This window comes from Pelodiscus sinensis, chromosome 1 (genome assembly GCF_052426305.1).
Source record: "Pelodiscus sinensis isolate ZL-2025 chromosome 1, ASM5242630v1, whole genome shotgun sequence".
NCBI classification, from domain to species: Eukaryota; Metazoa; Chordata; order Testudines; family Trionychidae; genus Pelodiscus; species Pelodiscus sinensis.
In genome coordinates, this window is record NC_143052.1 from 58,643,075 (window position 1) to 58,787,253 (window position 144,179).

The 144,179-nt window shown below is 42.7% G+C and overlaps 2 protein-coding genes across 10 annotated transcripts; one reads left to right on the forward strand and one right to left on the reverse strand.

Moving 5' to 3' along the window:
- Positions 1–11,372: 11,372 nt before the first annotated feature.
- Positions 11,373–77,642, reverse strand: RPAP3 (RNA polymerase II associated protein 3). 6 transcript variants are annotated; one of them, XR_016349994.1, is made up of 17 exons: positions 77,457–77,642; positions 73,544–73,705; positions 69,060–69,197; positions 66,827–66,949; positions 62,912–63,039; positions 60,388–60,509; positions 59,862–59,932; positions 47,260–47,387; positions 46,090–46,211; positions 43,445–43,515; positions 43,203–43,319; positions 33,583–33,794; positions 31,146–31,344; positions 30,119–30,216; positions 28,107–28,207; positions 24,688–24,899; positions 11,373–18,586 (listed from the first exon to the last, which is right to left on the reverse strand). XR_016349994.1 is itself a non-coding variant. In XM_075930630.2 (17 exons), exons 1-17 carry the CDS (start codon positions 77,622–77,624, stop codon positions 24,808–24,810), a joined length of 2,187 nt encoding a protein of 728 aa, XP_075786745.2. In that variant the 5' UTR covers positions 77,625–77,642; the 3' UTR covers positions 23,816–24,807. The 6 variants fall into 6 exon arrangements, 5 of the variants coding, with proteins under 5 accessions (XP_089635676.1, XP_089635677.1, XP_089635678.1 ...); XM_075930630.2 differs by lacking the exon at positions 11,373–18,586 and adding an exon at positions 57,120–57,254 and having other exon boundaries at positions 23,816–24,899; XM_089779550.1 differs by lacking the exon at positions 11,373–18,586 and having other exon boundaries at positions 23,815–24,899; positions 73,544–73,702.
- ATP23 (ATP23 metallopeptidase and ATP synthase assembly factor homolog) lies at positions 77,587–95,805 on the forward strand. 4 transcript variants are annotated; one of them, XM_075930685.2, is made up of 7 exons: positions 77,850–77,950; positions 80,308–80,345; positions 82,764–82,809; positions 82,921–83,002; positions 87,521–87,658; positions 92,305–92,388; positions 95,280–95,805. In XM_075930685.2, exons 3-7 carry the CDS (start codon positions 82,793–82,795, stop codon positions 95,481–95,483), a joined length of 525 nt encoding a protein of 174 aa, XP_075786800.1. In that variant the 5' UTR covers positions 77,850–77,950; positions 80,308–80,345; positions 82,764–82,792; the 3' UTR covers positions 95,484–95,805. The 4 variants fall into 4 exon arrangements, with proteins under 4 accessions (XP_014430695.2, XP_006126531.2, XP_025042111.1 ...); XM_006126469.4 differs by lacking the exon at positions 80,308–80,345 and having other exon boundaries at positions 77,596–77,950; XM_025186326.3 differs by lacking the exon at positions 80,308–80,345 and having other exon boundaries at positions 77,781–77,922.
- Positions 95,806–144,179: the final 48,374 nt, after the last annotated feature.

Below are 144,179 nucleotides of genomic sequence, written 5' to 3' on the forward strand. Positions count from 1 at the left end.
TCTTCCTTCTGTGGGAGCATGTTTGGACCTAAGAAATGTTGCTCTTTGATCAAACCAGTCATTTAAATTTGAAGATGAAGGAGAAGCTAAGTTTCTATATAGACTATAGTTTGGAGGTTCTGCTCTCATGCTTTACTTGAGACACCCCAAACTACCTGGATTTGTAAGACTTGAGCTGCAAATCTCTTGAGATTGGACATTTTCCAAAATCCTTGGAAATTCCTGGGGATTTAGAGGCTGGAAATACCCTGAGAGGAACCTTTTCCTCCCACTTCACTTTTTGACAACAGAAATGTAAAGGGAACAGAAATGTCAAAAGAATCAATGGAAAGGAAACTTTAAAACTTCTGTGCCATTTAAGCTTGAGAGAGATGTGAAGGTACAAGTAATTTGTTATGTTGTCTGAACTATTTTGCCTATCACTAATACAGCTGTTCACTGTTTTTAAACCCTCACAGACACTATCAGAGAGTACCTTGTTTTATCAAGGCTTCAATTTTCACAGAATACTGTAGCAAAATTCCTTTTTTGAAAGATTCCCTTCATATCTTCATTTTGTAAGGATTAGCTTTGCCATAAAAAGGAATGGAAGTGAATCTGTCCCAAAGCTATTCTGTAGACCATTTACTTCCAACATACCAACTGAAGATTACACATTAATAATGTGTGATGTAGCATTCATTAGCTATGGAACTGTATAAAGGAACATCATTACAGAAGGGAAGGAAACAAATATAAGAAGGTTCTGAAAAGGAATATGAAATGCTTATACTGTTTTTATTGTATATGTTGGGTTTTCTGAATGTGTTATTTTTAGGTAACTTATGTCTCTCTATATAGATATATAAAGATTTCTGATGCATATACAAAATAGTGTTATTTTAAATATGTAGCCCTGTACCTCCCGGGATCAACTTCCTAAAAGCACCAGAAGCACCCTCCCCCGAACCTCTTCTCTGACAGCCCACTTCACAAACTTCAGAACAAAGCTGTAAAGGGCTTGGGGTCTATGTTACCAGATGTGATGGATGGGAGGGGTATCACTCTTTTCTAAACATCCTAGCATTCAATAACTAAAGGGTTAAATTAAGAACAGTGGGTATCCAGGAAATGTTGGCAGAGAGCCAAGAGAACCAATTGGAAAAAAGTGTTGAGATTTGATCTGAAAGGGAATCTGCCTGCTGCAGATTTCCCTCAATAAGGAATAAAGAAAAGTACCCTGATGGCAACTAAATACATGTTTTCCCTCTGCTCATGATCCATGCTGATTCATACTTCAAGGCCCAGTTCATTCCTATGTCCAATATTTCTTATAGGCATGATTATTCTGATAAGGACCGGAGGAAGCAGATGCTGTACAATTTTTTCACAAAGGGTATGTCTACACTGCGGTGCTATTTCACGTTTTGACAGCATGCTCCTTATTTTGAAATAGCTTTCGAAATAATGGGCATGGTATTCTGACTTCCTTGTAAACCTTGTTCTATGAGGATTAAGGGATGTTTTGGAATAGCGATTTCTTTTGAAATTTGGCAGTGTAGATAGCGCCAAATTACGAAATAAGCTATTTTGAAATGAACTTGAAATAAGCTATGCATAGCTCAAATTGCATAGCTTATTTCAAGTGAAGGGTGCAGTGTAGATGCACCCAAAGAGAGCAATCAAGGTATCTAAACACAATTCAAATTTCAGCACTGTATCTGCGTTGGTTCTTCTGGCCTCCTGCCAATACGCTGGCTAGCTACCGGAATTTAACTCTTTAGTTACTGGGTGCTGGCCAGCACTCCTCCTACCTATCACGCCTTGTAGCTATATTATACAAGGAACTCATATACAACTGGTTATCTATGACAATCTCCTAAACCTTTTTCAGTGTTACATGTATTGTTCTCACAAGGCCACTTTACCAAGTGATTCAGAACAGTTTATATAACTGAACTGTCCCAATAAGATACTCTGTCTTATTCTCTCAAAATTCTGTTTGTTTTTTTGACTGCCACTGCACATTGAGTGGATGTTTTCAGAGAATTATTCACAATGACTCTGAGATCTATCTCTTGAGTGGTAACAGCTGATATTGTTCCCATAATTTTATATGCATAGTTGGATTTATGTTTTCCAATATGTATTACTTTTCATTTATTGTTTATCTATTGCTAACCTGAAAGGCAAAATTTGGGCTGACAGAGTCCAAAAGAGAGTGTTTGAAGGGATGGTGGTGTCATGGACCTGAGAGCCAAAGATCACAAGAAAGATTCCATCTTGTTAGAGCCAGCAGATAACAAGGTGACTCACAGTCCTGGGTACCTGAAAACCATCAGACCAATAGCCCATTTACATAGAAGACAAAGAGCTGCTTGTGGCACGATTTCATGATTGTTGTATAACTAAGAATGAAGGACATTCCATTTCTTTGTCTAGGTTTACACAGGGCCACCAAAAATAGCTTCCTGCCACACTTCATGGTGCTTTGACTCCATTCATGTATCCCAACCAACACTCTGGTCTGTAAATCTTCTAGGTATTATTTTTGTACCTCATGGTAAACAATAATTCTCTTCTGACAGCTACATATGTCTAGATAAATAAGAAAAAAGTCTTTCATTCACTATGTGATAGGCCTCATTCCAAAGAATACACTGCATTACTTTAACCAAAATATAAGGCAACATTTTAAAAACAGGCAATCCATCTTTTATCCCCTGGAGCAACTGATGCATTATTCTCTGAAATTCTGCAAGCATTTTAACAAAACCACAAAGGAATGTTCCAGACTTCCACAGATATCTGCAGACCCAGCAACAGGAAAGAGGACAGGGCAAAAGTATCAGTTACCCAGGGCCTAGGCAATTTAAAGGGGCCTGCAGTGGCAGCCAGAGCTCTGGGCTTTTTAAATAGCTATCAGTGCACTGCAATGGAGAGGGGACACACTGCAATCCATTTAGCATGGAAGGCCGGCTGCCCATGATCCTGCTCCTTCTGCTTAAGGCCTCACACCTTCTGGGAGCATGGAACCAGCCAGCTCTCTCTCTTTTTCTTTCTCTCTCACACACACACACTTTACCCAGCGGCCTGCAGAGGCTGTTGGCTCCCCTAGCTCTTTGCGAATGCTCATGTATGGCATGTTCTGAATCTGGTTCTAACACAATCTGTAGCCCAGGGGTGGGCAATAATTTTGATGGGGGGGGGGGGCGGGCACTCCAAGAATTTGGAAGGCGATCGAGGGCCACACTCTTCCAGAATATTAATGATGGAGGTGTGGGGTCTGGGATGGAGGTTGGGTACTGATATCTGCTTCTTATTCAAAATGTCACCTGAATGTTAGAACAGGCATTTGCATGGCACTTTTGTAACTGGCATTGCAAGGTATTTACCTACCAGATATGCTAAGCATTTGTATGGCCCTTCATGCTTTGGCTCTCATTCCTGAGAACATGCTTCCATGCTGATGATGCTTGTCAAAAAATAGTGCATTAATTCTATTTGCGACTGAACTCTTTGGGGGGAGAACTGTATGTATCCTATTCTGTGTTTTACACACATTCTGTCATACATTTCGTGTTATAGCAGTTTCAGATGATGACCCAGCACGTTGTTTGTTTCAGGAACACTTTCACTGTAGATTTGGCATAATGGAAAGAAGATACCAGCATGAAAATTCTAAAAATCATTATAGTACTCTACCCAAGGTTTAGGAATCTGAAGTGCTGTTTAAAATCTCTGAGGAAGGAGATGTGGAGCATGATTTCAGAAGTCTTAAAAGAGCAAAGCTCCAATGCAGACATTACAGGACTTGAACCATCAAAAAAGAAAACCAACTTTCTGCTTGTGATATCTGACTTAAATGATAAAAATGATCATGTAGTGGTCCACACTGCTCTGGATCGTTTTCTGCATGGGCACATGTTGTCTGAAATGGTGGTTGAAGCATAAGGAGACACATGAATCTTCAATATATCTGGCACGTAAATGTCTTGTGACAGCATATTCATCAGTGCATGCAAATGCCTGTTCTCACTTTCAGGTGATATTGTAAACAAGTAATGGGCAGCATTATCTCCTGCTAATATAAACAAACTTGTTTGTCTGTGTGATTCACTGAACAAGAAGTAGGACTGAGTGGACTCATAGGCTCTAACAATCTCTTTATCATTAAAGTAGAAATTACAATGTAAAATTATATAGAAACATAACTGCATTAAAAATAAAACAATAAAACCCACCTTATCTCTATAAAGATATCTCTATAAGGTGGGTTTTATTGTTTTATTTTTAATGCAGTTATGTTTCTATATAATTTTACATTGTAATTTCTACTTTAATGATAAAGAGATTGCATTGCAGTACTTGTAATAGGGGTACTGAAAAATACTGTTTCTTTTGTTTTTACAGTGCAAATATTTATAATAAAAATAAATACAAAATGAGCACTGTGCACTTTGTATTCTGTGTTGCAATTGAAAAAATATTTGAAAATGTAGCAAAAGTCAAAAATATTTAAATTCTCTGCAGCCCCTTTTGGGTTAATGAGGTAATATTTATATACTAGAAAATAAAGACAGCTCTAGAAGCACTATTATGAAGTTCATACAAAGCTGAATTTAAGGAATTTTACATTAAATAATATTAAAAATGCTATTCAGGCAACTCTGATGTTTCTGTATGTTTGCTTCTGTGCAAAATTGAATAAGTGAAAAACTGGACTCACTGAATTCAGTGGTAAAATTCCTATTTACTTCAGTGGATGTTTACCCTATATGTTCAACCAAAAACGGAATACATCATGTCAAATAAATGTATCAATACTCTAACATTTGGCTCACTGCTGTCCATGTTCATTAGTGTCTGAAGAAGATGAGTAAAGAGAAGAGAAAAACACTTCCTCTAAAAATCTCTCGTGTCATTTCCTATTGACCAATGACTGTTTATGATTCCTCCAGTGCTGAGAACACACACACTCTCAAATCATCTAAATCAACATCACACTTCAACACTTACTGAGTGTAAATTTTAATTACTGAAGTAATTAAACCAGAGAAGTATTACAATGACTGAGACTACAGCAGGTATATTAGAATTTTAATGCATTTGGATATAAAACGTTGTGAAACAAAGATTTTTTTTAAGAGAACTGTGAGAACGCAATGTCTTCAAATACACAGTACACATGTAAACAGTAGCCAAGCATGCTACCAGCTGAAGGCTAAAAATCCACATCATGATTTGTTCTTTGTTCTGACTAAAACTCTTTCCTCCAGTTTTCGATATTCACATGTTTCTTATCCTTCAGGATTCTTTGGGAATGGAGGTATATTTAGAAAAATTCCTTATAGGTCATCAATGTAATAATGCAGCCAGCGGTCATGTTCCACAGGCTAAATGCTCTTCAGTGTATATGTATTTACGGTCAGGTTTTGAATCTAAACACTCTCTGGAGGCATCTTAAAGCATGACAAACCAAACTGGCTATTGTCAGTGATAAAGAACGATACATTTTGGTACAGGACAACGCTTTTTGAACAAAAAAACCACCCCTTTCTTTGCGTGTGTGTGGAGAGAAACCTTTGTTTGAGGTTAACCAGTCAAGACACGTTTTATTACTGTTACCAAGAGATTACAAGCTGTCTTTTTTTCTCTCTGTAACTCAGGTGTTAGTAGGTGAGCCTTGTGGCTAATGTTGAAATTCAAGTCAGTTGAGATTTTAAGTCTCTTGTTAGGTCCAAAGCCAGCAACAATTTCATAAGACAAGCACCAGAGAAACCTTTCCATTAGGTGTGCTGGTTTGGGCTTTGCCCATAGCAACTCTTTGCATATCTTTATAGAGATAAGGTGGGTGAGGTAATATCATTTAATAACTTCTGTTGGAGGGAGAAACAAGCTTTTGAGCTGAGGTCCAATAAAAGATACTGTCTCACCTGCCCTGTCTCTGTACAGGTTGGACATTCCCTGTCTGGCACTCTCGGGCCTGAGTGCCAAACAACGGAGTTTGCCATATGAGGGGAGGTCAAGGCTTCCTATCTGGCTGTAGGCTCTGCTTCCGGGTGGGGCTGCGCTCCCTGCAACCTGCTGCTGCCTCCAGCCCCCCACAGTGTCAAGCATGGTCAGGGCTGTGTCCCGCACTGTGCCAGCTCTGGCAAGGGCTGTACCCCCTCCACTCTCACCTCAGAGTGCCAGCCTGGGCTGCTCATCCAGCTGACTCCAGCCCTAGCTGGGGATGAGCTCCAGCCGGGACTGCCCTCCTGCACTGCACCAGCCCCGACTGAGGTTGCACTCCTGGCCCTGAACTCCACTATCTCTAGCCCTGGCTGGGGCTGCACTCCTTGCTGCCAGTCCTAGCCAGGGCTGTGCTTTCCCTTGTGCTGGCCCCGTCACCAACCCAGCCCAGGCTGTGCTGCTGAAACTGGCCAGCCAGGCTCTCTAGTCCAACAATATTCATAGACCTACTGGACCACGGATGTTGCCAGACCAGAGATCCTGGATTTTAGAGGTTCAACCTGTAATTTCCTGGGACCCACACTGCTACAATACTAGCATATACCACATTTCCATATAGGATGTTTTGGAAAATCCACACGGTGAGTGAGCTCATGAATGAAAGCTATTACAGCTCACCAGCACAATTAACGAACATTGATGAATAAATTAAAAGTAGAGAGAGAAATTAGAGCGACAATAACAACAAATTAACTAGAGAAGTAAAGGGCAAAGTAGTGAGAAAGAAGTGTTTAATTATGCTGGAGATTTCCTAATAATATTTTCTCCCACCCAGCCCAATGAAAAACAAATGCCATCTGGTATGTGTTGCAGATGCAGCTGCCAAACCACAGCACACATACAAATGTGCATATTAAGCACACAGCTGTTTCCATTTCGGGTTGCCCAGTAGCCAGATCATTTCAGATCACCCACTGAGATAAGGGTGTGAGGGACCTTGATAGGTGCTAGCCATAATATTTTTTTAAACACTAATTTCCTAATTCCCAACTGAGGGTCACTGCTAGATTTGATATCCTTCTGGATGCCTTTACTACAAGAATTTGATACAGTACAATTTGTGCCTAAGATTATAGGTCTCTATGTATACTACTAATTGCAAGTTCTTTAATTCTTCCCTGCAGGACAATATAGCTATTCCACACAGGACTTTGCTGCAAGTATGCTTAACAGTATGGCTGTGTCCAGACTCAAGACTTCACCTGCGTCTAGACTACAGCCGCGTTCTTTCGAAATTAAATCGAAAGAACGCGGCTTTACTTTCGACGGCGGAAAAACTCATTTCACGAGGAAGAACGCCTTTTTTCGAAAGTGCTCTTTCGAAAAAAGGAGTTCTTGAATGCAAACAGGGCTTTTTCGAAAGAGAGCATCCAGACTGCCTGGGTGCTTTTTTTGAAAGTACTGCTTGCCGTCTAGACGCTCTTTTTCGAAAGAGGCTTTCAGTCTAGACGTGGCCTATGCGATCATCTCATTAAACACTTTCATAACACACGTGCACAAGGAGGATGCACAAATTAAAGATGCACAAGCAAAGTCTGGCATTTCCTAACTTTTGAATGCTTGAGCTTGCAACCTTTTCAATTGTATATTAAGATTAAGCTCAGGAAGGCACAAAGCACATTCCTTGTACTTTGCCATTGTAATGCATACATAGTCTGAGCAACCTACTCAGTTTTAGTTGGGAAAGACCTTCCTAACCATTCAATAATTCCAAGACTTCAGCTTGCTGCTAAGCTGTGAAAGTAAGTAGAGAAATCAAGCTTATATTTTTTCAGAATTAAACTCAAGGGAGGAACAAATACAGAAAGAAAACACAGGGCTTGGATTGAAATAAATGAAGGGCAAAAGGGTTCCTATTGGATATAAATCAGTTAAAAAACCTGCTCTCTCTGTCAGCATTTCCCCATCCCTCCAAATTGCCTCCAATTTGAGGTCTGTGAAAATAAGTAGGCTTTTTAAAAAGGCAAATATATTTTATACCCCTCTCCTCACAAAACATATAGTCTATGTTTGTGAATAATTCACATTATCAGCCCAACTCTATAACCGGGAGAAAAATATGAACAACAAGTAACAGTGTGGCCACTGAGTAAATTATGCAATGAGATCACTTCATTGACTCCTAGTGTGTTTCTTTTCTCTCCTCCCACGCTCAGTTCTCCTGTACTCCCTCCCTCCCTCCCTTGACTAATATAATGCTTGCTAGATGAGCTCACTCAAATTCCCTTCATAGCCATTTTCTCTGACGGGTTTTTTGTTCAATGGGAAAGTGTTAACTATTTCCTGTGAGCCACTGAAGAGAGTCTATATAGGTGCCATCACACTCTGGCAAACTCAGTGTCTGAATGCTTTAATACAGAACACTGTGGCATGTTTCCTCAGCAATAAAGACAGTATTAAGCATGTCCTCACACAGCATACTGAATCAAGTTCAAGGTCTCAGCCCTTCAAGATGTTCAATGGCCTTGTGCCAGGGTACCTAAAAGATCACCTACAGATTTGGGATGAAGACTATCGAGGACATCTTCCACCATGAGGGAAGGAATTTCCCAGAGCTATTGTTTCAGGCAGATGGCAGACAGCGCTGTGCCAGTTTGGAGGTTTGGCAAAGCCAGAAGAGCTAGCAATGCAACTTTTACAAATAAAGGCATTGCACGTGTCATGGCAATAAATCAGTTCTCTTGCAAATTCTGTACCTGAAAAACCAGAGTCCATTAAAGCCATATGAATAATGGGCCACATCACACTTTCCTCTGGTGAAGCCTGTATCAGAAGTACAGATGGCCCAGGAGAGTCTGAGAGAGGAAGCTCAGAGTTCCTGATTTAGAGCTTGTCTACATGACAGTTGTACCATTTGTCTGGAGGTACTTTTTCATGCAATGTTAACCAGCAGAACTATTTGATAGAGGATGCTGTGAAGTCCAAGACTACAGCAGAGGTTTTTTTAAAAAAACCTGAAAAGAAGACTGAATACTAGGCTAGATGGACCTTTAGTCTGATCTAATATGGCCGTTCTTATGCTCTAACTCACAACCATAATGGTAAAGCCTTTCTGTGTAGGAGATAGCGCTTGCTTAGGGCCAGTCCTAGAGTGTGGAGCGAACTCCTATTGGGCCATCACAAATCACATACCTTCCTCTGGCAAAGTTCAAAGTCGTAACAGATGTGTGAATAAAGTAGTGATTCCATCCCATTGTATGACAGAGAACCAGGACTCAAACTTCTTGGGCCCACTATAACGGGAAGCCTGAGACACTAATTGGTATAGTGCAGAATGCCCATATGAAGGAAGGTGCAGGGTAATAACTAGCATAGGGAAATGGAGCACTTGGATCAATGGCACAGTCCATCTTGATACCTGGCCCTTTCAGAAAATGTGCTGACCTATGTCCTATGCTTTTCTCAGGATACCTGGGCAGGAGGATCCCAAAGCAAAGTGCTACATTGTCCTGCATTTTGCTCCAAAGCAAAGAGCAGAATGTTAGGAGAATGTGAAGTAAATAGGGTAGAGACTAACTAATAATCTTGTTTCTGGTCTTGCCATTAGTTTATATAGGCTGAATGAGCAAGCGAGTGTAAATGAAAGCACAAGGCTGCAGCCACCTCAGCTGGTAGCCTTGAAGTTAAGGGGCTAATGGAGCAAGGGGTTGCTATGGTAACCAAGCAGCTGGAAGAGAGGTGAAGGTGTAAGGGAGGCACAGTTGGCAAAAAAGTGACTATGGCCAAACTTTGTTCCTTTCCCCTCCCACAAGGTACAAGAGATGTGGTCTCGTTGCCCCCAGACTCAAGAGCCCCTGGAACGGAACATGGCCATATACTAGAAGAGGTGGTACTGAAAAGGGGCACTAGAAGTATAGCTAAGTTTGCCAAGATGAGGAAAGAGGAAGAGGGAGCTCCGTCAACAGGCAGAGCTAGGAGTCAGGAGAAGAAGGGGATTATATAAAAGTACAGCACAGTAGTTGGGGGAGGGGAAGAGGAAAACTATCAGCACATAGATATAAGCCCAACTGATGTGAAGGATTTTGGAATATGATTAAACTCTATTGGCCTAGAGAGATAGCTCGACTGGTTTCAGAACATGCTTGCTTGTTTAGCCCCAGTAAACCCATCAAATTGCCTGCAGATTGGATTCTGGACTATTTTTTTCCAATAAACTGTTGGAACGGAGAGGGAGAACAGAGCTGGACCCCTACCACCATGTAGCACCATATCACAGCCTCATATGCTTTTTTAACTGAGGGGAGGAGGAGTGGGAGATGCATCTCACTTACTTTCCCAGGACAGTCCTCTTAAGACAGTATTCATGAAATCTAGAAGAAAAAAAACCCTTCTCAAATCAATTGCTTTTCAAGCAGTGTTCCTTGATAGTTCCTGATGTTTTGGGGGAAAATACTGTCTTTGCAAAGTCAGAGCTGATACATGGAATTTCCTATACTGAATTCTTGCACTGCATGAGATTGCATACCACAGTTGTTTAAAAATAAAAGCTACCAAGTCTTCCCATTTGTAATGTTGAAAGAAATTTTACGCTTTGTGGATAAATTTAAATACTCTGTTAGAAAGGAAAAGGGCAACTCCCATTAAAGGCTAGACCTTTTGTGTTTTTCTTTAAAATGTCACACGGCTTTTGAATGATCTTTTAAAACAGTAATATTGTAAAACCTGCTTTGCTCTTTTATAATTGAACTAATTACAAGTACTGAAACAAGAATGTAGCCATTGAAAAGAAACACAGCATAGCTGCACCTTGCAGACAATGTAACAAACCAACAAAAACAAAGACTACTCCACAGGGGCCAGGTAGGTGTTTATTTTTTTTCCTGAAAGTCAGTAGGTGCTGCCCTTACTGTCTTTTACAATTTCCCCCTAGACATCTGTTAGCTAGAAGGCACCCAGCATCTTAGGGTCTTTATATGAATCAGTAGGTGGCATGGGCAGCGAGTTAAATGGGCTTGTGGTGCCCATGCTCCAACAATATTCAGAGCCGGGGGCCCTGCTCCACTAATGGAGCTGGGTCTCTCCCCTGGCCCTACCTGGAGCAGGCCCCGGCTCCCACCTGCTGGCTACTGTGCATCCTCCCCCCAGCCTCAGAGCATCCTTGCTGGCATAGGCGTGTGCACAGGGCAAGACTGGCCGGCTGGAGGAGGAGAGGTATGATGGGGCAAGCCTGCAAGAAGATGCTGGCTGCCATGGTGTCAGAAGCTTCACAGCCCAGGGCGGCCCCGCGGACACTTCAAAAGCTCCCCTAGGCACGGGCCAGTGCGGAGTGGCAGGAGCGCTGAAGCAGCGGCAGAGCTAGCGGAGCCAGCTGGCCAACCAGAGATAGGGTGGGAGGGGGGCGTGGGGCGAACCTGTTGGGCATGGCAGGAGCCCGGCCCGGCTGCGGAGGGGGGGGGAGGGACTCTCTGGGGCCAGTGGGGAGGACACATGGGGCCGACAGCCTTCCCCAGGTCGCAGCCTAGCCCATGGCATGGCTGCTGCTCCCAAACAGAACAGCTCCCGCTGGCCAACCCACTGTAGGTGGACTCAGTGGCAGGGGAGGGAATAGCCATACGGGGAAGGGGCTTCATGTGTTCTGGGTTCTGTCCCAGGCTGTGCTGCAAGCTTGTATTTGATGGACCAGTTGCTTTACCTCAGTTTCCCCCATCTGTATAACAAGGATTAAGAAGCCTCTCCTGATTTCACTAATTGCTAGGATCAGGGCTGGGGGAGCCTCATTAGTTCTATGCTGCTGCGTTGGTTTGCCACAATTTCAGAGGAAACTCGTCCGTTAAGTGTAGTTTCTCGCCGACATTTTAAAGCCACCCCTCCAGCACACCTCCCCCCCCACATAGCTTCTTGTAAAGCCTCTTTGTTAGAGTGCTGTAGGCTGGCGGGGGCCCTTTAACAAAGCCTTCCCCTTGGCCAGTGTGAAATTGGGGGCCAAAAGATCTAAGCAAGCCTGGGTTGCAGGAATGGGGGGATTTACAGAAGGAGCAAAACGGCTCTTTTCTCTGTGTCCCTGGCACTGGGGCAACAGCCACTGGAATGCTGGGCCCAGGTGCACCGCCCACAATTCCGAAAGTGGTTGTTGAATTACAGCATTCAGGAAAGAGGCACAAAAATGATCAGAAATAAGTTGCCAGGAGGCCAAAAGGATTTCAGGAAGGCACACTTTGGAGAAATAAGACATCTAGTGAGTTGAGATGAGAGGGGGGGAATCAATGTGCCCTCTAGTCTTTTCCATCCATGTGCAGAATAAATTTTGTTATGTGCACCAAAGTGAGTTTGAATGTGCACCACCAGGACAAACACAAACCTAAATGTGGGCATGCTGCTAATCAGCTGGGTGGCACTGGAATCGCTCTTGAGCGGCCGCATGAGCACACAGGTTACAGGGAACACTGGTAAGAATGTTGAAATGTACTTGTGTAGAAGAAAGAAGATGGAGCAGAATGAAGGCCTAACAGATCATAAACTCCCTAGAAAGTGTGCAGCAGAGTGTGGCAGATGAGAATGTTTGGGGGAAACAAAGTTCCCTTCCCCTGGGTCTGAAGATGAATTTCCCAGATCAGAGAAGTATCCATTTTGTAGTTATGATGCTAGCTTGTTTTGATCTGTATTTATGGAGCTTCTCCCCTGCTAAACAGACATTCTTGCCTATTGCTGTATAATTTGGCTTTTGCTCATTTCCAGTTTACAGGCCCATGAACACTCTTTCTTCTGAGGATGCAATACTGTAAATGGAAAAATTACATTAAAGACGCCTTTCTCACTTCGGTTTATGGGGCTCTACAGTGAGACTGAAAGAGTTCGGTCTATTTGGCTTAAAGTTAAGGGGTGACTTGGTCTATAAATACCTGCTTGGGGCAAAATACATTTGAGAGTGGGCTCTCCAGCCTAGCAGAGAAAGGACTAACCCAGCCCAATGACTGGAAGTTGAAATTAATCCAATTCCGATGGAGAATAAGGCCTGAATTTGTAACACAGAGTGACTACTCTGTGGCACATTCTACCGGGGGGGGTGGGGGGGGGGGTGGATGCTCCATCACTGACAATGTTAAAATCAACAATGGTTATTTTTCAGATCTGCTCTGGGAATTATGTGGGGGAAATTCTCCAGCCTGCCTTCTACAGCTCATTCTGGATCAGTGGTTCTCGTACTTTCTGGAATCAGCCCTCCCCTCCTCTCAGTTCTGAGTCAAGGAAAGGGGCCCTGGATATCCCTAGACCAAGAGGCAGTGAGCCTCATTTCTCTTCCTGCTGACTGGTGTAAGTGAGGAGTAACTGCCCTGGTCTTAACGGATATACATTCTGCTCATGAGAGGAAACTCTTAGAGGGAACAGTTCCCCAGCCTTTCCGCCCTCGAGTTAATGTCACACACATTGGGTTAATGCAATTGCAGGATAGTTGCATGAGGGGGGGTTGGCGGGGGCCAAACTAATCCCTATTGGTAGGAGGATGGTGGGAAAAGTCCTTAGGGGGGGGTCACATGACACCTTTTACTTCTGGTCATGTGTCCATCTTACCTGCGAGTTTTACCTCCAGAGGTGTGGCTAATGGGAGTCAGGGGGTGTGGCTAATGGTCAGGGATGGGCAGGAGAAAGGAGGGTGAGACTAGACCCATTCTGGGCACCACCAAAAATTACACAAACCTGCCGCCCCTGGTAGGTGACACTTTGGCCTGAAGGACTGAAGGTTACTGGATACTGGAAAGTGGGCCATGTGGGACTTTCATGAGAATCTATTGTTTAAATCAATGCCAATCTCTTAGAAAAAAACCTTACTATTTTGTTTTAAACCACCATTTTTGCCATCAGTTTCTAATTGCCTTGTGTCTAGAACTAATAGGATTGCAGGGTTCTGTGGAGAACAGAGACTGGGAAGAGGCAGCACAGGAGGAGAGCAGAGGCAAGCAGGCACTATGAGACTACGTCTACACTGGCACCCTTTTCCAGAAATGCTTAAAACGGAACAGTTTTTCCGTTATAAGTATTTCCGGAAAAGTGCGTCTACATTGGCAGGATGCTTTTCCGGAAAAGCACTTTTTCCGGAAAAGCGTCCGTGACAATGTAGACGTGCTTTTCCGGAAAAAAGCTCCGATAGTCATTTTCGCGATCGGGGCTTTTTTGCGGAAAAGGCTACTGTGCTGTCTACACTGGCCCTTTTCCGGAACAGTTTTTCCGGAAAAGGACTTTTGCCCGAACGGGAGCAGCATAGTTTTTTCTGGAAGAACAGACAATTTTACAGTAGATCGTCATTGTTTTTCTGGAAAAGCAAGTGGCCAGTGTAGACAGCTCGCAGCTTATTCCGGAAAAGCAGTCGCTTTTCCGGAATAAGTGGTCCAGTGTAGCACAGCCTGAGGGTATCAGTCTGGAGGGAGGCAGGGTAGATTTCAGAGGTTAGCAGGAGAGGTAAATTTCATTGGGTTGAAAGAAAGGAGAAGAGGCTTGAAACCATCATCTCCAGTTGCTCAAACAGCACTGAGCACAAGCATACTTGTCTTCACTGCTCCTAAAGCTTAAGAGGTTTGGAGGAAGAGCCTTGGACTGATAGACCGATGGGAAAGAATTAAGCCACTTGTCATTTTCTCACAACTGCAATTTTCCACAGTAGATCTGCACATTGTTTTAGCACAAGTGCTACTGGAATTCTACAGTAAAGGGAAACCAGTGTTGAATGACTTTGGACTCACTTCTGATTGTGTGTCATCTGTTTCTACTAAGCTTTGATTCAAAACATGCAGGAACAGTGGCTGAAGATTTCCTGAGTGTTTTATTAGATTGTGTGGGCATCTCTAGCTAGCTAGATTTCCACATTTCTACTGAACATACCACACAGGAAATAAAACTAGTTACTAGCCTTTCTATAGCTATTGTTCTTCAAGATGTGTTGCACGTTTCCATTCCAATGTAGGTGTGTGTGCACTCTGAGCAAAGTAGCTGGAATTTTTTTGCCTTAGTGGTATCTATCAAGTTGGATTATAGTGCTGGTTTAAAGGATCCTTACAAACCCCCTATTATTGTATGACCTTGACCAAGCCATTGGAGCCTTATCTTGTAAGCTCTTCCGTGATAGCAGACCCTGTTTCTTGTATGGCACCTAGACTCCAAGTGATACTCTATTTGGGAGCAGGGCTATGAGAGCCTGTAGTTTACCTAAGGTTTATACTTACAAAGCAGTGCACTGACTTTAGTCACCTCACATAGATAGCTTGTATTAATTTTAAAGACCTGGTGTGTGTGTGTGTGTGTGTGTGTGTGTGTGTGTGTTATTTTAATGTGTGGCCAGAATCCCTGCACTGCTTTGTAAATGTGCATTTAGACTTCTCTGCTTTTCTGCATGAAACCATCATGACACCAACTAAGTATTTATAAATCTGAGATTTTTTTATTAAAAGGTGCTATTAAATCACAAATTATCAATAGCCCCCAGCTTTCCCAAACTAGCAAACAACTTTTCCATCTAGAAGATGTGGAATTTGAGAAATTTTCCCATAAATGTCACATCAGGTTTTAAAGGAATTCATTATAGACCTTTCATTGAGATTAGAATGACCACAAAGTGTATAAAAATGAGAATTCAGTAACAAAGCATTCCCCTACCAAGTGAGACTGTCTTCCCATTGCTGATAAATTAATCCAGTACTATACTGTGATTTTTTTAATAGTTTCAAAGCTATAAACGAGAGATAACCACTGTAATTTTCACATGCTCTGAAATTCATTCACCAAATGTGAAGAAAAATACAAATGAAGCGAGATTTAAAATGAGAGAAGCCCATGAGTTTTTTAAAAATATGCTGCAATCAAAAAATTACAGTGGAACTTTACTGATACTTTATTAATGAGTAAGCTTAATAATTTTCATAAAAATAGTGGCCTTCCCTCACTTCTCAGAAAAAACAGAATATTGTGGCATTAGATGGTAAGTTCTTGTATAACATAGGTGACAATACATTTATTAGTGAATAATAAATTGAGGTTATTTGTAACTTGAGTTCTTTGACAAATACTGCATATTCACCCTCATGATATTGGCACCAGTCTTTCCTATGTGTTGTTTGGAGATGGGCTGGTTCAATTTGCCAGCAACTGGATGCTTATAACATCACATAAATGGATTCTTGAAATTACAAACAAGGGTTATTCAGACCAATTTGCGACCTTACCATTCCCTAATCAATGGTCCCTCCCAAAAGAGCATTTTGATAGAGGTTCAATCTTTACTCCAGCTTCAACAAACAAAAGATGGTGGGTTTTCATTCTATCTATGATCTAAGAAAGCTGAATGATTTTATCTAAAGGCTCCAGTTTTGAACATTGATCCAGGCTTCCATTATATCCTCTTTCTAACATGGATCCAAACCAGATGGCAATACATTTATTAGTTAATAAATATAATTACATTTCACTTGTCAAAATAGCATGATCCAGTGGACAGGGCTTGGCCCGAGACTCAGATGTCTACTGCCCTCTCTGCCACTGAGCTGCTGTGTGACTGGTGAAAGTCAGTTTGTCTGTTTATTCACCTGCTCTTTGTCAGTTTTACCTTGTGACATTTCTTTCTGTATTCTTCATAGAAATATTATTTGATATGGACCAACTAAGATACATTTTATGGAAGATGGGTCATGTGAGGAATCATTACAAAGGCTATGATTTACTAAATGTATTTCTTATTTGTATGTATATATTATTTCTGTATCTGAAGTTAGGAACATTGACTATGTAACAATTACATCTGTGTACGTATTTGGGAGAATGTCCACCAGATAATAGGCAATCTGCCTGGATAGGCTATTTTAAAGGACAGTAAAATTTTGAAGTTACTAATCTCCCATCATCCAGAGAAGCTTCCTGTAATTATGCCTTGACATTGAAAGGTCATCTGATATTAACTGCTACCTTAGACACGTCAGGCATTTTTCCCACTGGAAACAAAGGGTTCCCACCTTACATAAATCCTATTTAAGGCTGAGAAGAGAGTCAATCAGGGCTCTTCTCCATTACCTGCCTGCCCAAGAAGAACTGCTAAAAATATTTAGAGAAAAAAAGGAACTAAGCTGGGGAGAGACAATGGCTGGGTCTAGGTTATGATAAGGGTTTAGGCTGTAAGACAGTGGTCACCAACCAGTAGATCATGATCTACTGGTAGATCTTGGAACCTCTGACAGGTGATCCTGAGAGGTTTGGCCAGGAGGCTATCAAGTGCTGGCACTTCGTCTTCCCCTCAGCACTGCCGTGTTACTCCTGCCCTCTGCCTTGGAGGTGCCCCTCACCCCTGGGAGCCTCCTGCTTGCTGTACAGGGCACAGGAAGAAGAAGAGGGAGTGCTGATGTCAGGGTGTCCCTCCCTCCACCTTGTACCCCATCTTCACAGAGCAGAGGGGGGCAGGGATAGAGAGAGTTTGCTGGCTGCTTTGGGAGTGGTGCAGGGTTAGGATAGGGGTGAGCTTGTCTTAGCCCCCTGTGGTAAGCAGTGCCCAGCTGGAGCTCAAATTCCAAACCCTGGCCCCAGACCTGAACCCCTCCTGCACCCCAAACCCCTGCCCCCAGCCTGATAAAAGCGAGTGAGGAGGGAGGACAGAGTGAGCAGGGGCAAGGCTTCGGAGAAGGGGTGGGAAGGAGAGGGGGCAAGGGTATTCGGGTTTGAGGTAGATCCTGGGTTGTGCTTAAATTCAAAAAGTGATCTCATGCTTAAAAAGGTTGGGGACCACTGCTGTAAGAGAAATAATAAGCTCTGAGCTGCAGAAACTCTGCAAACTGCCTAAAACAAAATTTAGGGTTTCAAATTAGTGTGTAACTTGTTGCTTTGGTATATTAAGATTAGTTTTCATGTTTTATTTGCTCACTATTCTGCTTTGTCCTGTTTGCTATCCCTTATAATCAATGAAAATTTACCTTCTGTAGTTAATACTTTTTGTTCATCCCAAAACAAGCAATTGATATTGGAGGGAAGGGAGATAAAGCATAACTCCCTTCCACATTCAGGGAGGCATTTTGTATGCAGTTGCATTGGACAAAACTCTGTACAGCACAAGACAATGTTATTTTGGATTTGCACTACAAAGGAGGAGTGTATGAGTGCAGGGTAAATCCACAAGCTGAATCCTCTCACACAGGCTAGGTCTACATTGCAGGGTTTTTGTGCAAGAAGTAGTTTGTGGAAGAGTTCTTACACAAAAACGTCTTGCGCAAAAGTGCGCCCACACCTCAACAGCACATTGCAAAAGTGATGTGGTTTTGCACAAGAGAGCAGCCACACTGCATGGACACTCTTGCGCAAGAAAGATCTGATGGTCAGTCACAGAATGGCCACCAGAGCACCTGTGCTTTTTCAGAAAGGCTCTTTTTGCACAAGAAACCCCTGTGGAACATGCACACATGCCTTTTTGCACAAGAGCTGTAGCACAAAAAAGTTATGCCTCATAGAAGGTTTACCTACACCACAAAAAGTTATCTGTTCTGCCATTTTACTGTTGATTTCCTTGCACAAACATATACTTGAAGAGTGGACGCTCCGTGGGTTTTTGCACAAAAATGGCTGGTTTCGCGCAAAAACCTTGTAGTGTAGACGTAGCCACAGAGCTGATTTCAGTCTATGTCTGCAGCTGGGTGAGAAAGAGAGAGAGGTTAAAGAATGCTTGATAGCCTGGCATAGCAGGCTGACGTTTTTTGTATGTATTTGTTCACTTAGACCCTGATCAGAGCCATATAACCAGACCCCAGCTGGCTCCATTTGTAAGATGGGTTCTTATTTGACCATTTATAAACCACAGACATTAGAATATATTGGTGAGGTTTTGCCATAGTTGTATCTATGTTTATCAATTTACCAGTATTTGGGTGGGATTCTTCACAGTTAACGGCAACATCAGTACAAGCAGTACGGAGTCTTACTTTTTAATATAATCCAGATAAACACCATTAACTAAACTATTGATGTAGTGGGGGAGAGAAGGTCTTAAAAAACTGAAGATGTCTGGAAAAGAATCACTGTCTGATGCTACTGTTTGGAAAGAAATAAGATTCCCGTAAGATTATCCTTCTACCAGGGAATTTGGGAACCACCTTAAAAAGCAGGAAAGGAAAAGAATTCCCTAGCAGATACGGTTGTTTGCTTCTACTTCTAAATCAAGCTGCTTGAGGAAAATAAAGATAGCTGTAAACTAGAACCTTAAAGGCAGAATACTTGAAAGCTGCTTTTAGAAAACATAAAAGCCTTGAGAAAATACTTTTAGAAAAACAAAGAGGAGTCATCAAATTACACTCTTAGAGGTTCAGCTTCACAGTACTGATTAAAAGAGAGGGTATAGAGTGGAGAAGAAAGAAGTGTTTTGAACTTGACATAAGGTAGAAAGGGCACAGGGAGAGAGAGAGAGAAAAAATTCAAAGGAAGAGTCCAACTGAAGGTGACAGAAATAACAGGGAGAGCTAGTGCAAATGATTGAATGAGAAATACGGTGAGGAAGCAAAGGAGTATAATAGAAAAAAAGCAGAAAAGAGTGCTCCAGTACTCAGTCAAGTTGAAACAAATGACTAGGGATGAGAAGAAAATGCAAAGTATAATTAAACGTATCCATGAATTTTAAGACCCTTCATTTTCATAGGTCTAAGCAGCACCTAAGTACAAGACAAAGAGCTAAATCCATCCATGGTGCAACTCCATTGTCTTCAGCAGAATGACAGCTGCTTACATTGAGGCTGAATTTGTCCTGCAGTATCAAACAACTACTCTTGACCCTGGTCTACACAAGGGAGTTATTTCAAAATACGCAGAACATCGACACTAGCAAGCCCATTATTTTGAACAGGCTGATTATTTCAAATTCTGTACTTATGCTTTCCTTGGGGAATAACATTTATTTCAAAACACTTATTTCAAAATAGTGTGGATGCTCAGTTGCTGCTATTTCAAAATAACTACTCCCCAGAGTAATTTGAAGTAATTACTTCCCAGTGGTTTCAGGGGCTCTAAGTCGAAGTAGCATGTCCACAATAATGGAGCCTGCCTCAGACTAATTTCATGGTTTCCCCGATAGTGGGGGCATATTATTTTGATTTTGTTATTTTGGGAGTTATTTCAAATTTAGGTATTTCAAAATAATCTACTAGTGTAGACATGTCCTGAGACAAGAGGAGTCAAAGTGAATTCTCTGTTTCCTGGATCATCAACAGCAAAAAAAAGATTCTTCAGGTTACATTTTGTTCTCCTAAGCGTTTGTGAAAACATTGGACCAGAAAGATATTGAGGTTAGGAAAGCATTACTGAAGACATAATCTAAACACAATGGAATTGCATATGTGTAGATGGGGGTATAATTTGGCCTGCAGAAAGTCTAAACTTGATAAACTGAGTTAGTCCCACTGTCTGATCTCAGGGAAGGAAGAAAGTGGATGGAGGAAGTAGGAAGACAACACATGGTTAGGATGTGAATTAGTGAGATACAATGAATAAGGAGTTCCACAAATCCCTTTTAATAGAGACCCCTCCAAGACAGAAAGGCTCTATAATGACATTTATGGAAGGGGAAAAAATTAATTTAGTAGATCAGCTCCTTTAGAGTGATGGAAGGTGTTCTGTGACACGCTAATGGGGGCATTCTGACTGTCAAACTGGCAGATATGCCAACATAAGGGGGAGAGTCTGATGGTGCAGGAGTGGCACAGAAGCTCTTAAGCAGCACCTTTTCACTGTTTCCAGCATAACCAGTGTAGACATTAAAAAAAGGGGTACAGGTAGGATATCCCTATAATGCACCAACTCATTTGCAAAAGCTTGATCAACCATGGCAACAACTTCTTGTAAAGTTAAAGAATTGTACAGCTACAGAATACCACAAAGATGCCATGACAGATTCCAGTTAATGCTTTTGATCTATTGCTATAACCTGAATATATAGCAGGCAGCAAGAATGCAGCAAAAATGAGAGCACACACAAGGACAAAAAACCAACACACACACACACACTCTTTGGCTATGTCCATCTTGTTCTACTTAAGTTTTATTGGTTTGTTAGATGTTCTAGATTTTTACAAAGTTATTTAAAAACACCACAGACTGAAAAATCAAGCACTCAAAAGATAGAAACTACCAGAATTCAGTTTGTCTGTGCAACCTGAATGCGGCCCTTAGAATAAAGGGTGTGATTTTCAAAAGCACAGGTCCCTTTGAAAGTGTGACAAATATGAGGGCTACTCAGAAAACAAGGATAAAAAGAAATACTGCATAGTTATCCATTCAGGAAGCACACACAAACTTTTCTGCATTGATTGAGACTGGGAGGTACTGCAGAAAAAAAATGCTATGCAATCATTTAACTTACTCATAACATATACATACAATAGGGAGCAGAATTAAGGTGGTAGAGAGGTTACAAGTAGGATTTCCTCTGTAAAGGTTCATTAGCTCTGAAATAAGATCCTGACATTTCCCTAATGACAATATTGGCTGGATTAGCTCCAGGTAAAGTGGTGGGACACTGTTACCTTTGTTCTCCCTTGTCCCTCCCAGCAGCATCAGGCACTGCCTGGGCACAACTGAGGAGCTGGTCCACTGTTATGAATTATTTATTTTTATCATAATGCCTAGGAGCCCTAGTAGGGCCTCATTATATTATAGCTGTACAAACACTGAACAAGAAGGTTGCCTTGCATATATTTTTTCTTTAGATTATATCCAACTTGGAGAATTAAAAACTAAATAATTTAACAATTGTAATCAGTTACCACTAAAGTGCTGAAAAAACCTTAAGAGTTTAGGACCGCTCAGGACTTCCAGATTTAACCAGCCAATTATCCTCTCTAAGTCAGAAAGAAGTTTGAATTCTTTCTGTGAATGTTATAAGTCTTCTGTATGATTATGGGCAAAGCATTAACCCCTCCATGAAATGGCATTGCTGAACAAAGTGATCAATATATTCTTTCAATGAATAACAATTCTTCTGACTCCACTTTGTTATTGCTTAACCAAGGATAGCCAAGGTGAGAGCAAACCGGCTTAGAAAGAATGTTAGTAAGTGTTGGTCACACTTCCAAAACTATGCCAGAACATGAAAATGGGAATTTAGTGCAGCTGTTTTCTACTCTCTCTCTCTCTCCATGCTAAGGCTGTAATACATTTTTTCGTCGTTTGGTTACGCAGATAGGAGGTTCTGCTTGTAGTGCCTTTGCTATCTGACATTTCCTCTCAGATGTGTGTATTACCATTACAGTGAACCCTCGCTACTTCGCGGTTCGACCATCGCGGATTCACGACTTCGCGGACTTTTTTCATTACATTATGTATATACGTGAATCCGCGATGGTCGAACCGCGAAGTAGCGAGGGTTCACTGTACTGTGAACATAAAATTGATCCTTACCAAAACTTGAAAAAGCCTCGGGGGAAGCCGGCGGGGGGGCATCCCAAGCGCGCCTGGGCTGCTCCCCCGCCGGAGCCCCTCCGCGGCTTTCAAAGCCTCGGGGGGAAGCCGGCCGGGGGGCATCCCAGGAGCGCATGGGCTGCGCCCCCCGCCGGAGCCCCTCCGCGGCTTTCAAAGCCTCGGGGGAAGCCGGCGGGGGAGCATCCCAGGCGCGCCTGGGCTGCTCCCCCGCCGGAGCCCCTACGCGGCTTTCAAAGCCTCGGGGGAAGCCGGCCGGGGGGCATCCCAGGCGCGCCTGGGCTGCGCCCCCGCCGGAGCCCCTCCGCGGCTTTCAAAGCCTCGGGGGAAGCCGGCGGGGGGGCATCCCAGGCGCGCCTGGGCTGCTCCCCCGCCGGAGCCCCTCCGCGGCTTTCAAAGCCTCGGGGGAAGCCGGCGGGGGGGCAGCCCATGCGCGCCTGGGATGCCCCCCGGCCGGCTTCCCCCGAGGCTTTGAAAGCCGCGGAGGGGCTCCGGCGGGGGCGCAGCCCAGGCGCGCCTGGGATGCCCCCCGGCCGGCTTCCCCCGAGGCTTTGAAAGCCGCGGAGGGGCTCCGGCGGGGGAGCAGCCCAGGCGCGCCTGGGATGCCCCCCCGCCGGCTTCCCCCGAGGCTTTGAAAGCCGCGGAGGGGCTCCGGCGGGGGCGCAGCCCATGCGCGCCTGGGATGGCCCCCCGCCGGCTTCCCCCGAGGCTTTGAAAGCCGCGGAGGGGCTCCGGCGGGGGAGCAGCCCAGGCGCGCCTGGGATGCCCCCCCGCCGGCTTCCCCCGAGGCTTTGAAAGCCGCGGAGGGGCTCCGGCGGGGGAGCAGCCCAGGCGCGCCTGGGATGCCCCCCCGCCGGCTTCCCCCGAGGCTTTGAAAGCCGCGGAGGGGCTCCGGCGGGGGAGCAGCCCAGGCGCGCCTGGGATGCCCCCCCGCCGGCATCCCCCGAGGCTTTGAAAGCCGCGGAGGGGCTCCGGCGGGGGCGCAGCCCATGCGCGCCTGGGATGCCCCCCCGCCGGCTTCCCCCGAGGCTTTGAAAGCCGCGGAGGGGCTCCGGCGGGGGCGCAGCCCATGCGCGCCTGGGATGCCCCCCGGCCGGCTTCCCCCGAGGCTTTGAAAGCCGCGGAGGGGCTCCGGCGGGGGAGCAGCCCAGGCGCGCCTGGGATGCCCCCCGGCCGGCTTCCCCCGAGGCTTTGAAAGCCGCGGAGGGGCTCCGGCGGGGGAGCAGCCCAGGCGCGCCTGGGATGCCCCCCCGCCGGCTTCCCCCGAGGCTTTGAAAGCCGCGGAGGGGCTCCGGCGGGGGAGCAGCCCAGGCGCGCCTGGGATGCCCCCCCGCCGGCTTCCCCCGAGGCTTTGAAAGCCGCGGAGGGGCTCCGGCGGGGGCGCAGCCCATGCGCGCCTGGGATGCCCCCCGGCCGGCTTCCCCGAGGCTTTGAGGATCCTACTTCGCGGATTTTCATCTATCGCGGTCGGGTTTGGAACCTATCTACCGCGAGAAACGAGGGTTCACTGTACTCTATTCCTTTGTCCTCTCCATGCTGCATTATTATTCTGCTTAAAACAGCCCATAAGAAGCACCCCAAAGCTTCAGCTGCAGAACTACTGGCCCAACTTGTAAAGGGGATGGATTGATAGAACTATGTTAAGAATTGTGCCCTCTGTGCAGTATGATATATATTCACATTTTATATATTTTCATTCAGCCACAGGTGCAATTTAGGGTTTTAGTGAATATTTTAAAACCTTTTATTGTTTGGTACCTCGTCACTTAATAGAGCTTCCTTTTGTACTGCTGCAGAGGTTGAGGATCACTGGGGCAGTTCAGCTGTCAGTGCCCAGAAGTCAGCAAAAGACATTTGGAATTTATTGACAATAAGACCTCAAGTTTGCTGAGCATCAGCTGAAGTTTTCATATTGTCCCGCATAGCATCTATTTAAAGCTAAATTTAGCTTATCTGAGAAATGTAAGTTAAGTAGTACATTTTATGTTAAAATACGTTATACCAGCCAATTTTGGTATTTTGAATTAAACACTGTTCAGTTTATTTCCCAAAATAAAACTCATGCTGATCTTGTAATCATCAAGTTAATCATTCTTACCAAAACTCACAGTTTATAAATAATTAATTTTATTTCTGAATAATCCAGAGTCTATTGCCCTAATCCTATAGTTCATTCTGCTCAAGTGGGCACGTAGGCCTGGGGGGAAAAGGGGTCACACTGGAAACAAAAGGGCGCTGAAATAATGGACACAACTGAAGAATTGGTACATAAGCCATTATTCTTTCTAGGCACTTGCCGTTTGGTTATGTCTGTTATAAGGATTTCATTACCTATATAAATGCAACTTTATGGATGTAATTCTTCCACTGACTTCAGGATAAGTTGCTCAGAGAATAGGTGTAGAATCAGACTACTTCACATATATAAAATATGTAACATCAATAATCTCATTAATACTGAACACCATATTTCTTCTTCAGCTCTTCAAAAGTATTGTTCTCCAATCCTGATTGGTTCACGTAACTGAACAATGCATGTGCAGCTGTAAGAGAGGATAAAAATTAACATGGCTTTCCATTTTTAGTCTTTTAGACACACTAAGATTTTAAGTTTACGAACAATCTGAAACAGAAAATGTCTTTTTTAAAAAGCTAACACATTTAGTATGTCATCTAGATTTATTAGATCAATAGGAACTAGTTAAAACAATATTTGTCTATAAAACTGAAAACAAAAACAAAACAAACAAAAAAATCCACCAAATGGCAACAGTCGTCATTTTTGTTTTGGTGCTCTAAACCAGGGGTCTCCAAACTTTTCAGCCCGAGGGCCGCATTAACTATCAAACAGCAGCTCGGGGGCCGACTACACACTTGAGGTCCAAATAAAAAACAATCAAAACATGGATGTTGTTTTTAATTATTTATTTAATATTATTTTATTCAGTTATTATTTAATAACACATTGATACACTACACATGAACACCTGTATTAGTGTGAATGGTGAAATTGTTTCCTGGGTGCCAAAATAGCAGACATTTCTGGCTTTAGATTTGTTGTCCCTAACATCAACAGTGACCTGAGATTATCATCGGACAAGTTTGTTCTCAAATTGTTCTTCATGTATTTCATTCTTGAAAATGATACACGTAAATTTCCGTAATTTTTTTTCCGTAGACAAAAAGGTCTCCACGGGCCGGATGAGAGGGCCTCGCGGGCCGCATCCGGCCCGCGGGCCGTAGTTTGGAGACCCCTGCTCTAAACTATGACTAAAGGTCCTCTGACAGCAAGTAGTAAGCCAAAAAGCCCCATAATTCCTTAAACTGATGTCTATTCCTGATGGTAAAAAACAGAAAAAATAAGATACAAGCTATCTTGTCTTTATGATATTAAAACAGAAGGTAAAAAGTGTGTGCCAGTTGTCAAACAAAATTGGCATAAAATAAAACTGTCTATTCAAATATAAGCAGTAATAAAAAATATACTGAAGTAAAAAAGTAGAAAAATTTCAAGTCATGAGAAGGCTTCCTTGCAAAAGACAATTTGTCCAAGAGGGTCATTTTTTATTACACTGAAAGAGTGGTAGATGTAGTAAAGCTCAGCTGAATGTAGTAATTTCCTAATTTTTTTTAAATGTACATTTATCAGCAATAGATGGAAGGCACCAAATGGCTTATGTGCATAAAACTGATGGTCTCAGTATAGACCCGAAGTAGACAAATATTCAAACATATACATCATAGCTGTGTCTAGACTGCATCCCTTTTCTGGAAAAGGGATGCAAATTAGACACAGCGCAATTGCAAATGAAGCGGGGATTTAAATCTTCCCCGCTTCATTTGCATAAACATGGCTGCCGCTTTTTTCGGGGTCAGGGCTTTGCCGGCAAAAAGCGCCAGTCTAGATAGGGATCTTTCGGAAAATAAAGCCTTTTCTGAAAGATCCCTTATTCCTCTTAAAATCAGGAATAAGGGATCTTTCGGAAAATAATGGCTTGCTGTACGAAAGAAAGAATGATCAAGGCGTAAAGAGTAAAACTCCTGTGAACTAACTGAGGTGATGCTTGAAGAAAAGTGCTGATGCATACTGGAAGAACAATTTAGAGATGCTTTCACTGTCTGCTTAAATTTGTTCTCTGACAAAACAGAAGATGTCAATCTCTAACACTAATTAGTGTTCATATAGGTGTTAGATTTCTCAAAAATAAAATTAACTGAAAAAAATAGATGTCAGAAAACAATTACACTGTATGACTAATATTCAAAAGATGCTAAGAGGAATCCAGTAGAATCTGGTTTATTCATTACATAGGAAAACAACCAATATTAAAACACACCCACACAATTTTTTAACAAGGGTATTGGGGCGAAATTCTCAAGGTAGGTTACAGCCCTTTGCATAAAAGTGGTACAGAGGGATCATAATGTAGCTGCAAATGTCCAGCAGAGATGTCCCCGAAACACAGAATCTCTGCTGGAGTATGTGTACTTTTGCAGATCCCGAGGCATATATCCTACAACAGAATGCAGAGGGACTAAAATGGTGGAGGAACAACAGTGCAGGAAGGCCAGGGAGGAGATCTATGATGGCAATTATCAATTGACAAGGTATATTAATGATTCTTTTCCAATGGCTTAAGTTATAGCTGCTATGAAGTAGTTCTAAGCTGCATTACAGCTAGGGCCAGCCATGCAAATCAAGGGTCTGTTTTAGCCTAACAACCTTCTCCTGTCCCAAGACAGAATCAATTTTTGGGTTTTTGTTTTCAAATGGCAAGTCATTGTATTTCCTTTTGGCGCTCTCTAACGTAAATAAAGGCCTTTTTACAACAAGTTGTGCCTTGTTATTACACTGATGGGGAAAATTCAAAGGTGGCAGCACACAGTACTGCAATTAATAAAGGAGTTTCACTCAAACATTTTAAAGATTTTCTTCTCAAACATGATTTAGTGGCAATCAGGTATGACATCTTGCATATTTGTACTATATTGTGCTAGATTACAATGGCAGCTATTGGGGTTTGTATACAACATTGCTACTTAATATTGAAAATGGTAGTCATAACCAGCATGTCTTTTCTGGCTGTTAGTTTGAGTTTTAAGGAGATCCCAAAAATGAAAATCTCTAAACAGCACATTTAAAACAGCTGATTTGATCAAGCATGCATATGCAATTCAAAATCATCTAGATTGAATTTCTACATTTCAAAAGTATTCAAAATGTTCTAAAAGCTCTGCTCTAGGAATTCTTTTGGTGAAGTTCCATGGCTTGTGTTATACCAAAGATCATACTAAATGATTACAGTGATTCTTTCTGGGCTTAGACAGTATCCTAAGGATAGGTCTCCATTTCTTCCTTTTTTTAAAACCCATTTACAAAAGCCATAAATAAACTGATCACTCAGTCAAGGAGGATATGATTTGTCTGGAATGTGTCAGCTTCACAACTGTATAGGCAATAATTGTCACTACACAGTGGTGAAACTTTCCCTTCTCAGAATAGTTGAGTTCAGTGCTTTTAGACTGATGCTCTCCCTCTCCAACCTCTCACAAAATAAACTGAAAATCTTTTTAGAAGCATGTAGTTAAAGCTGCCTGTGAAGTATAAATAAATAAGAATTTGTATGTCTATTTGCATCATCATTATAAACTGAACTGATACTGAAATTTATTGTTTCTGGCTGAAACAAGACCTATGCCAAGATCCAATGTCTTAAAAAAAATAAAATTCAACATTACTTTGTGCTTACTTTTTTTCTCCAAATCTGACATAAACATCACTGCCATATCAAATCTTTTTATTTCAGATAGCTTCTGGAGAATTTCAAGGATAAGCGTTGGTTTCTCTTTCCTAAAATAAAAGATTATTAAATACATATGCAAATAGCTACTTCTGATTAGAAAGATCCAATAGCGATAAAAAGGATTATATATTTCAAGCTACAGAACAAATATTTTTTAGTAATAGATAAAGATAAAAACATGCAGAAAGGAGGTAGGTTGACAAGGCATAAACATGAAATCATGCACTAGCTATTACTATTCCTATACAGGCAGTCCCCGGGTTACATGGATCCGACTTACATCGGATCCCTACTTACAAACGGGGTGAGGCAACCCTGCACTAGCTGCTTCCCCCCAGCAGACCAGGGAGACGCGAAGCTAGCGCCCCTCCCCAGCAGACCAGGGAGATGCAGAGCGGCTTTTCTCAGCAGACACCTCAGCTTGAGAATAAAGGACTGAGGGAAGTGAGGTGTGGGAGAATAAAACTGAGCTCTGGAGAAATGTTTGGCTAGAGTTTCCCCTACAATATGTACCAGTTCCGACTTACATACAAATTCAACTTAAGAACAAACCTACAGTCCCTATCTTGTACGTAACCCGGGGACTGCCTGTATATCAAATCATACTTTTCAGTACCCAAAAGACTGGTGCTTAAGGTGTGTGTTTCTTGTTGAACTTTTCCTTTGAGCTGTTATTCCTGGCTCATGATAATGAAGAGGAAAAATAAAATTCATGTTGTTTCCAAACAAAAATGGAAGCAACAGATAATGCAATTTACGGCTTTTCCCTCGGAAACACGTGCTCATACAAACTGTGTTAAGTAAACTGCCTTAGTAGTAAGAAATACACTTGACTTACCACTTTAGACCTCTACAGATCATGATCTATTGATTAAATGTATAGAAATCCATAGGGTTTCAGGGGTAAAATAAGGAGAGATATTTTAATGGGAACCTAGCAATTTGATTGTGGTGATGTGCCTAGTAATCAGAATGCATAATTGCTCTCATTTTTAGCACTAAGGAAAAGGTATCAGGATTTTTTTTTGACAATGTTAGCATGTGAGATCACTTACCTTCCTCTTTCACTATCAATGACTACAAGTTATCTTCTTTCTTCTTCATACCTCACATTCCCCTCCTTTTAAAAACTAGTTTTATCTTTCTGCTCCCAATAAATTCACTCTTTAGCAGCCATGCATGTAATAACACCGAATGAAGGACATGCCTCTTCAGGTGTGGTGATTCACCCGCATGATTTGCTTTTGATTGGCCAAAATTTGTTGCCAGCCTATACCCTGACTCTTAATTTACACTTGCCACTCTGCATAATAATAAACATAACATTTTTAGAGCCCACATTTATTCAGAGGAATGGCAAATTATTCATAATGAGCGAATGAATTTTATGCAGCACTGAAACATGACAGAAATAATTGCTAAATGCTTTTTATTTTCTTAATATTAAGATTTCCATTTCCACACACATGCTTGCTACTTCTGTGTGTTCTGTTACAAAGTACAAAAATAAAAACCAAGACACTGAACACATGACAATGAAGACAGCTAAAGTAATGAAATTTGTTTGAATTTCTTAGTTTTTTTGCTCTTCTTTGAATTATACTGAATTGTTTTAAAAATGAATTCTGTGCTAATGGAATGTGCTGTCCAATAAAAACAAATCATTTTTAAATAGATCACTTAGTAGACAGTCAGTAGTCACTACTGAGACAATATGAAGTTTAACCAATGACTAAATCAAAAGGCTTTTTATTACCAATTTTCCCCTAGCTAGTCCTTCTGAAATACTCTTCTGTATTGAAAGTTAATTTCTTCAGGAATACATTTAGATAAGCCAGTGTTATATGCTTTTAGCTATCAGAGTATCAACAATATGTTCTGTAAGGCAAACAGAAAAAGCCTATGTTGGCAGCAAGCAATATAAAACCCTAAGATAATTAGTAAAGAACTGAACTTACTCAATGTAAAAGTCTTGCAGAATTTTCAAAATCTGGTTAAAGACATCTGGATCTAAGGATTTTTGGAACAGCTTAGGGTAAAGCGAAGGCTCTATTTGCTTTGGAAGAATAAAAACATTGTTATTTATAGACATAAAACATGATTCAATCATGAAAACCGAAACAAATAATTTTAAGCTCTCCTAAGTAGGGTCCATTCCCTTCCACATACTTTATAGTGCCTATCAACATCATGGACCCTTCTGAAAATGAATAATAAAAGCTACAAGAATACATTTTGGCCTATTATTCATACGTCCTTCTATTCTGTTGAATTGACAGCTGTAATTACAAGGAGATATATTTCTCTTCCTAGAGCTACTCATTTTATTTTATTAACTTGTACCTTTTTACAAGATGCATATGATTGTTTAAAAAAATGTAAATTAACAAAGGATAAACAAACATTCCTTCAAAAAATTAATTCAAAGCAGTTCAAAACACTTTAAAGAATACTGGTATTCGTTAATGCTATAATTCCAATCCAGCAAACACACACGTGAGCAATTCAAGTTCAATGTGGATACCAAGATGCAAGTTTACATAATTTGGAAGGGATTAAAAAAAATAAAAAATTAGGGCACTATTTATAGACTTATGTTTTAAAATTTGAAATAAAACAAACTTAAGCACAGAATGAAAATTATTTTCATGTGGAGTCAAGGCTATTTGGTATCATGATAAGGATATTAACACCTAAGAATTGTTAAATCATTTAGGCTACGTCTAGACTGCAAGCCTCTTTCGAAAAAGAGCGTCTAGACTGCAAGCAGTACTTTTGAAAAAGCAAGCCGCTTTTTCGAAAGAAATCACCCAGGCAGTCTGGATGCTCTCTTTCTAAAAAGCCCTGTTTGCATTCAAGAATGCCTTTTTTCGAAAAACCCTTGAGTCTGGACACAGCCTTAGATGCTAATTTCTCAATCTACTAATATAAAAAGAGACTATTTCTTTAAGCATAGTAGCAGTCATATACTATTATTTCTCTTACCTTTAGGTACATGTACATCTTATCTGGGCAGCCTTTCAATTTTCTGAAATCAGATTCAAGCTGGAATGAATTTGCAGGGATTGCAGGGACATCAGATGTAGACACGGGAAGTGATATTTTATTTTCTTTGTCTAGATGATTTTTCAGACTGGAGAACTGAGGTGTAGCTGATGACATATCTTTCATATTGGTAGGAACTCTAAAATATTTAAATATACATTTTAAATTAAAAATTCAGGCCATTTCATAAATGAGTCTTAGTTGGAGCTATTGAGTACCACACCTCTTTTGCAAACCTAAGCCTTAACAAATGTCCTCACTTTCAAGGTTTTGGTAATATTTTCTATAAAAAACAATTATTTTTTCCAGATTAAAATATTCCTAAATTTTGAAATAAAAGCAAACAAACATACTTAATGGAATTAATTAAATGTTTGTTAAAGTATAATTTTCACTTGTCCACTTAAATGATTTTCTAGTCCTGAAAAAGTATATGCTACATATTTACTTTATTTCCAGAAGTAACCCTGTTTTAGTGTACAAAGCTTCTACATTCAATATATATCAGCATTACAGAAATTTTCCCCTCACAGCTGCAAGAATACAAAAATAAGTTTTCTTTGCAATTTCATAATGCAAAACAATAAGCATGTCAAAAGTGAAAACATTTTCAACACTGATTACAGTGCAGCCATTTGTTCTCCTATAATTTATTTGTCTTTTCTATCAGTATATTTTTAGCAGTTAGAACGTGGCTGTAAAAATGTACTTTTGCCCTAAATACTACCAAATAAATCCATTCAACTGTTCAGGGGAGAAAAAGAGATATACACTTGAGTTTTATAGTCAGTAAAAGCACGTTAAAAGAGGCAAGGAATACCATATTAAAGTTCTCTGACCGTTCAAAGAGCCTGGGAAATACTCTTCAAACCAGCCAACCAAGGATTCTTAAAACCTGGGTGTAGGGCACTATCTTTACTGGTTCTGTGTCACCCCGTCCAGCCCATACCCAGGGATGATTTAGGAGTCATTCAAGGGATGATTCCACTACAGAACGAAAATGACCCTGTCACAAGCTGGCTGGTCTTTTAAGGAGAGAGTCAGTATCAGCCTAGTCCAAGACAGGTCAATTACCTTCTCCTTCCAGCTGATCCTTATCTGCTAGGGTATGTTTACACTTGTACCCTAGTTCAAACTAGGGATGCAAATGGAGGTGACCGAAATTGTTAATGAAGTGGGGATTTAAATATCCCGCGCTTCATTAGCATAATCTCGCCAGCACGTTACTCCGCTCAACAGCTGTTCTGAAAGTGAAAGTGCGCACTGGGACGTGTTAGGGGTTTGGTTCGAACTAACACATCACGGTGCGCACTTTCACTTTCGGAACAGCTGTTGAGTAGAGTAATGTGCTGGCGAGATCATGCTAATGAAGCGCGGGATATTTAAATCCCCGCTGCATTAGCAATTTTGGTCACCTACATTTGCATCCCTAATTCGAACTTGGGCGCAAATATAGACGTACCCCTAGAGAGCTGGGAAGAAGTTATGGGAAGACCTCAAAGGGTTGCAAGACTTTGATTGGGGGAGGCAGGCTGATCTTCTAGTAGGTTCTTGAGAAACGTAGCTCCCCGTCAGACAAACTTGTGTACTGAGGGTTTCAGGAAGGAGACTGGCTCCTATGACTGACCCTGGAAGCAGGGAGGCTCCCATGTGGAAAATGCCTAGAGAGTCAGTGCTCTGTGGAGAGTGGGAAACACCTGAGAGCTTAGGCCAAGAAGAATGGAGAATTTTTTTTTTTATGGTTCACTTGGGATTATTGTTTAAATTCATCACCAGTAGCTCGCCACGGGGGCTGATGGAAACCACCTGGGAGAAAGCTAAGGCATGGTAAATAGTGGTGGGCCAGAAAGGCATGCTGCTGCCACAGGCTCCTTGGGAGCTCTTATCAGTCAACAGTACTTGGAGCAGACATGAGACTACTGGTTACCTACACAACTGGAGAAGAGGTAATAAAATAGCTTTAATATCATCTTTATTGCCTCCCCAAATCTCCTCCATGTGCAGAATTAGAATGTTGCCCTAAAATTCCCAACTGAAGTAACTGACGTAAGATATAATGCACAGGAAATGAAGCATTAGTATAGATGAAAATTACACAACTTACCTCAGTTATTTGGAATACCTGAGCAAAACAATCTAACAACTTGTCCGCTGTATCTAAAAGACTGTTTTTGTTTCAAAATTATCACACACAAATGCATAAACATATTCCTAAATAAATCCTTCAAAACAAGGTGCATACAGCTACAAGATGACAAACAATATAGTAGTTACATTTAAGCAAGGTTTTTTGGTGCAACATTCAAAGCAATTAATACATACCCAGCTATGTTTGCTTATCAAATTCGAGAACACCAGAAGACTTTACTATACTCACTGGCAGGCTGGTCTATCACTGATTTCTTCTATTTTCAATTGTTTTGCTTTTGGAGTATCAGATGAGGTTAAGAGGTCATTTTGACTTTGATTCTTTGTTGTTTCGATGTTTGTAGAATTAATCCAATTATTGGCTAGAGTACTAGGGTTAGGCAAATCAATATTCTGCATCTCATCACCAACTTCTTCAATGAATATTCTTCTCAAAGGTTTCTTAATAGAACAAATATCTCAGGTTAGTGAGATACTCTATTCTTTGTAGAAATTACAAATAAAAGACTATTGTTCACAATGGAGCTAGAACCTCAGAGCCACCACATTAGAGTGTGCTGGTGTCCAGAACAGACACCTTACAATAAAAATATACAGTGTGTTTATATAGTTATAACAGGCTTTCAAAACTCATCATAAAATTAAAAATATTCCTTCTTATTTGGCCTTCTTTTCCCTGCTACCACTTTACTTTATTTCTCTGTATCATGGGGGATCCTCACTTCAAAGTCATTCCATTTCTGTATTGTTTTCCCAGATAACTGGAAAAAAACCCATACTTCTTTTGGGATCCTTTAACCTTCCAATTTAGGATCTATCATATGTGATCAGTTCATTAGCCAATCAAATTTTATATCACGACTTCAAAAAGCAAGATGCAGCAGTGAGGTTCAAATAACTTTATTTTGCATGGATAACTATAAATGAGTCTGTGGTCACAAAATATAAAAGCCAGTCATACACTTTGAATAAATTATGTCCTGAGGCAGTAAGTTCCATAGCTTACCTACACATTGTTATGGAATAATTCATTCTATGTGTTTCAGTTACGTTAATAATTATTTTGATCCCTGCTTGATCTCCAATAACTACATACCCCATATTGTAGGCCCTCCATAAGACTTCAGGGTCTTTTATAAAAAAGTCACCCAAATGAAGGGTAAATTCCATCCACTGAATGTAATCTTTTGGGAATAGAGTGTGTTGTGCATATTTACAAGGTTACATTCAATTATTAGTAATGTGACTGAAGTTCAACTAGCCAGTTAATTCATTCAAGGGATGCACACTGTGGGAGGCAGTGGAGGAAGGTAAAGGGGGGCAGATTGCTCCTCGGAGCTGGCAGACATGGAGAGCAGCTTAAAAGCTGTCTTCCCACTCCTATTGGTGCCCGCCTCCTTGTCCCTTGCTGCCTCTAATAACAAGGCGGGGGTGCGTGTAGTTGGTAAAATTAACTGATAAGCCCAACTGATAAGACCAGACTTATGATTTCATCATGTAGTCAACTACACATCGACATCCCTACTTTCCAGCGCTCAGCTCTGGTTCAGCACCCACCTCAGATTAGAACACTGTGAGTTGCTCTAATAACTATGTCAGCAACCAACAATCTCCAAAGAACAGTCTTCCATCTTGGGATAGCCAGAGAGCAGTCCATTATGGACACAACCCATCCTGACCCATATCAAGAGAGGTGTAAGGTCTCCACTGGGGAGATCAGGTGATTTCTGTTCTCTTTGCTCCTTTTTCAGTGCTCTTACAGATAGAATAAGACAATAAATGTGTGTGTAACATTAATGGTACCACGAAGGACAAATTAATTTATACAGTAAACTTCTGATAATCTGGCACCTTTAGGACCCAGGGGGTGCCGGATTATCAGATTTGCCGGACTATCGTAAGGGGGGCTATGAGAGGTCTTGGGTGGGGGGGAGGGGGAAAATGAATCAGGATGCCTAGGGCAGAGCAGCTGGGGGGCTGACTGGTTGGTCCCACAGCGCCGAGGAGCGGCGCTACTGGACCAACCCGGCAGCACCCCAGCTGCTCTACCCCAGGTGTCCCCAAATCAGCCGCTGCTTAAACTGATCAACGGCTGACTCCAGGAAGCCCGAGGCAGAGCAGCTCTGCCTCGGGCTTCCTGGAGTCAGCCTCTGATCAGTTTCAGCAGCGGCTGAATCGGGGACAGCTGGGGTGCCTGCCGGGTTAGTCCCGCAGCAGCCCGGAGGGGCAGCGCTACAGGACCAACCCGGCAGCGACCCAGCTGCTCTGCCCCGGCTTTCCCGATTCAGCCGCTGTTCAGTTTTAGCAGCGGCTGAATCAGAGAAGCTGAGGGCAGAGCAGATCCAATGGTCCGGCTGCCCGGAGCACTTCCGGGTTCCTGATCATCAGGAGTGCCGGACCATCAGATGCCGGACCATCAGAGTTTTACTGTATTTAGTATTTCTAGTTAGTGCCGCTTTAAAGATGAAAATTAGCAGGTCAATAAATGCTACAGCTGATATGCCAAGGGTAATTTAAGATTAGGAATGTTAACAAATATTTCTCTTTCTAAACGTGTAACGGCTGAAAAAAATTTCAGCCGTTACACATTTACACATGATGGGGGCACACTGCTCCTGGGAGCCAGTATGTGGTTTGAAATCCGCCGTACTGCTTCCTCTCTATCCAAGGCAGCAGTACCGGGAGGAGCGTGAGGCGAGGGGAGGGAGGGGGGAAAAGAGTGACTCTGAAGGAGCCGGTACTCGTGGTGAGCTGCCTTTTAAGCTTGTTCCCTCCCCTCCCCCCAGCACCGGCTGTGGGAGGCAGTGGGGGGAGAAGAGGGCCCCACAGGAGGCCGAAAGGGAGGTGCAGAGGGTATGAAGCCATTAGGATTAACCGATGAGCTCAGGCTTATTGGTTAATCGTGTAGATGTCTACATGCTAACATCCCTATTTAAAGCTATGGAAGATATCGTTTATTACATCTGTATTAATACAATATTATAATTGTATGTAAATAATTCAATACTTTCTTTTTAAATTTCAAGAAGAGGACATTATTTTCTAACTTTAGTCTGTTAATCATTTTAATTTATATTACAATTAATGGAGTCAAGAAACAGAACTGTTTGGTAGTAAGTTTTTAAATTAAGAAAAATTTTAAACTTTAGTATGCTTTGCACTGTACAAAATACAGCAAATGCTACTATCTCTGTCGCAGGGAATTTCTCTCATACATTTAGAAAGCAGAAAATAATTAAAATGTCTGAATAGTGTAAGTCTAATGGACACAAATCTTTATCTGCAAACCACATTTATCGTCTTAATATATGTTTTTAAAGGTCTCTCTAAACTCAAGTGATCGAAATGTAGTTGTGTTAGTCTGGTGTAGCTGAAACAAGATACAGGACTATGTAGCACTTTAAAGACTAACAAGATGGTTTATTAGATGATGAGCTTTCGTGGGCCAGACCCACTTCCTCAGATCAAATAGTGGACTATTTTCTTCCACAATTTGATCTGAGGAAGTGGGTCTGGCCCACGAAAGCTCATCATCTAATAAACCATCTTGTTAGTCTTTAAAGTGCTACATAGTCTCTAAACTCAGGAATTATTACACCAGAAAGGGAAGTTACTCACCTTGTGTAGTAACGATTGTTCTTCGAGATGTGTCCCTATGGGTGCTCCACTCTACGTGTCGGGCTCGTCCTGGCTCCGCTGATCGGAGGCTTTTCGTAGCTGTAGTCAGCTGGACCGCGCATGCGCAGTAGCCGCCGCGTGCCGTTCACCCGTTTCTCCTGTCGTGCGGTCCGGCCCCTCCGTCAGTTCCTCTCACCATCCAGAATCAATAACTAGACAGGAAGTAGGGACTGACCCAAAGTAGGGAGGAGGGCGGGACGTGGAGCACCCACGGGGACACATCTCGAAGAACGATCGTTACTACACAAGGTGAGTAATTTCCCTTTCTTCTTAGGGTAGTCCCCGTGGGTGCTCCACTCTAGGTGACTACAAAGCAATAGTCAAGATGCGCACCGGGTCAATGATTCTGTGCAGAGGCTAGAACCGCAGACGCTACTGCCGTGTCTGAGACCTAGCGCCGCACTATAGCGTAATGATGCACAAAAGAAGTGCTAGAGAACCAGATGGCTGCCCAGCAAATGTTGCTAAGGGGGATGCCTTGGGCAAAAGCGGTGGAGGTGGCAACCGCTCTAGTGGAATGAGCAATAGGCTGAGAAGCGAGTGGCTTTCCTTTGAGTGAATGACATGTCGTGATGCAAGTAGTGATAAGTCTAGCTATACGTTGACTCGAAGAGGGTTGCCTTTGGAACATTGTGCTAGTGACACGAGCAGCCTGTCCGCACGTATCCATGACTGGGGTCTCTATGTAAAAGGAGAGAACTCGTCGCATGTCGAGCATGTGTAACAAGGTCTCTGAGGGAGAAGCGTGCGGCTTAGGATAAAAGGAGGTTAAAACTATAGACTCATTGATATGAAAAGACGTATTAACTTTGGGGATAAACACCACATGTAGGCGCAATGTCACTGTGTCCTTTGAAAAAGATGTATAGGGAGGACTTGCCCTTAACGCCCCCAGCTCGCTGACTCTGCGTGCCGAGGTAATCGCTAATAGGAATACGACTTTCATTGTTAACATTTGCAGCGATGTAGATGCCAAGGGCTCAAAAGGAGGGCAAACGATTGTGCGCAGGACCAAATCCAGGCTCCAGACTGGTGGAGGTGGTCTGTGAGGTAGGTGCATGTTCGCCAATCCCTTCAAAAATCTTTTCGTGGTTTGATGGGGAAAAAAAAAAGGAACCTTGCACTGGTTGATGGAAAGCACTGATAGTTGCTAAGTGAACTTTCAGGGTTGACATGGAGAGGCCAGAATCGTGAAGCTGGAGGACATAATCCAGGACCTGACGCAAAGGAGAGACAAGGGGTTGCACGTTTTGAGTTCGACACCGTTGAGCAAACCTGTGCCACTTCGCCAGGTAAGTTTTTCGAGTCGAAGATTTCCTGATGCTCATCAAAATTGTCTTGACTCATTGTGAACAAAGGTGCTCGTCATCTTTGAGCCAGTTATCAGCCATGCTGTGAAGTGGAGTGAATCGAGTCTGGGATGCCGAGCCCCTTCCTCCTGTGATAACGGATCTGGGTGAAGAGGGAGTGTTCATGGTGGGTATATTGACATCCTGTGCAAGAGTGGGTATCACGGCTGTCTCGGCCATGCCAGGGCTATCAGGATGACTGTCGCCTCCTCGAACGTTATTTTCTCGAGTCCTTGCAACTAGGACTGTGGGGGAAATGCATAAAGAAGTGATCTGTGCCAAGTGGTCAGAAGGGCGTCGCCCAGAGAACCCCTTCCCATTCCCGCTCTGGAATAGAACTGGGGACACTTGGCATTGTGTGTTGTGGCAAAGAGGTCTATCGTTGGCGTACCCCTCCTGCGAAAGATGTAATGTAGCACGCCTGATCTCATCTCCCACTCGTGAGCCGCAGGGAATTGTCTGCTCAACGAATCTGCAACGACAGTGCTGATGCCAGGTAAGTAAGACGCTGTGATGATTACGTCGTTCGTTATGCACCAATTCCAGAACCACACTGCTTCGGCGCAGAGGGAGTGGGATCTGGCGCCTCCCTGTCTGTTCACATAGTACATTGCCGCCACGTTGTCTGTGACTGTGGTGTGCTGAATGCGTGGGAAAAAATGCTTGCATGCCAGAAAAATGGCACATAACTCCAAGAGATTGATGTGATAAGTCTTCTCTGTGGAGGACCACCTGCCCTGAATGCGGTCGTTGTCCATATGTGCACCCCAGCCTATAAGCGAGGCATCTGTTATAAGCGCAGAGGACTGAGGACGATGGAATGGAACTCCCGAAAGGAGGTTTCCTGTATGCTTCCAGCAACGCAGGGAATTGTGGACATGTGGCCGCACAGTGACCGTCTTGTGAATGCTGTGTTTTTGCAGTATGTATACTCTTGCTAACCAGTGTTGAAGATCCCTGAAGTGAAGTCCGGCATGAGGGAAAACAAAGGTGGTAGATGCCATGTGGCCCAGAAGACGAAGGCAGGTATGGACGGATACAGTCGGAGCGGTGTCGAGGACCTTCACTAGTTCTTGTATCGAGTGAAACCTGTCTAGAGGTAAGTATGCCCTTGCCGTGATAGAATCTAGAACTGCCCCTATGAACTTTATATTTTGTGTGGGGACAATGGTCGACTTCTGTTTGTTTATTATTAGGCCCAGAGAATCGAACATGTTTCTGATCAACGAGATCATTCGCATGGTCTCCTGATGCATTGTCGCCTTTATGAGACAATCATCCAAATAAGGGAATATGAGAAAGTGCTGACGGAGATATGCAGCGACGACAGCTAGAGTATTTGAGAAAACTCTGGGAGCTGACGCCAGGCCAAAGGGGAGGACCCTGTACTGGAAATGGTCATTGTTTATCATGAAGCGCAAGAAGCATCTGTGTGCCGGATGAATCGTAATGTGAAAATATGCGTCCTACAAGTAGAGGGCCGCAAACCAGTCATTGTGATTCAGAGATGGGATTATTGTGGCCAGAGTCACCATCTTGAAACGTCTTTTCTTCAGATAACGGTAGAGCCAAGGCAGATCGAGAATCGGTCTCCATCCTCCTGTCTTCTTTTGCATCAGGAAGTAGCGTGAATAAAAACCTTTCCCTTTAAACTCTTTTGGGACCCTCTCTATGGCTCTGATGGCAAGTAGGCGTAGAGCCTCCTGTCGCAAAAGAGTGTCGTGAGAGGGGTCCCTGAAAAGAGACGGGGTTGGGGGATGGATAGGGGGTATAGACCCAAAGGGGATGGTGAAGCCTGATCTTATTTCCAATACCCATTTGTCGGTGGATACTTCAGCCCAACGATTGTAATAAGGCCGAAGGCGATGATGAAAGATGGGTATGGTATCGGCAGTGATGGCAACGACAACAGGTGAGGTTGCACCCTCGACAAGCGAGTCAAACCTGCTGTTTTGTGTACAGTACGTAGGTTGCCCTAGACAGTTGTGGACGTCTACACTGCGGTCTTTGTTTAGATCAAGTCTGATCAAAAGGACAAGGTTGTCATCTTTGGAATTGAAGTCATATCGCCTCTGATACGGAAGTACCTTTGACGACGGAACGGTGGTACGTACATGCCAAGGGTACGTAGGGTCGTACGTGAGTCCTTTCCAGTGTGTAACACCTCATCAGTTTTGTCCGCGAATAGCTTCAATTTGTCGAAAGGAAGGTCTTTGACTTTTGCCTGCAAATCCTTAGGGGAGCCCGCAGCAGCCAACAATGATGCTCTATGCATGGATACTGTGGTAGTTATTGATCTTGTGGCAGTATCCACAATATCCATGGCTATCTGTAGACTAGCTCTAGAGCAAGCGTACCCCTCCTGTACTATGGCGCGGAATATGGCCTTGTCTGCTTCGGAAGCGTTCTAGGCAAGCCCTGCCAACTTGGTGATGTTATCGAACCCATGGTTGGACAGAAGTGCCGCGTAATTTGCAATGCGAAGAAGGAGGGTGGATGAAGAATAAACTTTTCGACCGAAGATGTCTAGTTTTTTGGCCTCTTTCTCCACTGCTGCATTTTTCACCTGTGGATTCTTGGCACGGTTAAGGGCTGCATCCACTACAAGAGAGTTTGGCTCGGGGTGGGTAAAGAGAAACTCCAAACCCTTGGAAGGTACAAAATCTCTTTTCCGCCCGCTTTGATGTAGGTGGGGCAGAAGTCAGGTGTGCCAGATTTCCGAGGCTGGTTCGAGAATGGCCTCATCACTCGGAAGTGCTGCTCTCGACTGTTGTCTCAGGTGTAAATTTTTCAGCAGCCTATATTGCTTGATCTGCATGTCTGCCAGCTGGACATTCTGTGTCTGCGCTACCCGTTTAAAGAGATCCTGGAACTCTTGACCGTCATCTGGGGGTGAAGTGTCCCCTTGAAAGAAGGCCTCCTCCGGGGAATATGACGAAATGTCAGCTGGAGACACTGTGTGTGGAGGGGCATCATCGTCCGAAATCTGACCCTCCTCTGGTTTGGACATCTGAAGAGCAGGAGGAGGAGGAGGAGGAGGAGGAGGAGCAGCCACCGGAACCTTGGGCGATGGGGCTGTCTGTTGGAGTGAGCCCACCGGGGACTGGTGTCTAGCCAGAGACGCACAGCAACAACAAGAATGGGAAGGAGAACGAGATCTTGTACAGTCATGAGAAAAATAATCTCTCCCTCATGGCAATAGGAGTAGTCAGGAGACGGCCTCCTGGATGAATGGGCACTGCTATATCTACTGCGATAAGACCTTGAAGGCAAACGAGTCGGTGAACGAGATCTGCTAGTAGGCATCCCATAATGCAGCAGGGGGTGCCTGTACACATAAGTATAGTGAGGCCTCGAATGCCAGTGCAGAGAATGTGGGCTGCGCTGATAACGAGGCTCTCGCGGAGAGTGGTACCATGGAGGGGATGGAGACGGTGCCGGGGAAAACATCGGTGAGGGAGACAGGGACACCCTTCTCGGAACCGATTTCCTTTGAGCTTTTGTAGGAACGGCTGAAGGCATGGTGAGGGTCTCATCAATAGAGGAATGTTTTGAGGCTTGATCCTCATTGTCCAAAACCAGTATTGGGGAGTGCCATACTGATGAAGCTGGGGAGACTAACTCTCCTGCCGGTGTCTTATGCGGAACCGAACTGCGGTGGTCCGTTGGTGCCGTACTTGGTTTCTGTCACTCGGCACCGTATCTGATGCCGTGGGCGTTTGGTGCCCCGGTGCCGACTGGGCTGTCGGTGCCGTCGATTGAAGTGGTACCGGCCTCGGTGCCGTATCATGCCTCCCGTGCTGTTGCACCATCGGTGCCGCCTGCGTAGGCGGCCGCCTGTGAGTCAGAGGAGCCAGCTTCTTCCCCGCAGCCTTAATAGTGCTCAAAGGCGCACTAAAGAGGAGCGCACTAAAGGCTTATGCCTCTCCGATTTTTCTTTCGTGGGCTGACGGCCTGTTCCAGAGGTGCTTGGTTGGTCACCCTCACTGATTTTAGACAGAGGGGCCGCGGCCAGGGATCGCGCCGGGGAGGCTTTCTTCGCGGTCGACTCCCTCGGCAGTGACAACCTTCGCTTGCGCTCCATAGAGTCGTCCCCTTGAGCCACTTCAGAAGGCTGCAGAGCCTTATCAAAGAAGATGAGCTTGAGACTCATGTCTCTGTCCCTACGTGCTATCGCCGTTAATAGTGGGCACACTTGCTCGGTATATGGGACTCCCCCAAACAGTGTATACATGTGTCATGGCCATCAGACGCTGGCATGGGGTCCTTACACTGGGAACATTTCTTAAACCCTGGTGAACCAGGCACTGGGATTCAACCGGGTTAAATAGTAATAATAAACTAGAACTTAGCAACAATAACAGTAACCTGACTAAGTTTAACTTTAACTTTTTTTTTTAAACTAACGAATAACTAACTAACAATAACCTGAAGAAAAACTAATGAAAATTTGAACTCTGAAAGGAGCTGCCTCTGAGGAGAGACAACGGAGCTCCGTCAGCAACCTAGGACGGTTGAGAGGAACTGGCAGAGGGGCCGGACCGCATGACGGGAGAAACGGCGTGCAGCGGCTGCTGCGCATGCGTGGTCCGGCCGACTACAGCTACGAAAAGCCTCCGATCAGCGGCGCTGGAAAGAGCCTGACACTTAGAGTGGAGCACCCACGAGGGCCACTCTAAAAAGAAATGTGCCTGACAAATATAGGTTTACATTTGCAATACAACAAGTAAGAAAGGGGTTAACTGTTGAACGCCACCATTTCTTCATGCCCTACTTAATTTTCAAAATATCGCACTTTCCCCTGCTGCCCCAACACACTTACAGTTGACCTAAGATGCAAGGGTTTATCAATGGGTAGCACTAGGTTTCTTATTTCTGCTTCTTCTGCTGATCGTTCAGGACATTCCTGGTAAATCCACAGACCTTTCTCAGCTAATTCCTTAAAGAAAATTGTTCAGATAATTAAAATTAAGGTTGTTTATAAAACTCATTCAATGTATACATATAATTTAAGCACAGAAATATTATATAAACAAACTGCAACACAGTCAAAAACATACATACGTTCTGTATTTTGGTTAGTTCATTCGTTGCTTGTTTGTTGCCAGGTTCCAGCTTCAAAACTGTTTCAAAATCTAAATGAATAAAAAAAAAATACGTACGAAGTTGAAGTATTTGTTTTTATTAAAAGTATCTGTTTTCCCTCAAAAGGTAACTCCAAATTAAAAATACAAAAACTCACTCAACATAAATTGGAAAAATAGAAATCTCGATTATTTCCTAGTAACTAGTAATATGTAATATAAAGATGTATTTAACACTAAGTGGGAAAATACATTTTATGTTAAAATAATCTCTCTTATGAAAGCACCAGTCATAGATCCATATTTAAGACTGATTAGCATGTTGTACTTAAGCATAATTAAGGCACCCAAGCAGCCATAACTCTGGCCTGAAGGGATACCACAAGGTGGCAGAGCTAAGAAAAAATAACAAGTGAGCCTTCAAAACAATTTTTACCTAACCTGGAACAGTAAAATGCTTTAATTATGTGATTACTGTCTGGCATTAGGCAGTTAAGATTGTTTAGATGCCTTAACTGTACTTTTTCAGAACAAGTTAAAGGCCTGTTTCCTTTTAAATATAACCTTAAATCTGAGTTTCCTAGTTTCATCATGTTTGTTTCTGGAACAGGTACACTATTCCTGTGATGCATTTTCCCCTAAATTACTATTTTCAAACTAGACTCCATTTTAATGAAGTTTTTGAAGCAGGATAATATTGAAAACACATGCTCAAGCTTGTAAATTCAATTGGTTTACTATATCACTGTGGTATCAGTCCTTAACTCCCCCGTTGTCCCAATATTTATGTCCCATGTTATTGAAACTTAATTCTTTGCAGGAATCCAAACCTGGAACCCGACTACAACACTCTTTTTTACATTCTACTGCAATCTTTAGAGAGATAAAATTATCCATTCAAATAAGAGGTGGATGGGGGGGGGCCAAGTAAAATAAATCTTCAATTTGTCCTATCAAGACAAATAATTAAAGACTTGACATTTATGGAGTAATAGGAGGGCCTGAAACATAAGCTCATGTATTACAGGCCTGAAATGAGGTGGCCTAGGCCACAATGATCAAGACTGTGCTAATATAAAGCAAAGTTAAAACTGTGAGCACGAGGCAGGCCCAGCTAACAGAAATGGACACACACAGGGTTCATAATTTAAAATACTAAATAATACAAGGCACAAGCTGGAAGTACATTCCAGAGAGGTCATAACAGAATACCTCGTGAAGAACAAACTCCCCACAAACAACAGACATACTGATCCAGGATCAGGACAGGGTCTAAAACTAACAGCATTATAGTAACTGAACCCCCATGTAAAAGGTAATGGGTGTTATCTATGTATCGTCAGACGGTAGCAACCTAATACGGCAGAAGTGATATGTAGCAAGTGTGTACCTATGTTTAAAAATGTACCCCTGGGGTGCATGTTAAATCCCATGTTACTTACTGACTGAGTCAAGTCCACTGTCATGGGCTCACATTCTTAAGCATATCTGTAGGCCTGGGATCCAAGGAAGCTATTACTATGCTTCGTTTACAATAAATCTGGCTGGGTGTCTTCAATCATCATCTGATTTTGTGATCTTTGGGGGCTCTCTTGGAGTATCAGTTGTATCAGCAATTTACATAGAGCTAATAATATACAGAGGGAGCACAAAAAGTATTCAAATGGACAAAGCACAGGGCCTTTCAGGACACCACACTGGTGACTTGACAATCTCATTGGTGACCCTAACTGCTGATCTGTTAAGCAAGTGAGCTGTACCTCTGTTGGAATTGTGATCTAAGATGACAGAAAGCCATGAGTGAGGGAATGTCTTTAATCCCTCCCTAAAAATCCTCACAGAGGGTGTGTCTAAACGACATCCCTCTGCCGAAAGAGGGATGTAGATTAGGCACATCACTATTGCAAATGAAGTGGGGATTTAAATATCTTGCGCTTCATTTGAATAGAAATGGCCACCGCCTCCTGCCAATGCGGTACTTTGCCGGCAAAAAGCAGCGGACTAGACGGGGATTGGTCGATAAGGAAAGCCTTTTCCGACCAATCCTGTAAAACTTGTTGCACGAAGCATAAGGGATCGGTCGGAAAAGTCTTTCCCTGTCGACTGATCCCCATCTAGACTGCCGCTTTTTGCCGGCAAAGTGCTGCGTTGGCAAAAAGCGGTGGCCATTTCTATTCAAATGAAGCACGGGATATTTAAATCCCCACTTCATTTGCAATAGTGAGGTGCCTAATCTATATCCCTCTGTTGGCAAAGGGGTGTAGTTTAGACACACCCAGAGTATTAAAAAAAAAAAAAACAAAGAAAAACAACAAAGAGTTTTGCCCCAATAAAGGCAATGCCAATACAGTGGTTTCTCTCTACATATATAAAAAAGTTTTTCCTGACGGATGACAGAATATTCCCACCAGACAACAGAATGACATCACCACATCAGCAGGCTCTTTCGGCAAAGCAAAAGCAGCCACAGAGGGTTGGGGGGGGGATGAAGAGAGAGAGAGAGAGAGAGAGGGGAGGCAAGCAAAGCAAGCATAGGCCACAGTCACCTAGTAATTGTTTAGGAGTTTTTAAAAAAATCAGGACAAAACAAATTATCACAAACATTGAATGCATTCAAAGTCTCACCTTGCATAGCTTCTTTTAGTTTTCCTAATGCTGCTCTGGCAGTACCTCTTCTGGCAAAAGCTTTAGAATAGGAAACATCTAGTAGCACAGCTTGTGTGCAGTCTGCTTCTGCCTCTTCATATCTCAATAGAAAAGAAGTTTTAAAAGATTACTATGCTAATCATGTAATGAAAACAGTATTAAATAAAATAGTTCTTCAAATATGTAAACATTTGAAATAACTGGATGCCTAAAATTAAGTCCTTGATTCTATAAACACAAACGATCTAACTTTCAGAAGTGCTGAGCATCAAGTATTAGTTTATTTCTAGACTCTTCTCTGCTCCCCCCCCCCCCCCATAACTATGGCATTTTTAGAAAGCAATACTTTTCCAAATAAGCATAATCTAACAGACCTAAAGTTTTCTACATTATTGGTTCTGTACCAGAACTTTGTGACAACCACACAGAAGAACACATACTATATAGAAAGAGCCTTTACAAATAGTTAAAAATCCCCACCACCACCAGTCGTCTCATTTGATTGTAAAGTTCAGAGACAAATGTATGTGTGTATTATTACTGAGACTTTTTGGATTTATTTAAACAACCACCATCCAACTACCTTTCTACACACAATTGAAAACAGCTTTTGACATTACGATGTATGTGTTTTTATAGACTACTTATAACTATCCCCTCAGAAGTTTGAATTTGAATCCATGTCTAACAAAGTTATACAGAATTATTCCTATAGCCGACTGCTATGAGACAGCTATCTCCTATATGAGCTACCAAATTTCTATCTTTTTGCTGTATGTAAACAGTATTGATCCAGAAGATGCCAGAATAGCTGTGCAAAGCTTTAAAGAAAGAAAGCTAGGAATAGTCAAATTGAGTGAAACTTGAACCATTTTCCCTATGATTTCTACCTATCCCTATTTTTCTCTTTCAAAATGTTTTCATTAAAAAAAAATCATAAAGATAACAATTTGCACATAAAGATAACAATTTATTAGAGGAGATATAAAAAAACATGATAATTTGTTTGAATATATTTTATATTGAATTCTAAGAACAGTGTAGAATGAATGGCCGTAACCATTTGAATTTATATGAAACTGATGTGATGTATCACTTTTTTATTCCAATTTAAAAAGACTAGAGAAGCATACACTCAATGCCACTTACTTCTGAATCTTGAGATAGGCCATAGCTCTGTTAGCTGGCAGAAGTGCATTGGTGCCATCTGCTGCTATGCCACGTGTATAACATTCTATTGCTGCTTCATATTTTCCTTCTTTGAAATATCCATTTCCCTGATAAATTTGGATGAAAAAAATATAGTTGACAAGCTTCAGGGGGTAGCCAAGTTAGTCTGTACAGGAGAAACTTAAAAAAAAAAAACAACAAATGGTCTGGTAGCACTTTATAGACTAACACAACATGTAGATGATATCATGAGCCTTTGTGGGCACAGCCTTCAGATAATGGCTCTATAAAGTGTTACCAGACCATATGTTGTTTAAGTTTATTAGATATATTGGCAAGCATTTAAAATACTATTAAGAATTAGAAGTATTCTACTACTGTAAATTGTAAACATTTCAAGAGCCAGATGTGGCTACTTAGTTTTCATATTTAGAAAAATCACACTGGAAAAACTGTTAGACATGGATTCACTTTTTAATCTTACCACTATTCAAATAATATTATCACAGAGCCAAAGAAGATTAGAGTTAGAAGAGACTTCAGGAGGACATCTAGTCCAACCTCCTGCTCAAAGCAGGATCAACTCCAAACACATCATTCCAGTCATGGCTTTGTCAAGCCTGGCCTTCAAAATCTCTAAGGATGGAGATTCCACCACCTCTCTAGGGAACCCATTGCACCACCCTCTTCGTTTTTTCCTAAGAACTAATCTAGACCTCCCACACTACAACTTGAGGCCATTGTTTCTTGTTCTGTTATCTGCCACCAATGAGAATAGCCTGGTACCATACTCTTTGGAACTTGCATCAGGTAATTGAAGGCTATCAAATCCTGCCCTCATTCTTCTCCTTTAAAGACTAAATAAGGTCAGTCCCCTCAGCCTCTCCATAAGTCATGTGCCTCAGCCCCCTAATCATTTCCATTGCCCTCCCCTGGACTCTCGCCAATTTTTTTAAACATCTTTTCTGTAGTGGGCCCCCCAAAACTGGATGTAATGCTCCAGATGTGGCTTCATCTGTGCTGAATAGAGGGGAATAATACTTCCCTTGACCTGCTAGCCATACTCCTATTAAAGCAGCCCAGAGCAGTGCCTATATTATATATAGAGAGAGACAACCAAATGTCAGTTGTGGATTAAATTTATCATGATCTCTATATGAAAAGAGAATTGATAGAGCTTCATTTAGAAAATGTTAACATCAAAATTGTGGAGATGGAGCAAAACTATACTATTCTGAGTTGCACAATTTTTAATAGATGTTTTACATTACAACATTTCATATACATTTTGCAAAGTTATTTAAAAAGAATAGGAACTTATTAAAATATAAACACATCCTATGGGAAATTCCACTGAGTCAGGAATATTTTAAAAAGGGTTCAGTCATGGCTCAAATCAGGCTTATTGGGTGTAGTTTATTTGCCGGATCCCTGCTCTTTGGAAGAACACTACCAGATACTACTTCAAGAAGAAATAAAAGTCTAGAATCTCAAATACTACATGTGGCAAGACATTCTACTGCATTATGGTGGAAACTGACACCTGTTATGATGCTATAACTTTCTGAAAAAAATGCATATCAGCTATAGTTACTTCAAGATTATTTCAAGACATATGACCCAACTGTAACCTGCAGTATTACCTGTGACAGAATAAGTGAGAAGAAAGAAAACTTATAAGTATGGAGGAAAAAACAAAAGCAGAAAGATTTCAGCATAAAGAATCATTAAAAATAGTTTATGACTTAAGAAAAGCCAAAAGATCCACTTTTTCTACATACACAATTAACTACAGTCTACTACTTTTCTTCACATCACAAAATTCCTCCCCTTGACTATGGAAGTCTAGATCTCTAATTATGGCTGTTCTGAAAACAAAAATACCCCTGGCACCACTGAATGCTTAAGTTGCTTTGAAAAATGATGAAAAATAAAGACCATAAAAAGGTTCCTAATTATTTTATTCCTTCCAGCATACTAGCCTCAATAAACCTAGAAGAAAAAGATCCTAATTTCTGCTTATGACTCTAGCAACAGTAACTGCCAACAGAAGGAAGACAGCATTTGCTTCAAGAGGTAGAAGACAAGCTATTACTGCCTGTTTTTCTCCTACTCTGACTTCTTATTGGGCAGGAGAAGATAGCACAGGGAATAAGGGAGTCATTTTAAGGGGTGCTCCTAAATGGCTCCGAAGAAGACATTCTCCATCTTCTTTCTTGGAGACCTTGAAAATGGCAGCAAAGAGGCAATGTGGTGATTCTAACATCTTTAGTACTCCCAGCAAATAAACAAAAAAGAAAAGAAAATCCCAAGTTCTATACCAGGGCCAAATCTGCAGCTGCCTACTAATCTACGTTCTTTAAAGTTTCACCTCACCCTTAATCATTCCCCAAGTTGCCAGATGCTTCCTTCATATTTATTGATTCATCCTTACAAACTCCCCTATAAAATAGGGAAGTATTAACTCCAATTTACAGGAACTGATTCACAGGAAAATTAAGTGACTTGTCCAAAGGCATCTGGTGGCACAACTAGACTGAACTCTCCTACAACTCACTCCAGTTCCTCAATCTCAAAATCAAAGTTTAAAGTTTCTCACATGCTGTTTTTCCTCCAACTTTTCCATCTGCCCCACCGACCCCATCTTTTAACACTTGATCCCCACTCTTACCTCCTCCATCTCTCATTTTCCTCAGGCTTCTTCCCCTCACAAGCATACACATGCTAGGATCTCCCTCGTCCTAAAAAACTCACTCTTGACTCCAACCTATCTTTCCATTTACCATTAGCTCTCAGCTTCTAAACTCATTGCTGTAAGCTCCTCTCCAATTCCATCTTAGTTCTCTCTCCAATTTACCTCCCATTCGTCCATACAATTAAACATTTCTAAAGAACCCATACTGCAGGTTGAACCTCTATAGTCTGGGACTCTTTGGTCTAGCAACATAGAGACCTAGTGGCAGAGGTTGCCAGTGGCTGGGAGCAGAGCTGGCTGGTGGGGACAGAAGGGTACCAGAACCTGCAGCTGACGGGGCAGGGAAATCAGCAAGAGAGCCAAGGGTTGCAGGGCCCCGAGGCCTGCGGGGCCGCCGGAGCTCACGGGGCCAGGAGGCTGGGGAAAGAGAAGCCTGGGTGGCTGGGGAGAGGAGCACAGTGGGGAAAGCTGGCGCCCCCTTACCAGACCTTCTCTGGTCCAGCATACTCCCTTGTCCAGGACTGGTTAGGTTCTGATGATGCTGGACCAGGGAGGTCCAACCTGTTGTAGTATCTCTACTCAATCTTCATCCTGCTTGACCTCGAGGGCTGATCATACCCTGCTTCATGAAACATTGTTATTCCTTGGCCTCCCAAAGTTTCATTATTGGTGGAAACACATTTCTTCTGCTAAATACACGTGTTTCTCCTGCTACACAGACCTACTCTTTGCCTTTTTCTCTTTTTTCTCTGCATTCTTTGTGTCTGGACTATTTTAAATGTTCATATGATTTCACCTATGCTAGTTACATCAATGAGTAACAAATGTGCATCTGCACTTCTGTTTCCTTACAAACTTGCTACTGAGTCCATCTCTGACACCTCCTGATGGAAGTCTCTCATCAATTTAAGTTTAATTTTGCGCAGATTCAGTTTCCCTCCCCACCTCTACATTAGGTCATTCCAGCCTGGCTGAAGCAGCTGCCCCCTCCCCCCCCCGACTGCTGGGCTGGAACAGACCCTGCCTGTAGCCCCCATGTTCAGGCAGGATAAGCTCTGTCCTGAAAGAATAGGGAGTCAGTTCCTTCCAACACCAGTCTAGCACATGATGGGACCATGCCAGAAATCCCTCATCAATTCACAAGAGCCCCACACCAGCCCCTCAAAACTGCACTTTTCAGAATTAAAAGCCTTTTGAAATGAATGGGTTCACATTTCAGACTTCAGGCAAACATCACTGCATCAACACACTGTTTATATTCTCAAGGCTTTCTTAACCCTGAGGGCTAGAAGCAGGGTTTTTGTTTTTTGTAAGACAAGGCTACAATTCAGACATCGTCATCATGGGACTCCAGGAGTCACATCCCTAGGATCATGTCCACAGTGCATAATACCTAATCCAGCCCTGCCTCCACTAATTTCTTCTTCAAGCATCATCAAAGATTCCTGTCCTCAGATTGAAGGCCTCTCAGATCTCTATCCCTTTTTATTTATCTGCTCTATTAGGCTACGTCTAGACTGGCAAGTATTTCCGCAAAAGCAACTGCTTTTGCGGAAAAACTTGACAGCTGTCTACACTGGCCGCTTGAATTTCCGCAAGAACACTGACTTCCTACTGTCTGAAATCAGTGCTTCTTACGGAAATACTATGCTGCTCCCGTTCGGGCAAAAGTCCTTTTGCGCAAAGCTTTTGTGCAAAAGGGCCAGTGTAGACAGCTCAGATTTGTTTTGTGCAAAAAAGCCCTGATCGCGAAAATGGGAATCAGGGCTTTTTTGCACAAAAGGCATCTAGATTGGCACGGACGCTTTTCCGCAAAAGCACTTTTTGCAGAAAAGCGTCCGTGCCAATCTAGACGCTCTTTTCCGCAAATGCTTTTAACGGAAAACTTTTCCATTAAAAGCATTTGTGGAAAATCATTCCAGTGTAGACGTAGCCTTATTGTATCACCCACTGTCTCTTCAATAATGCCAACCTTAATAACCTAAATAATCTTAACATAAACCTCCTCCAATATTTTCTTCCAAATAATTTCATGCATGGAGGGTGCTCCCTAAACTACTCCAGAAAACTATTACTGTCCTTCAAATCCTATATCACAACTCAGTTGGTGTATCCTAACTCAATAACAAAGATTAAACATATAATAAATTACTAAGTAGATGACCCACACATCTATTTTATTTATTTCTGACTAAAAAGCAAAAACCTGTTCCTGTCAGTGTAACCAACATCCCCCATCATCTCTTAAGTAAATGTTTTGTTCATTTCTCCCTCACAGGTAAAGATTATGTGATTTACCAAGTCTTTCTCTGCAATAGCTTTCTGCTTGAGCTGCTGTTCTTCAATTTGCTTCTTTTCTTCATCTGTTAATTCAGGCTTCTTTCCAACTTCATCTGTTTCTTTTTGTTGTGAATTATCTTTTGATGTTAGAGCCTGGGATAGATAGCATCAGCAATACTATTCAACTCATTTTCTCTCACACATATGCACACAATTTGTCTATATGGCGTCTTTGTTGACACCAGGCAGGAGAGTGAATTCTAAAGTACACTAATATCATTTGCTAAGTCAGTCAACTAGGTATTTATTAGTGTATGCCACCAGGGTCTACACAGATCATTTAGTGTGCAACATGAATGTACACCCCTCCTGCTGTAGAGACTACTGCACCATGTAGAGAAGCCTACACACACAAATTTTCTTCAATTAGAATATATCACAATTTGTAGTCTAATCAAAACTCTATATTGGAAACCATTTATTTTTAAAGAAGCTACTTTGTTATAACTGCTGTGAATACAATTTCTCACCGTTAAAAAAATAAAAACATTTCAAGGGACTAGCTCTTTAAAAAGGAACTAGAGCCCTTCATTGTGTTGAAGTGTTTACCTACAACATGTCTGTGAAGCTGAAGAGGAGGTTACTTACCCGTGCAGTAACTGACATTCTTCGAGATGAGCATCCCTGTGAGTGCTCCACATTAGGCAGGTGCGCCGCCATTGAACCCATTCTCTGGAGTCTTTAGAGCAGTGTCCCTGGAGTCATGTATGTATGCACTTCTTTCCACATGCTCCCACTGGGCAGCCATTACACATGTGCAAGATTCCTCCTCCCCTCAGTTCCTTCTCTACCCCGGCAGCATATAGACCCTCGAAGAGGCCAGGACATGTCCATCCTACACAGATATCAGATCTTTGCAGGAAGAACAGCACCGGAAACCCAGGGAGCTGGGCATGTCGCTTGCTATCATTAACTATCTATCTAGGAGAAAAAACTTGGAAGAAAATTGTTTTTTTTCCTTCTGAATACTACAAACAGGGTGATAACTGACCAACTAACTACAGGTAAAACCGGGGAAGAACCGATTTACTTATCTAAAACATGGGATGAGTTTGGGAACACTGCCAAGCTCCATCTGTGACCGGAGGCAATAGGAAAGGAATTGAGGGGAAGAGGACGGCTCACACATGTGCGATGACTGAACAATAGGAGCGTGTGGCAACAGGTGTACACATGCGCAGCCCCAGGGACACTGCTCTAAAAGACTTTGGAGAATGGGCTCAACAGTGGGCAGTCTGACAATGTGGAGCACCCACAGGTACATCTCTCGGAGAAGAGTTTGAGAGTTTGTTAAAATATTTAGCAGAGGGCAATAAACATTCTGATGGTCTGGTTTCTGCAATACAGTGGAATCCAGATTAACCGACACCCGGTAATCCAACACTCCGCTTTATCTGACCCTGCAACTTCCGGGGACTTTGTCCCCAGGAGCTGCAAGGTTGGATACAGCGCGGGCTGGGAAAACAGCCCCGCTTGCTGCTCCTGCCTGGAAGCATCCCTGCAGCAGCAGCGGCAGCTTCTCCTAGAGAGCAAGGGATCAGCTGTTCCGTTGCTCTCTACAGTAGAGTCCGTATCATCTGACACATTCGGTAATCCAACCATGTGTTGGTCCCATTTAGGTCGGATGATAGGGACTCTACTGTACAACTGTAGATTAGCCTATATCTACTCAACAGTCTGCATTGATGCTCTGAGATCAATCCACTGGCCATTGATTTAGCAAGTCTATAGACTGCAATTTGTTCTCTTCACAACCTTGTTAATCTACAGGATGAGAGGAGTAAGGGAAGTTGATGGTCAATTTCTTTGTTGACCCTCCCTCCCGCTCTGTGTAGAGCCCCTGATAACTCACCTTCGGGTATGCTGACTCCAGCTATGTTATTCATGTAGCTGGAGTTGCATAGCTTCAGTCAACTTCCTGTTGTGGTGCAGATGTAGCCCTATTCCCAACACTATGATTGTACAACATCAACTTCAGCTGGCAAACCGTTTTAGAGTTCATTACAAAGTTTAAAGCTCAAAGACTGATTTTTAAAAGGAAGATTTCCAAATGCTTCCGCAATGATAGAGGTCTATTTTTGGTACACTGAAAAGCTTGTGTTTACCACAGCTCATTATAATCAACATTCTCTCTCAGTACACTGCTTGTGTGGTGAACCTACCATAGATTTTTAATCCACAAAGATCTCCTGCCCTGCTTATACTCATCCGTTATGCTTCCTAATATCAACTATAAAAATTAGTTTGAGGCTTAATTAAAACTGTACTCAAACACACAGTCAACCAGAATTACTCTGTAGCTAATATGTAAAGTTCTTCCATTTATGAACAGCGTTACTATGTGACTTGTACTGGATTGATTTAAAAAAAAGCACAAGGGGTGAGAGGTCATAAACCATTTGAAATCAAAAGTAGGTTTGAAACATGACATGTTTGAATATTGGCATCCACTATTCCTCCCCTCCTCATCCAAGATTTATATGGGTTGGTCCATTGTAGGCCAATGAGCTAGCATTTCATTGATCAATGCTTATTGATTTGCAAGAAGTAGACTAAAATCTTTCTTAAAATCCTGAAGAGGAAAATATGCTATGTACTAAAAGCATAAATATACAATTAACGGATTTTCTGGCATCATGAATAAAGTTAAATATAAAAAAAAATGTTTAAGACTGCTAGCCATACAATTAAACATTTCTAAAGAACCCATACTGCAGGTTGAACCTCTATAGTCTGGGACTCTTTGGTCTAGCAACATAGAGACCTAGTGGCAGAGGTTGCCAGTGGCTGGGAGCAGAGCTGGCTGGTGGGGACAGAAGGGTACCAGAACCTGCAGCTGACGGGGCAGGGAAATCAGCAAGAGAGCCAAGGGTTGCAGGGCCCCGAGGCCTGCGGGGCCGCCGGAGCTCACGGGGCCAGGAGGCTGGGGAAAGAGAAGCCTGGGTGGCTGGGGAGAGGAGCACAGTGGGGAAAGCTGGCGCCCCCTTACCAGACCTTCTCTGGTCCAGCATACTCCCTTGTCCAGGACTGGTTAGGTTCTGATGATGCTGGACCAGGGAGGTCCAACCTGTTGTAGTATCTCTACTCAATCTTCATCCTGCTTGACCTCGAGGGCTGATCATACCCTGCTTCATGAAACATTGTTATTCCTTGGCCTCCCAAAGTTTCATTATTGGTGGAAACACATTTCTTCTGCTAAATACACGTGTTTCTCCTGCTACACAGACCTACTCTTTGCCTTTTTCTCTTTTTTCTCTGCATTCTTTGTGTCTGGACTATTTTAAATGTTCATATGATTTCACCTATGCTAGTTACATCAATGAGTAACAAATGTGCATCTGCACTTCTGTTTCCTTACAAACTTGCTACTGAGTCCATCTCTGACACCTCCTGATGGAAGTCTCTCATCAATTTAAGTTTAATTTTGCGCAGATTCAGTTTCCCTCCCCACCTCTACATTAGGTCATTCCAGCCTGGCTGAAGCAGCTGCCCCCTCCCCCCCCCGACTGCTGGGCTGGAACAGACCCTGCCTGTAGCCCCCATGTTCAGGCAGGATAAGCTCTGTCCTGAAAGAATAGGGAGTCAGTTCCTTCCAACACCAGTCTAGCACATGATGGGACCATGCCAGAAATCCCTCATCAATTCACAAGAGCCCCACACCAGCCCCTCAAAACTGCACTTTTCAGAATTAAAAGCCTTTTGAAATGAATGGGTTCACATTTCAGACTTCAGGCAAACATCACTGCATCAACACACTGTTTATATTCTCAAGGCTTTCTTAACCCTGAGGGCTAGAAGCAGGGTTTTTGTTTTTTGTAAGACAAGGCTACAATTCAGACATCGTCATCATGGGACTCCAGGAGTCACATCCCTAGGATCATGTCCACAGTGCATAATACCTAATCCAGCCCTGCCTCCACTAATTTCTTCTTCAAGCATCATCAAAGATTCCTGTCCTCAGATTGAAGGCCTCTCAGATCTCTATCCCTTTTTATTTATCTGCTCTATTAGGCTACGTCTAGACTGGCAAGTATTTCCGCAAAAGCAACTGCTTTTGCGGAAAAACTTGACAGCTGTCTACACTGGCCGCTTGAATTTCCGCAAGAACACTGACTTCCTACTGTCTGAAATCAGTGCTTCTTACGGAAATACTATGCTGCTCCCGTTCGGGCAAAAGTCCTTTTGCGCAAAGCTTTTGTGCAAAAGGGCCAGTGTAGACAGCTCAGATTTGTTTTGTGCAAAAAAGCCCTGATCGCGAAAATGGGAATCAGGGCTTTTTTGCACAAAAGGCATCTAGATTGGCACGGACGCTTTTCCGCAAAAGCACTTTTTGCAGAAAAGCGTCCGTGCCAATCTAGACGCTCTTTTCCGCAAATGCTTTTAACGGAAAACTTTTCCATTAAAAGCATTTGTGGAAAATCATTCCAGTGTAGACGTAGCCTTATTGTATCACCCACTGTCTCTTCAATAATGCCAACCTTAATAACCTAAATAATCTTAACATAAACCTCCTCCAATATTTTCTTCCAAATAATTTCATGCATGGAGGGTGCTCCCTAAACTACTCCAGAAAACTATTACTGTCCTTCAAATCCTATATCACAACTCAGTTGGTGTATCCTAACTCAATAACAAAGATTAAACATATAATAAATTACTAAGTAGATGACCCACACATCTATTTTATTTATTTCTGACTAAAAAGCAAAAACCTGTTCCTGTCAGTGTAACCAACATCCCCCATCATCTCTTAAGTAAATGTTTTGTTCATTTCTCCCTCACAGGTAAAGATTATGTGATTTACCAAGTCTTTCTCTGCAATAGCTTTCTGCTTGAGCTGCTGTTCTTCAATTTGCTTCTTTTCTTCATCTGTTAATTCAGGCTTCTTTCCAACTTCATCTGTTTCTTTTTGTTGTGAATTATCTTTTGATGTTAGAGCCTGGGATAGATAGCATCAGCAATACTATTCAACTCATTTTCTCTCACACATATGCACACAATTTGTCTATATGGCGTCTTTGTTGACACCAGGCAGGAGAGTGAATTCTAAAGTACACTAATATCATTTGCTAAGTCAGTCAACTAGGTATTTATTAGTGTATGCCACCAGGGTCTACACAGATCATTTAGTGTGCAACATGAATGTACACCCCTCCTGCTGTAGAGACTACTGCACCATGTAGAGAAGCCTACACACACAAATTTTCTTCAATTAGAATATATCACAATTTGTAGTCTAATCAAAACTCTATATTGGAAACCATTTATTTTTAAAGAAGCTACTTTGTTATAACTGCTGTGAATACAATTTCTCACCGTTAAAAAAATAAAAACATTTCAAGGGACTAGCTCTTTAAAAAGGAACTAGAGCCCTTCATTGTGTTGAAGTGTTTACCTACAACATGTCTGTGAAGCTGAAGAGGAGGTTACTTACCCGTGCAGTAACTGACATTCTTCGAGATGAGCATCCCTGTGAGTGCTCCACATTAGGCAGGTGCGCCGCCATTGAACCCATTCTCTGGAGTCTTTAGAGCAGTGTCCCTGGAGTCATGTATGTATGCACTTCTTTCCACATGCTCCCACTGGGCAGCCATTACACATGTGCAAGATTCCTCCTCCCCTCAGTTCCTTCTCTACCCCGGCAGCATATAGACCCTCGAAGAGGCCAGGACATGTCCATCCTACACAGATATCAGATCTTTGCAGGAAGAACAGCACCGGAAACCCAGGGAGCTGGGCATGTCGCTTGCTATCATTAACTATCTATCTAGGAGAAAAAACTTGGAAGAAAATTGTTTTTTTTCCTTCTGAATACTACAAACAGGGTGATAACTGACCAACTAACTACAGGTAAAACCGGGGAAGAACCGATTTACTTATCTAAAACATGGGATGAGTTTGGGAACACTGCCAAGCTCCATCTGTGACCGGAGGCAATAGGAAAGGAATTGAGGGGAAGAGGACGGCTCACACATGTGCGATGACTGAACAATAGGAGCGTGTGGCAACAGGTGTACACATGCGCAGCCCCAGGGACACTGCTCTAAAAGACTTTGGAGAATGGGCTCAACAGTGGGCAGTCTGACAATGTGGAGCACCCACAGGTACATCTCTCGGAGAAGAGTTTGAGAGTTTGTTAAAATATTTAGCAGAGGGCAATAAACATTCTGATGGTCTGGTTTCTGCAATACAGTGGAATCCAGATTAACCGACACCCGGTAATCCAACACTCCGCTTTATCTGACCCTGCAACTTCCGGGGACTTTGTCCCCAGGAGCTGCAAGGTTGGATACAGCGCGGGCTGGGAAAACAGCCCCGCTTGCTGCTCCTGCCTGGAAGCATCCCTGCAGCAGCAGCGGCAGCTTCTCCTAGAGAGCAAGGGATCAGCTGTTCCGTTGCTCTCTACAGTAGAGTCCGTATCATCTGACACATTCGGTAATCCAACCATGTGTTGGTCCCATTTAGGTCGGATGATAGGGACTCTACTGTACAACTGTAGATTAGCCTATATCTACTCAACAGTCTGCATTGATGCTCTGAGATCAATCCACTGGCCATTGATTTAGCAAGTCTATAGACTGCAATTTGTTCTCTTCACAACCTTGTTAATCTACAGGATGAGAGGAGTAAGGGAAGTTGATGGTCAATTTCTTTGTTGACCCTCCCTCCCGCTCTGTGTAGAGCCCCTGATAACTCACCTTCGGGTATGCTGACTCCAGCTATGTTATTCATGTAGCTGGAGTTGCATAGCTTCAGTCAACTTCCTGTTGTGGTGCAGATGTAGCCCTATTCCCAACACTATGATTGTACAACATCAACTTCAGCTGGCAAACCGTTTTAGAGTTCATTACAAAGTTTAAAGCTCAAAGACTGATTTTTAAAAGGAAGATTTCCAAATGCTTCCGCAATGATAGAGGTCTATTTTTGGTACACTGAAAAGCTTGTGTTTACCACAGCTCATTATAATCAACATTCTCTCTCAGTACACTGCTTGTGTGGTGAACCTACCATAGATTTTTAATCCACAAAGATCTCCTGCCCTGCTTATACTCATCCGTTATGCTTCCTAATATCAACTATAAAAATTAGTTTGAGGCTTAATTAAAACTGTACTCAAACACACAGTCAACCAGAATTACTCTGTAGCTAATATGTAAAGTTCTTCCATTTATGAACAGCGTTACTATGTGACTTGTACTGGATTGATTTAAAAAAAAGCACAAGGGGTGAGAGGTCATAAACCATTTGAAATCAAAAGTAGGTTTGAAACATGACATGTTTGAATATTGGCATCCACTATTCCTCCCCTCCTCATCCAAGATTTATATGGGTTGGTCCATTGTAGGCCAATGAGCTAGCATTTCATTGATCAATGCTTATTGATTTGCAAGAAGTAGACTAAAATCTTTCTTAAAATCCTGAAGAGGAAAATATGCTATGTACTAAAAGCATAAATATACAATTAACGGATTTTCTGGCATCATGAATAAAGTTAAATATAAAAAAAAATGTTTAAGACTGCTAGCCACCCTTCATTATCTCTTACCTGATCTATTTTCTGGAGTTCATTTTTTGCTTCAAAGTTATTTGGATCCAGTTCTAAAACCTTTTCATAATCTAAACAAAAGGCAGAGGGACATAAAAATTCCGTATTTGTATATAACAATGTTACAGCCAATACCTTAGAAAACAGTCTGTTAACTTTTACCAAAATGTGAACTAGGAGCATCTATCAAGTCATTTAGTGGTACTACAAACCAAAACTTGCTAACTCATGCAGTACGCAGAATTTAATATGTCTCTCACAGTTTACTATTCTGAGCCATTTAACATGCAATTATTTTATAAACTACTTATAACTAGTCTTCTTTAGACTTACTATCCCTTTTCAGCTTGCCAGCTAAACTCAGTCTGGCATCCCATTTGATTTTTTCTTGAAAATAGAAATCAAGAGTCCTTTATCAACAGGCATAAACACAAAACAAAACAAATCTACAAAAATAATCTTTCAAGTAGTAAGTGTATGAATAGTTTGTATGTACAATAAGGATCGTTTTAAAAAAACAACTAACCTTCTTTGGCCCCCTCAAAATTTTGCAAAGCAAAGCGAGCAGCTCCTCTCCTGGCATATGCCTTTGTATAATTCTTATTTAGCGCAAGTGCTAAATTGCAGTCAGATTCAGCAACAGAAAACCTATAACAAGACTGCAGTTAGTTAATTTGAATACAGCTAGATTAAAAGAGAAACATAAGTATAGTTCTGGATTAAGCTAACAGGATTTTCATAAAGTATGACAGAATGTTAGAGTCCATTTTGGGAAGGGGGAGGGATTTCATGACATTAAGCCTCTAGATAAAAATGGTGGTAGAGGCAGTATTCAGAATTGTTGACATGAACTCTGATAATTTTAGGTGCACTCTTCCTCAAGGTATTTGCAGCACTATTCTGATGCTTATCCCCTTTGGGAGTAAGAATGCAAACAGCTTGTTTTCTCTGGCAAGTATTGCAAATAGCTTGCTCTTTACAAGGCCCCCTGGACTTTTCTTGACAAGTGGAGACTAAAGCAATACCTACTGCCCAGAGTGAATTCTCAATAAAAGGCCTGGGCCCTGACCACAAACGAGGTTTAGATTTCAGTTGAGGTACTTGATAAAGGGTACAGCAAGGGCTTGTCAATATGAACACTCAGTTCCCAGCAAGTTGGGGGTATAAAATCAACCTCAGGCTAAACTATGGTGCACTATGTACAGATATTGCTTCTCTGCACTAAAAGTTGCCTAGTGAGCTCTAATCTAGCTTGCTTTGAAATGGGAGGGATTAAAATGCACTAGGGAACTTTATGTGTATAATACCACACACTAGAAATTTCCATGTGCGCTTTAATCCACTTCCAAAAAAGGGTATATTAAAAGCACTCTAGGAAACTTCTAATGTGGAGCAGCAGGTTCAACACAGACCCAGTGTACCGCAGACTAGAATAAGTAGACTTACACTCCAGTAGATTTACACTCCTGCAATCTTAATGTATGTCCAGATGGTCTGTAAGGACATGTCTACACAGCAGGCCCAAAGTCGAATTAAGACACGCAACTTCAGCTACATCAATTGTGTAGCTGAAGTCGAAATAGCGCCAAAAGCCAAATTAAGCTGTCTAGACAGCAGGAAGTCGAAGGAAGAACACTCTTGCTTCGACTTCCCTTACTCCTTGAGAAAGGAGAGTTATAGGATTCAGAGTAAGAAGTCCTCCAGCTCACCATTATTTCAAAATGACTTGATGTGTAGATGCACATTTTGTTATCTCAAAATAATGTCAGTTATTCTGAAATAACGCTGCTATGTAGATGTACCCTAAGAGGAAAATATATTTTCCTTTTCTTTGCTATGATGCACTAACATGTAATAGCGTCAGGGGAAGCCAAGTTAGACTGTACAGGATGAACTTAAAAAAACACAAACAAACGAACAGTCTGGTAGCACTTTAAAGACTAACAAAGCATGCAGATGGTATCATGAGCTTTCGTGGGCACAGACCACTTATAATAGATACACAGGGTCTTTAGAAACCACAATTCTTTTCTCCCTACTGCTGAGGCAATCTCCCTCTGCCAAAAATGGGAAATTTTAGAAGCAATGCTTGGCAATTTGGAGCTAAATTTGAGGGCAAAAATATATATTTAGTCATATGCACTCCAACAGGTAGGCTGGGACTAGTAGTCTGAAGATGTGGAGGCAGACTTGAAACTGGTAACTTCAGCAGAAGACAATTTCTATTCTGACAAAATTGTACCTCCCAAACCTTCAAGAAGCTGAAAATACACATGAACAGATCTAAAAAAGTCTCAGAGGGGTAGCTATGTTAGTTGTTTTAAAGTAACAGACAAGTAGTCCTGTGGCACAGTAGAGACAAACAAAAATTGCTCATCGGAAGAAGTGGGTTTTGCCCACAAAAAGCTTATACAGTATATACTTTTTGTTTGTCTCTAAGGTGCCACAGAACTACTTGTTGTTTTAAAGTAAGGGTATGTCTAAACTATATCCCTTTTTCAATAAAGAGATGTAAATTAGACGTACTGAAATTGTAAATGAAGCCGAGATTTGAATTTCCCACGCTTCATTTACATAATAGCGGTCGCAGCTTTTTTTTGAAAAGCCACTTTAAAAAAAAAAAAACAGACACACACAAACCCCCACACGGCACGGTCAAGACAGGGATCTTTTGACAAAAATGCCCCGTTTTGAAAGATCCTGTAACCCTCATTTTAGAAGGTTACAGGATCTTTCAAAATGGGGCATTTCTGTCAAAAGACCCGTCTTGACCGCATTTTTTTTTCCAAAAAGCAGCTTTTCAGAAAAAAGCCGCGGCCACCATTATGTAAATGAAGCGTGGGAAATTCAAATCCCGGCTTCATTTACAATTTTGATATGTCTAATTTACATCCCTTTATCAAAAAAGGAATGTAGTTTAGACATACTAACACAGCTGCCCCTCTAAGACTTATAAACAGACCTGTGGATCATAACATAATGAACAATATATTTATGGCTGCAATTCAAAGAAAAAATAATATTTTAAAGAAAAATTAGATGTGTCTTACTTCTTCATTCTAAAGAAAGCAGATGCTCTGTTTGTGGGTAGGACTGGATTGTATGGATCAGCATTCATCCCCTTTGTGTAACATTTTATCGCTTCATCATACTTTCCTTGTTTAAAGTACACATTGCCCTGTTTTTAAGGGGGGGGAAAAAAAGCCTGTCAATTTGTCATAGTACAATCTTTTGCTAAAAAAAAAAAACACTTCAGTTCAGCTTCTTAATTTGGTGATGCAAAGAGAAAGCATTTTTATAATTTCCAGTTCAATGTCTATTTCCAAGCATTCCTAGCATTAGAATGTTATTTGCAAAACATTTCTAAAATGTTTCTCACCTTCCTACAACCAGAAATTTTTATCATCCCTGTAATAAAAATAATATAAAAAATAAAAAATGGTTTACATTTTCATATACTATTATTTCAAGGTTCTCAATGTAATATAGGCCAGAGCTTCATGAACTCACACAGAATTACTAAAAACTTCATAGATTTCCAATGAAAATCTAACCAAATATCAGTATTTTAGCTTGCCAGGATTTACGATGTGTCATAGCCCCTTTACTATTTTCCTTTTATATTCCAAATAATAGTTGGGCAAGCTAATATTTTGGAGATATTGGGAGAAGGGATGGGGGGGGGGGGGGGAGAGGGGCAGGGAAGACTTATTGTTTTGGAACTGTTTCCAGTGTTAGGGAAGCAGCTTTCTATTTGTATTCAGAAAGGTGAGGCTGGGTTAGATTTTAAAGCAACATTTAAAGACAACTGACACCACTTTGAATTGAGACACACCCTGAGAGCTGTGTATATTTTCTACATTATTCATGTTTTCTGTCAATAATAATAGCACCTTGAAACAGAATCTGCTACAAAAGTAACTGTTGTACAAGAGAGAAGTCAACATAAAAATCTTGAGCTGGACAAATATTCTTCATATCAGTCAAGATGAGCTATCCCAATCTGTAATGGAAGAACAAAGTGTCCCACAAATAAAAACCGTGATTGTAATGTTCACTTATAAATGAGAGAGACTAAAATAACACAGGACAGTATGCAAGAGAAATTCCGAAGCCATGGAAACCCTTGATTTTTCAGATGGCTGGATCTAGGACAGTTGTGGGAACACAATCTCTAGAAAGGAGAATGACATATGCAGCACACTTTTTTACCCTTAATAGCCTGCTGTGGTCTCAGACAAGATCACTGAGAATGAGCCCAGTGATTTCAACTGCTGTATGAGGTAAGCTGGAAGCTCAGAATTGAGAGATAGTATATGTAATAAGAGAAATGGAAAGGTCCGGAAACTGACAACAGGATATGAAGACTAGAGTCCAGCCAAGGTTAAAAGTGACAGAGTACCATCTGAGTTCTGTACAGTCATATATATGAGTTGGTGTTCCCAAATCCAGACGAATAGATAGTCAAATAAAACCCCTCCCATCAGAACTGGCATTCTTCTTCAATGTCATCAGAAAGATCAAGGATGAGACCTATAGATGAAGAAACTACTCTCTCACTCCTAGATTTAGTTTCTTTAAGTCCATGATGAGGAATACTGGCAAGGTGGTGGAGGAAGAAGAGACAATAATATTTACAGATCAGGAGGTTCAGCCTCAACAACCTAGCTCCATTAACAAGCACAAACTTGACTTAAATACTGTGTAAAGATCAGGAGGGAATCTTTTAACTCAGAAGAATATAATGAACCACAGGCCTTTGGCAGATGAGGACAACATCCTTCCATTTCATCTGGGATGTAAGAGAAAAAAGTATGGTTACATACCCTACATTAACTGTGGTTCTTCGATATGTGTTATCCACTCAGATTCCCTCTTCTGGTGTGCATGTGTTCTATGCATGTGAGGTCAAATCCTTTCAGCAGCATCCACTGAGGTGTGCTGCTCACCCATCTCACCTCAGGACATCCAAGGCAGAATGGGTTCAACGATCCCTCACAGGAAACCTGATACTGCTTGTCAGCTTTTTTGGATGTAGATACCATTGGTGCTGTGATCTGCTCCAAGATCTTAACTGTTCTAGCCTTCATTAATGGGCATGGCAAGCCTACAAAGGCATGAAAGAGTGTAGGATAACTAGTAGTTTATATGTATTTTTCTATGCTATCGCTAACGGAATTTCTAACATATCTGTTGTGTACTTAAAAACTCTCAGAAGCTCCTGAAGTTATCGGTCATTCTAGTACTAGAAGTGACATCTAGTAAAGAGAAAGGAGCTGCTGTTGAGAATAAGTGTTCTTTTATGTCCAGCTGCTATTCTTCATTGCGACAACAATACCACGGCAGACTGAACTGTACTAACTGGCCCTGCTGAATAAGTCTATGGTATCTTGTAGGAGAGGGAGATCTAGCTATAGAGCAGAGGAATAGTGATGGTAAGGACAGCACAAGGTGAATGTGCTGTCTTTAATGGGAGGAGATATCATGTCAGGTGTCCTAAGGTCCTCCCACAACCAAGTGACAGATTTAACAGGTGAGTTCACCAGTACCATAGTCACCTCAGAAGGCAGCATTGAGGCAAATGCAACTCTGCTAGATGATGGAGACAGCAGGAGTGACTGTAGTAGCCTGGTGACCATAAGACTAGTCAGAACTTAAAAATTCAGAGCCATCAACATCTGCATGGTAGAGGTGAAGTCTGAGTCATGGGCACTGAGGTTTTCAGTACCAAGTGTGGGTGTTCTAACGGCAATACACAGGGAAGTGAAGACCATGGTTTCCGATGGCGCCATAAGTTCCTGATGATCAAATGTGCGAAGGCTTCAGATGGACCCAGACAGGGTTACCAACTGCCTTTTGGCTAAGGGGCATAAGATCTTGAGCCAAGTCTTTTGTCTGTCTTTATTGGGCACCAGGATGGGTGACCATGGTTGTGCCTGACCCTGGAGCAGGACTGCTTTTAGACAGTGGCTAGGTACAGTTTAACCTGCCAGATGTGGTAGTCTTAGATTAAAAAAGCACTTAGGAGAGCCATAACTCAGCGGGGCTCTTAATCAAATACATTAAGGGTACGTCTAGACTACATGCCTGGGTGGTCAACAAATACCTTTGATGTCAACACCTGCGCATCCAGACTATCGCGCTGAGCCGACAAACAGCTGATCAGCTGTTTGTCGGCTCAGTGCGGCAGCCATGTAAATTTAAATGAAGCGGCGATTATTTAAATCGCTGCTTCATTTTCCTATGTCTGGTAGCCTAATCTACATGCCTCTGGCGACAGAGGCATGTAGTCTAGACGTACCCTAAGGAAGCAGGACTTTTTAGCCTCAGGCTCTTAGGCCTTCATTAGAACTTTAAAAGTAGACCTTAAAATGGGCCTCAGTGGTTTTGTGTGTTCTCTTAGAAAAGGAACAAACTGAACACTCACCAGGGCAGAAGAAATACCAAGATTGCTCACTATTATACAACATAGCAGTCTCTTAAGAGAGACAAATTTTAAATCCCAGTGATTTAATTTCAATAATAGCAATTAAGTACTAGGCTAACTGCAAATCTAATTTAGCCAAATGAGTCAATAGTTACTTAATACCTAACAATAATAAACAATGTTCCTTATCCTGAAAACTAACAGTTCAGTGCCCTGAGTATGTGGACACTACAAGAGTTCTGTCTTGCTGTCAGGAGCAGTAAGAAAGAAGTCAGGCATAGCTGGTCCCATTGTGTCCTTTATGTCTTTTTTTGCGAGCAGGCCAGCATGACAGTGTGAAGAGCAGTGAAACTGTTTAAGCATATGTCAGGCCTGGGCATGGTCCCAATGGACACTTCTACCCAAAAGAATCTGCTACTGGGCACATGCTCACCAGAAGTGGAATCCATGTGGACAATGACTTGGAAACAGCCCATGTTCAAATGTGTGGGTCACTTTTTTTTTTTTTTTAAAAAGGGTCACTTAATGACGCAATAACCTTTTCTTTCTCAGCAAGAGCTTTTTCTTCATCTATATGAATTCCATCTTCTTCCGAGTCCGATTCTGGAGATAACGAATCATGGGTACTATCTTCTTTGTCAAGTTCTTCAAGTATTTTGTCCTAAAAAGCATACAAAATGAATTTACTTATGTATGTTCATTATAAACCATGACTCTATATGAATTGTAACTAGATCTCCACAAAAGACACACTAAACTCAGTATTTTTAAAATACATGTCAATTAGTACAAATACTGGTGACAGTACTTCGTTTTGTCTTTATTTAACCACGGTTGCAATCTTGCTCAGCTACAGGGGTTCATTTGTGCAGATCTCTATACTAAGGATGTGAGCAGCTAGTTGGTAAATTGTTTAACCAACAAGCCACAGCTTATCAGTTAATGGTCCTGGTTAACCACAACACTCTTACCCCAGTTATAACATTTGAAACTGACAGTGGAATAGTTAGTTCATGACTGTTTTTAACATGTGTGTGGCACAATCAGTCACAATTAAATGAAAAGCATTCACTCAATTCTGATTATGAAATCATGATTTGTCTCATGGTACTACAGAGTATTCCTTGCACTTTGTTTTAGTTCATCTCAGTCCACAATTTTGTATTGGGAAAAATTCATTAACAAAAAAATAAGAGGTCCCTCACAACTTAATTATGTCTCATTTAGTATTTGCACAGTCACAATAAACAAAACACACAGCAAAGAGAAAATTCACTCTTATAGGGAAATATTTATTATCCTCAAAACCGACCCCACACCTACTGTTTATTCAAACATTTTAATTGCTGATAACATGCTCAGTCGCACATAGATTCTACATTTTCTGAAATGTCAATAAAAGTGGGATGAATTTAGTATCTTAATACTTATTCTACTGTGTATTTTATTTCAGATCAGATTAAAGTTTTAGAAGACATTAAACACTGGAATCCCATCAATGTTAGCTGGCCAGTTACCTCAAAGCCACAGAAACATTATATATATATATATATATATATATATATATATATATATATATATATATATATATATATATATATAATAAAAATCAAAGGTATCTTTAAAAACAGCCATCTTCAAATCTCCAGCTTCTGTAAACTGTAACTCCTTGGGTAAACCTAACTGTGTAGCATTAGACAGACATATTCAATGATAAACCTGAGACTAAAATTCATAAGAGGCATCCTATTGGTATCCTCAAGATTTCCATTCCTTTTAAGCACAATGCTTCTTTCACTTCAGGAACTAGTTAAAAGACAGTGCACTAGTAAGGCTTCAGCTTCTTACATTGTCTGAATGTTTACAATGTCAACAGCAGGAGAAGTAGCATGAGCGCATGAAACAGGGTCTGGCAACTATTTTCCAAATATTTTGTTTTTAAAAAAAACATATCAATCATAAGCTTATTCATGCACACTAGTAATAAACTGGGGTGTCAAACATGCTTAAAAGATATAGTCCACCTTTAACCAAAGTTTTTATGGAGGCATTTAACAGGAATGTTAAATATGTACCTCAGATGATGTTCTACTTCTATTCTAAACTACTTCTTGTAGAATCATTTTACATTTAAAACAAAATAATATTTTAAGAAAAAAATGGTTTTAAAGACAAAGATGTATCATAAGCGAGGGCAGTAATCTAGTGTACTTAAATTGTAGTATCGGACTTCACATCTTTTCAAGGACCATCTTTTCAAAATGTAAGCTGTTTGGAACAAGGAGTGATACTTTCTGTTCTTACAATAACTAGTGCAATCGAGAACCAACCTAGCAGGTCTATAGGCAAAAATGCAATATACAGGCAGTCCCCGGGTTACATGGATCCGACTTACATCGGATCCCTACTTACAAACGGGGTGAGGCAACCCCGCACTAGCTGCTTCCCCCAAGCAGACCAGGGAGACGCGAAGCTAGTGCCCTCCCCAGCAGGCCAGGGAGATGCAGAGCGGCTTTTCTCAGCAGACACCTCAGCTTGAGAATAAAGGACTGAGGGAAGTGAGGTGTGGGAGAATAAAACTGAGCTCTGGAGAAATGTTTGGCTAGAGTTTCCCCTACAATATGTACCAGTTCTGACTTACATACAAATTCAACTTAAGAACAAACCTACAGTCCCTATCTTGTACGTAACCTGGGGACTGCCTGTAATATTAAGCAATAGTATAAATTAGGCATAATGCATAAGTATACCATATTCCTGGAATAACATACCACATCAAGTTTTCCCCATGCTTCATAGTCATAAGATTTGATCTTGTTTTTTTTGTTTTCCTCTGTAGTTCTCTTAGAAGGTGTTCTAGCTTTGTTCTTCTTTTTCCTATATGCCTCATTTCGAATTGGTGGTAAATTCTAGGTAGAACAACAGTTATTTCAGTATAGGTTTAGCTTATTAATTTTACAATGAAATAGTTACGATTTTTTTCTGATGAGATTGGATAACATGTACAGTAATATATATATATTATATTTTAAAATTAAGGATGATTTAAAACTGTGTTTTAAAGATGGCAGACATATGGAGATTGAGCTTTTGTTAGTATAAACAAATAAATAATTGGTTTTATCTTCTAAAAGAGCTTGCAAACTTTAAATATTCCAAATAGGTTGGAAAATGAAAATCTTTGTAAATAAATGTAGATGAAAGTGCAAAAACCATTATAGTGCTTCAATTCTGACGTAAGATAGACTCAAAGTTTAGGTTTCCCTGAATCCTAAACATTTTGAAGGAAACTGTTACCCAGCTTTGCAACTCCACTCAAATAATGTTATATTCATGCTGTTCCACAAACTGACAAAGATCTTTCTTATGGATATTATAAATCTAATAGGAAGTGTTAAAATGCAGTATCTAAAATACAAACATCAAGATGTTTATCATGGTTGATTCTCACTGTGACTAAGTAACACAAGATTCAGTCCATTTTCTGGAGTTGAATTTCAGACAGATATATGCATAATATTTTGGATAAAAATAGAGGAGCAAAAGGAAAAAAAAAAGACAGTCATGTTTCTATAACTGGTGTTCTTTGAGATGTGTTACTCATGTCCATTCAATGGAAGTGTGTGCGCTCAGCCTGAAGATTTTCCTTCAGCAGTATCCATGGGGAACAGTCCAGCCTCCCCTGGAGTGGTACACACATGCCATGCTACATAGCAGGGGTGGCCAACCCATTCCGGGCAAAGAGCCAACGTATCAGTGAATCCAGCGCAAAGAGCCAGGGCAAAGTTGTCGAGCAAAACAAACAAACAAACAAGCAAGCCCCAGTCACGTTTTGCCGAGAAGGAAAAACAAACAAAAAAAACCCAACCCTGAGAGGCTTTTTGGCCATATCAGGCTCCCGTCGGATGGTTCCCCTGCCCTAGTGAGCACAGGGAGCCGGGTTACAAGCTATGGGGTTGGGGGAGCTTCATGAGCCGCACTGGGAGGGAGGGGGGCAAGGGGAAAGAGTCGCATGCGGCTCGTGAGCCACGGGTTGGCGATGGCTGCTATATAGGATGCTGCCAGGCCCCCTCTTCCTTCAGTTCCTTCTTGCCAGAAACTCTGACAGGGAGGAAGGAGGGAACAATGCTGAATGAACACAAGCAATACATCTCAAAGAACACCACTTATGGAAACAGATAACTGTCTTTTGAGTGCATGCTCACATCCATTCAACATAGGTGACTCCAAGCAGCGTCTGCAGAGGTGGGAAGAAATTTAAGGACATGCTGAAAGCAATACATTTCTGCTGAACCCTGCATCACTCCTGGCCTGCTACGTAATGGCGTAATGGGATATGAACATGTCCACTGAGGACCATGTCATTGCCTTGCAAATATCCTGAATAGGGACGAGGGAAAAAAGGCTGCTGAAGAGGCTTGTAGTCTGATTGAATGTGTCCTCACCAGTGGGGGGAGCTGAACCCCTGCCAGCTTATAGCACATCCTGATACAAGACATGATCCATTTGGAAATCCTCCGCAAGGACCCCACAAGATCCTTCACATAGTCAGAGTAGATCATGAAGAGTGATGAGAATTTACAAAAGGGTTTCATCCTCTCATGGTAAAAGGAAAGCGCTCTTCTAACATCCAATGTGTAAAAGCATCTCTCTTTACTGGTCTTATAGGGCTTGGCAAAGACGACCAGAAGGAAGATATCCTGGCCCATTTGGAAAGCAGACACCACCTTTGGCAGGAAGAGGTCTAAGCTGTACCTTGTCCTTGAAAAAAGACTTTATGGGCATTCCGATGTCAAGGCACAAAATTTGGACACTTCTGAATGATCTAATTGCCACCAAAAAAAGCCACCTAAGTGGAAAGAAGTGAAAGAGAGCAGGAGGCCAGCAGCTCGAAGGAAGGCCCTATGAGTCGGGAGAGAATGCTAGCAGTCCCACTGAGGAAGCGGGACTGCAGTCTGTGAGAAGAGCCTCTCGAGACCTTTCAAAAATCTGGCTATGATTTAAAGGGAAAACCACTGAGTGACCTTGTATCGGTGGATGAAAGGCTGAGATCACCACTAGGTGCACCCTAACAAGACAGTGGCAGGCCCTCATGCTTCAGATGCACAAGGTAATCTAGGACAGTTTGTAGCAGAACTCCAGCAAGGCGGATCCCTCTCTAGGAAGCCCAGACCAAAAATTGTGTCCATTGTGCCAACTAGGTGGATCTAGTATACAGCTTTCTGCTTTCCAAGAACACTTGCCTCACTTCTATGGAGCAGGCTTGCTCCTCTGGGTTCAACCATGGAACAACCATGCCATGAGATGGAGTGCTAGCAGGTTCGGATGTAGGGACAACAGATATGGACAAAGTGAACGTAAGAACGGTCAGACCAAAGGTCCATCTAGCCCAGTATCCTGTCTACCGACAGTGGCCAGCACCAGGTACCCCAGAGAGTGTGGACCGAAGACAGTGATCAAGCAATTTGTTTCCTGCCATCCTTCTCCAGCCTCTGACAAACAGAGGCCAAGGACACCATTTTATCCCCTGGCTAATAGACTTTTATGGACCTAACCTCCATGAAATTATCTAGCTTCTCTTTAAACTCTATTATAGTCCTAGCCTTCACAGCCTCCTCTGGTAAGGAGTTCCACAGGTTGACTACACGCTGTGTGAAGAAGAACTTTCTTTTATTAGTTTTAAACCTGCTACCCATTAATCTGTGGCAGAGAACAAGGCTTCTGTATCAAGAGACTCAGAGAATGTACTAATGTTGGTGCAGCCACATTGGCGTAATAAATATTACTCATGCCATGTCCTGTCTGATTTTCTGCAGGACCTTGCTGACCAGAGGAAACATGTATGTGAGGCCCTCCGTGTAAGGAAGGCATCCACAAGGGAGCCTTCTGCTGGGCCTTGTCTGGAGCAAAACCAGAGGCACTTCACATTCTGCCTGGTCATGAACAGGTCCACTTGCAAAGAACCTCACTCTTGAAAGAGAGAAGAAGCCACCTCAGGGGGAAGAGTCCACTCGTGGCAAGAGAACGGTCTACTCAAGTGATCTGCGATGATGTTCACGGTTCCCAGGCTGAGCCTTCAAGATGATGTTGTAATGAACACAGGAGTCCCAGAGCCAAATCACCTGTTTGCAGAAGTCTGCGGAGTGGGCCCCTCCCTGCCTGTTGACGTGGAACACAGTGGTCATATTGTTGCGAGGACCCGAACTACTCTGCTCAACATACGTTCCCAATAGCCCTGAGCTCTTTTATATTTATATGCAGGTTCATCTCTTCTACAGACAACTCTCCCTGCACCCTCAGCATGCCCAGGTGGGCACCCCATATCCAGTCTGAGACCCTGGATAGCAGTTCCCTGGAATGTAGAGCTCGAGGAAAGGGAACGCCTTACATGATGCTCTAAAATTAAAGACTAAAGCTGAAACTGGAGCATACAGTTCTATGCACCATCATTGGTGACAAGAATGAATTGAAGGAGTACGGGACTCAACAGAGCACTATACTGTGCAGCACATGTGTACCATTCCTGGGGTACTGGCGCCGGTCTCCTATGGATACTGCTGAGGGAAAAAATCTCCCGGCACCGGTTCACGTGGCAAGCACACACACCTACATTAAACAGACATGAACAAACACTTGAACAATTACTGTAACATGCATATCTGGGAAAATTCATTGTGCTGATTATAGAAGTCTCCTTGTATTTTCTTTCCTCTGAAACATTTTTTTTTGAAAGTCAGTGACAAGTTTCATACCAATACTAATTAACCATTTGAGTGCAGAGGGTAATATCCTGTCCTCACTAATATCAACAGGAGTTATGCTATTTATTTCAATAGAGCCAGCATTCTCCTCAAAGTTACTCTGCAGAGAAAGAAACCATAGGCCTCCATATATTTTAGTGTTTGTTAAATTATTTCAGTTTTACACAGAAGCATTAGTTTACTTGTAGACGGCCAAATCCTATTTGCCTTACTTATGAAGGCAGCCCTGTGATGTCAACAGGACTTCTTATAAGAGTATATCAAGAAGAATTTGACCCAGCGCAACATACAGCAGCATTGCATTGCATTGCATGTCTTTATGGAATATCCTTGAGGAGCAGCAGTGACATATCCCTAGACCAACATTAAAATGAGAATCAGTTTGGATTTTAACCTGTGCAAAGAAAAACAAAACTAAGAAAGAAATTAAACAACTACCACCACTTTTTATTAAAATAGCAGTATTGATATTGAGGTTGGACTCTTGAATTTACCTCTTCTGTGGCACCACTCTGTTTCCTCAATTCAGAATCCATCTGCTTGATATCTTTTTCCCAGCTTTCTAATTCTCTCACAAAATCATGCAGCTCTTCAGCATTTTGCTTCATTTGAAGCTGTAGCTCTAGTGCTTTATTTGGTGAAGTCATTGTTATCTGCTGATTTGGGGGAAAAATAAGTTTTTAATGAGAATAAAAAGTATTTATTCAAGGAAGATCATTTCAATAACATTATTAAAAAAAATCGTGTCTGAACCCAAATGAATGACTTTGCATGCCTGACTGAATATTCCCACGAGTAAGAGCGAAGAAGTTATAAGAAAAAAGAAATGAAAATAGAACCAGTTGTGATAACTGTTTTGACATACTGAAAAAGTTCAAATGAAAGAAATAAGTCATGTTTTTCATTATTATAGATTTGGTGTATGACCCCTTTAAAGAGCAAGGCCACATCTACACTACAGCCCGCATTGATGCTCGAGTTCAATCCACTGGTGGTTGTTTTAGGGGGCCTATTCAAGACCCACCAAATTGACCACAGATTGCTCTCTCATTGACTCTCCATGGTGTAGACGCATGGTGACTGGACTTAAAGTATGCTGACTCCAGCTCCTTCATTCATAGCTGGAGTTGTGTAGTTTAAGTTGACTTTCTGCTGGACTGTAGATGTAGCCCAAGTCACCATGGTACCCACCAGGTAAAAACTATGTCATCTAATATTAAAGGAAATATGCCTTCAGTAATTTTTCAAAGCTTTATAGTCACACAATCTTGTGTGAAAAAACAAAGAAACTGACTTTTAAAAGTTAACATTTAACAAAAAAAGCTAAACATAAAATGTACTAATTTTATAGATGCTGCCTCTCATCCGCATACAGGCAGGAGATTTGATGGTTTTTAGGTTTAAATATGTACTTGCATTTTAACTACCAGGAAAACGGAAGGCACTTAAAGTTTTGTTTTAAATTAACATAATTTGGTTTACTTTACAGGACTATTTGCCCTTGAAGTGATAGCATGCATCCAACTTTTCCTAATTTTATCCTTCCAGACTTATTCCCTTCTTCCCAACTTTCTAACAAAACATACCATTCAAGTTTAAAAATAAACAAGCCAGTCTTTTCCTCTGATCTTGTTAGCTTATTGCCAGTGCACTTCCCCTTTTGAAAGCCATCCTTTGCTAGTTTCCTATCACAAAAATGTTGATGCCTCTAAGACCCTGACGTCCTACATGCTAGTCACATGTAGCTATTTGCCTGGTTGAGTGTAGTTAGCTCATTATAGCAGTAGCTACTACTTCAGACCTGGTTGGACACTACAGCTCTATGAACGTTATTAAATAAAATTATTTTAAACAAGTACAGGTTGAACTTCCTAAATCTAGAACTCTGGTCTGTCAAGAGCCATGGTCTGATAGGATAACGGATATTGCTGGCCCAGAGAGCCCTGGTGCCCAGGAGTGCAAGTTGTTTGGGAGTTCAATGGCAGGGAGCTCCATCATTGGGAATAGTGAGTCCCGGCGCAGCAGCAGTGAGGCAGCCACGGAGCCCCATCCCCAGGAAGCCCCAGATGCGTGCGGCGGTAGCAGGGGAGTGGTGGAGCCACATTCTAGCAAAGCAACGGCAGGTCCGCCAGCAGCTGGTCAGCCCCATTCCTGGGAAGTCCCGGCCAAGTGGGGCAGAAGAGGGGCTGTGGCAGCTGGGGTGCTCCCTCCCTAGATAGCCCCAGTCAGCCGGCAGCAATAGGCGAGAGCCAAGCCAGTGGGGCTGGAGCAGAGGCAGCCAAAGGGAGGGGCAGTATTCTGGGAAGCCGGTGACAGAGGGCCTCCACTGATATAGCCTAGTTCAGGGGTGGGCAACAATTTTTGATGGGGGCAACTGCAAGATTTTGACTATGGGGCTGGCGCACCAAGGGAGTGAGGTGTTTCAGTTGGGAGGGGGAGTCACATCAGTGAGAGTTGGGGGGGGGGGGGGGAGTTTTTTTTTTTTTTTTTACTTCTTACTTGTAAAACTGATTTTTCTGTTGGTCAGTAGCCCCGACCCAAAAAAGGTTCCCCATTCCTACCCTAAATCTTTTGTGTTGCACATAATATTTTACTTTATTTTAAAATGAAGTCTGGCCAACAAGACCCAATTGGGGCTGAGCCCTCATCTGGCCACAGCGTCATACCACTCCTGCACCCCGTCATACACCTGAACCCACTGCCTTGAGCCCTCATACCCCCACATCCCCAAACTTACACTTCCCCACATCTCCAGTCCTCTGCCATAACACTCCTTTACCCTACACACCCCAACCTTGTGCCCTGAGTCCATCATACACTCCAATCTCCTGCCCTGAGCCCCTTGTATACTCCAACCCAGACTCCTGCACCCCCACATCACCAGCCCCTGCCATAAGAGTGACAGAAGACAGCCTGAATGTGTGCATGAAGCTGGATTTGACCAGTTATGATGTAAACGTCAAAGAAATGTGTGAAAAGATGAAGTACAGAAGTCCTATTAAATAAAGTCTGTGAGTACAAGTTGTATATTTTCAGTCATGCAAACGGGCATTTTTATATGGCACTTTGTTGACGCCTTGCTCTAAATTTTGATGTTGTTTGGCTCTTTGGTTTGAAAAGGTTGCCGACCCCTCCCCTAGACTCAATTCACACGTCTAGCACAAATTTCGTGTGCAATCTTGGGCAACTTATTTAGACCTTGAACCACAAAGGTACTTAGGCGCTAAACCTAATTTTAGGTACTTAAAATTCAGTTTTAGGCACAGAAACCCCAGTTTTAAATGCCACCCATGATCCACAAAACTCCCACTGAACCTCACAAGCACCTAAATTCACTTGGGGCCTAAGTTTACAGGTTCCCTCTGCATCTAAATTTTAGCCTCTCTGCACTTACGCTGCTGCCACGCTCTATGCATCTGCATGCCTAAACACCAGAACGAGGCACAAACCAGGAGAAGACAAGCATTCATCTGCCTATTTTGTGCACAGAGCCCAATGTGGTAGATAGACTGATGGTACCTGTCAGAGCAGGTCCCATTTAGAGTCTACTTGAAGGAAGCAGGGTTGTCTTGCAATATTTAGCATAGTGGTCACCTGGGAGGAAGGCTCAGGCATCTCAGGAAGATGCTCTTATCACTGAGAAATAGGATATTGATGTGAGGTGCAGCTATCTAAGCACTGATTAAGAGTGGAGAAGTTTTAACAGAGAAAGACTAAGAACCCCACATCAGACTACCCCATAGATCTGTGATTAAAGCACTCACCTGATTACTCCAAGAGATAGATTCCTGGCTATTGATCTCTAGTATGGACTGGTGACTTCTCACAGCCCAAAATGAGGCACCTCCCACCCTCCCTCCCTCCCTCCCTCCCTCCCCACAACCAATAGTCTGGTAGCACTTTAAAGACTAACAACACATGCAGATGGAATCATGAGCGTTCGTGGGCACAGCATGCTTCCCTTTCCTAGAACGCGGGTTGTGTAGATCAGTGGCTCTTCACAACTCCCAGGCTACTCCACCCTCTCCAGGCATCTGATCGGTCTTGCATCCGTCCAAGTTTCGAGTCAATTAAAGGCAACTCGCTTACAAAACCAGCCATACAAATGCAAAAAAGTGTCACAGCAAGCGGCTACTGAACAACTGCGTCACTCTCATCTGGAAGCTGCATATCATTAGAAACTACCCAGGACTCCACCTGCCATCATCACGTTTCATTGCAGAGAGCAGGAGAACCGCACGGACGTTTACTTTGCCGTTACTGTGCTCGTGCTGTTTTTGGAACGAAGAGCAGGCCAAGGACCCCGGGACCCTCAGGCGGCCGCCACCGCTCGCCCCCCAGACACACCCAGGCACCCCCGCCGCATGCAGACCGGGTCCCCGCCGCCCCTCGTCCTCCAGGTCCCACCTGCGCCGGGTACCGCCTCCTCCTGCCGCCGGTAGCGCCGTAAACCGCGGCCAGCCCTTCCCAGCGTGCACCGCGGCTGGGGCTGGAAACCGAGTCACCCGCGCACCTGGTTCCAGCGGCCGCCCCCACGCGGCGCTCACCCCTAGCGCCCGTTGCCTCTGGTGTCATGGCTGACGGCACCGCCCCTCGGCTCGCGGGCTGCAGCACGTGATGCGCTGCCGGCTTTGCGATTGGCGGGGCGGGGCGGGGCTGGGGGTAACCTTTGCCCGCGAACGGTCGTAGCCGGTCCGGGCCCGTGTCCCGGAGCCGCAGCCTGTGAGCGTCCGGGCCCATGGATCGCAGCGAGCCGCCGCCGGAGGTGGCTGAGGGGGAGGATTTCGGCTACCGGCTCTTCCCGGAGCGGCACAGCGAGGCCAAGCGCAGCTTCCTGACCACCAGCCTCTTCACCTTCAACCACAAGTGCCAGGTGATGCTGAGGATCGCCCTGGACACAAGTAAGGGCCGGGGAGCGTCTCCGGGCGGGGTTTCCGATCTCCCTCGGTCACACTCAGCCCCGCAGCGCGGGCAGGGCCCCCGGCGCTTTGTGGGGGCAGCGAGGCCTCTGCGCCTTGCCCCGAGTGCGCCCCGCCGACCCTCAGCCCGGCTCCGCGCTAAGGCTCTGGCCGGCTTAAAAGCCGGTTTGCCCCAGCAGCCTCTTTGGGGGTGGGGAGACAGGGCAACAGCGCTACCTTTTTAAACCTGGCCCGAGAAAGCTCATCACCTAACAAACCATCTTGTTAGTCTTTAAAATGCTACATAGTCCTGTTTTTTTTTTAAATGTAGTAAGAGTCACCTGGCTATTACTACATTTAAAAGGCAGAGGCGCAGCGTGGGAGCTGGGCTGCCTGCATGCCTGGTTCCTACTACATTTAAGCTGCAGAGCTGCAGCTGCCCCTTATCAACTAATCCTGTACTCAATACAAATCGTGTCAAGTATACGATTAGTCATTTACTTGCTACTCAACAGCCTTAGATTATTCTGCAGTCAGGGCTATCAACCTTCCCAGACTATTTTATGTCTTTTGAGAATATGATTTGTCTTGCATATTCCCACGTTTCACCTCACTTACTACTACTTACAAACTACTTACTTACAAAATCAGACAAACATACAAGTGTCACATAACACTATTCCTGAAAACAGGAGTCTTGTGAGCAAGACTTGAAAAGTCATTCTTCCACTCTACTTTGATTAGGTCTCAATTGGAGTATTGTGTCCAGTTCTGGGCACCACATTTCAAGAAAGATGTAGAGAAATTGGAGAGGTCCAGAGAAGAGAAGCAAGAATGATTAAAGGTCTAGAGAACATGACATATAAAGGAAGACTGAAAGAATTGGGCTTGTTCAGTTTGAAAAGGAGAAGACTGGAGAGGGGACATGATAGCAGTTTTCAGGTATCTAAGAGGGTGTCATAATGAGGAGGGAGAAAATTGTTCTCCTTAGTCTCTGAGGATAGGACAAGAAGCAATGGGCTTAAACTGCAGCAAGGGAGGTTTAGGTTGGACGTTAGGAAAAAGTTCCTAACTGTCAGGGTGGTTAAACATGGAATAAGTTGCTTAAGGAGGTTGTGGAATTTCCATCTCTGAAGATGTTTCAGAGCAGATTAGATAGCCATGTATCAGGGATGGTCTAGATGGTACTGAATTCTGCCATGAGGACTGGACTCGACCTCTTAAGGTCCCTTCCAGTTTTAGGCTATGTCTACACTCACGGTTTCTTGCGCAAGTACAGCCATTCTTGCGCAAGAATCTGCAGAGCATCCACACTGGCGCCCCCGCCCCTCCTTGCGCAAGGAAATTTACAGTACAGCGTGGTAAAAGAGAGCTTCTTGCACAAGCGCTACGCTTTTTTTTTTTTTTTTTAATCGGGTGTAAGCCCTCTTGCGCAGGAGCTCTTGCTCAAAAGGGCAGTGTGGACACTCGGCAGGGATTTCTTGCGTAAGAAAGTCCTATGGCTAAAGAAAGTCCTATGGCTAAAATGGCCATCAGAGCTTTCTTGCGCAAGAGAGCATCCACACTGCCATGGGCGCTCTTGCGCAAAAGCACAGCTCGCACATGACACTGTGGACATTTTCTTGTGCAAGCGTTCTTGTGCAAGAAGTCTTTCGCAAGATGTTCTTGCACAAGAAGCCGCCATTGTAGTCATAGTCTTAGTGTTCTGTGATTCTATGAAAAGTTGCCTATTTTCTTATTTTTACCTGGTAAAAATAAATCTATTAGTCTATAAATACATTTCATTTACATTTCTATGTATAGTAGTGGTTCTCAACTGGGGTACATATAGATCTTCGTGGGTACAACATTAACTAATCTAGATATTTGCCGAGGTTTATATTAGGCTACGTAAAAAGCACAAGCAAAGTCACTACTAACTAATGTCAAATAATTACTTGTTTATATTGCTCTATATACTTCACACAGAAATGCAAGTACAAAAGTGGCTCCTATATGTTTTTTTCCCCCCAGAGGTCCTCTTCTGTAACTCTTCTTTCTCTCTTACAGATTGAAGATATATATTCATTTTCTGGGTAGCTTGCATTATTTTACACTGAGGTTGGGTGTACAAGTCTACTGCTATAGTGTGGACACTTACTACAGGAATTGAAAGGGGTTTTTCTCATTGTAGTAAATTCATCTCTCTCAGGGCATGGAAAGATTGGCCTACATTTTAGTTAAGAATGGCCATACTGGGTCAGACCAAAGGTCCATCTAGCCTAGTATCCTGTCTTCCCACCGTGGCCAATGCCAGATGCCCTGGAGGGAGTGAACAGAACAGGTTATCAAGTGAGCCCTTTCCTGTCTTCTATTTCCAGCCCCTGACAAACAGAGGGTAGGCACACCATTCTGGCTAGTAAGTATTGGTGGACCTAATAATCTCCATTAATTTATCTTTTATTTAATTTGAATTTATCTAAACCAATTACATTTATCCACTGTAGCATGATTAAAATGTAAACTCACCAGAAGTGTACTCCCCAGCATCAGGGGCTGGAAGCAATAAGTCCTGGGATTGACTCCAAAGCTTTTAAAAAAGGTCCTGGCTCTTAGTGAGATCAGATCCTTCGCTTGCCCGCTGAGCATTCTCCTCGTTGTCCTCCTGCTCTTCTACCATTTCTTCCTCATTGCTACTCAATGCTGCCTAAAGAGTCACTGGTGGGATATCTACAGATAGCTATGGGACAGTAACTAGGTATTCATGGAAGTGGCATGATTTCAGCTGTGACCCAGACTGACTATTTGCCTCCTTTGTTTTTTGGTAGGCCTGCCTGAGTTTTTATTTTCACACGGCACTGCTGGGTGTTCCAGGTGTATTCTTTTCCACCATGTCCTGTGTAATTTTGGCATCGATATCAGCATTTCTTCTGCTGCTTTGGAGTTGTGCGTGCACAGATTCCTTTCCCCAGACACAGAAATCAGATCCAGGATCTCCTGCATGCTCCATGCTGGAACTTGTGTACAATCCTGGGCATTTGTGGCCAGCTGTGTTGCTGAGGGGTGCAGCTGGGCTCCCCACACTGGCCAAATAGGAAATAAAATTCTGAATTTCCCCAGGCTTTTCCTGTATACCTGGGAGAGCAGTAGAGTTGAAAGTGCTGGCCAAAGACATAACATTGGGCCATTGGGACACCTGGAGTTCAAGCACATCAACTTTAACAGCAGCGCATCTGTACTATCTGGAAATCAACCATGAAGTGTCAAATTTAGCACGACTCAGAGCTGGAAGAGACCTCAGGAGGTCATCCAGTCCAGCCCTCTGCCCAAGGTAGGACCAATCCCAACTAAATCAACCCAGACAGGGCTTTGTCAAGCTGAGGCTTAAACACCTCTAGGGATGGAGATTCCACCACCTCCCTAGGTAACATATTCCAGTACTTCACCACCCTCCTAGTGAAATAGTTTTTCTTAATATCCAACCTAGACCTCCCCGCTTCAACTTGAGACTATTGCTCCTTGTTCTGCCATGAGTCACTACTGTGAACAGCCTTTCTCCATCCTCTTTGGAAACCCCCTTCAGAAAGTTGAAGGCTGCTATCAAATCCCCCCTCACTCTTCGCTTCTGCAGACTAAACAAACCCAAATCTTTCAGTCTCTCCTCATAGGTCATGCGCTCCAGCCCCCTAATTATTTTGGTCGCCCTCTGCTGGACCCTCTCCAATGCGTCCACATCCTTTCTATAGTTGGGTACCTAGAACTGGACACAATACTCCAGTTGTGGCCTCACCTGAGCCGAATAAAGGGGAATAATCACTTCTCTGGATCTGCTGGCAATGTTCCTCCTAATGCACCCTAATATGCCATTAGCCTTCTTGGCTACAAGTGCACACTGTTGACTCATATCCAGCTTCTCATCCACTGTAATCCCCAGGTCCTTTTCTGCTGAACTGCTACTTAGCCATTCAGTCCCCAGCCTGTAACAATACGTGGGATTCTTCTGTCCCAAGTGCAGGACTCTACACTTGTCCTTGTTGAACCTCATTAGATTTCTTTTGGCCCAATCCTCTAATCTATCCAGGTCACTCTACACCCTATCACTGGCCTCCAGCGTATCTACCTCTCCCCCTAGCTTAGTGTCATCTGCAGACTTGCTGAGGATGCAATCCATCCCCTCATCCAGGTCATTAATAAAGATGAACAAAACCAGTCCCAGAATTGATCATTGGGGCACTCTGCTAAAAACCGACCGCCAACCTGACATTGATCACTACTCGTTGGGCCCAACAGTCTAGCCAGCTTTCTATCCATCTTACAGGCCATTTAGCCAATCCAAACTCCCTTAACTTGCTGGCAAGAATATTGTGGGAGACCATATCAAAAGCTTTGCTAAAGTCAAGGTATATCACATCCACTGACTTTCCCATATCGACAGAGCCAGTTACCTCGTCAAGGAGCAATGTAGAAATAGGGACTCAATGGTTTAGACTCTCTGGTTTTAAAATCGACCTAACATGACTAACTTCAACCTAATTTCATAATGTACATCAGGCCTAATTTCTGTACAGGACTCAAAAGTAGTTTTGGCTTCTCCTCAAGCATTTGGAATCTAATGTCTATGTGTCCTGCAGTAAATTGAGCATTGTATTGCTTTGAACATAATTTTTCACCTACCGGGAATAGGATATTTGTAAGTTGACTTCTGATCCCATTTTAATTTAAGATATAGTATCACTTTATCACCATATAATTATTAATTGTATAGAGAACTTACTGTAATTACTTTGTGTAATAAATTATTGAACTAAAGAAATTGATTGCAGCAATGTTTTTCTAGATCCATACGCTCAGCTTCTTCTTGATGCCATGAAGCAGTCAGGCTGGTAAGTAAATCTCTGACTTGTGTGTACTATATTGACTGCTAAGGAAATGCCGTTCATTGTTAAAATATTATTTAAAACTTGCCTCTAATTTTATGCATTTTGACCTTTCAGCACTGTTTATAAAGATCGGCACTTTGCATGTGAAGACTGTGATGGGTGTGTCAGTGGAGGCTTTGATTCTGCAACATCACAGGTGACTATTTAATACCTATGAAGTGTAAAAGAAGATTGCAAGAAAATGCATTTATAATCACAATCAGATTTTTAAATAATGTTGGACGTTTGATTTAAATCCATAAAAAGAAAGGAAACTTTAAAATCAGGTAGACCTTGTGTGTGTGCTTAGATATTGGTGCTTCTTTGTAAAGTGCTTTGAGCTCTGCTAGTAAACAATTAAGAATGTAAGAATTATTATTTTTACTCCATGTAAAATAACACAAAATAGGGCAATATCAGTAATATTAGTACACAGTAGGCTAAAGATGTGGGCAATGGAGAAAAAGGTGGGATTCCAAAAGTCCTCAGTGATGCAGATGACTTTTCTGGGGTATTTGAGGGATTGTAGGATAAATATGAAATGAACGAATTTGAGTTAGCTTAAATTTTTTGTTTATAGAAGTATAGGTGGTGTAAAAAAAGGTCTTGAGTAGCAAATTGGAAGGAAGGTATTGAAAATACTAAGTTAAAGTCCAAATGAAAGGAAGTGTGGTTCAAAGAATCTAATATATAAAGGAGAATGTTTGTGCTCTAATAACTTGGACGGTATAAGACCTCCCGCAACCCGACTTTCCATGGGATAACCTTTCCTCCAGGAGAAGGTTTTAAGGTACTGTGGGAGGGAAGAGATGAGACCAACGCCTCTCCCCAGGGTTGTACGAAGCTTGGCAGTGCGGGGAGAAGCTGTTTCCCCACCATTGCTGGAAGCATATGGAGGCCCCTCTTCAATAGCGCAATTGGCTTGGGGCCCGGCAGTCGACCAATGGGCGGGCAGATTGCTGCCGGGGCTCGCTCTAGGTGGAGGGGGTGGGGCTGGTGTTATCCCTCAGCTGCCACTTTGAAAAAATGTCCAGAAAGGTGCATCAGGGACTCGGAGATGAGAGTTGGGGGGGGAAGAATGAATAGAGGGGGCTGGACCATTGGGGGCAAGTGGAAGGAGGGCAGGATGGGGGCGGGGGTGGCTGGACCTTTGGGGGCGAGTAGGGAGAGGGCAGGATTGTAGGGGGATGAAGGAAGTGGGGCTGAACAATCCTGCCGGGAGTGAGTGAGAAATGAAGCCCATGGCATAGGGGAGGGTCTCCTTTGAGGGGCACTTGCCCAAGGGACAGCACTGGATGATGCTGGGTGGGTGAGAAATTAATCTGAGGCGGGGAATCCCTTAAATCTGGGCACTGATCCTGGGTTTGATACTGGATGATACTGGGGGGAAGGGTGAGAGATGCAGTCCATGGGAGGGGCAGCTGGTCATACTGGCAGCAGCTGTATGGCTGGAAGCTGTCAGGACCAGCTTCTGTTTTTCTGGATTTTGTTCATCTGGTTTCCTGAGCAATGCCAGGTAACTCCAGCTAGTAAGTAATAAATAAAGGAAAATTTCTGAAAAAAAAAAAGTCCTCTAACCGATAGGATTTAAAACTGAATCTGCATGGTTTTAAGTAAGAAGAAAAATCTTTTAAGTAATAAATAAAAGGAGACAGCATGGCTATTTGTTTAGCAAGAAGAAAGGGACGAGATGGGGAGAAAAGGCCTTGTAGGAAAAATGAAGTTGTAAATCTTATTTGGAGTAAGACTGGAAAAAAGGGTTCAGTATCACAAATTGTTTTTACCTGATGTCAGTAATTCAGAATAACATCTCATTTGTTAAAGGGTATAAACAAGTGAATTCTTAAGGGATTCAATGCTAATACAGCCAACCAACATAATGTATATGTTAGAATATTCAGGCAGTTTACTGAGGAGATATCTGACTGATTATGTTAAAAAACTCATGGAAGATAGGGAAGATTCTAGAAGACTGAACAGGGCAAATATAGTGCCAATATATAATAAGGGTAACATGGGGAATTGCAGACCAGTCAGGTTAACTTCAGTACCAAGACGGATATTGTGGCAAATAAGCAATCAATCAATTTGTAAATGCCTAGATGAAAGTAAGGTTATAGGTTGGTTTGCTGTGATTTGTTCTTCACAAATCCATGCAGACTGTCACCTAATCGCTTTCTTTGACAGGGTAACAAGACTTGAGGCTGCCGGGGGTGGGAGGGAAGGATGGACTAGACGTGGTATGTCTTGACTTAGTAAGTCTTTTGATACTGTGTGCATGACCTTTTCATAAACAAGCTATGGAAATAGAGCCTAGATTGAGCTATTATAAGATGGATGCATAACTGGTTGGAAAACCATTCCCAGAGAGTAGTTAGTTGGAAGGGCATTTTGAGTGTTGTCCTACAGGGTTTGGTCCTGGGTTTGGTTCTGTTCTGGAGTTTCATCAATGATTTAATGGTGTGGAGTAGGGATATTAAATATCGCTTAGTTGAATAAGTCAATTAACCTCACTAATTCTAATTGGTTACTCGACTAGTCTATAATCCACGTGGGTGAGGCCAGCAGCCAGTGAACTCCCGCCCCACTCCCAAGGAGCCCCCTGCCACTCTGCGATGCTGCCTTTATATCAGTTCCCCTCACGGACGGACTGACTGCCTGTCACCCCATGCTGCTGCCTCTGATACAAAGGCAGCAGTCCCAGTCAGGGGAGGGAGGTCAGGGTTTGAGCTCCCGGGTCCGGTGCTAGTTGGAATTGACCTGGGCTGCCTGACCACCTGGCTCCTAATGCACTTTAAATGCAGAGCTGCAGTGGGGGTCGGTCCCGGACTTGGCGCAAGCCGGGACTGAGCCGGGCTGCTAGCCAGCCTACTAAAAATGTACTGGCGGGGAGGTAGGAGGGGGAATGTGTGTAGTCTATAGCCTTAACCTATAAGCTTTCTCTTATCAGTTAATAGACTATACTAATATATCCCTAGTGAGAGAATACATTAATGAAATTTGCGAATGATACCAAACTTGGAGGGATCACTTTAGAGGATTAGGATTAAAATTCAAAATTATCTAAAACTGGAGAAATGATTGGAAGTAAATAAAATGAAATTAATTAAGGATGAATGCAAAGTACTCCCGCTGTGAATGGAACAGTCAGTTCCGAACATACAGAATGGGAAATGAGCACCCAGGAAGGAGTACTGCGGAAAGGAATCCAGAGGTCATCGCAAATCATAAGCTAAATATGGATCAACAGTACAGTGCTGTTGCAAAAACAAACAACTAAACATCATTCTGGATGTGTTAGCAGGCTGTTGTCAGTATTAGAAGAGAAGTAAATCTGTACATGCCAATTGGGCATCAATGAGAGTGGTATATCCAGTTCTGGGTGCCTCATTTCAGAAAATATACAGACATATTAGAGAAAGTCCAGCATAGGGATGGAATAGTGTAGTTGATTAAATGAATAACTGACAAGCGAAAGCTTATTGATTAATGCTACCAGCTACACACATTTCACCCCTTTTCCCCTGCAGCTCTGCCAGTAAATATTTTAGAGGGCTAGCCAGCAGCCTGGCTCAGTCCCAGAGCACCTGGAACCCATCGTGAGATCTCCTGCTGTAGCTCTGCATAAACAGTCATTTAGGAACCAATGGCCAGCAGCCTGTTTTAGTCCCAGCTTGTGCTGGGTCCTGGGAGCTATCCCTGCTGCAGCTTGTCAAGGAAAGTATTATTACAGAGCCATAGCAGGGGTCTCTCTTGGGATCTGGCATGAGCTGGGACCTGCCTGCTGGCACCTAAATTATTCTTTGTGCAGAGACACAGTGGGGGTAGTTGCCAGACTTGGGATTGAGTGCTTGCAGTGCAAACCCTTATCGATTAATTGTGTAATTGACAAAAATTGTCGACTACACAATTAATGAATTACACGCGTCTTAACATCCTTAGTCCAGAAGGGAGTAAATAATTATTAAAGGCTTAAAAAACATGACTTTTGAGGGAAGATTGAAAAACAAACAAACAAAAAAACCTGGATTATTTAGTTTGGAACAGAGAAGTTTGGGGGTGGGGATAACATTTTTCAAGTATGTAAAAAGTAGTTCCAGAGGGGAGGGTGAAAAATTGTTCTTTATCCATTGAGGACAGGACAAGAAGCAATGAGGTTTAAATTGCAGAAAGTGAGGTTTAGTTAGGAAATTAGGGAAAACTTCCAATCTGTCTTGAGTGGTTAAGCACTGGGGAAAAAAATTGTGTATGAAGGTTATGGAATTTCCATTATTGGAGATTTTTAGCTTAGATAACACCTCTCGGGTCCCTTCCAGCCATACGCCTATGACTGAGTCTAAAACCCCCTGGTTTATCCCATTTGGGTTTATCCCATTTGTAAGTTTTGTGATTTAAATGCTTATGAAATGTGGTGTTATTGTTGGGATGTAGTAAAATGCTTATCAGTTAGGCTTTTAGGAATATTTAGAGTAATTGTATAAATACCATTCGGACTTTGGATTTAATTAAGGAATGAATTCTGGTTAAATTAGTGTTGTGGTGATACCTGGATAAATAGTAATAATATGAATAGTGTAAGGAGAAGTTGAAAGCTAATAATACTGTTCAAAGCTAAAACTCTTGCAATGAAAATTCCTTTAGCTTTCTGATGATTTCCTGTATTTTTGTTCTACAGATTGTTCTGTGCCAGAACAATATTCACCAACAATCCCATATGAACCGAGTGGTTACACATGAACTGATTCATGCTTTTGATCATTGTCGTGCACATGTTGACTGGTTCAAAAATGTCAAACATTTAGCCTGTTCAGAGGTAAGGCAACATACTGTCACGTGCAAGTAGGCTTCCCACTTGAGATTGAGTGTTATTTACTGGTGGTCATTAGAGGTACTCGGCGCTGAGCCAAATGTTCTATCCAAGCATAGTTCAGTAAAACTCACTACTTCATCCCTTTTTTTTTTTTCCTCCTGTTGGTTCAGTCTAGAGACTGGACTTGTTCAAAGTATACAGGCAGTCCCCGACTTACGCGGATCTGACTTACGTCGGATCCGCACTTACAAACGGGGCTTTCTCGCCCCGGAAGTCGGGGCGAGAAAGCCCCGTTCGTAAGCTGCTCCGGTGCCCCTGGTCTGCTGGAGACCGTCTCCAGCAGACCAGGGGCACCGGGCGGGTTCCCGCGCTTCTGAGGCTTTGCCAGAGCAAAGCCTCAGAGGCGAGGGGAACCGCCGCTGCTGCTGCTTCAATCTGGGTGCCTGTGGTCTGCTGGGGACCGTCCCCAGCAGACCACAGGCTCCCGGACTGAAGCCGCAGCCGCGGCGGGGTCCCTCGCCTCTGAGGCTTTGCCAGAGCAAAGCCTCAGAGGCTCTGCTCCCCATGTCCCTGGTCTGCTGGGGAGGGGGGGGGCAGCTAGTGTGGCTCCCCTCCCCCCCCCCCCCAGCAGACCAGGCTTTTGTTTTGGACTCTGGGGCAGAGCAGCTGGGGCGCTGCCGATTGGTCCTGCAGCGCCGCTCTGGGCACTACTGGACCAACCCGGCAGCACCCCAGCTGCTCTGCCCCAGGTCCTGATTCAGCCGCTGCTGGTCAGTTTCAGCAGCGGCTGAATCAGGACGCCTGGGGCAGAGCAGATGGGGTGCTGCTAGGTTGGTCCAGTAGCACCCAGGAGCGGCGCTACTGGAGCAACCCAGCAGCACCCCAGCTGCTCTGCCCCAGGCGTCCCCAAGTCAGCTTCTGCTGAAACTGACCAGCGCTGACTACAGGAAGCCCCAGGCAGAGTTGCTCTGCCCCGGGCTTCCTGGAATCAGCTGCTGATCAGTTTCAGCAGCAGCTGACTTGGGGACGCCTGGGGTTCTTAAGTTGATTCTGTATGTAAGTCAGAACTGGCGGTCAGTTTCAGCAGTGTCTGAATCTGGACGCCAGTTCCTACTTACATACAGATTCAACTTAAGAACAAACCTACAGTCCCTATCTTGTACGTAACCCGGGGACTGCCTGTACTTTGAACTACTTTGTTTTGGAATTTAATAAACAAATGTAACACATAATACATATTTATCTACTTCTGATATGTAATTAGTCTAATTTCAATAGCTACAGAATAAAATATGTAGCTAGTACAGTATTTATTAATTTTAATCTTCAACTCTACTATGAAGATAACACTAATTTGTAGAAAAATTTATAAAGTTTCTCTTGCTGTAAAAATATTTATTTCATTTACTGTGACTGATCATATACTCTAATAATCACAAACCTCTGTTCATGTCACCCTAATCCTTTTGCTACAATCTGGTTATTACCAGATTATTATTGTAGCTTGTGTAGCCTGGTGAATTTAATGGATTATGAAATGAAGCTAAGCTACTTACACAGGTTACTAATAGTTGATTTTGGAATATGAACTAGAAGTACATGAAGTATATTTCCATATAAATGTCATCTTTGTCATTTGGATAAAGTAGAAAGTTTCCTTGTGAATAAAAAAAATTCCATACCATAATAAAGACAATGCAAATGTATAGGATTATATGGTGCCATGTCATTTTAGTTGTTTTAAAACCTTTAGGAATACTTCCCGAGAATTAAAGTTGATATCAGAAACTTAAAGGTTTCATTGTAAAAACTGCACACTCAGTGATATGTGCCAATAAGAGAAGTAATGTAATGAATTTGCTACGGAGAAGTTAGATTTCAGAAAGGTACATTAAATTGTGTGTGATGTTTGCATTTGTTTTACCTAGACAGGATGGAAGGCAGCGGTGATTTCTGTAATTCTTCATGGAAATGAATTTGGTTTAGTATCCAGCGGGCAAATACACGGTATCATTAAATCCATTCCAGAGTTCAGAAATACTGTTATCTGCCTTCTCTTAGGGAAGTGCATGTCAAAGTGACTAGGTGCCAAACAAAAAATTAGGACATAGGATTTAACACATGATTTTGGCTTATGTTTTCCTAGGACTTCCTTGCTTTATACTTTAGTTATATACAGTCACATTGGCTTCTGGTTTTGCGTCCAAAGAACTTTTGCCCCGTCGATCCTTTTTAAATTCACCATTGCAAATACCAGCTTTTTCTTACAAAACAATGTGGTTGGGTTTTTTCCTGCACATTATTTAAAAAATTTTTTTTACTGTTAGAACAGTGTTTCCCATCCCAGAAAGTAGCCCCAAATGAGTTTGGAGGAGGAAAAGAAAATGCAAGGCAGAGGAAGAGAATACTGAGGAGCAGATAAATGTATATGAATCTAAGTTAGCCTTCTCTTAATGTAGCTATGTTTCTGCTATTGTGGAAAATTCAGCAGATGGTTCTCTGAAAGCCACTTGTCTGCTGCTGTATGAACAGCCCATAGTGTAGATAGCAAGAACATCTCACAGAGTTTTCATATTCAAGCATTGGCTCACAGATCTAAGTTTCTCTTCTATTCCTTGATTACTCATCTTGGCTGCAAGAGTATGTGTGACTTGGCCCCCTGGAGTCACCAGGAGACATTCCCTGAAGAACAATATGTAGCCTTATATAGAACTAGAGACTGGAGGGAGTACAACAAAAAGAAAGAAAAGTACAGGAGAGCAAAATCAAGGAAAAAGATAGTGAATTAGGTCTTGGCATAGCTGACACTAAAGGACAAAGAAGGGTTAGTCTTCCCTAGCCCAGCGCAATATGGGAGAGTGTACCAGAAAAATCATAGAAAACTAGGACCAGAAGGGATCTTGATAGGTCATCGAGTCAAGTTCTGTGCCCTCATGGCAGGACCCAATACTGTCTAGACCATCCCTGATAGACATTTATCTAACCTACACGTGGAATCTCCATCTCTGGAGATATTTAAAACAACGCTAGGCAATTTGTTCCAGTGTTTAACCACCCTGACAGTTAGGAACTTTTTCCTAATGTCCAACCTAAACCTCCCTTGCTGCAGTTTAAGCCCATTGCTTCTTGTTCTATCCTCAGAGGCCAGGAAGAACAATTTTTCTCTCTTCCTTGTGCCAAAGAGTCCTGTGGCACCTTATAGACTAACAGATTTATTGAAGCATAAGCTTTCGTGGGCAAAGATCCACTTTGTCAGATGCATGTAGTGGAAACTCCAGGGGCAGGTATAAATATACAGTCATAAGAAAAGAGTACCAACACCAACTGCTTTTGTATTTGGCTAGCCATTCACAGTCTTTATTTAATCCTAAAATGATGGTGTCAAATTTGCAAATGAATTGTAGCTCAGCAGTTTCTCTTTGAAGTCTGTTCTTGAAATTTTTTTGTTGCAAGATGGCTACCTTTAAATCTGCTACTGTGTGTCCAGGGAGATTGAAGTGTTCTCCTACAAGTTTTTGTATGTTACCATTCCTGATATCTGATTTGTGTCAGTTTATTCTTTTACGTAGGGACTGTCCAGTTTGGCCGATGTATATAGCAGAGGGGCATTGCTGGCACATGATGGCATATATTACATTGGTAGATGTTCAGGTGAACCGCATTTGCTCCAACCCCTTAGACTAGTGGTCCCCAACTGGGCCGATTCCCCCCCCCCCCTCTCCCCCCAGTGTGCAGCACATTTGCAGCCCTGCCCCTGGATGCCCGACAGCCCCGAAAGGTTGGGGGCCACTGCCTTAGACAGAGACACACCTACAATATCTTCACCAAGCATTCTTGAAACTACGATACCCGCCCGGGGAAGTGAAGAAACAGATGAACAGAGCCAGACGTGTACCCAGAAGGCTCTTACTACAAGACAAGCCCAACGAAGAAACCCACAGAACACCACTGGCCATCACTTACAGTCCTCTAAAACCTCTCCAGCGCATCATCAGTGATCTACAACCCATCCTGGACAACAATCCCTTTACTTTCATAAGCCTTGGGAGGCAGGCCAGTCCTTGCTTCAGGGTGGTGGGTTGTCTGTGGGCAAATTCTCACCAGCAACTATACATCACACCACAGTAACTCTAACTCAGGAACCAATCCCTGCAACAAACCTCAGTGCCAACTCTGCCCACGTATCTACACGGGCGACACCATCACAGGACTTAGCCAGATCAGCCACACCATCACGGGTTCATTCACCTGCACATCTACCAATGTAATATATGCCATTATGTGCCAGCAATGCCCCTCTGCTATATACATTGGCCAAACTGGACAGTCCGTACGTCTGACCAAATTGACCTTGTTCTCTCCAGCCTTACTCTTGATTGGTACTTTTCTTATGCCTGTATATTTATACCTGCCCATGGAATTTCCACTACATGCATCTAACAAAGTGAGTCTTTGCCCATGAAAGCTTATACGCCAATAAATCTGTTAGTCTATAAGATGCCACAGGACTCCTCGTCGCTTTTGCAGATCCAGACTAACACGGCTACCCCCTGATACCTGAAAATCTAAATGCAGGAAACCATTATATTTAGACTTACTATACTTTGAGTTTTCTATTTATGTTCCATGGTCTCTTGTTTTCATGATAGATTCGAGCTGCTAATCTCAGTGGAGACTGCTCGCTTGTAAATGAAATTACCAGATTTAAATTCGGATTAAAACAGCACCATCAGGTAAAGAAGAATGTACCTTGTCAATAATACTGATCTATGTTAAGGAACAATTAAGTAAGACTCTATGATAAGTGTACAAAGCCAATCAAACAATACACCAATGCTTATTAAATTCCTAGCCATAATCTTGCCCACCTACTCATCCACCCACTCAAACCTAACTGTCTGCTCCTACTCCCTAAAACCCACATTCTCCCATCCAGCTCCTTTGGCTTCAGTCCTTTTCCTTTTTGAGGAAGAACAGCTTTTGTGCAAGAGGGGGTTTTTGTGCAAAAAGGAGCTATCTACACTGCTCTTTTTTGCACAAAAGCCTCTTGTGCAAAAATGCCTGCTCATTAATTATGCAAATGAAGTGTGGTGATATTCCATGCCAAGCTTCATTTGCATGCGGTTTTCTGCAAGGCTACAGTGTAGACCAGTGGTTCCCAACCCTTTCCAGATGGGGACCCAATTTGACAATTAAAGACTACTTGGTGACCCAAGGCAATTCAAAAACAAGGGGAGGAGGAAGGGAAGAGCCACCTGGGGAGACACTTGGCGACCCTTTTGAAATGTAATGGTGACCCATAGGTTGGGAAACCCTGGTGTAGACCTAGCCTTAGCTTCCCCTTCCTCAAGTCTTACTGCTCTAGTCCAGACTACGGGACTAAACTTGAATAAATCTGTTCCTGACTGATCTAGAGCAGCGGTTACTAATGGTGGCTTGGGGATTGTGTGTGTGTGTGTGTGTGTGTATTTATATGTATAAAGAAGAAAAGCCTCATAGGTAGCAGTTGCTACAGAAGAGTGGGATTAAGGAAAGTAATGATGACAGTAGGGATATGAAAGTGTAACCATGTAAACGGTTAACCATTGAGCCTGGGCTCATCAGTTAACATTGATGATTACATGCAGGCTCCCAAAACATGTGGGGAGCCACCTGAAAAGCCAGCTCCAAGCACACACCAACTCTCAGAGTTATCTGCTGCCCTGTTCTACTGCCTTTAATAAAGAGGTAGCAGTGCTGGGTGGCAGGTGAAGCTGACTGTCGCCCCATGTGTAACTACTGAAATTCAGTGTTTACACGGTTACTTAATTCTACACATTTTAACATCCCTAGATGAGACAGATAGAAGAAACTATTCCTTCAGATCTTCTGTTTTATGATAGTTGAAAGACTACAGTGGGCCATGGATCTAAGTTATGCAACTTCAGCTACTTGAATAGCATGGCTACAGTTGACGTATTTAGACCTATTTACCACATTAATTCACTGCAGCAAAGACAATGGTGAATGCTCTCTCCTCAGCTTCACCTGCGCCTCTCATTTTGATGGAGTACTGGAGTCAATGGGAGAGTGTGATAAAATGCGCCCACTGAATTGATCACTGCCTGTTGATCTGTATGGTAGTATAGACATTTTCTAATTCAGTTGTCTCCAGCCTTTTAAGCACAAGGTCACTTTTTGAATGTGAAATCCATTATTTGCCTCCAACCTAAATACCTTTCTCCAAGCCCTTGCCCCACCAATTCTGAGGCCCTGCCCCGATTACTCCATCCCCTTTCTCTCCCCCATCCTCACTCACATGCACCAGGCTGGAGCAGAAGGTTGAGGTGTAGTGAGGTAGAGGCTCCCAGGCGCCCGGGAGGTGGGGTCACTCAGGTGCCGGGCGCCCGGGGGCGGGGCCACGCGCCCGGGGGCACGCCAGGGGACAGAGGTTGGAGTGCAGGAAAGGGTTTAGAGCTGGGGTTCAGGATTGTGGGCTGGGCACTGCTTACCACAGACAGCACTCAGATGGTGGTGCAGTCACCCCTGCCTGGGCCCTGTACTGTGCCTGAAAGCAGCCAGCATGTCCAGCAGTGGCTCCTGGAAGGGCAGGGGCAGAGTCTCTTCATCCCTGACTTCAGTGCCACGCTCCACTGTCTCCTCCATCTTGTACAGCAAGCAGAAGTCTCAGAGCTGGGGAGCAGCTCTGAGGTAGAGGCAGTGAGGGGAGGAGCAACTGAAGTGCAGGTACTTGATAGCTGCTCAGCCAAATCTGTCAAAATCACCTGTCAGAGGCTCCAGGATCTACCAGTAGATCCTGATCTCCTGGTTGGTGAATACTGCTCTAACTGAACCATGGCTTTTATCTTTGAACATGTTTTTCTCATTTGATTATCTAAATCAGTGGTCCCCAACGCGGTGCCCGCGGGCGCCATGGCGCCCGCCAGAGCATTTGTGCATGCCCGCCGACAACCTGGGCCGGCCCCGCCCCCAGCGCACGGGAGGCGCCAGCCCCAGGCGCGCGACATGCACTGGCGCTGGGTGCGCGGCGCTCGGGCGGCCCCAACCCCGGGGCACATGCGGGCGCTCGGGTGCGCGGTGCTCAAGCAGCACCAGAGCAGGCCCCAGGCGCGTGGCTCGGGCAGCAGCGCCGGCCCACGGCACAAGGCACTCGGGAGGCCCGAGCCCCGGCCCTAGGGCACGCGCCAGATGCAAGGGCATCCTAGTTCCCTGGCGTGCCTCCGGACACGTGGCCCCGCCCCCGGGCGCCCAGCACCTGAGTGACCCCACCTCCCAGGTGCCTGGGAGCCTCTAAAGGTTGGGGACCACTGATCTAAATTGTATAGTCTCTTTATTTAAGACCAGAGTTTTGCACTGCTTTTTAATTATTGCTCCTCAAAGAAAAGTAGCATTTCTTCTTTTTACAGGAAGGTTTAGGTGTATAATGAAAATTAAATGGTTCAGATTTATTTTCAAGATGTCTCTGTTTGGAATGGTGTCAGTTTTCTGTGATACTGACTTTACAGTAACCTTAATCTTGATGCATGTGCAATAGGAATTCATATTTGGCTAGATCTGCATAAAATGCTTTGTAACCTTGAATCTTCCTATCTTAACTTCAATTTTTCCCCCTTATTTCTCTCAGACCTGTGTACGAGACAGAGCCATTCGCTCCATTTTGGCTGTTAGAAAAGTTAGCAAAGAAACAGCAGAAAAAGCTGTGGATGAAGTTTTTGACTCCTGTTTCAACGATCATGAACCATTTGGACGAGTTCCACATAGTAAATCAGATGCAAAATATGCTTACAGAGACTTTCAGAATCGGAATCGATATTATGCAAATTTGTAAAGAAGAATGTTACTCATTTTTAGTGGTGCTGTTACATTTTAAATGAAGAATATATACTTGGTACCAGTGCTCAGAGGAAATTCTGGCATGTAAACTACAGTTTTGTATGGAAAGTTTTTACAAAAACCAATTTCCACTGATTAAATTAGAAATAATCTGAATGAATGAACAAGAACTATAAACCATGTATTCCCTTGCCTGTTTGTCAGTGTTTCTTTTGACTAACATTTTTCAAATCATATATACATCTACTAAGTCCAAGCAAGAACTAGTTTCCAAAAGGTTTCTTTTATCTTTACCAAATAAAATAATTTTAAGTGTTCAGATTTTTACAGATTGTGTATTTTCAATATTGCATACAGACAAATGAGCATTCATTTTTCAAAGTGGGTACCTATAGTCAGGATCTTAAATCCACATATGGGCATGTAAGGCTTGATCCATGAAGAGATTTAGATGTTTAACGGCCACTTCAAGTGCCAAGTCCAGTATTTAGATCCTAGAATCTTTGCTTAGCTTCTGCCAATCCCTGCAGATGTCTAAATTTCATAGGCACCACTATTTTTGCTGGTAGGCAATTATGAACAAGCTTTAACACTCACCACCTAAGACCTGGCAGAATTCACAAACCTGGCTAACTTACTGATGTGGTGGTAGTGCTCAGAGGGCACCAGGTTGGACTCTATACAAAACACAGCTTGTTGTGGTGAGATTCCACTAAGCCAGTGTTTCTCAACCTTTTTTTATAAAATAACTTAAAAAAAAGGGGGATAAGTACCCCCAGTACCTTCAGTTTTCAGACATGCAAAAAAAAATTTCTACCATAGCAACACATTTGTTTAAAGAACTTAATCATAGCCAGGAGGGTGATTACATTTTTGGGTGTAAAAAGTACAAAAGAAAATAAAGCACTGTAAAACTTAGCAAAAATTCAGTTGTTTTGACATCCCGCCCCAGACTTCTTAGAGGTACTTGAGAAGGTACTCGTACCACTGGTTAAGAAACATTGCACTAGGTGACCAGGTCCCTAGTTGAGCTTTAGTCTCTTTTTGAGACTCTCCTTCCAGGCTTGTATACACTGTACATTAGTGAGCACTAGCAAGGGAATACATTGTGTGCACCATAGCCTTTGTCTACACTAACACTTTTGCGGGAAGAGGCTATGCAAATGAAGCGCTGATTAGCTTTTTTTGTTGCTTCATTTGCATAATCTATGCCAAGCCGTTTTTGCACAAAAACAAGTAGTGCAGACATTTCCTTTTTGCACAAAACCCCCTTTTTGAAAAGCACACAAAAAAGCTCCCACTAAACTTGAGAGCTTTTAGGCATTCAGTTTTGAACACTTAACCCTGTCCTTAACTGCAATTTATGCACCCGCTTCTAAAAATCTTACCCAACCTGTTATTAGTGGTAATTTAAAAACTTTAATACTGTAGTGACTTTTTTCTATTTTTAGAGAGAGACAAGAAGATACCCTTTCATCTCAGGTGACTACTTACGGTTTTGACCCTTCTCCTGTGCTGGCTGCTCCAAGCTGTGACTTGTGGAGCTTCTCTCAGGCAATTTTATCTGCCCAGATTAGATTATTGAATTTGATGGGCCAATCCAGTCTTTGAGCTCTAACTGAGATCAGGGATTTGCTCTACTGCACATGTGCTGTGGCTCCCAGAAGGAACAGCATGTCCCCCCCCACCCTGTTTAGCTGTGAGGGGGCACCTAGTGGTTTCCATGTGCTGCTCCCATGCCACATGCTACCTCCACAGCTCCCCTTGGCTGGGAGCCTGCGGATGGGACAGAGTACAGAGCTACTTGCCAGCAGGAGCTGGAGTGGGGAAATGCTTCTGGAAACTGCTGAAGTGCAGCCTGCCCTCCTCCATGCCTCATACCTCTGCTTCAGTCCTGATCACTGTCCCACCCTCCAAACCCCTTGGCCCCAACCCCATCCTAAAGCCTGCCCCTCCCAGCTGGAGCTTTCACATGCACACTGTACCTTAACTCCCTACCTCATCCCTGATCCCCCTCCTGCCCCCTGAGCCCCTCAGTCACAGCCCAGAACCCTCTCCTGCACCCAGAACCTCACATCTGCAGCCCCACCCCAGTGCTGGCACCCTGGCCGATACAATTTCCATACCATGATGTGGCTTTTGGCCAAGAAGTTTGCCGACCCCTTGTGCAGGATATATGGTTAAAATAGTAATGGATTATGATTTTGCAAACACCACAGGCTAGAAAATGGATCGATATAATAACCATCCATTGATACTTATTCAGTGTCTTGGGAAGGTGGTTTTCTGTAGTTTTTGATTCAGGCACTCAGAATAGAACCACATTCATGCCAATTGTTTATCAACTGGGTAGTGTTAAAACAAGGCAGTTTGGTCAATTACTTGCACACCACTTCCCATCTCTCCTCCCTATCTCCTTAGAATCATAGAACTGGAAGAGATGTCAGAAGGTCATCAAGTCCAGCCCCCTGCTCTAGGCAGGACCAATCCCAACTAAATCAACCCAGCCAGGGCTTTGTCAAGCCGAGACTTAAACACCTCTAGGGATGGAGACTCCACTACTTCCCTAGGTAACCTATTCCAGTGCTTCACCACCCTCCTAGTGAAATAGTTTTTCCTAATATCCAACCTGGACCTCTCCCACCACAACTTGAGACCATTGCTCCTTGTTCTGCCATCTGTCACTACTGAGAACAGCCTCTCTCCATCCTCTTTGGAACCTCCCTTCAGGAAGTTGAAGGCTGCTATCAAATCCCCTCTCACTCTTCGCTTCTGCAGACTAAACAGACCTAACTCCCTCAGCCTCTCATAAGTCATATGCTTCAGCCCCCTAATCATTTTGGTTGCCCTTCACTGGACCCTCTCCAATGCGTTCTCATCCTTTTTGTAGTGGGGGGCCCAGAACTGGACACAATACTCCAGATGTGGCCTTGCCAGAGCCGAATAAAGGGGAATAAGATAGAGAGTAATAAACTCTTAACCTACTTTCATATACATCTCTCTTTGTGTGTTTATGTATATAAAAAACACATTTCCTGCTGGACAACAAAGTGACATATCGTTTATACATCCTCATGCTGCCATCCCTGCCCACCTCTGCCCTCAGCCACTTGCTGTGGCCATCTCAGTGCTGTCCATTCAGGGCATGGGCTGCTCCTGCTCCAGCTTTGTGCCCCAGGGGGCTGCATCGCTGGGGAGGAGTTGCTGCTGGGGGCTGGGTTCCCTCTGCCATACAAGCCTGACCCCTCCCTTCTATTCACCCCATATTCCCTGGGGGAGCTGCTGCCACAGCTGAACATGGGTGCTCCAGGGAGGTGGGAGTCACTTAGCCTTCTCCCTCTCCACCCCCATGCTTCAGGTAGGCAAGAGCCATGCATCCTCCTCCCTCTTGCACCTTCCCCCCCCCATCTCTGCTAATGAGGGGGATGGGGGTGCAGGATCTGAGTGGGAAGTAGGGTGTCTGGCCAGTGAGGAAAGTGCCAGAGTGGGCCAGGTGTAGGGTGTAAAGCCAGGAGGAGACTGATGGTAGGGTGTGGGATCAAGGAAGAAGGTGCACTGGTGGTAGGGCATAGCTGCTGTGGGGAGGAGGAGAGCATAGCAGCCAGATGGGATGGGGGTAGCATGTGTAGCAGCTGGGGGATCTGGTTTGCAAGCATAGCAGCCAGACAAAGGGTTGTCATGCGTAGTGGCCAGAAGGGCGGCTTAGCAAGCAGGGAGCTCAGCCCCCTAGTTATATTAATCTGAGGATCTGAATATCACTCCTAAGTAACAGACTCCTACTTTCATAATAAACTTTAGCCATATATATATATATATATATATATATATATATATATATATATATATACACACACACATACACACACACACACACACACACACACACACACACACACACACACAAAATCATTAACTATAGTTAGGCTTGGGTAATGTTTATTAAACATTTTTTATTTTTATCCATTTCAATTTTCACTGTGGGAAATTGGATTAAACTTTTTTTTCCTATTCTTGATTTTCTGCAATTGCAGAAAATTATGGGTGGGTTATACTTATTTAATGACATGAATCAAAGTGTTAAAGCTTTGTAAGTAAATAGTTTAAATCAAATTTTAATAAGTTCTTACTTTACCTTTCTGAAAATGACAATATTTCCATTAACAATGGACAGTTTATGCAAATAAGATTAAATCAGTATTTATTGATATTTACCAATACAAAGCTACCCTCTTCAAATCTAACTATAACAGACACAAAGCCTTTCATAATACCACTTAACCATGACTTTTTCAATTTCAAAGCTATTTTATAACAATTTTGATTGGAATCTGTTTCAAAACAAGGACATGGACCAATTGTGCCAACCTTTAAAGCACATACATGTTCTTACAAACTACCCAGTTTTAGCAAGTAATCAACTGAGTGACTTGAGTTGTCACCAAAAGAAAATCTGTGTTAATTACCAGGTCTTCGCTAACCTGTCAGTTTTCAATTCAGTTACTATTCACAGCCGAAGTTGAAGCTGCAGGAGGAAAGGATGGACATGCCTGTAGTCATATCCTGATATGCTAATGAGCAACTCAAATTCCTAGAAAATAAGACAGTTAAATGTGTCTATGTAAGATAGCTTTCCTGTTGACATGAGATACTTAGGAGATCTCAGTCTTCTACCTTCCAAATGCTTTCAGCGAGTGATATGTTGAAGGAGACAGGACATTGCTGGGTCATCCAACTTAGTCTTGTTGGTTGGAGAGCTGCTGTGGACCAATCTGATGATGATCCATACTTCTTCCAAAGATTTGTAATATTCAGTCAAAATGAGAGTTGTCCTCTCACTATCTAATCAAGAAATGAGCTCATCACTTTTGTTCTTGCAAATGGAGCTGGAATTTTTTCAGTCTTTTCATATAGAACATCTTGTCATACCGGCTTGTGTAAAACAAATTAAATCATAGCTGGGTTGGTACAAGCATCTTGAAACAAACATTGAGTATGAGCTAGGTTGCTCTAGTCTCCAGCATTTCTCAAATTGGGGTCTGAGGAAACTCCAAGGATTTTGTGGGCCCTACAGATCAACTCCTCCCCACCCTTCTCTAGTGCATCATGGTGCCAGCTTCCTGGGATTAAGGCAGGTTCTCTGTCCTCAGTCCGTGTGTCTCCTGGAAGCAGCCACCAGATGCTTGCAGTCCCAAGGCATGTGGACAATCAGCTGAAGCCCTCCTCCTGTACTTTAACCCCAACCCAGAGTTCCCTCCCATGCCCAAACTCCCTCCTGGAGCCTGCATCCCCCCTTTACACACCAATCCTCTACCCTAGTCCAGAATCCCCTCCTGCCCCCCAAACTTCTTATCCCTGGCCCCACCCCAGAATCCACATTCCCAGCAAGAGCTCTCAAACCCCTCCTGAATCCCACCTCCCTACCCCAGACCCATGAAACTGAGTGAAGGTGGGGAAGGGGGAGCAACAGAGAAAAGAGGAAGGGGACAAGTGGGCGGGGTCAGAGAAAGGGGTCCATGAAAAGTTTTAAATCTAAATGGGGGTCCTCAGGTTGCTAAAGTTTGAGAACCTCTCCTTTGGTCATTAGCTTACCTCTGTAATTTGCCTTCTGTGGGTCCCTTTGTGGTGCACCCTTGGACAACTGCAGAGGTGATGCTTTGTCAAGGTGCAGTTTCTCCATCAGCACTGTACTAGCTGCTGAACTAGTTACCCCAAAAATATTCTCGCTGAGACCAGCATATGGGGTTTATTGTTTGAGGAATTAGTACTCCACTATTTGCACCACAAAAATAGAGCTACCACCAAAGGTTTAAACTAAAGAAGATACAGAGCTATCTTTCTCTCTCACACACACACACAAACAAGCACCCCTCTCCCCTCCGCCATTCATTCACACACATTCATTCTTGCCCTCAGGCACTCACACAGGCATATGGGTTGCAGAAGGAGCCAAGTCACGTAGATCCTGGAGGGTCTGTTCATCATTGCTAGGGAAGCTGGTCAGGAGAAGAGACACTGGCTGTACAGAGGAGTTTCTCAGGAGCAGTGGAAGAAAGAGAGAGATCTCACATGTGCTCCCTCTCCTTATATTGAGTCTGAATGGCTCCTGTGACTCATTCACCTCGTCATCAGGGAGCATGCCCAGACTTCCTTTTATCCAGTAAAGCAGCAGTCTGGGATGACTCATAACAACGTGCTCCAGTCTTGCATTACAACTTCAAAAACACTCACACTCTCTCTCCTTTCACTCAAGGAAGAATACAGTTTAGAGCAAGTTACAAGCAAGGTGGCTGAGAGTTACAAAGATTACAAAGTTGCAGCTTATAGTAAGTTTGAGAGTTACAAAGTTTTACAAAGATTACCAGAAGTTGCAAGGTTTGACAAAGATCACAATGAGTTGCAGTTTAAAACCTTAGCCCTTATAGTTTAGTGTAGTTTCAGAAAATGCATGTATAAAATCAAGTAAGCTGAGGCGGAGGCTTTTTTATGCAGCAGAACTGTCCAGTTTAAAGTTCATATAATTTATAAAGTCCCACCACATTCTTTGCTGCTCTTTAAACTTGCCTTAAACAGCCCATTGTACAATGCAAAGTTACTTCAAAAACTGTTATTCTGCAGCAGGCTAGAACAGATCTTCCATTTCTGTGCTCCTTGGTTTTAATAACTGTAGGAACCTTCTTATGCATAAATGACCTACATACATGACTCCGGTCATCTGAAGAAGTGGGCTGTGCCCATGAAAGCTCATGATGCCATCTATATGTTTTGTTAGTCTATAAAGTGCTACCAGACCATTTGTTGTTTTTTAAGTTTATCCTACATTACTGATCAAATATATCTGATTACTTCACTCTCATTGTGTCCTTATAAAATGCAATTTGGTTTCAGTCATTTTCATTTATGGTTTCTTTCAGCACAGGTGTATTTCACCAGCTTGATTGCATAAACATTCTTGATTGCAGTTATTAGAATTACTTCTTCACTTTATCACTAAACTAGAAGATTCAAAATGAATGCAACTCTCTCCTTTTCTTAGCAAGATTGCCTGAGAGGTAAAATCTGTCATTAAAGTTGGCAATATTTTGCTCCAAGCTGTATCACTTAAAGTCAACTTCCATTTTAAAATATATCACCTTCATTGAATCACAATAGTTGATACAATCTGGTCCCACTATTTTATCTGTCAATATAACATAGTATCTTAATATTTTAACTATATTCTAATTCATTTGCATACAGGAAAAATAGGAAGTCTCTTTAGCTGTATCAACAGTTCACTCATGAAAGGCTATTGAAAATATAAGTTGCCTCAGGCTATTTGGAAAGTGAAGAAACCTTGCTTTTAAGAGTTTTATTTTTATTTTGTTTTCTGAGCCTTCTGTCCTGTTTTTTCTATAAAAAGCCTATATACCAGCACAATTCTTAAGTAGTGATAGCCCTTGCTTTTTGGAGCTGTAATCATTACAAAGGATTGTCATATTAATCTTTGTGGGCCACTGACCAAAACTGATCTGTTAGAGTCTAGTTCAAGTTCGTTATCCTTATTTTCAAAATCCGGTGTGGGATTAGTTCACACTGCCAATGTCTCAATTCAGGAAGGTGTCAAGGGGGGGGAGTGGGGCAAGCATATGTGCTTCTTGAATCAGAGCCCAAAAGATCACTTCTCTGTACTACTATGACTACTATCCACTGCCACAGTGGAACTATTGCTCAATAGTAAGAGATCTAGATGTAGGCACAGGATCTAGATGTAGGCACAGAACTCTCTGCCACAATATGAAAGAATGACCATAGGTCCCACAATATTTAAAATTAAATTGAAAACTTCTTTGTAAACTAGTTTTCTTGCAATAGGTATGGCATACACTGAGTAATGCTTCTTACATGGAAAATAACATTTTCTGTAACCAGGAAAGAGATGCCATCACTGTAGTTCATGTGGGCCATCATACTTCGGGTCTGATTCCCCACTGCCTTCCAGTCAGTTTAGTCATTTACATTTGTGCAAAGTAGAATCATAGAACTGGAAGGGACCTTGAGAAGCCATCGAGTCCAGTCCTCTGCTCTTACGGCAGGACCAAGCACTGTCTAGATCAGGGGTGCCCAACCTGGGGTATGCATACCCCCAAGGGGTACGAGAAGCTTGTCGAGAGGATACGGGGAATATTTGGTAAATAACTAGATTATCCTAATTGAAATATTCCAAAAGTAGTAGTGTTAGTGAAAAAAGTTGTGGATTCTAGAGTCTAGAATTTATTTCCTTTCATATTGAATAATGGGTACAGGAAGGTTTACTAAAAGCCAAGGGGGTAGGGAGGCCGAAAAAGGTTGAGAACCCCTGGTCTAGATCATCCCTGAGAGATGTCTATCCAACCTGCTCTTAAATATCTCCAGCGATGGAAATGCCACAATCTCCCGTGGCAATTTATTCCAGTGTTTAACCATTCTAGGGCTGCATCTAGACTGGCATGATTTTGCGGAAATACTTTTAACGGAAAAGTTTTTCCGTTAAAAGTATTTCTGCAAAAGAGCGTCTAGATTGGTGCAAAAGCATATGTGCCCAGTATAGACGCGCTTTTGCGCAAGAAAGCTCCAATGGCCATTTTAGCCATCGGGCTTTCTTGCGCAAAAAATTAAGGTGCTTGTCTACACTGGCCCTCTTGCGCAAGTATTCTTGCACACAAGAGGGCTTATCCCTGAGCGGGAGTGTCAAAGTATTTGCACAAGAAGCACTGAATTCTTACATTAGAACGTCAGTGCTCTTGCGCAAATTCAAGCGACCAGTATAGATAGCTGGCAAGTTTTTGTGCAAAAGCAGCCACTTTTGCACAAAATCTTGCCAGTCTAAATGCACCCTAAGAGTTAGGAAGTTTTTCCTAATGTCCAACCTAAACCTCCCTTGCTGCAATTTAAGCCCATTGCTTTTGTCCTACCATCAAAGGCCAAGGAGAACAATTTTTCTCCCTCCTCCTTGTAACACCTTTTTAGATACTTGAAGTCTTAGTAAAGTTGAACCTCTCCAGTCTGGCACTTTCTGGTCCAGCAACATCCATGGACTGGCATCATTGGAGACACATGGGTGCTCCAGGGTTGGAGTACTTAGGGGGGAAGATGGCACCGCAGGACCATGGATGTTGCTGGACCAGAGAGTAGACCTGGTGGGCCGGGAGCCAAGCCCCAGGCTGGCACCAGAGCTATCAGGGAGCTGGTGACGGGGAGCGGAGTCTGGCTGGGGTCAGTGGCTGGAGTCCTGGGGCTAAGGGCAGGGAGCCGGGTGGCCAGGACTGGACCCAGGCCTAGGGGGCTGGAGTCCAGGGGTGGCATGCCAGGAACTGCAGATCATGAGCCAGATCTGATGGCCAGGGCTGGGGGCCGAAGTCTGGTGGATTGTGACCGGGAGCAAAGTCAGAATCTGGTGGCTGGAAACAGAGGCAATGGCCTTCCCTGATGAAGCACACTCCCTGGTCAGGGACTGGTCAGGTCCTGAGAGTGCCAGACCAGGGAGGTCCAACCTGTAGTGTTTGATGCTGTTTTGCACATATTTCATAGGTATCAATGACTATACAAGGGCTAGGCAGTGGAGAATCAATCCTGAGATTGATGTAGAATGCAAGGCTACTGACCAGTTGGTCAGCTATGTTCTCCACAGAAAATTCTTCAGTGCAGCTGCTAGGAATCATATGCAAGGTGCTGTGATACAGATCCCAATTCAAAAAGTTTGCCATTAAGCATCTCATGCTTCATTTATGGACTAATTCTACAACTTTTGCATTCACTTATGTGAATAGTCCCATCAACTTCAGTGGAACTACTCCCACAAGTAAGTATTACTCAGGATAAAAACAGATTGCAGTAACAAGCCTTTGATGAAGATGGCAATTTCACCAGGTAGCAGGAGCAGATTCTGTACCGTATTGTCTTAAAAAAATCTGGAGACCAAAGCATTTGGAGGGCAGGATTCAGAGACACTGGGCCACAGACATGGTCAGCACTGCCCCAGAGGAACAATGGAGCAAGTCAAAATGGCACTGGAATGTCAGAGAGTTTTATTTAAGATTTGTGTTCTGTAGAAATAAGATGAAAAGCTGCCCTATGTTCCCAAAGGTAGCAGACATGGTTAGTTGATAACACTGCTGCTAGGGTTGCCCATTAATGCAGTCCTTTTGGGATCACATCCTAGCTCTGTTGAAGCTGGTATCATCAGCCTAAGGCTCCCCAAAACCTGTTCTTTCAATAATTTTTCAGAATTAATGTGGAGAGCTACTAATCTTATTTTATTTGAGTAATTCTATCAGCGACTTGCTGTTGCATAGCCACAGGTTGCATAATGGCTGAATATCTAGCAGAATAAAATGGTTAAGGAAAGGACATAATACCAAGTACTCCTATGGAGAAAATTACACCTTGAATTCTAAGCTTTCCTTCTTTGATGTAATCTAACTAGACCGTCTGCATTTTCTAAACTCCCCTGTGGATCACAGATGCCTTGGAACAGCATAATCTTACATGTTAGTACACCCTTAACCTTTGCTTCCTCTTCAAATCTCCATTTTACTCCATGTGATGCATGATGCTGCATTTTTCATAATGCATATAACATGTATTCATTCAAGTAATTCCCTTTCCTTGATTTTACACCTTATTTAACATAGTTCCGTTGTGATAAGTTTATTTAATATTACGCTTTGAAAGCAGCATACATTGCTTTGAGTGCCTGCTGCTGTATTTTGATTGGGGAGGGGGCGGAGGGGCGGGGACTGGTAGGAGAAACTGTAGATCCTATTTAGAAATACAGAAACAATGACAGACATGAATATAAACTACTTATTGGATTTTATTTAGCATTTTTTGGCTGAACATGTAAAGCATTAAGAGGTAAAGTATTCCAGTGATATAGCTGAAAGTGACACACATGAATAAAAGAGTATGAAGTACAGAAAGGAGCAATTATTAAAAATAATCAATGAGAATTAACATAATAAGGTAATGTGATGCAAGCCTAAGCTTCTGATAAATTCCTGTTATACAAAATCACAATCAAAATATAATGACAAAATATGCACTTCAGGTCATTGAAAAGCAATCAGAAGACTGAGGCTTTTCTCTAGTCCCTGGAAAGTTGAGGGACAGTAATTATATAAAACTTTGCACATTCTGTTTGTCAATTCAAGCAATCATTTCGTTGCTTTAGGTGCAATTTTAATCTGCATCATTTTTTCTCATCAAACCACAGTGATGATTAAAAACACAGTCAAGCTCATTGCAACTCTGAAATATTAAGGCAATCAACTAAGCAGCAGATGGAGCTGGAGTACCACTGATCCACACAGGCAGATGGAAGTAGAATGGCAAAGAAGACATGTAGTTCTTTGTGCAATTCCATTTTTATTTAAATCTGTATTTTAATCAAATTTACATAACTCTAATGTTAAAATAGATTAGAAATTAAACACATTTCCCATGCATTGTTCAGCTCTTGTATGGTCCAAAATGGAATATTTACTTTCCCTGAATCATCTGGAGGATGCAAATGGAATATATTTTGCCATCTGTAACATTTTGAGTCTGATGTGTTTTAAGGGGCAGTGAAAAAAGTAGAGTAACTGCTAGTTTGGGAATTGTAGCACTAAACCCTCCAGCTACAAGATTTGTTGGTGAGAATCACCAATCTATGAGTTCACATCACATTTTACTTAATCCCTCATTTAGCATGGCTAAAATTCAATTATATTATTGCTTTTTCCTCTCATTTTTTGAATGATTCAGGAGTTTGGGATAAAAAGTTGTAAGCTTATATCGATTTTATTAGGACTAAACTGGGTAAAAATATAGGAGCCTTTCTGTTCTGAGGAAACAGGTATTCTTTTTGACACACACCTGTACCTTCATTCAATGGCTAGGTGAACAAAAAACAAAGAAAGGATGTCTTGAGACAGTATTTGTTCAAATAGTTGGGTCTAAGGAATCATTTTCTGAGCAATTTTGTGTTTGTAAAGGAATGATAGTTCTGACATATAGCTCAGTGACATTTCTTCTGCAAAACTGCACTACTGGAGGGTTTCTTGTTATTCACTTCTCAGTTGCATGGGGACATATCAGAGATACCATAAGGAGCTTTGGGAGGCAGTTCCCCCAAAATTATTTTGTAAAAGTGAATGACTGCAAGTGTAAGTAACAAAAGTCAATTGCAAACAGAAAATATTAAACATGATTTTTAAAGAGTAATAGCAGTGTTTGTTTAGAGGACTATGTATCCACTATCCTTTACTGAACTTTAGTAAGTTACTTGGTTAAGGGCTTGATTATGTCTCTTCTTGAGAGAAACACAATGGAAGCAGAGCACGCAGGGCACCACCCCTCCTGATGAATCTCCCCACCTGATGAGACTAAGCACTTCCCTGAGTGCAAGGCTTACTTCCTGTTCATGTAGCTGCTGGCACTGTCTCTCCCACAGAATGATTGGGGATATCTCCTCCTGCACTAGCCAGCAGAGCTATTTCTGTGCAAATTGTTGATGGAAATGTGTAAGGCAACCAGTAGCTCAGCTTCTGAGGGGTGTTTCAGCTCCAAGCTATCTCTACTTCTGCTGTGACTTGAAGCCACATTATGTGCTCCTTCCTGCCTGCCTCACTATGATTGCAGTTCTATTTTCTGAAGGATACCTACCTCTTTGGCTGGAACTTCCTGGGTTTTGCCATTTAAACTTTTATGATGTTTAGTGATACACATGTTTTCTGTGAATCTGCCATGGCAAGCTTCAGGAGCCTCCATGCTGGACTTCAAGATCTTTTTGACTAGCTTTGTTTTTATTTATTTTATTTTATTAAATAATCCTTGTTTCTGAAGTTTAAAGTCAGGATGCTAGTTTTTTATACGATTTCCTCTTTTGCCTCTGGATGTGTGAAAGGTAAGTATATTGTGGTCATTCTTACTGGCTCAACCACAGTTATTTCTAGTCCTTTGTGTTCTTTAGGAGTAAGCAGAGAATAGCCTCTCTTCTACAACTAGCTGACCCAGGAAGCGGCCATTGAAAGTGTTAAGAAATTGTTTCTCTAAACCTTGTCTCATTCTGACATTTGACTAATTTAGATGTAAGCAAAGAGACAAGGGGAGTGAGGTAATATCTTCTACTGGACCATCGTCTGTTGGTGAGAGACACAACCCAATGAAAAATGTTACCTCATCCACCTTACCTCTAATATCCCAGAATGAACATGCCACAAACAACAATTAGATATGAATAATAGAAAGAAGCTGTAATTATTACTTTGTTAGAGTTTGCTAATGCTTCATTCTGCCTCAACTTGTGCGCTCAATATCCTTTTCTTCATCAGGAGGCAGGCAGCATAATCCTCCTAGGATATTTGTATTCTTATGACTTGGGATTTGTACCCATACATATTCTACTGTCTAGACCTCTCCACTCAGAATACCATCTCATTAGATTCTACCGAATCTTTGAAACATAGAAAACTTCTTTCCTGCATCCAATTTGCCCTACCTGTTTAGTTTACAAGCATATGTTATAGCATCATATTAATATGTCACTCTAGCACATTTCAGTAATATCTATTATGCAAACTCCTATTTCATTGTCAGGCGTTCTATTTTTTACTTTTAACATGCTCACATTTCTATACAGCTATTTATAGGTTTGTGTATTGCTCCATGGCAATTTTTATTTCATACTTTAGTCTGACACCCTGCTATTTTTTCTGAAATTTACCTCATCCCTTATGTATTGGCTCTCCCTTTATACAGAAAGTCCCCAGTTTTTAATATATCTAAATATCCTTTCTTTACATCATCTTCTCACCAATGCATTGAGATTAAAGCTCCTACCGTGTAGCTGAATTTGCATATGTAACTGGACTGTGTTGCTCTAACTACACTGACATAAGCCTTACACTTTTTATGGACATGGAGGTATTATATCAATATAGTAGACCACTAATATCAGTGGGAGAGAAGCTGTAATGTAGACAGTGACATAATGAAGTCGATAGAAGCTGTACAAGAAGCATAAGTAGCTGCACATTCTGCACTTTGTGCTGTAAATTGGGTTTTCTCCACCAATTTAATCTGCTGACTTTCTATCTCTATAGTCCAGCAGGCTTTTATGTATGATTAACTGCCTGTGAGGCTGTACTATGTTTCCCTTAAATTAGAAGCTACAGAATCTTAGGCATTAATCCATATTTTTACAAGCTACAATCAACTAATTAAGATAACTTCTTTCTCTTTCTCTTTGCCATACTCCCACTCAGACCACCCTCTACAGTAGGGCTACTCAATTTTGGAAGCCCTGGGGGTCACAGCACATGCTGAGGACCACAACTTAAGTGTGGTTGCATATACATGGAAATATATATGCAAATATATTGCAAATATCTTCTTTCACACAATGTCCCGGCACTCCTAGCACCTCCTCCCTTGAGCTAGAAACACTGACACCCTGTACCTGTCTGTTCCAGCCAGCCTGTCCTCTTGCGACTTTCGGTGCTCACCCCGCCTGGGAGATCCCTCGCTGTTGTGGAGCATGTTCCCAGTGGAGATCGTGTTCAAAGGATCCCACCTGTGGGCTGTAAGTTGAGCCCCATGTTAATCCAAACCTCACTGCAGGCTGCAAACAAACGGGCCGTGGGTCACATACAGCCCACGGGCCGTGCGTTGAGTAGCCCTGCTCTACTGTGGTCTCTCTGCCAGTGCCTCTCACTCTGAGTGGAGTTCCCAGCTGGAGAGAGGTAGTTGTTAAATCACTGCTAGGAGGAATTTAGACGTTGTGGCTACATCTACACTGCAAGGTTTTTGCGCAGTGGGGAGCATCCACACCTAAAATTAATGGGCAGTTATATGGAAGAACAGAGGGCTTTTTCTACTGCAGGTAAACCTCCTTTTCTGAGACATAACTGCTTTTAGCACTACAGCTATTGCACAAGAAGGCAAGAGTGGATGCTCCAGAGGGGTTTCTTGTGCAAGAAACCCCTATGGAAAAAGTGCAAGTGCTCTGATGGCCATTCTGTGAATGGCCATCAGAGCTTTCTTGCGCAAGAGCATCCAGCAGTGTGGACACTCTTGTGTGCAAAAGCACATTGCTTTTGGGACGTGCTTTGAGGTGTGGACATGTTCTTGCGCAAGAAGTTTTTGTGCAAAAACTCTAGTGCAAAAGGCTCCTTGAGCAAGAAGCCTGTAGTGTAGATATAGCCTGTAAAGCCTTGGGGCGTGTCTACACTGGGGAGTGATTTTGAAATAACATCCCTTATTTCAAAATAACACGGTGAGCATCCACACTACCAAGCCTGTAGATGGTATCATGAGCTTTCACGGGCACAACCCACTTCTTCAGATGAAAACCCAAATGGTTTTTGCCCGTGAAAGCTCATGATACTATAAATTATTTTTGTCAGTCTCTAAGATGCCACAGGAGTACTCATTGTTTTTCAGTAGGTAGCAGTTGACCTATTGAACTCTCTGTTCTTGTGATAAAATATAAAAGTAACATCAGTAAATATCTCATGATGCATTTTCTAAGAAGAGGAATGTTAATAATCCTCATGTCCTGGCCGAATTCCCACTTCAGTAAGTCTGCCTTCTTATATTCACCCTGCATTTTGGAAGAGGAATTCATTTCCTGTCCTAAAGAGACACAGGGTATGTCTACACTGTGACACTATTTCAAAATAACTAGTGTTATTCCGAAATAATGTAGTCTATGTCTACACAGCAGGCAATTATTTCGAAATAGTGTCAAAATGCTCTCAAGCTGGAGGACTTCTTACTCTGACTCTTGTAGCCCTCATTATACAAGGAATAAGGGAAGTCAGAGGAAGAGTGCTCTGTTTCAAAATAAGTGCTGTGTAGACACTCCCAATTTAGAAATAAGCTATTTCAAAATAAGATGCGCAATTGACATAGCTCAATTTGCAGTTTATTTCGAGTTAAGCCCTGTTGTGAAGATGCACCCACACAGTTTTTCTCCTTACTGTTAAATACTGATTTACAACAGAGGTTGCTGAATTTCAGGTTAGATGAAAAGATCACTGCCTAATTTCTTAAATTCTGCAAAGCACTTTGGGATTTTTTTGCCATGAAAACTACTATATAAATGTAAGATCATTTTCACCGTAACTTATCTGATTAGAAGGAGAAATAAAGTGACAGTCGCACTGCTCTCACAAATCTTAGCAACTTCCTCATCCTATTAAACCCATAGGCTTTATTCATTCAGCTCACAAATTACTGAGCAAAGAGGAAATAATAGGCTACTTACAGCAAATTGTGTTTTCCACATCGTGACTATAAATAAGTTACCTAAGCAAACTTTTCTGAAGCCAATTTCAGTATAACAGTTTAAACCTAAAGTCAGTGGAAAAAATAATGCAGGCATTATTAATGAGTGGTCACCTTCTCATTGTGATGATTGCTGATTTGTGGTCTGGGTATTTTAAAATAACGGATCTTTCCCAAAGATCCATAGTTACAGAAATGACAGATATGTGAATTTTAGATTGTAGAATATATTCAAAAAACAGTAGCATGAACAAGAGCTGGGACAATAGTAGGAAAAGATATTTGCAGATATTTTGCTCATTTCTAAACAGACTTTGCTTTGACTGTGTCCACATCCCCTTTTGTAGTCTGCTTGCAAACAATATTTTATTTATATAGTTCATGGAAAATGTATTCCAGGTCTGTATACTGTGAAATAAGAAACATTTGGGGTAGAAGCAGTGTTGGAAGGTTAGGTCATCCAATAAGGGAAGAAAATCAATAGAATGTGATTTAGGTGACCAATCCACAGTTCAGATATTGAAACATCAAGCAAATGTTTACAGGGCTATTTATTGGGAACAGTTCATGAGCAATTCAGAAACTGAAATTTGGTGTGCAAAATGCATTCCTTAAACAATGTCAAACAGCAAACACAGCTTTTAAAAATTGCAGTCTGTTTGCCAAATAAGTCATTTATCACTTATGAACAATTCAGTGAACTAGGCTTAACACTACTCATGCTTTAATATACTGACTGTTCGCCATTGGGGCTCACTATTTGACTTCAGTTCTGTATTGAAATGCACATAGTCCCCCACAACATCTGCTCTAAAGTACACTAGATCTATTGTGGTCCCAGAAGATCAAAGATCTAGTGGAGCTCCAGAGGTCCCATCCATATCCCCTCTCCTGCCCTTCTCTACTCTTGAAACACCATGGAGAATGGTCAGTGGAATAGACCTACAACACCTCTGAGTATTCCCTGTGTCAGGGATAATGCTTGCTCAGTTAGAGCAGGATTTTGGGTACTTTGGAGAGAATATGGCTCATTGTATCCTAAAAATAGACTGAATAAATTTTACTTTTTGAAAAACACATCTGCTGTTATGCAGTACAGTTTAAAACACAGATCAACCTTACTTGGGAGTCCATATTTCTTGTTCTTAAGTATTAGAAACTTTTTAAAAAAGTCCTAGCAATTCAGTGGTTAAATATTCACAGTTGCTTAATTTCTCTCAACTACCATATATTAGTAAAACCAAAGCACTTAGCATAAGATCAGAATGTTAAAATTTAAAAGGACCTTCATGTATTAATGAAAAAATATACCAAATATTTGTATATTTTCTGAAATCTAAATTACACAGCGGTGTTATGGCTAATTGAATGTCACAATATCAGTGAGTAATTGCGCTGTCTATGAAAGAAATTTGTTCCAAAGTCAAAATGTCACCTTGCTGTCAAATAATCCCATAGATTACCATAAACAGAGCTAGAGAAATTGTACTGTGACTGAAAAGATATGTGATGTGAATCCTAGTCATTATCCAAGACATGACTTCCATTGTAATTATCTGCCTATCACAATAGCTTCCTTCTACCATCTCTTGCTTACCTGCTGCCACACATAAACTCATTAACATTTTTGTCAATGCAGTACCATTTGTACAGTTAACCTTTATGCAAAGTGGGGTCACTTCTTCATTATGATGGATTCTGTAATACCACAACAACTTGTATTGAGGATTAATATTTCTCTTTTCTTCATTTATGGCTAAATTAGAAATTAGTCTAACACCTGGGTTCCATTATTGTACTGTGTTTGCCTTCTCATGTGTTGAGAATGCAATTTGATTTACAGGTAGCTTTGCAGTTCTTTGTGTAAGAAGGGATTAAATAAATGGCTACCGTTGATAACTAGTTTTAAAAATGGATATAATACTTGTGTTCACTCTGAACAACTTTTTGGTTTGGCACAAAAAAATCACTGAGCTGGACAAGGGTCTATTTTTCATTTGAAAATAACAAAATTCAAGACGTACAAAAAACTGTTTCTAAATCCAGATTTTCGAATAAGAATATGGCACCATCACTTTTCTAAATGGTGCTTCATTTTTATGGTCCACAAGCACAAGTTCTCACTCCATTTGTTGGACCACTGTAAACTATACATTTTTTTCAGCAATGCCTATGGAATACTCTCCATAAGCAGTTACTTGATCCTGATAAATTCACATTAAGATTATTACAGCATGACACTTTTAAGGGTGATTGTAAATGCATTTTTACAGTCACCAGTATTAAGAGCAGGAAGGTGCTAGCAAGGGGATAGATGTTACATTTCAAGTTCTGGGCAGCTCTTCTGAGTTTGTTGCTGTTGGTGTTAACATTTCATCTAGCAAGTCAAAGAAATATTATTCAGGCAGCTGGTGCTTAAATTAATTCTATACTTTTCACAATGAGGTATCCTGTGGAACTGAAGACAAGTATGTTACTCATTCTAAATTTGCCCATCCTCCCACTATGTAACACTCTTCTTCTCAGCTGCTGATCTCTCCCTCTTCTTCCTTATAGGAGATCAGACCCTTTCCTACCTTCTAACCCTCCCACCATCCACCCTACAAATGTTCCTGATTCCCTGTTTCAGGTAAGTCTGTCTCTTTTTTTATTCTATGTCAGTTCCTTTCCTAAGCCCTGTAGGCCAGTTGGGACTGTTTGTGTCCACTTCCATTTGCTAATTTTGCAGCCCTAATTGATGGGCCATGATCTGGCAGCTGGGAGGCAGGTCACTTGGAGAATGCATGCTGGCAACAGGGGAAGGGCTCTTGGCAGCAAGGAAATGTGTTAGGTCAGGACAACATTGATCAGATGAGTTCTCTTGAAATCCAGGGAATGTAAATTTAGCCAGGCTTTAATTCAGTGAAGGATACAACTTTTGATACATTGGATAGTGGTTTAAGACAAACAGTACAGTAGAAAATGGAAACAAGTATTCATGGCTCTATGTAACATGGTTTTATAGTTATAACTTTAATTATAACCTAGGATCCACATTCTGACTGCAAGTGTATATAGGACCCATGGACAGAGGACAAATGAGAGTCAAGGTTTTCTGTCCCTATTCCTGCTGCTCACAAGATGTGCAAAGGCTGTTCCTCAGGTCTCCTTATACAGAAGCCAAGGAATGGTATTATACAGTGTAGTCTAGGGCCAGGTCTACACTAGACCTGGTAGCTTGGCTTAAGGTATACAACTCCAGAAATGTATTCTATGTAGCTGGAGTCAGCTTACCTTAAACCAAGCTTGGCAGCATCCCCATAATAGGAGGTGGATGGAAGCAAATGTTCCTGTTGGCTTCCTGTTTTTCCTTACAAAAGGAGGGATAGCAGACACTTTCAAGGCACACTCTGTGTTCTATTTAGCATGTCTTATGTAGACTCACTAAATCAAACTCTGGAAGACTGATTGCAGAGGCAGTGAAGGAAGACAAGCCCATAGTGTCTGTGGGGATGGCCTATACATTTGTAGACCTAGGCTCCTCATCCACAATCCAGGCTTCAGGTCTCCATTCACAACCCTGCGTTGACGCATACTTAAGCTCCAATGGGATTTAGGCATGCGCTTTCCTAAACCGGAGCCTACCCCCATTGTGCAGATTACTTTCCCAGTAGGACTTGTGTAAGATAGGCATCTATGTTTTGAGTGTATAATCACTCTCATTCAGAAAACAATCACACAATAATACTGTTCTCAAGTGTGACTGAATGCACCACTATATTCACACCCTGCTGTAATTATTTTTGTACAAAATATACCTTGTGAGATGTCATTTGAAATCTAATTATTTGCTGGTCAGTAAGATCACAGTGAAATGTATAAAGAGCATTATTATTAGTAACGGTATGAACATAAACAGAAATCATGATCGAAGTATGATTACTAGACAAGCCTGAGAAGTGGATAAACCTGTTTCTCAAAAACAAAGGACAAGTTGGCATGGCTAGTCTGGTGTCATTCAAGTTTACAAGAAATTACCCTCATTCATTTGCAAGAAGGAGCTGAAAGAACAAACAGATCTGCATTGTAGCAAACAATGGCATGGAATCTCTTTTACCACCAAGACTCTTAATCTCTGTCCTCATAGTGGACATGAACTTTATCTAGGGTAACCATCAGGAAAATTCAATTTCAAAGGATGACTAAATTATAAAATGAGAGGGAAAATACCATGTTATCGCTCTCTCCATCTCTCTTTTTCACTTAACAAGACAAATCAGGTCAGCAACATCACTGGAAAATGTGGTAAGGGACTTTGCCATCAACCACGTCTAGTCCTAGGGCTATGTCTACAGTGCAGAGTTTTTGCAGAAAAACAGATGTTTTTCCGCAAAAACTAATGAAGCATCCACACCTCAGGTGTGTTTTTGTGCAAGAGAATCGAAAGAACAGAGGGGGTTTTGCGCAATTGGTATTCCTCTTTCTATGAGGAAGAATGCCTATTTGCGAAAGAGTTCTTTCGCAAAAAGGCGTGTGTGGATGGGGAAGAGGATTTTTTTGTGAAAAAAGAGGAAAGAGGAAAAAGCACAGGTGCCCTGGTGGCCATTCTGTGCATACCAATCAGTGCTTACTTTCAAGAGAGCATCCATGCAGTCTGGACGCTCTCTTTCGCAAAAAGGCATCGCTTTTTTGATGCACTTTTGCAGTGTGGATGCGCTCTTGCGCAAGCAGTTTTTGCAGAAGATCTCTTCTGACAAAAGCTTCTTGCACACAAAGCCTGCAGTCTAGATATGGCCTAGGTTTTAGCACTAGGAAACATTTCATCCTTATTTATTTTTTCACAATTTCCAACTTTAATACCTTACTGTTGTTTTCACTTGTACTTAAATAAACTTGTTTTATGCTTTAATCAAAACTAATCCAGTGTTTTGAATTGTGTGGATAACTCCACTCAGGGTAGCCAAATGCTGTATGCTGAGCCGCTTAAATGGACAACACACTGTTTAGGGGAGGGCTGGACAATATAGAACACACACTTAGTGGGGGTGGGGGAGGGTCAGGATTGGAAATATACTGGGATCACTCTAGAAGGGTAACCATGGCTAGGTGGAAACCAGAGTGTGATGGATATGTGGTTGGCAGCCATATGTAGAACTCAGGATGTGACCGGCATGCTGGAAAGCTATTTGTGAGTGGCCTACATGGGCACCAAAGCAGCAGAACATTATGAGGCACCCAACTTTGCAGTCTGGATTGCATCCTGGAATGTCATATCAAGTCATTTCAGTAGGGATGCAAAATTTGGCTCCAATCACTGCAAAAATGTGAAATAAATTATTCAAGAAATGCAAGTTGAATTTTTCCATGTCTTACTAAGCAAGAAACTGATTTTTCACATTTCTTATGTAATAAGACCCCAATCTTGAAATTATTGAGTACTTTAAAGAGTTGCAGAGCAATCTTCACTCTAATTGGGGTTAGACACTCTGCATCTTACAAGGCTCTAAAATGAATACATGCAGACTTTTACAGTATAATGATCAAATATAGTATTTGAAATCAGATTAAAAATAAATATCTTAATTGGTTCAGTCATTAAAAAAGGAATAAAAGCACCAGACAATGTGAAACACTTGTAACGATGGTCCAGTCTACACTCCATGCTTCTGTCAGAAATGAAAAGGCATTGAAAAGTATGGACTAGAATAGGGATTCCCAAACTTTTTGACCCAGGGACCAGTAAATCCATTCACGAACTTTTGGAGGACCGGTAACATTAATTTGCATATTTGCATATTCATCAATCAAATTATGAATATTCAAATACGTTGTTTCTGGTCCTCCCAAAGCCCCCTGTGCCAGCTTTAGCAAAGCTTTTGATATGGTCACCCACAATACTCTTGCCCTCAAGTTAAATTTGGATTGGATAAATGGAGTGTAAGACTAACAGAAAGCTGTTTAAACCAGGGTTTCCCAAACTTTTTACTTTAGTTGGAACCCTTTTTTTCAGTACTGTTTTTTGCAGCCCAAAAATATAAACACATAAAAAACAAACTGAGAAAATATCAGACATGTAACGTCTGGTATTTTCTCATTAGGTACGTTTTATTATTGCTAGTTGTATCAGTTTGTAGTTTTGAACTTCCTGGCTGCTAAATGTGCTCAGGCTGCATGAGTGTGTCTACCAGCCAGACAGTTCACTACTTGAGAGGGTGGGGGTGGGGGGGCACAATAGAATCCCCAGGCTGGACTCACTCGTGCTTTGCGGGGGGTGGGGGGAAGCAGCGCCCTGAGATCTACATATGGCCAGGTCAGTCCTGCTTCCCCCCCCCGCTTCCCCCGCTGCACCTCTGGCCAGCCCCACTCCCCTCAACCCCCTCTCGGACAACCAGTTCTCCCCCGCGTCTCCTCCCAGTCTCCCTTGGCCAGCCCCGCTGCCCACGTCTGGCCCTGCTTCCGGCGGCCGCTTCTCTCCACCCCCCCCATCTTCCCCAGCCAGCTCCCTACCCCCGACCTCATGCCCCCCGGCAGCCCTGCTTCCGCTGGCCCCCCAATCTCTCCTGGCCAGCCCCAATGCCCCAGGCAAGCCCTGCTTCCAGCAGCCGCTTCTCCCCTACTCCTCCTCCCGATCTCCCAGCCAGCCCCCTTACCCCCCAGCCAGCTCTGCTTCCGCCGGCTGCCCCCTGCCCCAAATCTCCAAAGCCCACCCTGATTCCCCTGTCCAGTGCTGCTTTTGGTGGCTGGCTCACCCCTCCTCCTCCTCCTCCTCCCCCCCAACCTCCTCTAGCTATGCCTCTGCCAGGAGCTGGAACATTGGGCTGCAGGTTATGCCCAAGCCATCCAAGGGCTTGGCGGACCCAGTGCCACACAGGCACTCCAGGAGCCCAGAACACCCTGGCAACCATGCTGAGGCCCGGTATTTTTTTCCTGTGGCCTGGTACCGGGCCGCAGCCCACAGTTTGGGAAACGCTGGGCTAGAGATTACATTACAGGAGGGAGACAGTTGCGCACTGGGAAGTTGACCCTTTGCTCCCAATCACCTCAGTGTAACAAATTTTGCCCTAACATGCAGTGTCAAAACTTCCCAAAAGATAGCATGCTGGATGATGTTGGGTTGCACACTGTGATACCTTCCCATGGTGCACTGCATTGTATATTGACACAAATGCTCCTGATGAGGACATGCAGTGCTAACATCAGGAACTAAGCATGCATTCAAACAAGCAATATACTAACTGCAGACACATAACTTTCACTGACCAACGTTTGTAGTGTTGACATGGCCTATGAGAAAAGGGTAAAAACAGATAACATACATTTTAAAGATAAACGACAGAAATGTGTCAAAAAGATTTGCATATACTGTACTGTATTTAAAAAGTAAATGCCAGTGCAGCCTCATGTATTCAGAGCCTGGCAAGTTGGAGTCATAGAAGTCACCTATGCAGCTGGTGCAAGTAATGGAATTCCCATCAGGCAAATTTAAAAACTCCAAAGTAATGTGATGAATACAATTCTCCATCTGTTTGTACCCTACTGAGATAAACATTAAATCTGCATGCAGTCTATAAATGGATATTGTATCTTTAGAGAAACAATTTATATTAAGCACCCTTAATTACATTTATTTACTATATAATTATTTGGCAAATGTACACTGGTTGTGTGTGTGAGAGGACATATACTTCCCACTGTTTTCAAGACAGATCCTATTCTCACTGAAATAAGTTGCAAACTTCCAGTGTGTGTGTTATCATTACAAAGAAAGTCCAAACATATTTTATGACCATACTTAGCCAAGTGTTTGTTATTGAAAAATGTCATGGAAAAAGAAGGCTATAAATCAAACTGAAATGGGGAAAACTTACAATGAAAGACATAAGAGAAATACTTTGGTTAACAGTGAACAACAGGCCAAATTCTTCTCTTAGGGCTTGTCTATATGGGAAGTTAATGTTCAGCAAACAAAAGTGAATTTACAATGCACTAACTACTCTCCACCACATTCCCATGTGAACACTCTTAGCACACAAAGTGCTTTTATACCCTTTAGCTTACTACTTTAAAGTGTGCTAAGTACTTTCCTCTATAGGCACACTGAGTGAGAGGTAAACATGCCCCCAGTGGGACTTAGTGCAAGGTAACTAGTGCATTGTAAATCCACACTCTAGTTTGCTGCACACGAAGTTCTGTGTATACAAGCCCTTAGATACATGAGAGCAACTCCAGCTGTAGTTAATGGCAGTTGTGTGTGAGTATCTTAAAGCTAGAAATGAGAAAATCTTCATCTGCTTTAATATTTAGACACTGTTTTACAAAATAAGTAAGAGTACAATTAGCCTGAGACGGGTGACTGAATGTAAGATTTTGCTTAGATTTTATCTGTACGGTTGCCAACTTGGTCTGACTGGATGCCATTGCCACAATTGGTGCCTGGTCCATCTGGTCTGACCAAGTTGGCAATCCTAATTGTTCAGTAACGTCAGGAGCAGACCAGGGAATGAATAGCGACTTGGAGGGTAACTATGCCTTCAGCTTGTTCAGAAGGGAATTAGATTACATACATCATCCCTTTCCATAAACTAGTTTACTTCTGTGTGTCCAGCTTGTGTGGGATGTGGAGTTGTCAACTCGGTTGGAGTGGACACTATGGATGGCAATGGCATTCGGTCCATGTGGTCCTACTGAGTTAGCAACCCTAGTGGGATGGGAAGAGCTGCTTGTAGGGGAGGAATCAAGCTGTATTACTTTTACTCACCAGCAGAAGCAAGCACGGACTCTGAAAATCAAGTCGTACTGATGGGGTGCCCCCGTTTTGTAAATCATATTCTCTATACTGTCCTTTTTGCTGTTTGATTATACCTACTATCAGGGTTTGATACTGTGTGTATTAACTGATGGGTCAGATAATTGCTTAAATAAATCATTCATTAATTATGAGTCATTATCTTTTAGTAACTTACCTGGAAACCCATGGAGAGCAGAGTGCTATTTACTTTGTTCCTACACTGCTACACAATTTGTTATACAATGCCTCAAAAAAAAAAAAAAAAGTGGTAGTCAGCGGGGACTCAACAAAAACATGACCAGCATTTTTTGTTTTGCTTGAGTCAATATTTTGGAAGAATATGCTGGTGTAGTAAGATGAGGGCCTAAAAGATAAGGCCACATATCACAGGCCAGATATGAGGTATGAAGTCTTGACAGCAATGGTCAAACCTTTTCTGATATAAAGCAGAGATAAGCTGTGAGCAAGAGGCAGGCCCTGTTCATAGAAGTTGGCAAGAACAGGCCTGACATTACAGAAACATTCCTATCTAAGAGGTAGTAGGCACAGGCTGTAAGCACATTCCAGAAGGGCCGTAACAGAACACCTCATTAAGAAACATCTTAGTACTAACCATCTCTCCACAAATAACATACATACCGAACCAAGTTCAGGACCAAGTCTAAATTGACAGCATGATGGATATTAATTGAACCCCACTTGTGTGAGGTAAGGGATGGTAACTAGGTAACGGCGGGGGGCAACTAGATACATCAGGAGTGATGTGTAATTTGTTTGTACCCATGTATAAAAGTGTACCCCAAAGAGAGGTCGTTGGCTGACCTAGGGGGTCAATGCTAGATGTTAGTCCATTGTCACGGTGTACATATGTATAGTGGCAAAGTGGCAAGTCTGTTCACTTACAACTATCATTGTACTGCACTTGGCAATAAACCTGGCCAGGTGCTTTCAATCCTTATCTGATATGTGGTCTCTGGGGACTCTCTCAGGGTATGTCTACACTACCACCCTAGTTCGAACTAGGGTGGTAATGTAGTCAACCGGAGTTGCAAATGAAGCCCGGGATTTGAATTTCCCGGGCTTCATTTGCATCTTGCCGGGCGCCGCCATTTTTAAATATCCGCTAGTTCGGACTCCGTGCCGCGCGGCTACACGCAGCACGAACTAGGTAGTTCGGACTAGGCTTCCTATTCCGAACAACCGTTACTCCTCGTGAAACGGAATAGGAAGCCTAGTCTGAACTACCTAGTTCGTGCCACGTGTAGCCGCGTGGCACGGAGTCCGAACTAGCGGACATTTAAAAATGGCAGCGCCCGGCAAGATGCAAATGAAGCCCGGGAAATTCAAATCCCAGGCTTCATTTGCAACTCCGGTTGACTACATTACCACCCTAGTTCGAACTAGGGTGGTAGTGTAGACATACCCTCAGAGTCTGTCGTGTTAACTAATAGAACATGGTTAATGTGGCAGACAGGTTAATGTGGTAGACACACACACACACACACACACACACACACACATACACAGAGCCAAAAGCTTATCATCACTGATGGAGCAGAAGACCTGTAAGGAACCCATCGGGACACCTGACTGATGACAGCCAGCTTACACATTTTGCTCCATTATACCACCAATAAATCTGCTTAAATAGTTACAATGACTTTCATAAAATTGAAGGTGGCGGCTTAAAAGTATATACCTTAGTGAGTTGTTATATGATTGGGGAAAACCATGATAACACTTCTTTATTTCTATAAAATTTTAATAATTGTATACTACTGTAACTTGGCCCAATATCAAGAAGAAGCTGCTGCCTCTTTCCCCAGGCTTGTAGAGTCATTTAACCTGTGGACAAATGAGTAAGTTCTCTGTTCCTGGGGTAAAACCAAGAGTCCAAATAAACACGTTTACACTTCCCCTCCCCTTGACTTTAGTGATCCCTGCTCTTGGTTCTCCTTGGTTCAATCAATAGTCCTTTCTCCTCCAAGGTTTGCCTTGGCCTCCTCTTTGTTGATGCAGGGGTTGAAAGGTTGGAGAATTCCTTCTGCGCTCTCTAGAAGCCTCAGCCTGAAGCTCCTAAACAAGGAGAGATCCTAACACTGGGTCACCAGCCCAGTATTATGCTATGCCTTTACTTCTCTAGTTGCATGTATCCATGTCCTGCTTCCTCATAGCGCCCTCCTACAGCCTCTCCTGGGCCTGTTTCACTAGTCTTGGTCTCCCCAATGATTTTATGCAGCAGAAGTTACTGTTTCTCAGATCTTCTTCCACTCTGAAGAACAGGCTGCTTCTACATTCTACTTCCTCTCTCCTAGTCTGCATTTCAGCAGAGGCTACAGTTCCCAAGCATCCTCTGAGAAGAAGAATCCTTAGCCAACCTCTAGATTAAAAACTCTATAAATGTCAGTAGCAGGAAGAAAATCTTATATTTAAAAGTAGTGTTTTCCTCATCCCTGAAAGCTATTTGATAAAAGTTTTGAAAGAAAAATGACTTTTTGAACGCTCTGCTATTCTACTTTGATACTTAGAATGTCCCATGGTTGCTTTAGCCTTATTTCTTTATATGGACAATGTATATTTTTTCAGCGAAATAGGTACTGGGTTGATGTAATCTGTCATAATGCAAAATAATTCTAACATTCAGCTAAAGAACGTATAAAGCCAAATTTATTCAAAATGCTTATAGGGGAAAAAGCTATTCCAAAGCTATTTAGAAATCCACTATTTGCATCAAGATTGCTCTATGGTGTATTCAGGTAATAACTGTGTACTTATTAGATAAGTGTACCTGCAGAGAGCACATTTTTCTTTTATCAAGAAAGGGTATTTTTTAAAAAAATTTAGGCATAGTTTAATAATAATCACTCTCTAATTAGAGATAATCAAGTGCAATGCTTTAATTAGGCAATGTTACAACATAAAAGAACACAAAGAACACATTTCATGAACATGCAATGGCCGTTTTTATTTTCTTTCACAGTAACTGCTGTCCTGCTGATGCCTAGCAATTGGCAAGGTAATGAAAGAACAATCGTAACAACCTGTGAGCAAATGATCGTCAACATGGTTTTGGGGATAACGAAAGAAGGGAATAGGTTATGCTTAGTGAGTCCTAAAAAGTTCATTATTTAAATGCTTAGTAAGGCTCAGTCCATGTTTATTACTGTTCTCATGCAACATACACTACCCTAGAAAACAACAGTTTAATATAAGGTAAAAACTGAAATTTGAATAGTGACATGGCTACAAAATGTTTAAACTTAAACCTCTGTACGTATAGGATTATGTAACATCTGCATCCAACAGAGAGAGGTCAGGCCATCTAGATGCTAAGCAAGATTAAAAATGTTCTATGTGAAATGAAAGACTATGTCTATTTTAAGCAGAATTAAATAGGAGCATTCTGTAGGACATGAAATTGCTAGTGTTTAGGAGTGGAAAGAAGTGTAAAATTCAAAGGCAAAATGAATACAGTGTTTTTTTTCACCTAGATTTACAGTAGTGCAATGATTTAATTTTCTGATGTGTTACAATGTAGCTTTTTTCCTTAATTTATTGGGGAAAAATTGTAAAAAAAAATAAAGTGTAACATTAAGTAAAATGTCATATATAACTCAAACCTCCTATGTGCAATTAAAACATATGTAACCAAACCCTGGTTATAGAATGTCATCTGCATAGCTAACTTCACACCTATTAATAGAAAATTACACTTACAAAAAGTAGGCCATTAGAAAGGCAAGCTTACTTAATTAGGAATTTTATGAAGTATAAATGTTTCAACTGATATAGTCTTTGTCATATGTAAATTTGTGGATAACTGGTTTTTACATACTAGTGCAGGTTCCAAAAATTTGCAAGGGTAGAGCAACACTAATTTTACATAAACTTCAGCTTGGGGATGTCAATGTGTAATCAACTACACAATTAATTGATAAGCTTGTGTTTATCAATTAATCCTATTGACTATACACACTCTCCTCTTGCTGCCTCTGCTCCCATGTGTCCCCTCTCTGTTTGAAATGTAACTGTGTAACATCCCTACTTCAGCTCATAGGGTATGTCTACACTAGCTCATTAGTTCGAGCTAGGTAGGCAAATGAGGGCAACCGGAGTTGCAAATGAAGCCCGGGATTTAAATATCCCGGGCTTCATTTGCATGTTCCCGGGCGCTGCCATTTTTAAATCCCCCTTAGTCTGAACTCCATGCCCGTGGCTAGTAATTTTCGAACTACCTACTCTGTGCCGCGTGTAGCCGCGGGCACGGAGTTCGGACTAAGGGGGATTTAAAAATGGCGGCGCCCAGGAACATGCAAATGAAGCCTGGGATATTTAAATCCCGGGCTTCATTTGCAACTCCAGTTGCCCTCATTTGCCTACCTAGCTCGAACTAACGAGCTAGTGTAGACATACCCATATTCACCAAACACTTTGGAGAGTGGTGCTGCACAGAGCTTGTACTGTAAGTTATCCAAGGTAACAGTCAAACATAACAGTTTTGAAACCACCCCAAGTTGGAGACAGACCTTTGCAAACAGTATTATTTAAATTGAAAAGAACTGTGATAAGGGGTCTTCAAGTCTCAGGAACATACACAGGGATAAACATTTGACCACTTTTGGAGGGGCACTTTCTGTGCCCTCTCGGGCCTGAGGAGCTAGCTCTCCTCCTTTCCCTCCTACCCTGAAGCTGGAGGAACTTACTCTCTCCCAGTAGGTGGAATAGTGGTAGAAATGTAGCCATGTTAGTCTGGTGCAGCTGAAACAAAAAACAGGACTGTGTAGCACTTTAAAGACTAACAAGATGGTTTAATAGGTGATGAGCTTTCGTGAACCAGACCTACTTCCTCAGATCAAATAGTAGAAGAAAATTGTCACAACCATATATACCAAAGGATACAATTAAAAAAATGAACACATATGAAAAGGACAAATCAAATTTCAGAACAGAAGGGGGATGGAAGGGGGAGAGAAAGGGGGAAGGTAAATGTCTGTGAGCTAATGATATTAGAGGTGATAATTGGGGAAGCTATCTTTGTAATGGGTAAGATAATTAGCGTCTTTATTCAAATTTGAGTGTAAAGTGTTGAATTTAAGCATGAATGACAGTTCAGAGGATTCTCTTTGAAGTGAAGTCTTAAAAGGTCTTTGAAGCAGGATGCAGGTAATCAAGTCGTTGAGACAATGTCCTTTCTGGTTGAAATGGCAAGAAATTGTTTTTTCTTTGTGATCCTGTCTGATATCTGTTTTGTGGGCATTGATCCTTTGGCGAAGTGTCTGAGACGTTTGTCCAATGTACATAGTGGACGGACACTTTCAGCACATGATTGCATAAATTACATTTCTGGATGCGCAGGAATATGTGTTCTTGATCTTATAACTCACTTGGTTGGGTCCAATAATGGTATCAGCAGAGTGACTATGTGGACAAAGCTGCCTCCTCCTCCCCCCAGGCCTTGTGCATGGCCTCTGGAGGCTTCTGTTAAAGTCCTGGATTAGCATGAGAATGAGCTGGAACATTCTAGAAATGGGGAAAGTGTTTCTGGTTGAAATTACCAAATGTGTTTCCACTGGTTAATTTTAATGAGATGAAGTTGCCAGAACTTCTTTGATATTGTTTATCTGAAGGCCATTCAATGGGAGCACAAGAACACTTAGACTGAAATAAGTAGCTTAGTCATTAGGGCTGCTACCCCCTAGTCTGTGGAGACTCAAGATTACATGGCACCGTTTGATAGCCATCCTGACCAGACTGGGGTGGAACAAAGGAACCAGTTTACACCACTACCTTCAGTTACTTAGGCTAAATTCTGAACACCAGAGTTACAGGCCTTAGTTTTCTGCTGTTTCCCCCTCCATCACATCAGTTGCTTGCTCCCCCTTATTTCTCCTCTTTTCTATCTTTTTTTCTTTTTGTCCTCTAAGAAGTGTCTGGCTGACAACCAAGACAACTCTACCTTTGCAACACTGATGTGATTGAGTGACCTAAGAAGCAGCTAAAAGTAATGCTTTTAACATCCCAAGGAGCCAAGGGACATGCCACTGCTCCCGGGTAGCTATGAAAGAAGTTTTCCTGTGCTGCTGACTGGACTTTTAACAGCAAAGTCAGCAGCACTGACCAGATCTGCCAGGGTCTCTTTTTGACCAGGTGCTCTGGTTCAAAACTGGATTCTTGGTAACTCTATCCCCATGCCCCTCTAGTTCTAGGATAAAGGGCTGGTCAGGTGTAGCAAGAATATGAGTCATTCTGTATGGTTAGCATATGGACCTTTGGGATTGTCAAACTAAGAGATATTCTAACGTGCAATTTGGCATGGGTAAGAGTGGCCTGCAACAGAGGATTAGGGAGACACAATTAACTTCCTGATGGTCTCCCTTGTTTAGGAAATAGGTTCTTAACAGATCTCTGTTCAGGAGCAAATCAGACCTATAAGTTTACATCGTGACTGAAACATTCAAAAATGCATGTATCTATACAACAACTGAAAATCAATTCAAGAGTGGTTGCAATTTATTTTTTTCCCATTAATTAGTTAACTCATTGAGAATAGTTTATGATGTTTTGACAGTTTAATTCTCTGACATAATTTGCAATTCTGAACCTAGCCCGTTAACTGGAACATCTCTGTTAAACTGATAATACTAACTACCTAAAATGAGGCAACCTACCTAAAGTGATTTATGTTTCAAAATCTGAATTTGTGTAAAATGAAAAAAACACAGTTGCTATTAATCACACTTATCTATTACATTCTGTCTTGACTGAGGTTTGTTTCATTTACTATTGTAAAGTCTTTCCAAAACACATTAGTTAAATGGGGCTGAAAATCATGTATGCATATTTTATGGGAAAAATTAGATATATCTGCAATTTTAAGCTATAAACTATGACTTTTCTCTGACTATTAAAATATTCTGCCCCATTTAAGATGAACTACATAATAAAAGTGATTTGAAGTAATAATTTTACAATGTTTAATATAAAGCACTCTTTCGCAAACTGCATTTTAAGAGATTTTATGAATTATTCAAGTACTTTTGTTCTATTTTGCACACAAAATATAGCATGTAAGTAAAGTGCAGGCACAATCTACAACTGAAAAGAATTTTAAAGAAAATTAGTTATTTTTTTCAAAAACATCTTTGAAGTGTCTGGCCTTTGCTAGTATTAAAGAGGACTGATGTGCAAAGGCATTCAAGCTGCTGGGGCAGGAGGTATCAGGACCGGTGACACAATGAGAAATAACATGCTCACAATTTTGGCTAATACAGACTCTGAAATTGAGTTTAAGAGGAGAATAAAGGACTATTTATGTGTATTTAATATCCCCAATATTACCAATTCATGTCACTGAAAAGAATTTCCCTTTGCTGGCACCAAAAAGAAGGTTTCTGATCTTCAACCAGCCAGCTGCCAGCAGTGCCCTTTAACATGCAAACTAGCTGAGGGGTTTTGTATGCCTCCTCCTCCCCATCAAAGCACGAGGAGCTGAAGATAGATCACTCACACTCTGACTCTGAAGCCCCTACTGAAGCCATTACTAATGAAGAGGAGAGAAAATGGAGTTAGAGATCCATAATCTGTGTCTGTTCATTAATAGAGGGGTGAGTTATGACTCAGTGTTTTAGAGTATTAAAGGCAGGCACTTTTTTCAAAACCTTATCAAGTTGAAAACCTCAAACAGAGCTTGAAAAATCAACCCTAGGTCAGAACAAGTCAATTATCAACCTGAAGCAAAGGCCAGCAATGTACAGAATGAATAAAATATATGGGCATATTGAAAAAATTAAAATTAAATGAAATTAAAAATTAGCCTACTAACTAATAGAACACTGGTTTCAGTTCCTCACCAATAGTTCAAGGATCATGTTTCAAGGGAGAGCCTCCTCTATATTTTAGATTTCTTATTTTTATGTTTTCTGTGTTTATTTTTACCTTTAATTATTTGGTCTTAGTTGCTTAATTATTTTGCCCAGAGCATTAAGAGAAATTATAAACCCACTGTTGAAGTCAATGGAAGTTGGGTATATGCAGATTTTGTCCCTATGGCTCCAATCCTGAAATGAGCACTGCATGAGTGAATCAACTTTGTAGAATTGCAAAAATTGCAGAATTTGGACCTTTTGGGACAAATTTTGCTCAGCTGTGTACATGCACAGCTTCCATTGACTTTAACACTGGGACTGGAGCCTACATGTTTTTGCAGAAAAGGAGGCTGATTTATTTTACTCCCAGTTTGATTCATTCATTTTGGTGGGGAGTAGCTCTTGCAGAGTGCAAATTTCCTCTTCCGTGAAACATTCACATTTGCAGGAGAGCTGACAATTTTTGCGGGCCCTGGGGCAAGGTGTGTGTGGAGGGGATGGGGAGGCGGATCTGGCTCTGTGCTGCTAAAAGGGGTGAGTCCTTGGGCAAAGGACAGTCCTTAGGCAGCGCTGTCCATCCCAGCCTTCAGAGCTGCATGGAGCACACAGAGCAGCACTCTGGTGGGAATGTAAAGGGCCCAGTGCGCCAGCAACAACCACTGCAGTAATAGTGGCAACGGCTAGGAGCCCTGGGCCTCTTTGAACCACCGGGCCTTAGGGCAACTCCCCACTTTGTTCTTCCCACTCCCGCCATTGGCAGGCCTTGGAATGATGTCTCTATTCATGAGCTGGCCCTCAAAGTGACTTGTGTGGCTGTGTCATATCACCATGGAAAGCAAGGATGCTTATGTACTGACATTATAGGATTTGATTTTATGGTCAAGGGAGTGTAGCCAAACATCAGAGTACCTTTTCTAGCTTTCAAACCATCCATATTCCTATAAATATAGGAATAGATATGGTGAGGAAAACTAGATATGGTGAGGGAAAAAACCCAGCCTTTGCCCCATGTGGGGTCATGCAAAGCTATAAATCTGGAGACACAGGAAAAGAGTTTGTTCCATTTTCTCTGCAGATAATTTTAGCAAGTACATGCTATCAGGAAAGAAATGATCATTTTAATTAACATTGCCGTATTCGCTCCCTTATCCCAATCAAGTTTAAATTCTTATCACATATACCAATATATTATTTTCCATTTTATTTCCTGCTGACACTAGATCAAGCATTACAGATTCTGGATGTTTCTAAGGGAAATGCCAATTCCATTTTGAATATGTTCTTTCCTGGCATATTAAGGACCAAATTATGGCTCGGAGTCAGTGAAGTGCAAAAGGATGTATGGGAGAGCATCTTATGATCCTGAATGATGTTAAGAGAGGGAGTAACGTGTGTAAGGCATTATTCCTCCTTGAACACAAGAGGAAATATGTTGAGAAGTGATAATGTTGCATCACCATAAGATGTAGGGAACTTCTGAAACCCTTGTCAGAATTATCCAGGTTTGTGAGGCACCTTTACCATGACCTGACCTTAGCACAAGACAACATTATCTGTATTTGCTATGGAACAACTTCCTAAATCAACGGCCTTAGGAAGCACAAGCACCATCTATCAGCCCTCCCTTCCCCCAAGCCTTGCTTTCTGGGTACAGGGGTTGATAGGCACACAGAAGTCTCCAGGTACATGGAACATTCTGTGCAGTATCCATCCCCTTTTCCTCTGGACACTCATGGAATTTCCAAGCCTGCTGTTACCAAAGGAACAGTACATAGCAGTTTAAAAGATTCAGGATTATCACCTTGTTTTACACCACAGCACTGGGATACATTTACAGTGAAAACAGGGAAAAGTGTAGAAGTGCTACACTGCTCTGCTTCTTTTTGTGCAAAATCCCCTTGCGCAAAAAGCATCCACAGAAAATATGCTAATGACATCACGACTCATACTATTGAGTCCGTCATTAGCATACTCTCTGCCGCAAAAACCTTGTAGTGTAGACAAAGCCTTATAGTTTTGGCCTTTGCAACGTTGCCTGGCGATGATTTCCACAGGCTGACTGTGCATTGTGTGAAAAAGTGCTTCTTTTTATTTATTTAAACCTGCTACCTTATTAATTTGATTAGGTGATTCCCTAGTTCTTGTGTTCTGTGAAGGAGTAAATAACATTTCCTTATTCACTTTCTCCATAACAGTCATGATTTTATAGACTTGAAGCATATCCACTTGGCCACTATCAGAAGACAGGGTACTGGGCTAGATAGACCTAACATAATGTGGGTGTTCTTGGGTTCTTATATCCATTTAGTTATCTCTTTTCCAAGATGAAAAGTCTCCATCTTTTTAATCTCTCGTTATGTCCAGCACCTAATCATTTGTGTTGTCCTTCTCTGTACCTTTTTCAACAATATTACCTTTTCCAATTCCAGTAAGTCTTTTTTGATATGGGACAATCATATCTACATACAGTATTCAAGATGAGGGTATATATTGGATTTATATAGGGGCATTATGATATTTTCTATCATATAATATATGCCTTTCCTAACGGTTCCTAACATTATTAGTTTTTTTAACATCTCAGCAGAGGTCATCAGAAAACTATCCACAGTGATTCCAACATCTCTTTCCTGAGTGGTCACAGCTAATTTAAACACCATCATTTTATATGTATAATTAGGATTACATTTCCAATGTGCATTATTTTACATTTATCAACATTGAAGTTCATCTGCCATTTTGTTGACCAGCGTCCCTGTTTTGTGAAATTCCTTTTTAGCACTTTGAAGTCTGTTTTGTATCATCTGCAAATCTTTGCCATCTCACTGTTTGCCCTTTTTCCAGCTGATTTATGAACATGTTGAACAGCAATAGTCTTAATACAAACTCCTGGGGGACATCACTATTTACCTCTTTTCAATCTGAAAACCCATACTTTATTCCTATTGTACTTTTCTTCTATCTTAACCAGTTACTGATCCATGAGAGGTCCATAGTCTTTCCATGACTGCTTACTTTGCTTAACAGCCTTTGTGAGGGACCTTGTCATCTGAAGAAGTGGGTTGTACCCACGAAAGCTCATGATACCATCTACTTGTTTTGTTAGTCTTTAAGCTGCTGCTAGACTATTTGTTGCTTTTTAAGTTTTTCCTGAAGATCATAGTACATTATATCCAATGGATAACCATCATCTACATGTTTGTTGCCCTCCTCACAGAATTCTAATGTATTGATGAGACATGCTTTCTCTTTTACAAAAGCCATGTGGACTCTTCCTCAACAAATAATGTTTATCCACGTGTCTGATCGTTCTGTTCTTTTGTATAGTTTCAATCAGTCTGCCTAATATTAAAGTTAGGTTTACTGGCCTCTAATTGCCAGAATCATTTCTGGACCCTCTCTCTCCCCCCCACCCCAGACCCACACTTTTTAAAAAATTTACATCAGATTAACTATCCTCTAGTTCTCGGGTACAGAAGCTGATTTAAATGAGAGATTATATACTACAGTTAGTAGTTCTGCAATTTCACATTTGAAATCCTTCAGAACTCTTGGGTGAATACCATCTGGTCCTGGTGACTGATTAGTATTTAATTTATCAATTTGTTCCAAAACCTCCTCTGTTGGCACTGCAACCTTGGACAGTTCCTCAGATTTGTCACCTAAAAATAATGACTCAGGTGTGGAAATCTCTCACATCCTTTGCAGAGAAGACAGATGCAAAGCATTAATTTAGTGTCTCTACTATGGCCTTATCTTCAAGGTGCTGCTAAGGGAGCACTTAAGGATCATTTAGTGCTCCACTAATTGTTTAGCAGGCTTCATGCATCTAATGCACTTAAAATGTTTTTTTTCTTTAGTTTTTATGTCTTTTGCTAGTTGTTCTTCAACTTCTTTTATGGCCTGCCTAATTATACTTTTACACTTGGCATAGTTTATGCTTCTTTATATTTTCACCAATAGGATTTAACTTCCAATTTTAATGGATATTTTTTTGCCTGTAACTGCTACTTCTATTTTATTGTTTAGCCATGGTTGTCTTGCGATGTTTTTTTTAAATTAAGGCAATATATTTAATTTGGTGTTTTTAAAAAGTTTCCATGCAGCTTACAGGGATTTCATTTTGGGGACTGTACCTTTCAATTTCCATTTCCTTATTTTTGTGCAGTTCCCCTTTCTGAAGTGAAATGCTACTGTGGTGGGATTCTTTGGTATTTTCCCCCTTCAGAGATGTTAAATTGTACATATATTATATATTGTATTATATTATAGTCTGTATAATCAGCTACTTTTTAACAAACTGATTATTCTGCCAAATAACCACTCAATTTCCAGTTACCAGTCCAACAACTTACCTATGATTCCTTTATTACATTCTGTTCATGATTTTTACTTGTATGTTTAATGTTTGTAAAAGCTGTTATATTGACCATTCGAGAGAGTGAAGCCCTCTACTGATCCACTAAATGAATGCTTCAAAACTTCTATTCTACCAAACCATTGTATTGCAATCAGCCTGGAGAGACCTATCCATGTTCTGCTCATTCATTCCCAGCCCTTTTATCATTAGGCTGCCAATCAGTACCAGTGATGGTAATGGTTTTATGATAGGATTGCTTGTCTACTAGGAACTGGACTGAGACCAAATACATTTGATGTAGGCCTCCAAGAGCTAACAAGCTCTGCAAGAATGTTGAGTGTTCATTGAATTAAACCTGGGTAATTTGGTTTTAGATCTTTTGCTGAATTCATTTTCAATTAATTTGTCACAAATTAGGCTTTTCTTAATCAACTCCTAAAATTCTTGCATTTTAGAGTTGCCTTTTCATTATGTGATGTAATTACTGCTTTTATTTTTGGCCCAAAGATGTTCATCTGTAGAGCACTGTACATAAATTGTGATGGAGTGACTGATTGACATATCTGCATAAATGAGATCAGTCTTACGTCAATAACTAAATAAAAGCAGGGGTTTCAGATGGAAATGCTGACTTTAAAATAAGAGTTTATTTGACAGGTAAAGGACCATATCCATCTGAGGCAATGTAGAGTGGGACATCTGTAGGCTTTTGACTAACTTTGCAATTTCTAATCGTAATCTACATAAGTGACTTGAAGTGACTGTAAATCAGTTAAATGGTTAGCAGGTGACACAATGATGGTAAGAATAATGAATGCACATCATAGGGCAAGAAAGATTTAAAGAAATTTGTATCAGCTTTGTAACTGGTCTGACTTGAGGGAAATAAAATGTGTTATTGATAAACATTCAACATGACTCACAAGGGCAAAAATAATGAAAGTTAGTAAAACCAAAGAGACTCACTAACTAGAAGAGTGGAATTTTCAAAAGAGCACCCCAGAAATTTAATGGTGGATTTATCTGAACTATGTCTTGATAATCTAGAAAAGTAATTCATTGATTTAGTAACAAATGATATCTGCCTTTATGTTGTGTCTCCCGTGTTTAGATTGGTCTACCTAAATTACTCTCCAATTCCAGATTTCACAGAATAGCATTAACTGAACATTGTGTGGGGCATAGCCACTACATAAGGACAGATTGTAGTACAATTTTTAGACACATACTCTTCTATTAATACACAACTAGGTCTTTCTCCCCCTTAGATACGTAGGGTATGTCTATACATCAAAGTGAATTCGAAATAACAGCCGTTATTTTGAATTAACTTTAATAGCATCTACACAGGCAAACCGCTATTTCAAAATAAATTCGAAATAGTGGCGTGCTTATTTTGAATTTGGAAAACCTCATTCTACGAGGAATAACGCCAAATTCAAAATAGTTAAATCGAAATAAGTGCTGTGTAGACGCTTATTTTGAAATAGGGGGCCTCCAGCCCTTCCCAGGGTGCCCTGGTGGCCACTCTGGGCTGAACCAGGAAAACTCCTCTGCTCCCTCCCAACCCCGGAGTCCTTAAAGGGGTAGACTCAGTTTGGCCACGGGGCCTGTGCCAGCTCTAGGCCTGCCTGCCCAGAGCCCACAGGCACTGACCCTGACCCAGTTGCCAGCATAAGCCAGCAAGCCAGTGCTAGCCAGCCCTCCACCATGCCCCAGGAGCAGGCTGGCAGCTCCCAGGAGGTGAGCACCTTCCTGGTCCAGTGCAGAGATCATGGACCAGATCGAGGTTTGTGGGGAGGCCTCCAATGTCCATGATCTCCGCACTAGATGCAGGAACATGGCCATCTGCAGATGGATAGCTGACATCCTGGCCACCAAAGGCCACATGCGCAACCAGAAGCAGGTGTACATGAAGATAAAGGAGCTGAGGCAGGCCTATGCCAGGGCCACAGGGGGCAGCTCCCAACCAGGGGCACACCCAGACCCCTTGCCCTATTTTGAGGCCCTGGACCGCATCTTGGGGGGCTGGACAGTCTGTGCCCCCAGGTGGTCATCGACCCTGAGGCAGAGGGCCCTGACCAGGGCATGGAGGAGGAGGAGGAGGATGGCCAGGAGTCGCAGGAGCCTGGAGGGAGTGTGGCATTTACCCTGGACCCCCGAGGCATACCAGCAGCAATATCACCACTGTCTTCTGAGGCCAGGGAGGCCTCGACATGTGAGTGCCATCACTGTCCCCTTATGCAGGGCCCAGGGGGTGTGGCAGAGGGAGCCCAGGGACCGCGCGTGTGGGCCTTGCTGAGCACGGATCATGCAGCAACCTGTGCATGTGCCATGCCAGCCAGGGCATGTGGCCCCAGCTGGCTGCCACACAGGGGCCCTGGCCCGTTACCCACACACATGTATGTATGAAGGCACATGACATACTCCGTACCCTAGGGAGGGACACTGCACAATGCCCCACACCCACACTATATTCAGCACAGGGGCATGAGTACAGTCCCAAGCCAGCTCACACTCCTGGGGATAGCAGGACATGATGGTGTGGTGACCTGCTGTCCTCACTTTGCAGAGGGGGGCTGGGCTTCAACCACTGTGTTCCCAGGGATAACTGACCACCTCTCTGGTTTCTCCACAGCTGCACCAGCTGAGAGTGCAGGGCTCACCACCCCGTCCAGGAGGCTCACCTGGAACCAGGAGGGATACCAGTGACGGCACCTGGGATTACTGCAAAAGCAGGTCCACAGCCAGGAGCACTGAGTGTAGAAAGACCTCCAACTGCGGTGGGAGAGCTTGCGGGAGCGGTGTGACCAGGGCCATGCCATCAGTGACCACCTGTAGACCACGGTGCAGAGATTGCTGCCTGCTGCTGCTCCAGCCCCTGCGGCCGCTCCAGCCCCTGCGGCCGCTCCAGCCCCTGCGGCTGCCCCAGCTATCTCTCCTCCTCCCATCCCTGCTCCCACTCCCACTTCTTCCTCCCCTCGCCCCCTCTCCATACCCGCTTCCCCCCAGGGATGCCGAGGCCCCCGCACCCGCAGTGCTGGGAGACAGGTGGGCCTGCAAGACCCCCAACCCCGAGATTCTCCTCCCCCTTCCTTCCCTTGCCTCCCCCTTCCAGCTCCTTGTTCCCAGGTCTCTCCCTCCCCCCCAGTTATGGTCAATAAACAGAGTTTGTTTTTGTTCCCAGGTCTCTCCCTCCCCCCCAGTTATGGTCAATAAACAGAGTTTGTTTTTGGCAACACATGCGTTTTTATTTGACATCAGGAAGGGGGATTATGAAGGGGAAAGTGAAAGGACGTAAGGGTGGAATAAGGCACAAGGCCCCAGTGGGGCATGCCAAGGAGACTTCACTCCTCTTCCATCTGGAAGCTCTCCTGCAGGGCCTCCTGGATACTGGTAGTCCCCCACTGGGTCTCCCGGCTGGCAGCCATGTGGGGCTGCGCGTACAGGCCAGCCAAGTGGTCGGCCTCTGCTATCCAGCCTGGCAGGAAAGCCTTCCCCTTCTGCTCACACAAATTGTACAGCACACAGCACACTGCCACCACGTGCGGAATATTCCTCTCGGAGAGGTCGAGGCAGGTGAGGAGGCATCTAAATTGGGCCTTCAGCCAGCCAAAGGCCCCCTCCACCACAATGCGGGCCCTGCTGAGCCTGGCATTAAAATCCTGCTGGGAAGGGTTGAGGTGTCCTGTGTAGGGCTTCATGAGCCAGGGTTATAGTGGGTAGGCCACATCCCCCACCAGGCAGACAGACATGTCCATGTCCCCAACCCTGATGTGGCAGTCGGGGAAGAAGGTCCTGGCGTGCAGCCTCTGACACATGGAGGAGCTGCGGTACACCCGCGCGTCATGTGCTTTGCCGGACCAGCCCAGCGTTAATGTGTATGAACTAGCCCCGGTGGTCAGACACAGCCTGCAGGATGACTGGTGTTCCGGGGCATGGATGGGGATGTGCGTCCCGTCGATTGCCCCCCGCAGTTGGGGAAGCTGAGGGCGCCAACCCCCTCGATGACCATGTCAACATCGGTGAGGCGGATGACTATGTGGAGCAGCACTCTGTTGATGGCCTTGACCACCTGCAGAGGGACACACAAAACCACTGAAAGTCACTGGGGTGCCAGGGTGGCTGAGAGTGCTCCTTCCCACAACTGCCCCGTGCCCCCTCCCCAGGAACAACCCCCCCTGCAATCCTGGCCACCATGGGCAGTCTATAGTGCGGCTCGGACAGAACAAACCCTCCCAGGGAGGGGACTTCCACCCCCTTTTCCTCTTTTCCCTAGGGCAGCCCATCCCCTCCTCACACCCCTCCCTCCCCCCGCCACAGTGGCTGGAGACTGCTATACCTGCACGAGCACTGCTCCGATGATGGCTCTCCCCATGCCAAACTGGTTCCCCATGGATCGGTAGCTATCCGGCGTGGAAAGCTTCCAGAAGGCGATGGCCACACACTTGTGGAGGGGAATGGCGGGCCTCATGTGCATGTCCCGTTGCCACAGAGCAGGGGCAAGCCATTCACAGAGCTCGAGGAAGGTGTCCTTCTTCATCCTGAAGTTCTGTGTCCACTGTTGTTCTTCCCAGCGCTCCAGGATGATGTGGTCCCACCAGTCACTGCTGGTGTCCAGACGCCAGATGCAGCAGGGCATGCTGGCATCTGGCTGCTGCTTCTCCACAGCCCCCATGGGGGTCTAGAAGAGGACCTGGTAGTTGGGCTGCCACAGAAGCTGCCAGGCAGTCTCCAGCACTTCATAGAATCATAGAACTGGAAGAGACCTCAGAAGGTCATCAAGTCCAGCCTCCTGCTCTAGGCAGGACCAATTCCAACTAAATCAACCCGGCCAGGGCTTTGTCAAGCCGAGACTTAAACACCTCTAGGGATGGAGACTCCACTACTTCCCTAGGTAACCCATTCCAGTGCTTCACCACCCACTTGCTGCAAGGCTTGCAGAAAGACATCCAAAATGAGCACCTGAGTGCCCAGAGGCAGCTCTGGCTTCATGGTGCCGAGTGCTGTGGTGTCCCGAGTCAGGGCAACCAAAGCAATCAGAGGAAAAGCAATCGGAGAAAAAAAATTCTTTGCTGTCCCTCAGCGAGGTAGGAAAGCAAGCAGGAAAACCTGAGAATCGGCTGTCCAGGTGGGTCCCTTTAAGCTCAAGCCTCAGATAGCCTCAGGCAGCAGCCACACAAAGCCACTACTGACCTTATACCCTGCTGGAACCAGTTTCAGCTGGCCTTAAATGCAATTTAGCATCCAATCAGTGTGGACGCGCTATTTCGAAATAGCAAAATGCTATTTCAAAATGCATTTTATGTGTAGACATGTTATTTCAAAATAACTTATTTCGAATTAACTATTTTGAAATAAGATATTTCGAAATAACGCTGTAGTGTAGACATACCCATATATTTGCTGACTGAAAAAGAAAACCAGGGCTAGAGCTATATTTCCAGCCTAAATGTGGTCTTATATTTAGTCATATGCTTTGTAAGGACTCAGATGGTTATAGTGTTGCGTCTTGCACAGAAAAAGGGGGTGGAAGATATAGCAAGTATGAGGCTACATCTGAAGGCAGGATGGCATAGTGATTTAATGTGCACAATTAATGTTCACTTAGACCAGTTGTCCCCAACGTTTCGTGGCTGCCGGGCGCCCGGGGCAGAGCCACTCACATGCTGGGCACACAGGGGCAGGGCAACACATGCGCCACACATGCGGGGGTGGGGCCACCCACGAGCCATGCGCCCAGGGTCGGCACTGCACATATGCTGTGTGCCCGGGGCAGGGGCCGGCAATGCACCCCGGGCTGGCACCGCGCATGGGCCGCGCATCCAGGGCCGCGCGCCCGGGGCCGCCCTCGAGCCACGCGCCCCAGGCCGGCACCGCACATGTGCCCTGGGGCTGGGGCTGGGACTGGGGCTGCCCACGTGCCCTGGGCCGGCCCTGTGCATGTGCCGCAAGCCCAGGGGAGGGGCCACTCATGTGTCCTGCGCCTGGAGCTGGCACCATGCATGTGCCGCGCGCCGGGGGCGGGGCCAGCCCAGATGTTTCAGCGGGCACACAGAAATCCCCCGGCGGGCGCCATGGCGCCCGCGGTCACCGCATTGGGGACCACTGACTTAGACTATCAGTACTTAGAAGCTTCAAGTAATACCAATGCTGAAGTCCTCTGATTGCTGTTACAATATATGGAGTAGATAGAATTCATACTCTTTTGGAGATATAGAGCTAGATGCATTCCTGAGCCTGTGTCAGACACTGGCAAAGGGTTTGTGGGGAGTTGTAGTAGTCTCATCTAGCTCATTAGGATTGTACATTCTGAGGTAAATCATAGGAAGCAGTGTGGCTTGGTTGGATGGGAGAAGGTAGAGATTCCTTGCCTCTCCTCCAGGCCTAATAAGTCAGTTATTACCTGTCTTCAAAACAAGGGGGAACATATGTGAATGAATATAAACAGTGCGGCTACATCTACACTACAAGGTTTTTGCACGAAAATGGCCGCGAGGAGTAACAGTAGTGCCCCGTGTAGCCGCGCTGCACAGGGTTCGAACCAGCGGGGTTTTAAAAATGGCGGCTCCCATTTTTATGCAAATGAAGCCCGGGAAATTCAAATCCCGGGCTTCATTTGCAAGTGCGGTATGCCTACATTACCCTCCTAGTTCGAACTAGGAGGGTAGTGTAGACATACCCTCCGAGACTGGAAAAAGGAGGTGGGAGAGGGGAAAAGAGAGGGTGGGAGAGGGGAGGGCAACTAAAATGATCAGGGGTTTGGAACAGGTCCCATATGAAGAGAGGCTAAAGAGACTAGGACTTTTCAGCTTAGAAAAGAGGAGGCTGAGGTCTATAAAAGCATGATAGAGGTCTATAAAAGCATGAGTGGTGTGGAGAGGGTGCATAAAGAAAAGTTCTTCATTAGTTCCCATAATATAAGGACTAAAGGACACCAAATGAAATGAATGGGTAGCAGGCTTCAAACTAACAACAGAAAGTTCTTCTTCACAAAGCAAATAGTCAACCTGTGGAACTCCTTGCTGCAGGAGGCTGTGAAGGCTAGAACTAGAACAGAGTTTAAAGAGAAGTGAGATAAAGTGATGGAGGTTGGGTCCATGGAGTGGTATTAGCCAGGGGGTAGAAATGGTGTCCCTGGCCTCTGTTTGTGGAAGGCTGGAGATGGATGGCACGAGACAAATGGCTTGGTCATTGTCTTCGGTCCATCCCCTCCAGGGTACATAGTGTTGGCTGCTGTCAACAGACAGGCTACTGGGCTAGATGGACCTTTGGTCTGACCCAGTACGGCCATTCTAAGCTCAGGGCTCAGGGTCGGGGGTCTCAGTGGACCATCTTGATTTTCATGCAAACCTGCTCCTGGGTGGCCAGGCTGGCAGCTCTCCTTCCCTAGACGGCCACTTTCCTGTACCTAGTGCGGAGGTCGTGGATGAGGTCCACGATGTCTGCACTAGACCAGAAGGGCGCCCGCCTCTTGCGGAACTGGGCAAGCTCCCAGGAGCCACCAGCCTGGTCCCGGGAAGAGGCGGAGGGCTGGGTGGCAGCGGGTGGCTGGCTTGAGCCGTGCCAGGTGCAGGGTCTGCTGGCTGGGTGCTGGCAGGCTTGCACCTGGCATGGGCACCGTAGCCAGACCGCGCCCCTTTAAGGGCTCTGGGGCCGGGAGGGGGGCAGAAGAGTTTCCTTGGTGGTGCCCAGAGTGGCCACCAGGGAAAGCTGGGGAGGGCTAGCCTCCCACTAGTTCGAATTAAGTGGCTACACAGCCCTTAATTCGAACTAGTTAATTCGTACTAGGCGTTAGTCCTCGTGGAATGAGGTTTACCTAGTTCGAATTAAGTGCTCTGCTAGTTCGAATTAAGTTCAAACTAGCGGTTCGCGTGTGTAGCTCCTATCAAAGTTAATTCGAACTAACTTCTGTTAGTTCAAATTAACTTTGTAGTGTAGACATACCCTGGTACATGTGCACTGTGCCATGTAATGACTAGTCAAAAAGGTGTTAGTACAAGTAGAAGCCACAGATGAATGGTGGAATAGCCATGCCGGTAAAAGAAACTTCTAAACTAATTTCTGGCAATGTTTTCCAATCATCTTATCATAAGTGCACTCTGTTACTCAGGCATAAAAGCACTTTTCTCACAGATCTTTGCCCTCAGTTGACAAATGCTAAAAAGGAATGAATGTTAGTAGGCAAAGTGTCTCATATTAATCTCTTTAATATTTTATTATCCTCAAGAATTATAAGTCTCAAACAAAAAAGTAAATAGGATATGCCAGTATAAAATGAGTCAAATAGTATTGGTATGCAAACATCTTTTTTTAATGCATATATTTATACAAAAATCAAACTACTTCCACTAAGAAAAAAAATCAATGTTAGAGTCCAGGCTTAATTATCATGAAGTTTTATTTGCTTATGTAAGGCTTGCTGATAGTCAAGAAGGACTCAAGTGGGCAATAGAGCAGACAATTTAGACCATATATTGTGAAAAGCTTGATGTTAGTAACGCTGTGAGCCCATGAGTAATAAGAGCAAAATGAAGAATTATTAGTGAACAGGTAATTAGATGAGGGTAAACACCAGGACAACTGAAGAGCTATCTAAACCCCAGGACAATGTCGATACTAGAACAAATGGATATAAACTGGACATGAACAAATTCAGTCTGTAAATTGGAAGAATGTCTCTAAGAGGGATGAAGTTCTGGAACAGCCTCCCAGTAGGAGTTGTGGGGGCAAACAACTTAAGTAGTTTGAAGAGAGAAGCAAAAAAGTTACGGGACAATTGTATGATGGGATTGCTTGTGATGGTAGGGGCAGGGCTCAACTGCCCTGGGGCTCACTTCTGATTTGTCTTATGTTCCTAAATCTCATGCTTCAGGGTTCCAGTCAATCACTAGTAGGAGTCAGCAAGGGATTTCCCTTCTTAACAATGTATTCTGGGATGATGTTTTTAATTCCATCCTCTGAAGTACCAGAGATGATGATGACAAGAGATGGGACATAGAGTTGGGTAGGTCAGGTCTCTGAGGTGGCACCAACCATTCTCTCTGATGGTTGGCTGGCTGATTTTTGCTCACATGCTCTGGGGTTAATTGATCACCATATGTAGGATCAGGAAGGAATTTTCCTCTAGGACAAATTGGCAGTGACACTGGAGGTTTTCACTTTCCTGTGCAGGATGAGTGTGCGGGTTATCTGCCAGCATTATCTGAGTAGAGGCCTACTGATAGTGAAGGGAATTGCCTGGGGTCCAGAGCTCTGAAGGGGCCTGGAGCTCGTGGCTGTCCCCACTACTGTATCCCACATCCTAAGGGAGTATCCTAACCACTAGGCAAAAGGACATAAATTAACAAAATATTTCCCCCGGTAGCTAGCCTTTCCTGACCTAACCTTTTTCAGTGGCAAAGTGGAAAACATTACTAATGAGATGGGAAGCACTAAAAAGAGGGGGAGATAAAGAAAAAGATGGGGAAAACAACAAGCATCTAGATATCTTCAATTAAAATGTGAAAAATGTCATAAAGAAAAACCTGTTCTTTTCAAAATCTACTATATAAAAATTATTTCAAAATTTTCCTTTTTTTTTAAAAGCTCTGTAAATAGAGAGCCAAACTATATTACCAGATATGGGAAAACTTTCACACCACCTGTCCACATTTTTGTTAATTCTTGTTTGATTACTAGCGTTTTACAAAAAAGATACTTGTTTAGTAGCTCTAAGGCAGGTATGCAGTTCAACTTTTAAAAATTGCACAGAATATAAACTGACCCAATGTGAACAGGACAGTCTGGTTGATATTCATGAAATTCAACAAACTTGCCTCTGTAATGGAATGCCAAACTATCCTTTGATCCTTATTTGTTTCTTTTAACTGTCCAATCTTTAGGTGCTTACTGATTACCAGTTCTGCCTATTTGGTTTTCCCTTTGATATTTTCATATGCTCTGCTCCTTATTTCCTGCTCCCTTCCACTTTTTTCCTTTACTCCTTTCCTTTCTTCCCTATTTATTTTGGGTCTGTACATCCTAAACTCAAAACTCTGGTCTGAAGAAGTGGGCTGTGCCCATGAAAGCTCATGATACCATCTACATGTTTTGTTAGTCTTGTGAAAGTAGAAAGAATTATACTGTAAGAGAAAGATTAATTAGGCTGTAATAATTGAATAAGTTGAAGGAATACTGTTTGTCTCTGAACAGGAAAAAGAAAAGTATGTTAATGTTGTTTGTAGGTATGCAGATTCCAGAGTGCTAGCCAGAGTTAATAGGAAAAGGAATATTAGGTGTTAGGGAGAAAGCAATTGAGATAACTAACCAAGGAGATATGGACAGGAGATTGCTGTGTGCTTGATGTGGAAATGAAGATACTTGACTAGCCTCGCCCCTCTTTTAATCCTGTTAATTTTGACTTTCTTTTGACTATATAAATCAAGGGGTTTGAACCTTGTAGGGCACTCACATTTTCTGGGTTAATTTAGCAGAGCAGCTTTGCTGAATAAACAGAGCGGTCTGACAAATCTGTGAGTCCTGTCTGACTTTGACAATTTGGAGGTCCCACCGAGATTTGAACTCAGATCGCTGGATTCAGAGTCCAGAGTGCTACTTGTCAGATGCCCAATGGTATGTGAATCACATAAGCCCCTTAACTAGGGAAGAGGCTATTGGTGGTTCCTTTATTCCATTTGGGGGAGTAATACATCATGCAAAAAGGCTTCTGAGGTTACAAGCAGTAGTTGAAATCATGGCAAATGAAACTGGAGAAAGTTTAAGGGCCCTGGCCAAAGAAACAGGAGCGATCCGACAGGTGGCCCTCCAAAACCATCAGGCATAGGATATAATTCTGGCAGCAAAAGGAGGGACCTGTGCTCTCATTGGCAAAGAATGTTGTGTATATATACCTGACAACACCAATGATGTAATAGACCACGCTAGCCACTTGGAACTGATTGCATACCTTCCCACGAAGAGCCAAGTTCCTTGTGGAAATGGCTAAGTAACTTGTCCAATTTCTCTGGCATAGGAAACTGGTTGTTTCAGGGAGCCCTGACTATTCTATTTGGGATCTTAATGATTTTTGTATGTTTTCAGTTAATCTCCTGTTGTATCCAAAACTGTGCAAGACATGTCACAGACATGTCCCCTCACCAGAGTGCTAATCTGATGATTTTAAATATCACTGATGAACAGAGAGACAAAGAACGGTTAATGTATGGAACCCAGTAATTGTTGGTCATAGGTGTGGCTTGACCAAAAGGAGGGATTGTGAAAGTAGAAAGAATTATACTGTAAGAGAAAGATGAATTATGCTGTAATAATTGAATAAGTTGAAGGAATACTGTTTGTCTCTGAACAGGAAGAAGAAAAGTATGTTAATGTTGTTTGTAGGTATGCAGATTCCAGAGTGCTAGCCAGAGTTAA

Coding starts and splice junctions, on each gene's coding strand:
- RPAP3 (XM_075930630.2), bottom strand. CDS start 77,624: ATGACACCAGAGGCAACGGGCGCTAGGGGTGAGCGCCGCGTGGGGGCG. Junction 60,510..62,911: donor GCTTTCTTTAGAATGAAGAA/GTAAGACACATC, acceptor GTCTTGTTATAG/GTTTTCTGTTGCTGAATCTG. Junction 30,217..31,145: donor AGATGTACATGTACCTAAAG/GTAAGAGAAATA, acceptor ATTCTTCCAAAG/CAAATAGAGCCTTCGCTTTA.
- ATP23 (XM_006126469.4), top strand. CDS start 77,788: ATGGATCGCAGCGAGCCGCCGCCGGAGGTGGCTGAGGGGGAGGATTTC. Junction 83,003..87,520: donor TTGATTCTGCAACATCACAG/GTGACTATTTAA, acceptor TTTGTTCTACAG/ATTGTTCTGTGCCAGAACAA. Junction 92,389..95,279: donor GATTAAAACAGCACCATCAG/GTAAAGAAGAAT, acceptor TATTTCTCTCAG/ACCTGTGTACGAGACAGAGC.